The 144,179-nt window shown below is 35.0% G+C and overlaps 2 protein-coding genes and 2 non-coding genes across 7 annotated transcripts; 2 read left to right on the top strand and 2 right to left on the bottom strand.

Annotated features, from left to right (window-relative positions):
- Window positions 1-37,395: 37,395 nt before the first annotated feature.
- On the bottom strand, window positions 37,396-79,005 carry GPR180 (G protein-coupled receptor 180). Of its 2 annotated transcripts, none has more exons than XM_074191903.1 (9): window positions 78,840-79,005; window positions 72,560-72,721; window positions 58,344-58,388; window positions 52,786-52,966; window positions 52,612-52,661; window positions 48,987-49,144; window positions 46,480-46,671; window positions 44,565-44,642; window positions 37,396-43,273 (listed from the first exon to the last, which is right to left on the bottom strand). In XM_074191903.1, exons 1-9 carry the CDS (start codon window positions 78,985-78,987, stop codon window positions 43,115-43,117), a joined length of 1,173 nt encoding a protein of 390 aa, XP_074048004.1. In that variant the 5' UTR covers window positions 78,988-79,005; the 3' UTR covers window positions 37,396-43,114. The 2 variants fall into 2 exon arrangements, with proteins under 2 accessions (XP_074048004.1, XP_074048003.1); XM_074191902.1 differs by having other exon boundaries at window positions 37,399-43,273; window positions 58,344-58,544.
- On the bottom strand, window positions 48,230-48,336 carry LOC141492445 (U6 spliceosomal RNA). Its single transcript, XR_012469912.1, has one exon. It is a non-coding gene; the product is annotated as a U6 spliceosomal RNA (small nuclear RNA).
- Window positions 79,006-88,101: 9,096 nt separating the features above from the next.
- On the top strand, window positions 88,102-112,674 carry TGDS (TDP-glucose 4,6-dehydratase). 3 transcript variants are annotated; one of them, XM_074191901.1, is made up of 14 exons: window positions 88,102-88,199; window positions 90,555-90,562; window positions 91,145-91,181; window positions 91,938-92,004; window positions 92,976-93,044; window positions 95,614-95,704; window positions 98,832-98,974; window positions 100,891-100,989; window positions 103,795-103,854; window positions 104,787-104,830; window positions 105,557-105,722; window positions 106,121-106,179; window positions 107,971-108,068; window positions 110,923-112,674. In XM_074191901.1, exons 1-14 carry the CDS (start codon window positions 88,114-88,116, stop codon window positions 110,994-110,996), a joined length of 1,101 nt encoding a protein of 366 aa, XP_074048002.1. In that variant the 5' UTR covers window positions 88,102-88,113; the 3' UTR covers window positions 110,997-112,674. The 3 variants fall into 3 exon arrangements, with proteins under 3 accessions (XP_074048002.1, XP_074048000.1, XP_074048001.1); XM_074191899.1 differs by lacking the exons at window positions 90,555-90,562; window positions 91,145-91,181; XM_074191900.1 differs by lacking the exons at window positions 88,102-88,199; window positions 90,555-90,562; window positions 91,145-91,181 and adding an exon at window positions 89,581-89,671.
- An 18,961-nt stretch (window positions 112,675-131,635) lies between these two features.
- On the top strand, window positions 131,636-131,708 carry TRNAF-GAA (transfer RNA phenylalanine (anticodon GAA)). The gene has a single exon. It is a non-coding gene; the product is annotated as a tRNA-Phe (tRNA).
- Window positions 131,709-144,179: the final 12,471 nt, after the last annotated feature.

The following is a 144,179-nucleotide window of genomic DNA, read 5'->3' as shown; positions in this document are numbered from 1 at the left end:
AGCTTGCTTATATGGTTCTTAATGAGGTGATGAGAGCCTACACTAGGGCAGCAGTTATATGAATTAAGGGAAGTATATGAAAGATGCTGAGAAGGTAGAAAAGATAAGACTTGGCAACAGACTGGATATGTTGAGTGAATATGAATGATGAGCTCAAGATTTCAGAAAGGTTAGGAGTTGGGTGACTAGGAGTATGGTGATGCCCTTCATAGGAAAAGTCTGGAGATGTGGAGGTTTAGAGGGGGAGGGCAGGAAAATAATGAGTTCTATTTTGGATATGCTGAGTTTGAGTCTTCTATGGGTTAGACATGAGGATGACCCAAGAATCATTGTAGGTAATGGGGAACCATTGAAGATTGCTGAACAGGGTAGCGACATGGTCAAACCTGTGCATTATGAAAATAATTTTGCCAGTTGTGTAAAGGAAGTTCCAGAAAGAGGAGAGATTTAAGGTAGGGAAATCTATTAAAAATTTTTTGACAAACCAGGTAAAAAGTGATGAAGGTCTGAAATGGAAATGTGATTTTAAAAAAGGACCTAGTTATATTGCTCTAAAAATAGTCTGATTGTTGGCTACAAAAATATCTTTTTAAAACTAATTTATTTATTTTTCTAACTACATGCAAAGATAGTTTTCAACATTAATTTTTATTCAATTTTCCATATTTTTCTCCCTCCCTCCCTCCATTCCCTTCCCTCTTTTCCCTCCCCTTGACAGTGAATAATCTAGTATAGGTTGTACATATATAACTTACAAAAATATCTTGTCCACAGTTTTGCTGTAGCTGATGGGAAAGGAAAAAGTTTTTCTTGAAGACAAGAAGAAAATAAGATGTGTCAAGTGATTCTTGGAAGATGATGACATTATAAAAGATAACTCAGGAAAGTTATAAAATTTAAAATCATAGGGCATAGAGCTTAAAGTAAACTTAGAGGTTTTATAAATGAGAAAATAGAACCAGAATTATTTAATGATTTGTCCAAGGTCACACTGGCATTAAGTCTGGGGATTATATAAAATCCAACAATTACAGGATCAGTATCCTGGAACACAGAAGGATCACAAGACACCGTTTCATCTATATCCCTGATTCCAGTTTTAAAAAAATACTATTTTTAAAGATCCCCTCACCTCTTTTTTGCCAGTTTTATTATATTACTATTTAATTACTTTAGGTTTAAGTTGAAAGTCTCTTTTTTGCCAAAATTCAAACTAACTTCTTAGAACCCTGCTGTCTATGGAGATAGGACACAATTCTTCCCTTACTATGTTATTCCAGTTCAACAAAATATCATAATTAATAAAATTGTCTCCTCAACTCTTTAGATTTCAAAACAAAAAATTCATTTTTCTTTCCTCATAGATCCTATTTTATATTTCTTGTTTATTTTTCTGGCTACATATCCATTTTTCTCCTAAAATCTTGAAATACAACTTGGACATAACATAACCCACTCTCTGAGGGTCAGAACTCAACAGTTTACCACCTTTGCCCTAAGGGTTCTCTAGTCCCTTGAGGGAATTGGACAGTCTCATTTCTCTGCATCTTTTCCCAGTTTAAGGAACCCAGATGTTAGCACCCTAATTCCATTTAACCCATTAACATCAGGTCAGCTATTTTTTTTTTTTTACTAAAGAATAGTTACTTCAAACACATGCCAACAACAAACATAGAAATATTTTCCATCCAGCACTTGGAGCCATAATTCCCTTTTCCATCACCTTGGTTGTTATGGAAGGAAAGGAGAGGAGATTAGGCTAGAATCTTTGGGACCATGTTTCATATGGCAACACTATTCAGCTGGATGCACCATCTAGCCAGGATTCCACCATCCCCCCTGAACTAGATTCTGCTTCTTGCACCAAGAAAGGAAAAAAAAAGTAGATTAAAAAGGATAAAGATTCATGTCCATTTCTTAGGGCCATGTGTTATAAGGTGGAAGCCTGAAGAAGGAAATGTTCCTCAGACCTTTCCCCCTTCTTACACAATGTGAATCAAGTAATCTTTCACCCTTGATATAACAACAGAAAAAAAGCCCCCTGAGTTTCTGAACCAGGGAGACTTTAAAGATGCTAAAAGTTCTGGCTACAAAAATAGAGGAAAATTTAATAAGTATTTCATACCTATATTCCTGGTTAAAAAAAAGAAGTCTGATTTCTTTTTCTTGCAAGAAATGGAATGTTATCTCCCCATATGTTAATTACAAATTCAGGAAGACAAATGATCAGGAAACTAGAAAACTTGTCCTACCCTCATTATACTTTAAATCCAGGAAGAGATAACAATTTATCCCCATTTAGCCCATCAGCATTGTATAAGAAATTGTTTAACTTAATATTGTGCAACCTGATAGACAGGTCTCCAAGGAGAAATAATGATTTCTTTTATCCTTTGTTTATCGATAAATACTCTGTCTCTCTGTTCAGGGTGGCCATCTTGGATAGATGACCTTTACCTATAGGTTTTTCAGTAAATCGTAGAGAATAAACTTCATATCTCATATATATTTTCTGCCATTTTATTTTAATTCTAAATTGTTAAGGTTTATAGTTTTTGTACTGTGACTCAGATATGGATGGGAATTTGAGGAGGTCCTCCTCCTCCTCCTCCCAAACATGCTACCTGAAAGGTCCAAATCAGATAAATTGTTTTCTGAAGAAAATCATAGCCTGGGAAGGAAAGAAGTCTGTAACTTTTCAAATCCCTGCTCTATTTTGAACCTGTGTTTTAGTTGACAGAAATGGGACTAGATAATTTTGAATTGAAAAGGGGGAAGACTCTCTTCTGACAAAGCTACATAATGGGATCCCTAAAAAAAGCTAGGATAGATTTTGAGCCTAGACATAGCAGCATGGCCTTGGAATTAAGTGAGTCTAACATTTTTCAACACTTGCTACTTTTGTTTTGAGTGAAGTTGAAATATTCTCTGGAATTTACCTCTAAGTTTTTAATGGAAATTCTTGACTCTTTTTGAGTAAGAATTTTCTCTGTTTGGTTTCTGGGTACTATATGACCTCTGGCACACTCTAGATTGAGAATTCATTCTGGTGCATTCTATATATGTTTTGACATTTTGGGGGGTTGTGTCTCTGGTACCTAACATATGAGACTTTGATTGGGTAAATCCATCTTTGTTTATGTATGTTCAGGTAGCTATGTTTATTTGTTGCTTTTTGTTTGAGATTTTAGAATCAAAGCATGGAAATGGAATTTTTTCCCATGAAATTGTTCCAGATCCTAACCTCCCCTCCCGCTTCATACAAGGCAAACAATGCCTTCAATTTGCACCAACCTTATGGGTGGGGCATTCTTAGGAAGGCTCACAGGATCTCTGTCCTTTCTCCCTCAGAGTTATGGAAATTGGTAGCTGTTGAGATTTTGCTCTCTTAAAAATCTGTCTCTACCTGGACTGTTTTTGTTTTCTTTCTGTGCCTTGATTGGTTAGGTTAGTTTTGTATTGTATTTTCTCTGTACTGATTTTGGCCAAATCTGTTCCTTATTTTATTTTCCCTCTCCTAGCCACCTGTTATTTGTCTACTTTTATTCCAGCTAGAAAAATGGAGAAGATTGGAATTCTTCTTTTCAAAAATCTATAATTCATGAATCATTTTAATCCAGAAATTGTAATTTTGAAAGAGAAAAACTTATTTTTCCTATTCCTAGCCCTAATTTGGGCATTACCTCAATGGCCCATTCATTTATTAAATTTTGCTCTGGTAATTTTTGCTGCACAGCTTCTCTTATCTTAATTCATTAATGTTGGAAGCTGTTCTCCTTCTCCCTCATCTCTATCTCTCTGTAAATCTAAAAGAAGATAGAATTATAGTACAGACTAGATATTATTTTGAAATTCAAAGTTTGTTTTTTTAAAAAAAAAAACAGGACTCAAAATAATAGAAGTACTTGGGTTTTTGATTGGGTATAAGGATTGTTTAATGTAAAATGTACTGTTGAATTGAAAGGTATAAAGTGGAAAATTGCAATTTCTTGCTATTTCTGCATTTGAAATCTTAAAAAATGTCTTACTCCTCACCGTACAAGACAGAAGGAAACATGCAAATATCATGTTGATACTTTTGGGAGTAATTTGTCAGAATTTGACTACAATTTGAATAGATTATGAAAGATTTTGTAATTTGATTTTTAAGGTAAATGAAATTCACGCAAATGAGCATTGTAAATCAAAAGATGCTAAGAAATCTTTCTGGGAGGGTGGAATTATTTGCAATAGCTTAAGATGTCCCCCTGTTTGGGGTAAATTAAAATCCTAATGTAAGAAAAATAAGCACAGAACTAGGTTGAGGAACTTTTAAAGGAATATTTAAGGCTTCAGATTCAGAATAAAAGGTGGAAACTAAATATTATTGGAATATTAATGGATTTAAATGACTTAGAATGAGAAATTATGAATCTAAGGCTCTATTTGGTAACATTTGGGAAAAATAAGATCCATGGACAACCAAGTTCTTTCCTAGCCCCAATATAAATGACATGAAATTTCTAAATTGTGAATTGCTTCTTTTATTTATTTGGATTTGGTATTTAATTGTTTAAAAAAGACTAATTTAAAATTAAGAAGTAATAGCAGATTGCCATCTGATTTAGAATGTCATCATTTTAAGATTTCAATGCTTAACTCCATGCTAGAGCATTTTAATAGGATAATGACTTAGTTTCAGCCAGAAATTGCAAGATAAGCTTCCTCTTTAGAAATCAGTGAATCAGGTTTAAACAAGGAGAATGGGTTCTAGATAACAAATTGTAAGATGCTTTTAGAGCTAATCACAGCTTGTTAGTAGGAAAGCAATTTGTAAATTTTAGTTTACTATGTTTATATAAAGAAGAGAGGAAAATACATTAGAAATTAAGTTTGTTTATAAGTTCAGATTTAGTTTGAGTTAGACCAGATTTTAGACCTGAGGGGAAAAGGAATGGGGCTACCTAAATTAAGAAATTTATTGAGCTATACAATCTTTTACAATTAGATAATCATATCATAAAAGTTGATCTTCTGGGTAATCTAAAAAAGTATTAAATTAAATTAAGAAATTTTCAAGTTCTAAAAATGAACAATTGTGTTCATGATATTTTGAATGCCTTAAATATTCTAATATTAAGAAATACTGGTGATATTATTAAGGGCAAATTTCTTCTCTAAACTAAACATTGGGAAATTAAAATTGTACTGTTGGCAATAAACAGAATGAATGAATGAAGAAAGTTAATTGAAATAAATATATTATGTATTTTTCTTTATTGCTTATTTCAATTAAAATTTAATTGTTTCTGAGGGTGGCTAGGTGGCACAGTGGATAAAGCACCAGCCCTGGAGTCAGGAGTACCTGAGTTCAAATCCAGTCTCAGACACTGTGGCCTTGGGCAAGCCACTTAACCCCATTTGCCTTGTAAAAAAAAAAAACCTAAAAAAAATTTAATTGTTTCTGGTTTTAAACTGTGATTAGTGACATTTTGTATGACACTTTGGGAATGCACCTGAATTTTTCTTGTTATATATTTAATAATTCTGTTCCAAATTTTCTCCTTTGGAGACATGTGTGCCAATTTCCTCTACTAAAAAAAATCCTCACTTACCTGGTTTGTAAAAAATGATCCCTATTCTATTATGTATGTTTGTGTGTGTATTATAACTATCTCCAATTCTGTTTTAAGGGAGTGAATGTTAGTTAAGTAAGGATATCCAAAAAGGGATGACCTGTGATTTTCTTTAAAATTTTTTTAAAGCAAAATTAATTTTCAGCTAAGCATTTTGATTATCTTTAAACATTTGGCTAAAGGTTAAAATTTGCTTTTCAACTACTAGATATACACTGTTCTAAAGTGATTATCAAATGTGTATGTTACAAATACAAATTTTAACTAAGAAAAATTTAAATAATTTAACTTTTTGTAATAGAATCATTATTATGGAAGTTATTTTGTTAGAGGAATAGCACCTTCCAAATTGGGATAATAAGTGAATGATATCAAGTATAAAAGTGGGTGGTTTATATAAAACTGGTTTGAGTTTCAAATTTTTTGTCTCTGTGTAAATATTGGCAAATCACTGCATTTTCCATAATCTAAGACATTTCAAATTTTATTATTTTTGTGTTGAGATATTTCTTTTTTCAGAAAGGAAGATACCTACAAGTAATCTGATTGTACTGGAAACATTTGCTCCTTGACAGAACCCAGATATGGAAGTATATCAGAAGATATAAGAAGAAAAAAGAAATGGTTCAAAATTTTATGTTATTGCTTACTTTCTCCCTCTTGTACTTCTTATTTGTATGGGTTAATTAAAGGGGATTGCCCTCTTTTGATCTTTGTAACTTGTTCCTTTGACTCTGTAAAAGCATCATCCATCCTTATGCCCCCTCCTAGATCTCCAAGTGATGCTATTTCTCCCCCTAGTATGCCCCTCACTTTTTCTACACCAATTTTAGTTGATTTACAGTTGACATCAGGTAATATCATCTTTAATCAAAATGGGAGAAATGAGAAAATTTAATATGTATTTCAAACCTATATTTCTGGTTTAAAAAAGTCTGTTTTTTTCTATTGAAAGAAATGGAATATTATTCTCCATATGTTATTACAAGCTTAGGGAGACAAATTATTAGGAAACTGGAAAACTTGTCCTGCTCTCATTATGCTTTAAATCCAGGGGGAGATAATAATTCATTATTTCCAGTGTTTCTCTATTTACATTTCTTATGTACTTAACTCATTTCGGTTTGTGTTTTAGTGACATATGATTTATTAAATCATTGAACTGCAAACTCCTTGTGGGCAGAAATGGGGTTATTTTTCATTTTTATAACCCCTACACCTAGGCACTATACTTTACTCTTAATAAATAAATAAATAGCCCAAATAGCATTGTATAAGAAAATATTTAACTTAATATTGTGCAACCTAATAGACAGGTCTCCAAGGAAGTAAATTCTTTCTCTTATCCTTTGTTTATGGATAAATACTCCTTTCACTGTTTGGGATGGTCATTTTGGATAGATGGATAGATATGGTCCTTCACCTATAACTTTTTCAGTAAATCTTAGAAAATTAACTTCATGTCTAACTTATATTTTCAGTCATTTTATTTTAATCCTAAACTTAAAAAAATGTTTTTAAAATTTTATTTAAGGAGGGGTGGCTAGGTGGCATAGTGGATAAAGCACCAGCCCTGGAGTCAGGAGTACCTGGGTTCAAATACGGTCTCAGACACTTAATAATTACCTAGCTGTGTGGCCTTAGGCAAGCCACTTAACCCCATTTGCCTTACAAAAACCTAAAAAAAATTATTTAAGGCAATGGGGTTGAGTGACTTGCCCAAGGTCACACAGCTAGGCGATTATTAAGTGTCTGTGTCCAAATTTGAACTCAGATCCTCCTAACTCCAGGGCCAGTGCTCTATTCACTGTGCTACCCTAGCTTCTCCCTTAACCCTAAACTTTTAAGGTTTATCCTTAAATTTTTAAGGTTAACCCTGAATTCTTAAGTAGAAAATGCATAATGTCCACATGTTCTCTGGTCCTCTAGTTTCTTTATTTTTTTTTATTTTGGTTTTTGCAAGGCAGTGGAGTCAAGTGACTTGCCCAAGGTCACACAAATAGGTAATTATTAAATGTATGAGGTTGGATTTGAACTCAGTTTCTCTTGACTCCAGGTCTGGTGCTCTATCTACTTCACCACCTAGCTGTCCCCCTCTAATTTCTTGAAATCAGTTTACTAGACTTTTCCACATGGGTGACAACTTCTAAGGTGGTCTAAGCATGCACCAAATCTTTTTTTTCTTCTTTAGAAAATAATAATGTATATTTTAACATGAACCAGGGCCTAACCTATGCACATTCTTTCTGTTGTATATTTTTCCCAACACCAGAAGGCTCCTGGAAACTGGTCTATATGAAATTATTCAGTTTTAGTCTTAAGTCCCAGTTAAGTGGGAGACTGTCTCCTTCCCTTTCCTGTTGCATTTCAGGGCTTTAAGACAAGTAATATTAATTTTTAGCATTTGTTGAAAATAGTTCTACCTAATATCTCCAAAAGTTTGCTTTTATATAATAATAATAATAAATAATAATAATGTAATAGAAGCACAGATTTAATCATTTCAAAAAAATGTAAAGCATTATCCCTTTTTTCCTAATAATTTGGGTGAAGTCTGTCATTCCTAGTTATATAATAGTTCAATTCAATAATTATTTATTAAGTGTTAAGTATAGTGCTTAGGTGTAACAGTTATAAAAATGAAAAACAACCCCATTTCTGCGCACAAGGGCTTGTAATTTAATGATTTGATTAAAAAATCACTAAAATGCAAAGAAATGAGTTAAGAAATTTGTAGAGGGGGAGATCAATTCTACTTGGGACATCTGAGAAAGCTAAAAAGAGAAATTAGCATCTGAACTATACCCTGGTGGAAAAGATTACAACAGTTAATGATCTGGAGGGATTCAATTCCACATATGGAGAGGAGGGTGGGTAGTATCTGAAAACACACAAATAAGAAAGAGTAGGGAGGGATATGGTGGAAAGAATGAAATAAGGAGGAGAATGAAGATTGGATTCAGGTGTTGGAGGTCCTTTAAAATAAAAGTAAGAAATCTGTACATTATTCTGTGATCTATAGGGAACCACCAATAGTCTCTTAGACAAAGAGTGATTTGATTTCAAAACAAAAGCAGTAGAATTTCAGTGTTGAAAAGGACCTCAGAAGCCATGTAAGCAAAGCAAGAAATACCCACTATAATATTCCTGCCAAGTAGTTATCTGATTTCCATCTGAAGATTTCAATAGAAAATCCACTATCTCCCAAGACAATTTTATCTTGGATAATCCTCTCCAAGCTAAATATCCCACTCAATTGATCTAGTAACATGTCCTTTCCCTTTAAACACTCTTTACCTTAAATTCTTTAGCAATACCCTTCTTAAAACATGGTATCCTTTTTCCCTCAACTGTTTGACAATATTGACTGATATTAAAATTCCACTAAATCCCCAATTCTTTTTCTTTTTAGTTTTTTTTTTCAAGGCAAATGGGGTTAAGTGGCTTGCTCAAGGCCACACAGCTAGGTAATTATTAAGTGTCTGAGGCCAGATTTGAACTCAGGTACTCCTGACTAAAGGGCCAGTGCTCTATCCACTGTGCCACCTAGCTGCCCTGCCCAATTCTTTTTCTTTTTTTTAATTTTTATTAAAGATATTATTTGAGTTTTACAGTTTTCCCCCAATCTTGCTTCCCTCCCCCCACCCCCACCCCACAGATAGCACTCCGTCAGTCTTTACTTTGTTTCCATGTTGTACCTCGATCCAAATTGGGTGTGATGAGAGAGAAATCATATCCTTAAAGAGAACAGAATTCTCAGAGGTAACCAGATCAAACCATAAAACATCTGGGTTTTTTTTTTCCAAATTAAAGGGAATAGTCCTTGTACTTTGTTCAAACTCCACAGCTCCTTATCTAGATACAGATGGTACTCTCCTTTGCAGACAGCCCAAAATTGTTCCCAATTGTTGCACTGATGGAATGAGCAAGTCCTTCAAGGTTGAACATCACTCCCATGTTGCTGTTAGGGTGTACAGTGTTTTTCTGGTTCTGCTCATCTCACTCAGCATCAGTTCATGCAAATCCCTCCAGGTTTCCCTGAAATCCCATCCCTGCTGGTTTCTAATAGAACAATACTGTTCCATGACATACATATACCACAGTTTGCTAAACCATTCCCCAATTGAAGGACATTTACTGGATTTCCAATTCTTTGCCACCACAAACAGGGCTGCTATAAATATTTTTGTACAAGTAATGTTTTTACCCTTTTTCCTCATCTCTTCAGGGTATAGACCCAGTAGTGGTATTGCTGGGTCAAAGGGTATGCACATTTTTGTTGCCCTTTGGGCATAGTTCCAAATAGCTCTCCAGAAGGGTTGGATGAGTTCACAGCTCCACCAACAGTGTAATAGTGTTCCAGATTTCCCACATCCCTTCCAACAATGATCATCATCCTTCCTGGTCATACTGGCCAATCTGAGAGGTGTGAGGTGGTACCTCAGTGAAGCTTTAATTTGCATTTCTCTAATAATTAATGATTTAGAGCATTTTTTCATATGGCTATGGATTGCTTTGATCTCCTCATCTGTAAATTGCCTTTGCATATCCTTTGACCATTTGTCAATTGGGGAATGGCTTTTTGTTTTGAAAATATGACTCAGTTCTCTGTATATTTTAGAAATGAGTCCTTTGTCAGAATCATTAGTTGTAAAGATTGTTTCCCAATTTACTACTTTTCTTTTGATCTTGAATACATTGATTTTATCTGTGCAAAAACTTTTTAATTTAATGTAATTGAAATCATCTAATTGGTTTTTAGTGATGTTCTCCAACTCTTCCTTACTCATAAACTGTTCCCCTTTCTATAGACCTGACAGGTAGACTAGTCCTTGATCTTCTAATTTGCTTATAGTATTGTTTTTTATGTCTATGTCCTGTAACCATTTGGATCTTATCTTGGTAAAGGGTGTGAGGTGTTGGTCTAATCTAAGTTTCTTCCATACTAACTTCCAATTATCCCAGCAGTTTTTATCAAAGAGGGAGTTTTTATCCCGGTGGCCTGACTCTTTGGGTTTATCAACTATTACTATAATCCTCTCCTGCTTTTACACCTAGTCTATTCCACTGGTCCACCACTCTATTTCTTAGCCAATACCAAACAGTTTTGATGACTGATGCTTTATAACATAATTTTAGATCAGGTAGTGCTAAGCCAACTTCTTTTGCATTTTTTTCATTAAGCTCCTGGCAATTCTTGACTTTTTATTTCTCCATATGAATTTACTTACAATTTTTTCTAGCTCATTAAAGTAATTTTTTGGAATTTTGATTGGTAGGGCACTAAAAAGATAGTTTAGTTTGGGTAGAATTGTCATTTTTATTATATTAGCTCTACCTATCCATGAGCAGTTGATATTTGCCCAGTTATTTAAATCTGATTCAATTTGTGTGAGAAGTGTTTTATAAATGTTTTCAAAAAGATTCTGAGTCTGTCTTGGCAAATTAGACTCCCAAGTATTTTACACTGTCTGAAGTTACTTTGAATGGAATTTCTCTTTCTAGCTCTTCCTGCTGTTTCTTGCTAGTCATATATAGGAAAGTTGAGGATTTATGGGGGTTTATTTTATAACCTGCAACTTTGCTAAAATTGCTAATTGTTTCCAGTAGTTTTTTTAATGATTTCTTGGGATTCTCTAGGTAGACCATCATGTCATCTGTGAATAGTGAGAATTTTGTCTCTTCCTTCCCAATTCTAATTCCTTTAATTTCTTTTTCTTCTCTAATTGCTGATGCTAACATTTCTAATACAATATTGAATAGTAGTGGTGATAATGGGCACCCTTGTTTAACCCCTGATCTTATTGGGAATACCTCTAGCCTCTCCCCATTGAATATAATGCTTGTTGATGGTTTCAGATAGATACTGCTAATTATTTTAAGGAACAGTCCATTTATTCCTACACTCTCTAGTGTTTTTAATAGGAATGGATGCTGTATTTTGTCAAAAGCTTTTTCAGCTTCTATTGATATGATCATATGGTTTCTGATAGATTTGTTATTGATATAATTGAGTATACTAACAGTTTTCCTAATATTGAACCAACTCTGCATTCCTGGAATAAATCCTACTTGATCATAATGTATTATCCTAGTGATAACTTGTTGTAATCATTTTGCTAAGATTTTATTTAGGCTTTTTGCATCTATATTCATGAGGGAAATAGGTCTATAATTTTCTTTCTCTGTTTTAACTCTTCCTGGTTTAGATAGCAGTACCATATTGGTTTCATAGAAAGAGTTAGGCAGAGTTCCATCTTTCCCTATTTTTCCAAAGAGTTTATATAGGATTGGAACCAATTGTTCCTTAAATGTTTGGTAGAATTCACTTGTGAATCCATCAGGCCCTGGAGATTTTTTCTTAGGGAGTTCAATGATGGCTTCTTGAATTTCTTTTTATGAGATAGGGTTGTTTAGGTATTTAATCTCTTCTTCATTTAACCTGGGCAACTTATATTTTTGTAAATATTCATCCATTTCACTTAGATTATCAAATATATTAGCATAGAGTTGGGCAAAATAATTTAGAATTATTACTTTAATTTTCTCCTCATTGGTGGTGAGTTCACCTTTTTCATCTATGATACTAGCAATTTGGTTTTCTTCTTTTTTTAGTCAAATTTACCAGAGGTTTATCAATTATTGTTTTTTAATAATACCAACTTTTGGTTTTATTTATTAATTCAATAGTTTTTTGCTTTCAATTTTATTAATTTCTCCTTTGATTTTTAAAATTTCTAATTTGGTATTTGATTGAGGATTTTTGATTTGTTCTTTCTCTAATTTTTTTAGTTGCATGTTTAGTTCATTGATTTCCTCTTTCTCCAATTTATTCATATAAGCATTTAGAGCTATAATATATCCCCTGACCATCGCTTTGAATGAATCCCATAGGTTTTGGGATGTTGTTTCATTATTATCATTATCTAGGATAAAATGGTTAATTCTTTCTATAATTTGTTTTTTGGTCCACTCATTTTTTAAGATGAGGTTATTCAGTTTCCAATTTGCTCTGGGTCTATATCTCCTTGGCCCAGTATTGCATATGACTTTTATTGCATTGTGATCTGAGAAAGATGCATTCACTATTTCTGCCTTTCTGCAGTTGATCATTAGGTTTTTATGTCCTAGTACATGGTCAATTTTTGTATAAGTTCCATGTACTGCAGAGAAAAAGGTATATTCCTTCCTATCCCTATGCAGTTTCCTCCATAAGTCTACCATATCTAATTTTTCTAACAATCTATTTACCTCCCTAATTTCTTTCTTGTTTGTTTTATGATTTGATTTATCTAGATCTGATAGCAGGAGGTTGAGGTCTCCTACTAGTAGAGTTTTGCTGTCTATGTCTTCCTGTAATTCTTTCAGCTTCTCCTCTAAGAATTTGGGTGCTGTCCCACTGGATGCATATATATTCCATATTGAAATGACTTTATTGTCTATGGTACCTTTTAGGAGGATAAAGTTTCCTCCCTTATCTCTTTTAACGTTATCTATTTTTGCTGCTGCTTTGTCTGAGATAAGGATTGCTACCCCTGTTTTTTTTTTACTTCAGCTGAAGCAAAATATATTTTGCTCCAACCTTTTACCTTTACTCTATATGTATCTCCCTGCTTCAAATGAGTTTCTTGTAAGCAGCATATTGTAGGATTCTGGTTTTTAATCCACTCTGCTATTTGCTTACGTTTTTAAGGGAGAGTTCATCCCATTCACAGTCAAGGTTATGATTACTAATTCTTTATTGCCCTCTGTGCTGTCTTCCCTCTGTTTGTATTTTTCCCCCTTTCCCCCCTTTTATCCATATTCCCCAGTATTTTGTTTTTGAATACCACCCCCTTCAGTGTGTTTGCCCTCCTATATCACTCCCTCCCCTTTCTTTCCCCTTTCCCTGTTCCCTTCCCTTCCTTTTGTTATTTCCCCTTATTTCCTCCACTCCCCTTCCCTTTCTCTGTCCCCCCTCCCCTTTTACCCTTTTACTTCTTGAAAGGTTAGATGTTTTATAAGTTAACTGAGTATGTGTAGGTTGACTTTAAACCAAGTCTGATGAGAAGAAGATTCAGGTGTTTCTCCTCTACTCCCTTCTTCCCTTCTATTACCATAGGTTTTTTGTACCTCTTAGTGTAATGAGATTTGTCCCATTCAATCCCCTCCCTTCTCCCATCTCTTTCCTGTCCCCCTTTTTAGGGAGGTAGTGTATTTTTTTTAGATCATTCTAAGTCATAGAAAATTCTGAGTGTCTGTCCCTTCTAGTTCAGTATATTCTGTTGAATAGAGTCAAAATTCCTGAGAGTTATTAGAGTCTTTCTCCCCAGTGGAGTTAAAGCCAGTTACATCCCATTAGATATCAGTCTCATGGATAGGTCATGGATGTCCAGCATTTCCGGCTAGGTATGTTCTCTCTGTTAGAGTTACATTTCTCAGGATTCTCAGGATTTATGAGAGTCTCTTCCCCCCCCCCCCCCATGCTGGGATATAGCCAGGTTCAACCTCCTGTATTGCATTTTTTTCCTTTTACCACCCCCCCCTTTTTTTACCTTTTCATGTGTCTCTTGAACCTCCTGTTTGATATCCAAATTTTCTGTTTAGCTCTGATCTTTTCATCAGAAATTTTTGGAATTCTTCCATTTTGTTAGATGTCCATCTTTTTCCCTGGAAGAGAAGGCTCAGCTTTGCAGGAAAGTAGATTCTTGGCTGCATTCCAAGCTCCCGTGCTCTTCAAAATATCTCATTCCAGGCCCTTCGATCCCTTAAAGTTGATGCAGCCAGGTCCTGCATGATCCTTACTGTGTCTCCTTGATATTTAAATTGTTTCTTTCTGGATGCTTGCAGGATTTTCTCTTTTATCTGATAGTTCTGGAGTTTGGCCACAATATTCCTTGGTGTTTTCCTTTTAGGATCTTTTTCTGGTGGGGATCGATGTACTCTTTCAATAACTACTTTGCCCTCCAATTCCATGATGTCAGGGCAGTTTTCCATCACTAGATCCTGTAATATTAAGTCCAGGCTTTTTTTCTCTTCAATGTTTTCAGGAAGTCCTATAATTTTCAGGTTTCCCCTCCTTGATCTATTCTCGAGGTCAGTGGTTTTGGTGATGAGGTATTTCACATTTGCTTCTATTTTTTCTATTTTTTGATTTTGTTTAACTGACTCTTGCTGTCTTGTGGAGTCATTAGTTTCTGTAGACTCCATTATTTTTTGGTGGGAGGAGTTTTCTTCATTAACCTTTTCCAATTGGTCGATTCTACTTTCGAAAGAGCTTTCCATTTGACAAATTGAGGTTTTGAGAGAATTAATTTCTTTTTGCATTTGCTCATTTGAGGATCTGAGAGAATTATTCTCATTTTGTAATTGTCCAATTGATGATCTGAGAGATTTATTCTCCTTTTGTGTTTGTCCAATTGTACTTTCTAAGGTTTTGTTTTCTTGTTGCAAGGTATTAATTGTCTCCCCCCAAATTTTCAGTTGATTTTTAAACTCCTTCCTTATTTCTTCAAGGAAGTCTTTCTGTGCTGGAGACCAGATTGTATTCTCCTCAGATGTTCCAGGTCTCTCTGGGTTGGGGTCTTTCCATTCCAGGAATTTTTCTATGGATCCACCTTTCCGCTGACCCTTCTTCATTATGCTAAGACCTTGAGTTGGGTGGGGCTGGTTCACCTGGGCTTGGGATCTCTAAAGGCTTTACTGAGTGCAGTTTCTCTGGCTGGCCAGTAGGAGGTGCTGGTTGCCCTCTCTGGGGTGTCTGTGACCTTGGTTGTGAGGCCTTCTCCCTTTGCTTGAGGGAGGGAATTGGAGCTATTGAATTCTTTTGCCTTCAATCAATTTTACCCTGGCCTGAGGTGATTCCTCAGCTGGGCTGGTTCTTTTGCTCACACACCTGGGCCTGGGGCAGAAATAATTTGCATTTGTTTGGGAGGAGGCCTCAGTGCAATGGAGGCCTGGGCTCAGAGTTTCTCAGACCTGAGGAGCCCAGGGATGGTATCCGCAGCTGTCCTACACCAGACCTCTCCCCGCAGCCTCTTCCCCAAGCTCCAGGGGGACAGCACCAACACCAGCGCCTCTGCTTCCCCGCGGACCCAAGCCCCCTTTGTCCAGCCCCACGGCTGATCCAGCAGGTCCGGTTCTCGGGCCCTCAGACTCCTGGTTCTGATTCAGCTGTTGGTCTGGCTGATCTTCCCTGGGAGTTCAGGCTCATCTGCTGGTACTCAGCCAAGGCTGCTGCAGGAGACAAATCCTGAGATAGATTTTCCTCTCCTGGCTTTTCTTTCTGGGTTTCCTGGTTCGGATTTCTTTTAAGAGGTTTGTTTCATGTGATAGATGGGGAAGAGATCAGGAGACTTTAGAACTGTGCCTGTCTTCTCTCTGCCATCTTGGCCGGAAGTCCCAATTCTTTTTCAAAAGTATTCAAGAATAGCCACTTTTCTCTTAACATAATTATGAAATTGAGTTTTTAAACCTGAATAAAAGGTTTTCTATTTCTTCTTCAACTGGACTTCATGCTGACCTTCCTATAGATAGATGATAAATAGACAGACAGATAGATAGATAGATAGAAAGAGAGATGATAGATAGATAGAGGTATAGAGATAGCAGCTCTTTGCAGGGTGACAAAAAATAGGAAACTAAATAGTGTGCTCTTCCATTGGAAGATGACTGAACAAATTATGGTATATATACAAGTAATGGAATAATATTGTGTGATGTAAGAATCAATAGAAGAGATTTAAAGAAACCAGGGAAGACATGTATGAACTTACTACAGAGTTAAGTAAGCTAAAATAAGAAAACAATTTATACTATAACAAAAAGACTGTAGAAGCAAATATCTTTGAAAGACAAGAATTATGATCAATAAAATAACTAAACATGGATCAATGATGAATATTACCCATTTATGATAGGTGATGGAATAAATAAGTAGATTGAGATAGACATTTTTTAATATGTGGAAATTTGTTTTGTTTATCTTATTACAAGAATTTGGGGTAATTTCTCCGTACCCTACTACCCCTTGTGGAAAAGGAAGAAACTAGAAAAATAGAAAAAATGCTTCTTAATTGAAAAAATATTGGTTTAATGTTTTAATTAATAACTAATTAATAATTAATAACTAGTCTTTTGGTCTATTCACTCATTCCATTCTGCATCTCCATAATTTTAGTAAAAATTAGCCCACAAATTCCCACTGGGGATTTTGAAAGCAATGTGAAATATGATTAGAGAAGGGAGAAATTGAAGCAGAGATCAGTTTGGCAGTTATTTCACTTGTCCAAGCTTTGGGTAATAAGGGGAGAAGGAAGAGAACTAAATGGATATAAGGAGGAGATGGATATGGGAAACAGAATAGAGATAGCCTGGTAACTTAGTAAATTTGAGAGGGAAAAAGAGGAGTCAAAATTGATCTTAAACCCCCTCTGATTGAATAATTTGGTACTATCAACAGAAATAGGAAACTCAGCAAGAGGAACAGATTTGGAAGAAAGGAAGGGAATGATAATAATAAAATTACTTTTTTATATTTTATGGCTACTATAGTTATTTTGACCTGCAGGGTCACCAAATACAATGGTATCTTTTTACATATACTTAATACTATCTTTGCTAAGAACTCATATTCTATTAACAAGTAACAATTTTTAACAATTATTTCATTAATAAAGCCAGAACCCAGAAAAACCAACCCAACCCTGCCTAACCCCAAGGGCAGATATACTGTCTTTACAAAATAATTGATTTTTTAAAAAAATACTATGTTGACATTTGCAGGCAAAAGAATTCTAGGATGTGGTTGTATAGAATAAACTCTGGACTCAGGTATTTAAATTCTGTAGGAAAACAAAAATAAAAGAAAAAGTAAAGAAAAAAGGAGCTAAATTCTATACATCATGCCATACTGGAGGCCAAAATGTTTTCATTTCCTAATGTTTCACCTCTGATCTTATTGAGAATGCCTCTAGTTTATCCCCATTGCACCTATTTTTCAGGTTCCCAGACAATTCCCTTTTATGGAATGTTAGGTGAAAGATAAATTTCTGAGAAGGTATGCAAAGGAAAAAGTAGATAAGTAGGAGAAAAGGAAGTGACTTTATAAAGTTGTTTATTTAAAAAACAGAATAAAATTCGTATTCTTTTCAACTCATTTCAAAGAAAGTATGTTTAATACAATGAATACCTAGTTTCATGATGAAAAAGATATAATGACAAAGACCTACAGCATATAAAGAAGTCTCATGCCTTTTATATTTACAGTTTTTTCAAGAAGAGAGTTGGATGAGGCTGGACACCTAAATAACTTCATCAAAAAATGAAATTAATTATATCCTAACAGTCAGGAAAAGAGTGGTAACTGTGAGTCATTTTTCAATCAGTTGTGAATAGAGTATCATCCCGTTAGAGCAAAGATTAAAAGTCTATGCCAAATTTGAATAATAAAAATGAAATTAATAATATATGGCACCTAATAGAGGAAACTTAAATATGATCCATTTAATTGAGTTGTTAATTCTAAAAGATTATTGTTTTTTGTTTTTGCAAGATACTGGGGTTAAGTGACTTGCCCAAGGTCATAGTTAGGTAATTATTAAGTGTCTGAGGCCAAATTTGAACTCAGATCCTCATAATTTTAGATCTGGTAGGGCTAAGACACCTTCTTTTGCACTTTTTTCATTAAATTCCTGGAAATTCTCGATTTTTTATTTCTTCATATGAATTTACTTACAATTTTTTCTAGTTCATTAAAATAATTTTTTGGAATTTTGATTGGTAGGGGACTGAATAAGTAGTTTAATTTTGGTAGAATTGCCATTTTTATTAACCACTGCACAACCTAGCTGCCCCTTCTAAAATATTTTTAAATTCAAAATGAATAAAAAAATAGATATTGACATTGACTTACCATTTCCTAAGGAAGTTTAACTTGGATAAAATCACTGCCACAACAAGGAGAGTTTTAAACTGATTTAGCCAGGGGAAAAAAAATAAATGAGAAAGATAAATACTATGATAAAAAAATTGGGTGGATTACTTACAAACCTCATCCATTGATATGCAGAAAGCCAAGAAATCACCTTAGCTATCAAACATAATAACCAGAGATATAATATCCAAGGGTTACCCTGGTTTACAAATACAAATTCATTTGTAAAATCTGGAGAAGGGAAGTAAAATACTATGAGCTGCATTACTTCAAAAACAGCAAGAATGTAGAAAGAGAAACCTACAGTTTAAAGAAATTTTGACATCAAAATGAATGAGGCAAAACCATTCTGAAAGTATTTAAGGAAAAAATAGGACGAACAATAAGAAACAGATGAAATATGAAAAAATTCTGAAAAGTTTTCCATAGCAAGTTTTTCATCATTAAGACATAATTAAGGACATTTTAACTCTTACATTAGGTTCTTTTTAAATATGAATTTTACAATTTTCCCTCTACTCTTGCTTCCCTCTTCCCCCTGCCCCAGAAGGCAGTCTTTACATTTTTTCTATGCTATGCATTGATCAAAATTGAATTCATTGAGAGAAAAATCATATCCTAAAGGAAAAAATAAAATATAAGAGATAGTAAAATTACATAAGATAACTTTTTTAAAAAAGTAAAGGTAATAGTCTTTGGTCTTTGTTTAAACTCCACAATTCCTTCTTGGATACAGATGGTATTCTCCATCGCAGATACCCTAAAATCGTCCCTGATTGTTGCACTGATGAAATGAGCAAGTCCATTAAGATTGATCATTAACCCCATGTTACTGTTATGGTATACAGTGTTCTTCTGGTTCTGCTCATCTCACTCAGCATCAGTTCATGTAAGTCCTGTGAGGCTACTCTGAATTTCCATCCCTCCTGGTTTTTAATAGAATAATAGTGTTCCATAACATACATATACCACAGTTTATTCAACCATTCCCCAATTGATGGACATTCACTCAGTTTCCAATTCTTTGCCACCACAAACAGAACTGCTATGAATATTTTTGTACAAATGATGTTTTTACCCTTTTGCATGATCTTTTCAGAATATAGACCCAATAGTAGTATTGCTGGATCAAAGGGGATTGCCCTTTGGGTGTAATTCCAAATTGCTCTCTAGAAAGGTCAAATGAGTTCACAGCTCCACCAACAATGTATTAGTGCCCTAGATTTCCCACATCCCTTCCAACACTGATCATTATCCTTTCTGGTCATATCGGCCAGTCTGAGAGGTGTGAAGTGGTACTTCAGAAATGCTTTTTCATTTCTCTAATAAGTAATGACTTAGAGCAATTTTTCATATGACTATGGATCACTTTGATTTCCTCATCTGTAAATTGCCTCTGCATATCCTTTGACCATTTATCAATCGGGGAATGGCTTGGTTTTTTATAAATTTGACTCAGTTCTCCATATAGTTTAGAAATGAGTCCTTTGTCAGAAATGCTAGTTGTAAAAATTGTTTCCCAATTTAGTACATTTCTTTTGATCTTGGTTACAGTGGTTTTCTGTGCAAAAGCTTTTTAATTTAATGTAATCAAAATTATCTAGTTTGTTTTTAATGATGTTCTCCATCTCTTCTTTGGTCATAAACTGCTTTCCTTTCCATAGATCTGACAGATAAACTATTCCTTGATCTCCTAGTTTGCTTATTATATCAATTTTTTTATATCTAAATCCTGTATCCATTTTAGATATTATCTTGGTATAAGGTGTGAGGTGTTGGTCTAATCCAAGTTTCTGCCATACTAACTTCCAATTTTCCCAACAGGTTTTTATCGAAGACCAACACTCTGTTTCTTAGCCAATACCAGACAGTTTAATGACTTGCTTTACAATATAATTTTAGATCTGGTAGGGCTAAGACACCTTCTTTTGCACTTTTTTCATTAAATTCCTGGAAATTCTCGATTTTTTATTTCTTCATATGAATTTACTTACAATTTTTTCTAGTTCATTAAAATAATTTTTTGGAATTTTGATTGGTAGGGGACTGAATAAGTAGTTTAATTTTGGTAGAATTGCCATTTTTATTATATTAACTTGGCCTATCCATGATCAGTTAATATTTGTCCAGTTATTTAAATCTGATTTTATTTGTGTGAGAAGTGTTTTGTAGTTGTTTTCATAGAGTTTCTGAGACTGCCTTGGCAGGTAGACTCCCAAATATTTTATATTGTCTTAAGTTACTTTGAATGGGATTTCTCTTTCTAGCTCTTGCTGCTGTATCTTGCTAGTAATATATAGAAATGTTGAGGATTTATGAGGGTTTATTTTATATCCTGTGAATTTCCTAAAGTTGCTAATTGTTTCTAATAGTTTTTTAGATGATTTTTTAGGATTCTATAAGTATACCATCATGTCATCTTCAAAAAGTGAGTTTTGTTTCTTCCTTCCCAATTCTAAATCCTTCAATTTCTTTTTCTTCTCTTATTGCTGAAGCTAACATTCCTTACATAATATTGAACAGTAGAGGTGGTAATGGTCTTCCTTGTTTCATCTCTGATCTTATTGGGAATGCCTCTAGCTTATCCCCATTGCATATAATGCTTGTTGATGGTTTCAGATAGACACTGCTAATCATCCTAAGGATCAATTCATTTATTCCTACATTCTCTAGTGGTTTTTAGTAGGAATGGGTTGCTGTAATTTGTCAAAGGCTTTTTCAGAATCTATTGAGATAATCATATGATTCTGATAGGTTTGTTAATGATATAGTTAATTATACTAAGTTTTCCTAAAATTGAACTAACCCTACATTCCTGGGATAAATCCTACTTGGTCATAGTGTATTATACTAGTGAGAACTTGCTGTAATTGTTTTGCTAAGACTTTATTTAAGATTTTTGCATCTATATTCATTAGGGAAATATAGATCTACAATTTTCTTTCTCTGTTTTGGATCTTTCTGGTTTAGGTATCAGCACCATATTGGTGTCATAGAAAGAGTTAGGCAGAGTTCTGTTTTCACCTATTTTTCCAAAGAGTTTATATAGAATTGGAACCAATTGTTCCTTAAATGTTTCATAGAATTCACTTGTGAATCTATCTGGCCCTGAAGATTTTTTCTTAGGGAGTTCAATAATGGCTTGTTGAATTTCTTTTTCTGAGATAGGGTTATTAAGGTATTTCATTTCCTCTTCTTTGAATTTGGCAACTTTGTAAATATTCATCCATTTCACTTAGATTATCAAATTTATTGGCATACAGTTGGGCAAAATAATTCTGAATTAATAATCTTTTCATTGGTGGTGAGCTCACCTTTTTTCATTTATGATACTAGCAATTTTCTTTTCTTCTTTTTTTAAATCAAATTAACCAGAGGTTTATTAATTTTATTGTTTTTGCATAAAACCAACTTGGTTTTATTTATTAGTTGAATTGTTCTCTTGTTTTTGATTTTATTAATTTATCCTTTAATTTTTAGAAATTCTATTTTGATATTTAATTGGAGGGATTTTAGTTTGTTCTTTCTCTAATTTTTTTGTTTTATGTTTAGTTCATTGATTTCCTCTTTAATTTATTCATGTAAGCATTTAAAGATATACATATATATATATATATATATATATATATATATATATATATATAATATATCCCCTGACAATTGACTTGTCTTGTTATTGTCATTATCTAGGATGAAATCATTGATTCTTTCTATAACTTGTTGTTTGATCCATTAATTCTTCAAAATGATGTGATTCCTCTCAGACTGGCCAATATGACCAGAAAGGACAATGATAATTGTTGGAAGGGTCACTAATACATTGTTGGTGGAGCTGTGAACTCATCCAACCTTTCTGGAGAGCAGTCTGGAACTCTGCCCAAAGGGTAACAAAAATGAGCATACCCTTTGTTCCAGCACTACCACTACTGGGCCTATACCCTGAAGAGATGATGAAAAAGGATAAAAACATCACTTGTACAAAAATATTCATAGCAGCCCTGTTTGTGGTGACAAAGAATTGGAAATCAAGTAAGTATCCTTCAATTGGGGAATGGCTTAACAAACTGTGGTATATGTCATGGAGCACTGTTGTTGTATTGGAAACCAGGAGGGATGGGAATTCAGGGAAGCCTGGAGGGATTTGCATGAACTGATACTGAGTGAGATGAGCAGAACCAGAAAAGCACTGTGCACCATGGCAGCAACATGTGGGTGATGATTAACCTTGATGGACTTGCTCATTCCATCAGTATAACAATCAGGGACAATTTGGGACTGTCTGTGGAGAATACCATCTGTATCCAGAGAAAGAACTGTAGAGTTTAAACAAAGACCAAAGTCTATTACCTTTAATTTAGGGAAAAAACTGGTATCTTATTGTCTGATCTTGCTATCTCTTTTACTTTATGTTTCTTCCTTGAGGATATGATTTCAATTTGGATCAATGTACACCATGGAAACAATGTAAAGATTGGCAAGTTGTCTTCTGTGGGGGGTGGGGGAAGGGAAGTAAGATTAGGGGAAAAATTGTAAAATTCAAAATAAATAAAATCTTTTAAAAAAATAAAATAAAATGAGGTGATTTAGTTTCCAATTAGTTTTAGGTCTGTCTCTCCATGGACCATTATTGCATGTGATTTTTATTTCATTATGATCTGAGAAGGATGTATTCACTATTTCTGCCTTTCTGCATTTGATTATAAGGTTTTTATGACCTTAGTACATGATCAATTTTTATGTAAGTGCCATGTATTACAGAAAAAAGTATATTCCTTTCTATCCCCATTCAATTTCCTGGGGGCAGCTAGGTGGAGCAGTGGATAGAGCACTGGCCCTGGAGTCAGAAGTACCTGAGTTCAAATCCAGCCTCAGACACTTAATAATAATTACCTAGCTTTGTGGCCTTGGACAAGCTACTTAACTCCATTGCCTTGCAACCCCCCCCCCCCCAAAACAAAAACCCTTTCAATTTCCTCCAAAGGTCTATCATGTTTTCTAACATTCTACTTACCTCCTTAACTTCCTTCTTGTTTATTTTATGATTAGATTTATCTAAATCTGAGAGTGAAAGGTTGAGGTCTTCCACCAGCAGAATTTTGCTATATCTTCCTGTAATTCATTCAACTTCTCTAAAAATTTGGATGCTTTACCACTTGGTGTGTGTGTGTGTGTGTGTGTGTGTGTGTGTGTGTGTGTATATATATACACATACACATTTAGTATTGGAATTACTTCATTGTATATGATACCTTTTAGGAGGATGTAGTTTCCTTCCTTATCTCTTTTAATGAGATTTATTCTTTCAATTGCTTTGTCTGAGATAAGGATTGCTACCCCTGCTTTTTTCAATTCAGCTGAAGTAAAATATATTTTGCTCGAACCCTTTACTTTTACTCTGTGTATTTTTCTGTTTCAAATGAGTTTCTTGTAAGCAGTATATTGTAGGATTCTGGTTTTTAATCCACTCTGCTATTCTCTTACATTTTTATGGGAGAGTTCATCTCATTCCCAAAGTTATAATTACTTTTTATTGCCCTCCATGCTATCTTCCCTCTGTATTTCCCCCCTTTTCACTTTATCCACATTCCCCAGTATTTTGTTTCTGAATACCACTGCTTTCAGTGTTTGCTCTTCTATACCAACCCCCTCCCCTTTCCCTTTGCCTTCTTTCTTCCCTTCCATTAGTTCTTCTTTTCCTCCCCTTCCCCCTTTCCCTTTTAGTACTTGAAAAGTAAGATAAGTTTCTTGACTTAACTGAAAAATTAAGTGGAGTTTGAATTGAGTGTGTACATGTTAACTTTAAGCCAAATCTGATGAAAATAAGATTCAAGAGGATCTCACCCACCTTCCTTCTTCCCCCCTCTATTGTAATAGGTCCTTTGTACCTCTTCATGTAATGCAATTTACCCCATTTAATCTCCTCCATCCTCCCATCTCTTTACTATGCCCCCCTTTTTAAGGAGATAAGGCTTTTAAATCATTCTATCAGAGTCACAGATAAGTCATGAGTGTTTATCACTTCTGGTTAAGTATATTTTCTCTCTAATAGAGATACAATTCTAGAAAGCTATGATAATATTTCTCCCAGGTGGGGATATAGCCAGTTTCATCTTATTGGATAGCAGATTTTCCCCCCTTTTTTAACCTTTTCATGTGTGTCTTCAGTCTCCTATTTGAAGTCCAAATTTTCTATTTTGTTCTGATCTTTTCATCAAGAAAAGTTGGAAGTCTCCTATATCATTGAATGTCCATATTTCCCTTGAAGAGAAGGTTTAGTTTTGCCAGATCCTGAATTCTTGGCTGCATTCTAAGTTCCCTTGGTCTTTGGAATATCACATTCCAGGCCCTTTGATCCCTTAATGTTAATGCAGCCAGGTCCTGTGTGATCCTTATTGTGGCTCCTTAGTATCTAAATTGTTTCTTTTGGGCTGCTTGCAGGATTTTCTCTTTTATCTGATAGTTCTGGAATTTGGCCACAATATTTCTTGGTATTTTTATTTTGGGATCCCCTTCAGGAGGGGATTGATGTAGTCTTTCAATAACTCTTTGCTCTTTGGTTCCATGATATCAGGTCAATTTTCCATCACTAAATCCTGTAATATTGAGACCAAGCTTTTTTTTTTTTTCCTCCTCAATGTTTACAGGAAGATGAATAATTCTCAAGTTGTCTCTTCTGGATCTATTCTCCAGGTCAGTGGTTTTCCTGATGAGGTATTTTACATTTTCTTCTATTTTTTTTCAATTTTTTGTATTTGTTTAGCAGATTCTTGTTGTCTCATGAAGTTATTAGTTTCCATAGATTATTCTTTTTTTTAAGAGAAGAATTTTCTTCATTTACCTTTTGCAACTCCTTTTCCAATTGCCCAATTGGAGGTTTTGAGAGAATTATTTTCTTTTTGCATTTGTCTAATTGTATTTCCTAAAGATTTGTTTTCTTGTTGCAAGGTGTTAATTTTCTCTTGAGTTTCTTTTCCCAATTTTTCCAATTGATTTTTAAATTCCTTCCTGATCTCTTCTAAGAACACTTTATGTGCTGGAGACCAGTTCATATTCTCCTTAGAAGTTCTAGTTCTCTCTGAGTTAATGTCTTTGTCTTTGAGATAGCTTTCAATGGACACCCCCCCCTTTTCACTAGCCTTTCTTCATCTTCCTAAGATCTTGTGTTGGTTCACAGACCTTTGGTTTTGAAAGCCCTGGACACTTTGTTCACTGGGCTTAGTAACTTCAAGTGGGCTGACTAGTAGAGGGTTCTAGATGCTTTCTCTGGAGTGTCTGTGAACTTGATTTGTGGCCCACTCCCTAGATCTGGAGGAGGTGGGGGGAGGGGCAGAATCTGCATTATCATTGGATAATGTGGACTGGGTCCTTGGACTATTTAGTTAATCTTATTATTTACTCAGCACTGACACAGATCTGCTGCCCATACCTGAGCCTGGGGATAGGAGGTGGTGGCTGGGGAGGTTGTTACTCTGCTCTGGGAAGAGTCCATGGGGTGGGGGGCTCAGCTGGAAACACATAGCCCTGGTCTTCCTGGCCAACTGAGCTGACCAAACTGATGTCTAGCCACCATGCTGGAACTCTCCCACCCATTGCGCTGCTCTCCTGCCTGCTCACAAAGCCAAAACTTCTGAAGCTATTCTGAGGTTAGTCCTGGGTCTCACCCTGATGCCCCTGGGCTGGCTCTCTGCCCCTGGCTCACCCATGTTCCTCTGAGTCAGACCTTGTTAGTAGTTGTTCTTCTCCTTTATTCTGGATTTTATGGATTTGAATTCTGTTAAGAGACTTGATTCATATTCATTCTGAAAGCCAGCAGACCTTAGCATAGTGCCTGACTTCTCTCTGCCCTCTTGACCAGAAGTCTAACATCAAGTTCTTAAGACATTTCAGGATGGATGTGTCTTACTATATATATATATATATATATATATATATATATATATATATATATATATATATATATATATATTTATATGTCAATCTATATATAGAAGAGAATATATATATACATATTATATGTATATATATGTGTGTGTGTGTGTGTGTGTGTACAGAGAGAAGCAACTATTCTAAGACAAAATTTAAACAAAGGACATACATGTTAGAGGTGACAGAATTTGAAGGGCATTAATGAATTGATTCCCAAGTTGTTTGTAGGAAGTGAAACTACCAAAATCAGAGTTAGGGGGAACAGGAGGAATTGGGAGTTATTATTTAAAAAATGGAAAGAAAATAAACCACTATCACACTTTCTACTTTCCAGTCTCATTAAGACTTTTACAAGAATAATTCACATAGGCATAAAAAGCATCCTTGATGAGGATATTAGGCTTCTAAAGGTGATTAGGCCAGGTGACTCACATTTTTGCCTAAAAGATACAGAGAATAGAAGAGCCTGCATTGTGTCTTGTTTGTTGACTATATAAAAGTTTTCATATCACAGAGTAAATGTTAGCTTGGAGGCTAAAAGATTCAACACTGTCCAAGCTAAAAATGAATTCTTCATAGATGGGTATATCATCCAGATGCTTCTATTTGCAGATGGTGTTGTTCTTTTGTCATTTTCAGATATGCCCCACTCTTCTGATGTCCTTTGGAATTTTCTTAGAAAAGATACTGGAGTGATTTGCCATTTCTTTTTCTTCCAGCTCATTTTACAGGTAAGGAAATTGAAGCAAACAGGGTCAAGTGATTTGCCCAGGATTACACAACTTTTAAGTGTCTGAGGCCAGATGTGAAGTCAGAAAAATAAGCTTTCCTGACTTCAGATCTGCCACTCTATTCATTGTGTTATTTAGCTGCCCCATTTGCAAATTAGATTCGGCTAACAGTAGCCATCCCTAGAATTCTACAGTTTGCTATTTAAGATGATCCTTAACTACTCAAAAGATTTTGGCCTAATCAAGAGACCAAATGAAGGATACTTATTGTCTAGATTTTGATATGTAATTGGGTGGGTAACTTGGAGAGTTCATCTAGTAGGATGTGTCTGCACTTGCATGTGTGTATATACACATGGATGTCCTCCATTGGAGGATGCACATATATTGATAAAATTCCACATTCATTGTAGTATTGATTTGATAGAGCAAGCTGTCATCTTAAAGGCTTTTCTGCAATAAAGTATTTGCCATCAATATCTTAAAAATCATATGATTCCTTGAAAGATGTAATAACAATAAATAAATATGTATACATTATGCAAATGTATCATTGTATGTACTCACATATGTGTGTGTATGACAGATAATGAAAATGGATAATCAGTTGAACAGGAGAAAAACAGGCTAGACTGCTTTTGGAAAATCATACAGTTCTTTGGATGACTCCAAACCTCTAGGAAACAAAGGTTCATCTTTTTGAATACCAAAATTCTTCCAGTGAAATGTTATGGCTGCCAAGTCAAAGAATATTATACAGTCTTTGAAGAATTGAAGTCAAGGTTCACCCAAAAGGCAATGGAGAATTGAATAGTGGGTTTGAAGGGGGCTATTACACATTGCACATAAGGAACTATAAAGGGGGAAAAAAAGCACAAAGTATGTTATAGAAACTATGATTGAAAAAGATGGGTCAACCCTTCAGCAAGACAGAGATGACGAGCGGGAAGCCTCTGAGTCCTCTCAGAAAGCATTTAATCTCTCTGGGTCTCAGTTCCTTATCCTGAAAATGAGTTGAACTGAACAGTCTCTGAGATCCCTTCTGGCTCAGTCTACACTCCCATGATTCTATAACAGGGACCAGTCATGCAAGAAGGTTAGGATCTGCATCCTTGGAAGCAAGACTCATATTGATGAGATTACATTATATTTTGCAATCAATATTGGATTTCCTTGATTTTTGTAGAGCAAACTCATCTTAAAGGCTCTTCTGCTACAAGGGTGTTTGCCATGTATATGATCAAATCATAAGATCCCTTGATAGATGCAGTAACAGAAAGGAATATATTTGGCAGACCCTTGAACAGGCATAGAGTAACGAGACACAGTTTGCCAAAGGTGTTTTCCACTGTTATGGAGGATACCTACCCAATGGGGAGTTAAATCGAAAAGGGGGATCTCTGTAAACAATGAGATCCTTCAGATGATCCTGTCTGTGGATGACAGAGTACTGATTATATCATGCCCTGGGACATTTTAGAGCCCCTGAATGAGCTCAAATGATCACCCTTAAAGAATACATATTATATTTTACAGGAGACCCAGGGTAAAACATCCTCCAAAGCAATACTTCCTTTCAAGATTTCACAAAGGCAAATGAATTACACAATTACAAAGTGAATTGAATATCAAAGAAAAGGATACATTAATAGTTCTTTCTATATTTAATTTTTGGGGGGGTTGTTATTTTTTTTTGCAAGGCAATGAGGTTAAGTGGCTTGCCCAAGGCCACACAGCTAGGTCTGAGGCTGGATTTGAACTCCTGACTCCAGGGCTGGTGCTCTCTATCCACTGTGCCACCTAGCCACCCCCTATATTTAATTTTAACTAATGATTATATCTTAAAACACTACTGAATGTTAGGTATAACTATCTAATGCGGAAACAAGCTGAGAAATTGAATAAGAATTCCAGATTGTTACTGCAAAGCAACTTGGAATGCTGTATAACAACCAATAGTAATAATGTAACTCTTGAAGGTTTGCAAAATTTATGTTGCAAATGTTATCTTATTTAGTCCTCAAAGCAAATCCTGTAAGATTCTATTATTATCTGCATTTACAGATGGTGAAACAGGCTAACAGGTTAAGTGACTAGTCCTAGGTCACGCAAGAAGTGTCCAAGGCAGAATTTGACCTCAGTTCTTTCTAACTCTACTGTTGGTGGAATTCACTGGGTCAAGCTAGAGAACTGACCTCAGAGGGAGGATGCAGTTTATAAACTACCTTCAACAGGGAGACTTTCCTGATTCCCAACAACTACTTTTGTCCTCCCTCCTCCCTTATTACCCCTGCATGTATTCTTATTATTACCTCCATAAAAATACAAACGCCTTATGAATAGGGATTATTTCTATTTCTATCTCTAGCACCTAGCATAGATCAGTATTTAATAAATGCTTTTTTATCGACTTTCCTTGAAATACTTTTATATTTAGAAAGATAGACCTATGAACCTATTAGATTACCTCTCTCTTCACTTTTCCCTTATGTCTTTCATAGCCAGTCAGTTACTACATACTGCCAATACCTTCACCCACTTATATATGTCCTCTGTCATCAGCAAAGTACAGGTGCATCACTTGTCACCAAGAAAATTACAACAGCCTCCTAATAGATCTTCCCATCACTACCCTCTATATTCCAATCCATACTCCATAAGAAAATTATCTTCCTCATTGGTCAAGTCACTCTTTTTCTCAAAAATCTTTAATGACTATTGTCTTCTGAGTAAAGAACTACATTAGTCAATATCTGTGGTCTCTATCATGAGTCAATATCATGACTCTTTTGGGGGGTTTTTGGCAAAGATACTGAAGTGGCTTGTCAGTTCCTTCTTCAGCTCATTTTATAGGTGAGGAACTGAGACATGCCCAGGATTACAAAGCTAGCATCTGAGGCTGGATTTGAACTCAGATTTTCCTGACTCCAGGGCCAGTACTCTATCCATTGTGATACCTAGCTGCCCCAAATATTTGTCAGTTGATTGCTAAAACATAAACTATATTATTTTACTGACTTATCTCATATGTGTATATATGTAATTATACATTTATGGCTATATAATATAGTGAAAGTATCAAAAAAGAGCTTATAGAGCACTGTATACTTCAAAATTGTCCTCTTGAAAGACTGTACCCATATTCCAATGATAATACCTTTTAGATCCTTGCTTTTAGAGAATATGGTGCACTTTATCCTCAGATGATAGAAAATGTTTATCCATTGAAAGTGGGATTTCATTTTTGGAAATCATCAAAAGTAATCCAGAGACAATCTCACCAGATACTAGTTTTCATCTCCCAAAATAAAGTGTGAGTTTAATTAGATTTACTTTGAATAATATGGCCTATTATTTGACTCCAGGCACAGATCCAAAAGAAGAGCTTCAAAAAAAAAAGTTTAAAAGGCACAGTCAAGATGGTGGAGTAAAAGCAGGTCTTTCACTGAGCTCTTCTACATTTGCTTCCAAACAATTTTAAAATAATGCCTTTAAATGAATTCTGGAGTGCAGAACCAATGAAAAGATGGGGGGAAAGCAGATTTGAAGCTTAAGACAACTTAGAAAGTTGGCAGGAAAGGGATATCTCATTAGGATGAAAGTGAAATGCAATCCAGGATAGGCTGCAACCTAGCAAGTCAGCAGGAGGTCTTGAGGGCAACTGAACAGCAATGGTGGCCTCTTGAACTGTCGCCCACAGATGGTAAGGGGATGAAATGGGTCAGAAGATTACAAGGGTCCCTTTTCTGGGACTAGGTATTGTATTGTCTGTACATAGTTCCATATCAGAGTTCCAGATTATGGATGAGCACTAGCACTAGCACACAGTTACAGGGGAGTAAGACCCTGGTCACAGTTCCAAGACAGAAATGAGAACTTCTAGTCATTTACAAACCAGAGCACAGGCCAGAAGAGTAGTGACCATGCTTCTCAATAGATCATATCCCCTTGGAAGAAAACTTAGACCTCTAAAACTAGCCCTATAGGGCTCCACCCTGGGAATAGAGTCCAATTTTAACAAGTTTAAAATCAAGAATTAGGTTGGAAAATGAGCAAATACAAAACCAAAAAAAGAACCTGACTAGAGACTTACATGAAAGACAATGAAGATCAAAACCCAAACTCAGAAGAAGACAACAAAGTCAAAACAGCCACATTCAGAGCCTCAAAGAAAAATGTGAATTGGTCTCAGATCCACAAAGAACTCTTGGAAGAACTCAAAAGAATTTTAAAAATCAAATAAGAGGTAGAGGAAAAAATTGGGAAAAGAGGGTGATGGAAGAAAATCTTAAAGAAATAGTCAATGTTGATAAAGGAAGCACAAGAAATACTGAAGAAAATAACATCTTAGAAAACAAGCTAGATCAAATGGTTAATAAAAGGCACATCCACTAAAGATGATACTTGTTACTCCTAAGAATTTTATCACTATTAGGGCAGTTAAAATGAGTATACATCAGTGAGCATAGATGTGAGTTGACTATAATGATATGGTATCCAAAAAAATGAAATTAAGGTATGAGAATGAGGGATGTACAGGGAAAAGGGGGAAAAGAGAAGTAGAAAGGAGATGAATTATTTCACATAAAAAAGTGCAAAGGAACTTTTGTATGCAGAGGAAGATGGTGGTGGTGATGTTAGACAACATTTGAACCTTATTCTCAATTGGCCCAAAGAGGGAACAACATTTATACTCAGGGAAGTAGGAATGGAAGGGAATAAGAGAAAGGAATAGGGAAATAAAAGAAAGGAGAATTGGGAGGCAGTGGTCAGAAAGACACTTTTTAGAGATGAATGGGGTAAAAGAAGAGATCAGGATAAGTAGAAGAAAATAAGATGGAGGGAAATATATAATGATCATATCTGTGAAAAAAATTGCAGCAAGTTTCTTTGATACAGTTTTTAAAAATCAGTTATCTAAAGTCATGTGAAAAAATACTCTAAATCACTCTTGATAAGAAAATGCAAATTGAAACAACTCTGAGATACCACCACATACCTATCAAACTGAATGATGGCAGAAAAGGGAAATAAGCAATGTTGGAAGGGATGTGGGAAAATTGGGACACTAAAGTACTATTTGTGGAATTGCGAATTAATCCAACCATTCTATGAAGCAATTTGGAACTATGCTCCCCAAACTATAAAAACCCCACTGACCCAGGAAAATCACTACTAGGTCTGTATACCAAAAAGATTTTAAAAGAGAGAGAAAAGGACCTATATGTACACAAATATTTAGAGTAGCTCTTTTCTGATTGTTGTGGCAAAGAATTGGAAATGAGGGAATGCTGATCAATTGGGGAATAACTGAACAAGTGGTGGTATATGATTATGGTGGAATACTATTGCACTGTAAGGAAATTATGAGCAGGATGTTTCAGAAAAACCTGAAAAGACTTATAAGAACTGATACAAAATGATGTGAGCAAAACCAGAATACTGTACACAGGAAGAGCAATATTATATGCTGATCAAGAATGAATAACTTAATCTAGTCTCACACAAATAATGACATAGACAATTCCAAAGGACTTATGATAAAAAATGATTTCCAACTTCAAAGAAAGAAATGAAGGAGTCTGAATCCAGATCAAAGCATGCTTCTTATTTTGCTTTATTTTTCTTGTAGTTTGTTTGGTTTGATTTTGAGTTTGGGTTTATTTGTTTCTTTGCTCTGTGTTTTCTTTCACAACATGATTAGCATGGAAATGTTTTACATCACTGCATATGTATAACCTATTTCAAATTAATTGCCTTCTCAATGTGAGAGAGAGGGGAGAAAGAGAATTTAGAACTCAAATTTCAAAATAAAATAATAAAATTGTTTTTACATGGAATTGAAAAAAATAAAATATTTTAAAAGGGTTTTGAAGGTTAATATTCATACTTTAATTGTATTAAGTCTGAAATTCTTATTAAGTAATCAAACTATTTCATATTCAAACTATTTCATATTCAAAACTCATATACCATTGGCATATACATAATTGCATATATATTCAAATATATGATGTAATGATATACTTTAGGATCTATTGACTAGGATTCAGGTACTCAGTCTGAGCCACAGTAAATATATATTCAAGTGATATTTCCCTTCTAGACTGTAAACTCCATATAGACAGTAGGCCCCAGCATCTAACAGTGTTTTACATATAGTTTAATTAATTGAATGAACAAATATTCATAATCCTAAGAGACAGATCATATATTCAATATCCAATTGATTTATTATCTCATTGATATGAATATCCCCTTCAATCATACAAATAATAATCCAGTGATACCTTCTCACCTTATAGGTCTCTTGTTCCCTTAATGAAGAGTTCTCAACCTTTTTTATGTCATGGATCCCTTGGTAGTCTGTATAAATTTACCAATCTTTTCTCAGAATAATTAAAAAAGTAAAATTGAAGGAAATTCTAAACTTTGGCTAGGAGTTAGTGAAAATAAAGCTGTAACTTTTTTCCTATCCAAGTTCATATATTTCCTAAAGTTTTTCTTCAAATTCAAGTCCATGAACTACAGGTTAAATACCTCTGATCCCTAAATGTTTAGAGAATAGATAATTGGGTAGCACAGTGGATAGTCAGGAAGACAAACTTCAAATGTCCCCTCAGACACTTACTAGCTGTGTGACCCTGGGCAAATCATTTAATCTTTCAGTTTTCTCACTTGTAAAATGAATACAATAATAGCATTGTAGACTGTTTTGAGGATCAAATGAGTTAAGTACTTTGCAAACCTTAAATAATATATATTTGCTAGCTATCATCATTGTGATTAATCCAACACGCCCGGGATCTTCTCAAGTCTTTTGACATTAAATTTGTTGTATTAAGCTCTCATTTCATGACTGTCTTCTTCCTATCAAAACAGTATATTTCTTGGATGATCTGCTACCTCTGGCATTCAAGGAGTAAACAATATGCTGCAACCAAATTATTACATCTACTATTGCCTCTAGTTCAACCATAATTTTGATCCTTCAAAATCTATTGTTCAGCATATAACATTGCATATTTCTGATAGGCAACTTGGAAATCAAATCCATTTATAAGCTCATTTGAAATTTTTGAATGAGGCCAGTAGACCCAAGATAGGAGTGAAGGCAGAAAATCCCAGCTCTCCCCCAGATCACTCCAAATGTCTTTAAATTATGACTCTATCCAAATCCTAGAGTGGCTGAACCCACAAAAAGTGAAACAATTTTCTGGCCCAAGACAACTTGGAAGATCCACAAGAAGAGTATGTTCTACCAGGGTTGGAATGGCCACAGCCACTAGTGGCAGGAGCAGACAAACACCAGACATTCAGGAATAGCCCTTGGGCTACCTGGGGGCCGGGGAGAAGTACAATTTCTAGACCTCTCAGTCCAGGGATTGCCAAGGATTAACTTGGAAGGTCAGTAGGAAAACTGCTGCACCACAGTGAGCCTGGAGCCCAGGCAAGAGCAGACCCACCCCAGGAACCAGAAACAGGCTCAGGGAGCCACCCAGCAGCTGCTTCCAGAGCATTCAGTCCACAGACAATAAGGGAGTTGGGGTAAACTGCAGAGGGCTCTCCACTATCTCTTGGGTAGGACTCTGTTGTTTTACCCATACTCTGATCCAGGTCAGTCTGGGTCCCAAACTGCCTTAGCAGGGCAGGGACCCTCCTTACAGTTCCAGGGCAGAGGGGAGTGCTTGACAGATCAAAGTACAGGCTAGTAGAGTAACTAGAGTTTCTCATAAGACCCTGAGGAATTGAGGTCCCTGGGGAGTTGCCCCCAAAACTCTCAAAAGCTTGGAAAAGTGTATCCTCCACCCTGGAAGCAGAGCCCCACCGTAACCAAGACTTAAAATGATCAAGCAATAAAAGAAAAGAATCTGATTATAGCCAATTACGTTGGTCCCATGGAGGATCAAAATAAATAATCAGAAAATGACAAAGTCAAAGTTTCTATATCCAAAGCCTCCAAGAAAAATAGAAATTAGTCTCAAGCTATATAAAAAGATTTTGAAAATCAAGTAAGGGAGATAGAGGAAAAATTGGGAAGAGAAATGAGAGCAATGCAGGAAAATCATGAAAATCAAGTCAGCAGCTTGAAGAAATACAAAAAATACCAAAGAAAATAACATCTTAAAACCAGTTTAGGTCAAATGGAAAAAGCACTCCAAAAGGTTAATGAGAAGAATACCTTAAAGCATTGACCAGATGGAAAAGGAGATTAAAAAAGTTCTCTGAAGAAAATCATTCCTTCAAATGTAGAATGGAACTAAGGGAAGCTGATGACTTTATGAGAAATCCAGAAACAATAAAGCAAAACCAAAAGAATGAAACAGTTGAAGAAAATGTGAAATATCTCATTGGGAAAAATTGACCTGGAAAACGGATCCAAAGAGACAATTTAAAAATTAACAGGCTACTTGAAAGTCATGACCAGGAAAAAAAAAAAAAGCTTTAATTTCATTTTAAAAGAAATTCTCCAGAAAAATTGCCCTGATATTCTAGAAGAGGGTAAAATAGAAATTGAAGGAATCCACCGATCACCTCCTGAAGAACCCTGCCCCCAAAAAACTCCCAGGAATATTATAGCCAAATTCCAGAACTCTCAAGTCAAAGAGAAAATATTACAAGCAGCCAGAAACAAGCAATACAAATATCATGGAACTAGAGTCAGAATTATGCAGGATCTAGTAGCTTCTACAATAAGGGCTTGTAGAGCTAAGAAGATGATATTCCTGAAGGCAAAGGAGCTTGGATTACAACTGAGAATCTGCTACCCAGCAAAACTGAACATCTTCTTTCAGGGGAAAAGATGGATATTCAATGAAATAGGAGACTTTCAAACTTTCTTGTTGAAATGACCAGAGTTGAACAGAGTTTGGTTTTCAAGTACAGGACTCAGATGAAACATAGAGAGGGTGGATGGGAAGGGCAAATTATGAGGGACTTAATGATGTTGAATTGCTTGTATTCCTGCATACAAAGATGATATTGATAACTCATATGAACCTTCTCATTTATTAAGGCAGTTAGGAGCATATATAGAGTTTGAATATAATATATTAAACTATATATTAAACATATATTAAAAAGATAGAATCAATGGACAAGAAAGGAATCCTGGGTCAGAAAGGGAAATGAATAGAATGGGTTAAGATATTTAAAAGAGGCAAGAAAAAGCACTTGTAATGGGGTGAAGGGGGTAGATGGGGGAAATGTGTGTGTCTTCATTCTCATTGCAAGTGCCTCAGAGAAGAAAAAAGATACACACTCAAGGTTCAGAAATCTATCTTACCCTAGAGGAAAAAAGGAAAGAGGACAGGCAGAGGAGAGGGGGTTGTAGGTGATAGAAGAGAGGGAAGATTGTGGGAGAGGGTAGTCAGATACAACACACTTTTGAGGAGGGGAAGGGTGAAAGAAGAAAGAATAAAATAAATGGGGGTAGGCAGGAATAAGATGGAGGGAGATACAGCTAGCAATAGTAACTTTGGGAAAAATATTGCAACAGCATCTCTGATGGACTTATGATAATGGGATACATCCCAAAGACAGAACTGATGGTGTCTGAATACAGACTGAAGTACAATTTTTTTCCTGACTTTATTTTTCTTGAGGTTTTTCTATCTTTGTGGGGGATGGGGGGATATTTACTTTTACAAGACTACTGTAGCAATGTAAAAAATGAATTAAAAAAAGAAATTCTTGAATGAAAAGCATTGCAGAAGTATAAATTATTAACATTAAAAATCCTTATAGAAAATATTTTAAACCATTTTTGTACTATGTTGGATAAAAAGATTAAAAACAATTATCTCAACAACTAAAGTAGATCTAAGACCAAGACACAATAAAGGGGTATGTTTTCCTCAAAACTCTTAAGGCAATATTCCTAAATTCTAAGCAAAAAAAAATTGAGAAAGGACTTTTATTCTTTTTAAATTGAAAAGTAATTTGATCTTTATTAGCTATGAAACACTTTCTTTCCATGTTTCTTTTCCCCTCCCTAAATAATTCAGGAAGCTGTTTGGGCAATATTTATACATATGCCCTGAAGCTTTACTTTGTATAAAAAGATCACTCAAAACAAAAATATTAACGTTTAACATGGATACACACACAGACACACAGACACATACACTCAAAAAATTTGATGGAAAAACAGAGACCTTTTTTCCTCTATTACTGTTTAGATTTAGCTATACATAATAAAAGAATGTCTTTCATCTGCTACTGAGGTTTTACTCTCATTAGAATACATGCTTATTAATTTGATTATCCATCCATAAAACATACTATACTACTTACCCACTGTACAATATATAATTTTTTTCTAATAAAACAAATGGTCATAAATCTCTTCAAAACAAAATAACCTAATTAAGAATGTGTTTTATAGGCAAAAGGCATCCATTATGTGACAGTTCCAATAATCAGAAGCTTCATTGCTCCTAAGCATGCATTACACTCATTGTGTATACAAACAATGCAGCAGGTAGAAAAGACACTAAATAAAACTCAACCTAGTGTGGACTTACTGGTTTGAGAATATGTCCTCAGGAAACTTCTGTTTTGTTTAGTTTTATAACTTTGGCTCCTTTCATTTTTCCTTAATGCCAACACTTTTAAGATAGTGTAGTTTAGACATGTCATGGCTGCTGAAACTCAAGGCAGGAGCTTGAGTATGACAAATAATCTTGCTGTAGCATTGAGAATCATATACACAGAACACACTTGGGGATATGATTGAAATTATTAAGGTGAACAATGAGAAAAAAAAACAGTGGGAAATGTTTTACCACAAGGGTGAAATTTGACTGAGGAAACCCATCTGATCTGGAAAATAAGATATATAGGCAAAAGACACCCATTATGTGACAGTTCCAATATTCAGATGCTTCATTGCTTCTAATCATGTATTATACTCACTCAGTGTGTATACAGATGATGCAGAAGATACAGAAGAGATTCTGTAAGTAAAACGCAACCTAGGATGCACTTCCTGGTACTTGACAAAAAAGAAAGATGATGAAAATTAAAGTTCTGAGACCTGAAATGGGCCACTGGAAAAGAAAATGGGTAGGTAATCAAACTTGGTCATCTATGAGGGGACCCTGCTTAACAGAAGGCATAAGAGTACCTTATAAACTGAGAAACGTGGTTCTTCAGAAATCTAGTTCTTGTGCTGCTCAACATTTGCTAATGTTTTTAAAATCCAATATCTTGTATAAATAATGCTTCCATTTTTAAATTACTTATCTTAGTCTTGAAGGTATATATTTTGAGGGAAGGCCAGATAAAATTTAATGAACTTTTAATGGATCATTTTAAAGAAAAGGACATCAAGGAGCAGCTAGAGCACCAGCCCTGGAGTCAGGAGGACCTGAGCTCAAATCCTGTCTCAGACATTTAAATTACCTGTGTCACCTTGGGCAAATCACTTAACCCCATTGCCTTGCAAAAACTAAATGAAATTGGGGCAGCTAGGTGGCGTAGTGGATAAAGCACTGGCCTTGGAATCAGAAGTACCTGGGTTCAAATCCGGTCTCAGACACTTAATAATTACCTAGCTGTGTGGCCCTGGGCAAGCCACTTAACCCCGTTTGCCTTGCAAAAATCTAAAAAAAAAACAAAAACAAAAAAAAAAAAACTGAATGAAATCATTATGTTCATGCAATGTTTATAAAAAAGTAAACAAAGTATTTTGAATGTTACTAAATGTAGAACTTATACCAATTAATGAATCAAATTTAATTTACTTTAAGTTAAATGAAAACCACTGAAACTCAGTTTTTATAAATATGCTACCTTCTGGGAAGAATTGTCTATCTAAAAAATTGTTGATACTCATATATGTATGGGATAGAAACTAGGTAGATTCATTAACTGTAGTTCTAAATATTTATTTTGTGTGGGAGTTAGCTGGAATGTAGTAATATGTGAATTTAACTTTTGAATATCTTCCAATCACACCTACTGTTTTCTAATCATACATGTATGTTTTAAAAACAAATATTTTCATCCTCTTAGTATTTTAAAAGAACACATCTATCCATAAAGAAGCACCAAAAGGTTAAAGATCTTTGGGTCCAGAAACTACTTTATAAAAGTTTTTTGAGTCTATGTGAGAATCTCTAGCCCTTCCTCTCTTTACATAATCTGATGCATATGAAGGCAGGGAACCTGAAGTGCTTAGTATCACAGTAACTGAATGCTGAGATTTAATTAATGTGTCAGCATATACATATCCAAATGAGTGCTATCCTCTAAAGTATAACCAAGTCTCAGTGACTGGGAACCATCAAATGAGTTACTTTGGACAACTCCCCCATCAAATCGTATCAAATCTTAAGAGATTTTGTTGACTAGTAAAGAATATGATGCAATATGTTCTGTCATGACAGCTTATCACTCATCTTTACTATGAACATTAATCATTACATTGGGATGAAATAATGACTCTAGGGGCAGTAAGCGGTTAGATTGTTTGTTCCTACTCCCAATGGTCTCAACTGTTCTCATTTCTGAATCCTTATGCTCATTTTCTTTCCTTATTTGGGGGGGGGCGGGATTTGCAAGGCAATGGGGTTAAGTTACTTGCCTAAGGCCACACAGCTGGGTAATTATTGTCTGAGGCTGAATTTGAACTCAGGTCCTTCTGACTCCAGGGCTGGTGCTCTATCCACTTCACCTCCTAGCTGCCCCATTATATCCATTTTCAATTGTTTTTAGGACTTGAGCCTTGCTTCATGTTCTCAGGTATCACTTTTCATTCCTGTCAAGGAATTCATTTGATCCACTGCAGAAATGGAAGCATGGATAACCAAGTTTGTTCAGATTTCACATATAAGAAGTAAATAAGCAGGGTAAAGGCCCAAAGGGGTATTCTATGAATAAAGTTCATTGAATTTACTGCATGTATTTTGTGACATCTATTTTGACTGTTCTTAGTGCTTGGTCTTAAGCTTTGCTCCAGATAACCGAGTTCCATATAGATAAGTTGCATGACATTGTTTTTGCTCAAAAACGTTCTGAAGTTCCTCTTTTGGAATTCCAGTTACAAATCACACAAGAAAACTATTCTTATTACTTTGGTCACAGCTAAGTTTTGTTTTGTTGGGGGGGTTCAAACTAAAAATAGCATTAACTATGATGGCATATTAGATTTCTCAAACTTGGCACTGAAATGACTTGTGGCTACTTTCAAAAATCAAATCTACTCTCAAAAGAATGAAGATTCATTGCACTGAGGACATGCAAAAGGATGGGCCATTGGTCTTGGATTATACATCAAGTGTTACAAGAGGGTGACTTTAAAGAAAATGGTATTCATCAGGATGAATAAATCCTGTTGTTTCTTTAAAATTAAGTCTGATGCTTCATTTCAGAGTACATGAGAAACATTCCCCCAAGGAAGCCCACTACTGTGGCAGTAATGACTATAATACTCACTGGTCAAAAGCCACCGTTCAAACCATGAATTGTTGTGAAGCTCTATTCAAGCTAAACTCAATTTCTGATTTCACCACAATTCTAACTTAGACCATTATAACAGGAAAGAAAAACAAAAAAGTGGTAACCAACCATTCATTCCCACTAAAGAACATACACTTGGTAATAAGAACATTTTTCACATTGTACTTTATTAAGAAATTTGAGTGCAAGAAGTATTTCCCCAGATATTGATTACCCATTGTTCTAATGAATAAAATTCAAACAAAAACAAACAGGCAATCAGGTAAGCAAATGACAGTAACAGAATCTGGAAAAACTTTGTCAGCTTTTGATCCCCTCACTAAGGCTTTCTATAACATATAACTGGGTTTGCTGCAAACTGAGATGATGAGGTTACTAGTTATTAGGGAAATAAAAAGATGGAATAATTTATTCTAATTCAGATTCTCTTAATTCTAAGTTTGGGTAAAGTAAGAGTAAAAGTGTATCAATTTGATAGTGATAAAAAGTTTTCCTTCATGTAAACAATGATTCTTGAAATGACTGTAATAAATTAACAAAAAAAACCCACCTAAACCTACAACAAATATATACAATAAGTATAAATGAGAAAAAAGAGAGAGAAAAATTCCTTTCCTCTTGAAAGTTAAGTGCCATACACATTGGAGACTCATGTTACTCCAGACAGACAACTGAGGATTTATTAAATATTTTCCCTGCACAAGAGAAACTTCAAAACTGACAATTACTATTGTTTTACACCTTCAAAACAAGAGTTTCAATTTTTAAAGCTGATCAATCATATTCTGGTTGAATACAACAGAACTTGACTATCATTATTAGTAAGATGAGCAAAAAAAACTCCCCTGTGACCAATTTGTCCAATATATGAAACTCGAACATATCTCAGATTTTCCAGCCTCAACCTGCAGTTCTCATTTATGAAACAAATTACCAAGAACTAAAGAGATGATTTAATGAGCATATTGCACTCTGTCATGGTGCCATTTTGCCTTAGTCATAATCAAATATACTCAGCCCTTACATGAAACAAGTTTAGAACTGAGGGCAAACACCAAAAAAATAAAGTCATTGCAATTTTAAAACTGAACTCTATTAACTTTTAATTTGTAAAAATGATTGACAAATCAAGGTTTTATTTCTTCTTTGAAAGTGCTACCTTTAGTAACAAGTAAAATTTTCACTCATAATGATATAGCAAATGGTGAAAATGAAAATTTTGAATAATCTGGTGAATGTGAAAAGAAAAATTTTTCCTAGCAATGACTGTTAATGGTAATGTTAATTTCACAAAAAGAGATTGTCAATCTTTTAATCACTATTTCAATTAACAGGCACTTCAATAAAGTTTATTTTTACAGCTGACATTCTCAATACAGGAGCATCACAAAGTATGGCTTTATTACAATGCATTCAAGATGGCAACTACTTAGAACCCAGTGCCAACCAGGATTATAACAAATCCAGTGAGTATTTTGTTTTTCAATTATTCATAGAAAATTTAATCCTGATTAAGTATCCTTGGGCAGGAATTCATGGGTAGTTGATGACTGAAACCAACATTTATGTGAAATGCTTCTGTTAATTTAATCTGTGTATATGGCTTAATTATGATTGAGGATTCAATATAAGAGAAATGAATTATATCAGGATTAAAACTTTAGTACCCTATCATATATTCCATTTTTCATTTTTTCTTGCATGCAAGTCTATTTTTTCCATCATAATACTGTGACCTTTAAAAGCTTTCTTCTGGGCTTTTTGTTCATACTATCCATATAATTTTTTAAGTTTTATTTTTCACATTACAGTTTATCAAAAGTCCTTTGCTACTCAAGTTGAAACCTGAACCAGAGTCAATAGTGGTAAAAAAAAAAAATAAGAGGTTTTCCCCTATCCACAAATAAACAAAAGATTACTAAATTTAGATGTGAACACTTTACATTCATTTCCTGAAGTGATTTCATTTTTCAAGCCCTTTATACTCTTAAACATGAACTGCATTTTCCTTAAAGCTTAAAAAAAGAAGCAATCTTAGTCAAGATTTCGTAACTGGCTATATGAGACATGTTTGAGCAGGTAATCACTTAGCTGATTAGTTTTTATAAGGCTGTCAAACCTGAGTCAGCTATATTGATACAAGATGAGGAAGTATATGTCTTGAAAATATCTAACTAAAATATTACACAGTTCTTTTTCTCCTTTGTTTCCAGCTGGGAAAAAAACTGCTCGCTGCAGAGGAATACCTTTCTTTAAAAGTCCATACTTTTCATATATATATTTCATAACATTTCTTTTATTGGCTTTCTTCAGTTTTGCTACTGTTCAGATGCCAGGACTATAACATGCTCTGCTTTTTTATTCGATTTTTCCCACAGAACATATGAACAAAAATATAAAACATCACTGTATTTGGATACTTATTGCACTTCGTTAAATGAATGCACTCTCCTTTTAACCAAGTATTAAAAATGAGGTCTACTTTTGAGTCCAGATGATATTGTCAATGGTAGTGTTACTGAAGAAAGTGAAGAAACTTCCCAGTATAGACTATGAGACAGAAAAAGTCTGTAGAGGATAACCATGGAAACAGATTGGCAGATGATAACACCTATTGTAATAGCCTAAAAGAGAGAAAGTGAATGTTTTTAATATGTAAAAGTCATCATTCTACATGAAGAAACAGATTATATTCAATTTATTATATGTCTACATATTATTATTTTAAAATATTACTTCTTTCCTGAACTTCAGCAGATTATTTTAATATAGAAAAATATAAAAGAAAAATACCATTAAATGTTCAGAACTGTAATTGTCTGCATGTAAAAATCCTCTAGCAGTGAGTTTGTAGATGGCAAAGTGAGACACAAAAGAATAATTTTCTAGACCAACTTCCCTCCCAAGGGAGGCAAGTTGTACAGAGGGAAGAAGTATCTACAAGTAATGAGAAAAATTGGGTTCCAGGCTAATACAGCAATAGGAATAAAACATCTACTCTCCTCCCCCCAGCCTTGAAAGTGGTCTAAAAGCCCTTTCAAATCCTCAAGTCACTTCTCTATTTTTGTAGACTACCTTTCTCCCTATTTTACCCTTTGTAAAATACCTCAGGCTCAGAAAACATTTGTGCATTCAAGCACACACTGCATTGCTTGTAAAGAGCTGCTGGCAGCACTCCACTTTGGAATGATGGAGTTATTCACCTAAGAAGGTAGGTATCGACACAAATCAAAATATGGCATACTTGAGCGTGGCAGCCTCCTCACTCCAGTTCCCAACATGTTAAAGCAACAAGATAGATTCCTGTAAATGCACCTTGATTTCTGCTGTTGTTTACCAAATGAATAAAGCATATCATGAATTTTAAAAAATTAATCTCCAGTCAAAGGCAACATTGTGCTTTAGTTTTTCTAATTAATTTGATTTTGTAAAACATTACTTTAGAATTGGCTAACCAGCAAAATAGAAATCCTAACAAAAGAAATGTGAAGCAATGACTATATTTTCACCAAAGTTAAATTTAAAAAAAACCTCTAATAGTGCTAAGATCTAGTGTTAACCGGCAAACACTGACTCTACTTCTAGTCTAGGGTAAAAACTTTTCTTGCCTAATTTTTGGTGTTGTGATAAAGAACAAAAAAAAAATCGTGCTTTACTTTTCTTCTAAGGAACTTTACTCCAAAGCTCTAATTTGCATATGAGTTTTAAGCAAAAAGACCCATTGTGTCAGTACATGTTTTATTTTACATAGACTTTCTTCCCCTTCTTTCCACATAGATTTAGCTTTTGAATGGAGACAATTTTGGTCTTCTCATAATTTCTTAAGCAAACATATAATTATATTCTCATAATTACTTAAACATCTATGTGCAGATATGTGTATATGAATAAGTTTTAACCTTTTACACTACCCACCTTGTCTCTTTGGTAGTCACTAAAAATAACAGAAATGGTTGCCAGACCTGGATGGCATAAAAACCATAAGACACAGCCCTGAAACAGAAGGATAAAATATTAGATGAGTAAGATCATGCTCATACTCTGAAAGGAAATTACAAGAAAACTTTAGCCACATGGTACTAGGCTGATTAAAATAAGTTTCAAAGTGGAATGGTATGATTAGGACCCGAAAGTTTTTCACTGCTATCATATTAATAAGCTTTTTGTCTCACCAGGATGATAACATTTTTATAGCATTTAGAAACCTATTCTTATATATATATAATGTATATATATACACACACACATATATATGTGAGTCCTTGTCCTGATGTACTCATGCTTGTGTGTGTGTGTGTATATGCATATATGTATATGAGTCCTTGTCCTGTTATACCAATAATGAACTGTTACATATCTATCAATTTACAATTTACACCAAATTTATCATACATATCAAGTAATCTTTTTTCCTGAAATTCAAAAATTGAATAGATGAAAGGATTTAAAAATTTAAACCATTAAATTTCAATTTAGTATACTTTGAATCCTAAGGTAATGAAAGAAAAAGATTGAGTTTAATAAATACAACCCCCAAATAGTTTCTTAAAGGTACTCAAGCAAAAAAAAATTCTTTAATCTCTAAATAATTTTCAGGATGAAATAAAGTGGCGTTTCATTCCCTGATATGTATAGGTATGAAAGGATCAATAACATCATTCCAAAGATGAATTGATATAATTGACATTTGGTATGGCTCCTGGTACTGTCTAGAAAGAAGACATGACCTGGGCTAAGGCTGAAAATGTTGGACTGTCTACCTTCTATCCCACTCTCTGTACCATTCACTGAAACTCTGAAAACTCCCCCTTTATAAATCAAATTAAATCAAATTGGTTTCAAGATCATACCAGGAACCAAAAGAGAAATGGAAGTATCATGCTCAGTATTCTCTTCTTTGCCTTAAACAATAATGTAGAACAACCCCAGTCAGACTCAGGATCATGGGATTTAGAGTCAGAAAAAACTTTAGAAGTAATCTCATTTGGCCTTCTCACTTCACAAATGAAGAAACTAACCCAGAAAGTAAAAGGCAAAGTTAGGTCTCAAATCCAGGTCTTCTGACTATAAATTCAATATTTTTTTCCCATTATGCCATGATATCTTCTCCATCTGTCCCCACTGCTCTCTGGATAAGTTAGTATTTAGAGGTGAGGAGGACCAAGTAGGATATAAAATGTATCTCAGTCACTTGGCTGTTTCTGTTTTTGTAGAAAGATGGTCCATCACTGGACTTCTACCTCTGATGATACCTGCATCACAAAAGACTTCCCTTCAGCTATAGTATTTTGCATTTGTTTAATATATGTCTCTTAAGGAAGGATTAGGGACTGTAATTGTGACTGATACAGGGAACATTTTGGTGAGAAAATTCCCTCTAACCAATATAGATCAATATATACTCTGCACTGATAGTCTTAGTTACCTAGAGCAGCAGTGTCAACAAGCCCACAACACTCTTAAGTCTGGACCAATTTTATAGTCCAGATTAAAATGTAATTTGGAAATATTTAACAAAATAAATAAAAATACAATAAAACATAGATAACATTACATTTTAAGGTAAGTCAATATAAGGTCTGAAAAGATCCATATATATGATCCATATATATAGTGGCTGCCCAACAGCAGAGAATAAACAAACTCTCCATTTACATATAAAAAAATTTATGGGTCACAGATACTGAATGATGATTACAGGATGAATAGTGGTACTAGTGTGGGTCTGATGCCTCCTAAATAGATGCTTTATACTAATGCACCATTTACCTTTGTGAAAAAAAGTGAAGAAAACATAATAAAAAAGTTATTTCCTACACAGAACACTTACTTTGGCAAATGTGATATAGAACTCCCTTTTAAGTGTACTTCTTTCTACTGAGATGATCTGGTAGAGGCCACAGCCTATAGATAATGCTAGGCAAACTCTTAAAATAATGAGAAGTATCCCTGCTAAGTTATACTGTGCATGGTAACTGTGGTGGTTGGTATCTTCAAATTGTTCCCAAAGCAGCAAAATACTCTGTAAAAACAATTAGTAATCTTAGATTTTATTAAATATTATATCTATGTGCTTTATAAAATATTTTCCCAAAATGCTTCTCTAAAAACTACCGAATTGTTAAATTATAACAATAAAAAAAGATTTTCCCCCTCCAAAATCAAAAGTATCAGATACAACTTGAAAAGAGATCTTCATTTTTCTTCTATAACTCATTCAGAGCTCCAACACTTTTCAATACTTCATTTTTTTTTATAATCTGGAAATCTTTGGATTTGTCTCTTCTATCATGTCTTAGGACCTTTGCGTGCAGATCTATATATTTAGCAAATCCTGTAAACTTTACTATGTGTCCTCTGAATCTTCAGCACTTTTTGGATTTAACTTTTGCTTCTGTTTGCTCTCAGATTCATTATTTTCTACAACCAAAGTTATTACCAAACTTCTTTATCGAATGCTGAATATCATGTACCTTAATTGCTGTAATACATTTTACAGAAATCCTAGTTATTAGCCTTCCCTTTAGTCAATTGTACGTACCACTTTTAAGACCTTTTAACCCACAGACTTGAAAATGTTATCTACTATCTTATGAGTGTTTTATGTCTCTTGGACTATTCTTAAGAGGTTTAAATCTGTACACCATCACTGTTTTAGTCACCTAAACTCCCTTGCTATTCCCTTGCTAGCCCACTTTGGCACAGAGTAACCTTCTCAGGTTAAAGCCTTTGTACAAGTCATTCTTCATTACTTGAATAGACTAATGTGGATAACCCCTCTCAGTCTAACCATACTGAACCCTTCTCATTCTGTAAGCTGTGATTCAAAACATTCTTCTAAAATGCTTCTCATTTAACACAGAAGTATTCTTTAATACTCTTCATATCACTTTTACACATTCTAGCTCACTCCCATTTTATAAACATAAATTAATACATAATCAATTTATATTGATAGTCAAACCATCCTGCTCACTTTATTAAATTGGGGTTTCTTGACAGCAATCTATACTCTGTAAGTTCTCATAGTGATACAACACATATGACTGCTCAATACATAATTTGTCTATAGTAATGTATTAAAATTAGACAAAGAGTTTGGGATGAAATTCCCTTTACATTCAATTTTTTCTTCTTTTTAAGAGATAATAGGAATTCTATGAAGGAAAGGAAATAAAGTATAAGAAATGAAAATCTGATATATTAGTAAATCTCTTTTATATACCAATTATTTCAGGATCAAAACATTACAATTGTTAGAATTTTGCCCCTTTTCATTTATTTGTTTGCTTTTGTTCATTAATATTTATTTCCTGCCTAATAGAATTGTTTCTTGCCTAAGTACGGAGCATTTGTCTAACTGAAATAAGCCTTGAGGTCTCTTTTCTAGATTATTAACTTTTTAAATTCTAAACTGTTCCTTAAAGAATTATGATATTTTATCTTTATTTAGAAATACCAACCATTAACCAATCATAAATTATTTACAAAAGTTAATTTCCTTTCCATACTCCGATTTTTATATATCTTTTTATATCTTATATGTAGAACTTTGAATCTTGAAATACAGTGGATACCATCAAACTATATTTAGTTTCACGAATTTATGTGTCATTCTTGCACAAGGGCCATGCTAATCTTCTCTGTATAGTTCCAATTTTAGTATATGTGCTGCTGAAGTGAGCACTGTACTATATTTAGTTGAAGAAAAAGAGATTGAGATAAATCAGTAACAAAGATTTTTTTAAGAAAAAATGATCCTGGGGTGGCTAGGTGGCACAGTGGATAGAGTACTGGCCCTGGAGTCAGGAGTACCTGAGTTAAAATCTGGCCTCAGACACTTTATAATTACCTAGCTGTGTAGCCTTGGGCAAGCCACTTAACCCCACTGCCTTGCAAAAACTATAAAAAAAAAAAAAGATACCTAGTTCAATTAAATTCTGCTTCTTTCCCATTCTAAGTTTTCATTTCCAGTTAGATTGAAACTTCATTTTTCAGTTAGTGATTTGAATTCTGAAATACTTAAGTAACAAAACTGAACCTGATGACTTTATAATCATCTTCAACACTGGGTTATTCTATTTCAACACAAATTCCTACATAGCAGAATTTGATGCAGATAAGTTAAAGTTAAATGGTAATAATCAAAAATGGCATAAAGTTAAATATTAGTAGCACCAGGCTCAAGTTGGAAAAAGTTGTAACAAAAAAGTTGTAAACAAAAAAATAACTGTTTATTCATAATTTCAAAACTACATTTAAACCTAATAATACTTCTCAAATTTAATTCTCTCCTCCAAACAAAGCAAAGCAGGAAGACTATTAAATAGCACAGACCTGAATTATGACAACAACTACAGCTATGCCAGTAGATGCTGGAGTAGAATCCCACTGGAGAGGTCTGCTTTGATATTTCTTCATTCTGCCTATTGTCCAACCCATGCATAAGCTCAGTAATAAGTACAGCATCTGGATCTGGGAGGCTATGTCACAAACTGATGAAAGATGAAAACAGTCATGACAGTCATTCTTTTTCATACAAAGTATTCCTTTCTTCTAAGGGACCAGAAAACAAAAGAGATAAATGAATAGCAAACCAGTCTATGAATTAAAAATGACACTCTGGAATTATACCTTTCATTCAGTACTCAATACAACATGAAAGTAATTTAGATAAAATGAAATTGGAGCCAGTGTTGTTTATTTAGCCCACTAACTTAATTAACTTTTATTAGTCAGTGCTTCATGAGTCATCACCACTCAAGCCTATTTTTACCTTATTTTAAGATATATTGAACTATTTCCTAGTATGATACCTTGCACATAGTTGGCATTAAGTAAATGGTTATTGAATTTAATTCAAATAAATTGGAAAGGCTGTTAGAGATCATCAAGTAATAACCCTGTACTTGATAAAAATTGGAAACTGAGGTCCAGATTGGATAAAAGTCACATAGTTTAACAATAGTAGAACTTGAATTTCAATTCTTCATAAGTTCACTTTCCTAGATCTGTAAATTTCTGTAAATTGTAAGATAGTTTATGCAAACATAAGCTACAATTATTAGTAAGTTTTTATACTTGTTTCTTAATCCTGTTCTCTTAACATATAACTTGTTAATTATTTCATCAAAATTGTTGAATGTTGTAATTCTTACAGTAGGTTGCAATATTTTATGTTTCTAACACAACTAGTGTTTAGAGTCAATATTTTCTAACACAAAGTATTAATATGAAAAAAATATGCTAACAGTTACATGACTATTATATGATTTGCTATCTGGGGATTAACAGTATAGAGTCACAGTTCAAGTTCTGAAGAAAATGAATGTCCATTGCACTAGTGTGATGCGCCATCAGGTGGCCATCAGTTAGAATTACAAATTGACATCAGTGGAAGCAACATTAATGCAGATAAATAGTAATAAAATCAAGAAGACCCAAAAGTCTGAAAATGTTTTAAGTTTATATGGTTGTTGTTTTATAAACTACTTTCCTACAGGTCAACAATATAACCCAGAATGAGACATACCTATTTGGTCATGACCAATGTGTGAGTTTACTTTGATTATGCTTTGTGATTACAAGAATTTTGGGGACAGAGGTTCTTTTTATTTGGAAGGAGAGAAATTGGGGAGAAAGGGGGAGTTGTTGATAGCATTGTCCAAAAAGAATGGTGGGGGGAAAAGGGTACTGAAGCATTTTTAAAATGCATAGAGAAGATAAATTCATAAGGAAAAATGAACAGGATAGATTTGGAAGTAATATATTAAATTTATTAAATACTTTTTAAAAAGCAAAAAAAAAATAGAGCAATCATTGTGTCCTACTGAATTTTGATTTGGTCCATGATAAAGTTTACAACATTTTAACAAAATACATCTTTCTTTACAATCTTCTCTGTTTTGGAAAGTAACTTAAATCAGCCACTACCCTCATCTGAAGCTATTTTTAAAAGTGACATAAGGTTAACTATATAATAAAGTTTACTTATATTTACTTATATTCAAAGATAATATAACTGCTATATAATAATATAACTAATACTGACATGATCAATAGAATTCAAATAATTTGATAGTTTGCTGACAACCTAATTAAAATGGATTTTTTTTGTCCTTATGCTTATATTTTTATTTTAGGAAAGGATATACCAAATTCAACTTGTTAAATGACTGATATTTTCAAAAGATATAAAGATTAAAATTTTAGATTTTGATACAATATTTAAATAGGATCTTTTAATCAAAAAAGTAATGGTAAACTATTGGTAAACATTGCACAACTGGCTATTTGGTCATTACAACATGATTTGGTTGTTAATTAATCTATATAAACAAAGCTGCTAGATGGCACAATGAATAGAGTGCTAGGCCTAATAGGCAGAAGACCTGAGTTCAAATTTTACTGTAGATATTTATTAACTGGATGATCTTTAGTAAATCACTTAATCTGTATACCTCAGTTTCTTCAATTTAAAATGGAACAAATAAGAACATCTACCTCTCAGAATTGCTGTGAAGATTAAATGAGATAATAATTATAAAACACTTGGCATATAAGTAGAAGCTATATAGATGATAGCTATCATAATCATCAAGTTTGTTATCTTCATTAAACTGCAAAAATACCAAAGACAAATATATACAACTAGTCCGATTTTCCAAATTATTTCTTTATATATTTGAAAATTATGTTTGAAACAAAATAACAGAATGTTTTAGATATAATTCTCTATCTAAACACAAAGTAGTTTGGTTTATCTTAAAGGGAGTGAATTACCCATTAAATTATAGGAACAACAAACTGTATGAATGGGAGTCCAGAATAATATGGATACCAAAAAAGTCTATTTTACCAAGAAACTTTCAATATCTCACTGACTCAACCCTATCAAACATATAATAACAAGATTGTCATTTATGTTCTTCTTATTTTTCTTGACCAACCTTTGTGGAGGTACATATTAATTGTTGGGAAGTCACATGGTACAATGGAAAAAACACTTTTTAAGAGATTAGTTAAAATTCCATATTTCTTATTAGCCTATTGAATGATCTTGGGCAAATTACTTAAATTCTATGTGTTAGTCTCACCTACACAATGGCATTCTTGGATTAAATGACTTCTGAGAATCTTATGATTCTGAAAAAAGACAAAAGTTGATAACATGAAAGAGGAGGAGAACCAAGGGACCTGAATACTCCACTAAATGGAGCTGATAAATCAAAGTTGACACAGATGGAGTGCAAGAGTTCATTTATGGGGGGCAGCTAGGTGGCACAGTACATAAAGCATCGGTCCTGGAGTCAGGAGTACCTGAGTTCAAATCCGGCCTCAGACACTTAATAATTACCTAGCTATGTGGCCTTGAGCAAGCCACTTAACCCCACTGCCTTGCCAAAAAAAAAAAAGGGTTCATTTATGTCGTCCTTGTGAATACAAGTAAAATTCAGGCTCACTATTTTTTATAATCTTAGACACTAGGACTAGCAGAGTGTATTCCTGGACCAGTATAAGTAACTAGCCAGATGAAAACTCCTATGATAGTGAAATGTGAGGAACACAAAAATATAAGGAATGTTATCCCCCCGAAGGATATATTTATATTTAGAACCTGAATTTTAAGGTAAGTTCTTCGGCATTTGTCCTCCTTTCTATTCTTAATTCTGAAATGGTATGTATCTAAGCCTAGCTAAACTTTTCCGATTTAATTTTGTACTCTAAAAATAAAAAAGCAGGAAAAAATAAGATTAAATAAGATTAAACTTGTATCATGATAATTACAGTACTTGGATCATCGTTGTCAAACTGATTGATTACCCTCTGAAATTTTTCCATTGGTCCAGATACAGCAAAAATTCAAGTCATCACTAAAGAAACTGATTCTCATATTAGAAGAATGACTTACAAAAACCAATGATTTTGTTTTAAAATATATATATTTTTAAAAGATACTTACATTCTGCCAAACTTCCCATAAGAGGGACCCCTATTCCATCTTTGGAGTAACTAAGAAATGGAAAGGAATAGCATTAGTATAAACTAGAAAGTTTAAAACAAAATTATAATCAGAATAACTATAATTTGGAAAGATTCATTAGAATTAATTAACTTTAATGAGGTAGCAAGATACCTGGAGAAATGCAGGTAATTAGCTAAAGCTGAACCAGCTTGCAAGAGCAATGCAGTTGTTAAGACTTTTAAAACCATGTGCATGGGCCCTCCTTTCTTAACAGCCTGCCACAGCGATTGAGCATAAATGCAGGCAGCCACAAAGTATACCAGGACTAGAAGGAAAAAGAATTCATGTAACCCTGGAAGAGAAAAAAAAAAAAGATGGTTTGTATCAACTGAAAAATAAAAGGTCTATTTCTAAGTCTACTAAAATCTCTCTGACAACAGGTTTCTAGAAAATCTAAAAATCTGAATTACATTTGGTATTTCAAAGTAAATTGAACTACATAACTGTTTGCTTTTGGTCATGAATTGAAAAAGTTATTTTTCAAAATCTAGTCCTCTAGAACTATCAACCATTAAAAAAAAACCATAAAAAAGCAAGTCTGTCCCTTAGTTTAAATGATATAAATATCCTCCTTGTTTACAATTAAGCTAGAAAGAACCAAGGTGAATGTTGCTGGTTCACTAACAGAACCTGTTTTGACTTTGTTCAAAAAAAAGTAAATGGGGGTGACTAGGTGGTGCAGTGGATAGAGCACGGGCCCTGGAGTCAGGAGTACCTGAGTTCAAATCCGACCTCAGACACTTAATAATTACCTAGCTGTGTGGCCTTGGGCAAGCCACTTAACCCCATTGCCTTGCAAAAAAAAAAAAAGACTAAACTAAAAAAAAGTAAATGAAAGCAATGCTTTTAATTTGACATTCATTTGTATAAAATACAGATTTGCTTTTCTCCAAAAAAGCTATTCTTTTCATATTAAAGTGAAAGCTAAGTATTTGCTTCTGTTAGAAGTACATCTTGTTATAGGTAACTAATGGTTTTAAAATGCCCCAACAACTAATTATCTCAGCTAATTAATGAAGAAATATGCTTGCTATGGAAAATTTTAAAATGATAGTTTTCATGGTAAGGCTAGCTAACTATATCTTTTTTCCAATGAAGCCAATTCCCTAACTAAAGTTTCTGGTTTCTATCTGATGAATGATAACTTTTATAGCAAATCTCATTTTACATTAAATAAGTGATGTGCTCAATAACACTTCTATCTTTATTTCACAGTATCAGAAAAATAATTTTAATTGAGAAGCTTGAAAATTGTGAACAAATTTAAAGCTTAATTCTTTTTTAAGAAATATCATAATCATTTCTACCATAAACATTCTTACTAAAGGAAGTGGAAAAAAATAACCATTTTTGAAAGACAAATACAAACATCTACATGTATAACTAGGATGTGCTGTATTAAAAAAATAATTCAATCATAGGTGTTAGATAAAAGCAAGGAATAGCATGAAAATGGAAAAAAGGAAAAAAAAAAACCAATAAATAGTTTAGCCACTGGGTGTCCCACTTGCTCTACATAAAATGAATTCTAGAGTATAGTCCATTCTAACACCCGAGTTATAAAACTTCAAGGATCTGATTTTATGAATGTGGTTACCACCTTCATAGATATAACTCCCCTTATACTTGAGCCAACGTTCATGAATTCCTGTGGCTAAAGAAATTTCATCACCTAGAAAACATTCTAAGAGGTTTTTCTATGTTTGGCTAGACTGGACAACAGACACATCATTGATCCCAAGCTCAAAGGTTTTGCAGGACATATTGCAATTTGCACTTTCTCAGGATCACTTTCAAACCCTGATGAAAACTTGGAGGATTACTAGAAAATACAGGTGGAATAACTATGTTTAGACTCAGTTTAAATTTGTGATTTCATCAGTGCAAGACCACCCGCTCCATCAATGAACATCAACAACTTGTCTGTAATTTCTAGTCTTAAAGAGTTATGTTAGCAGCACAGAGATATTAGGTGATTTGCCCAGTCACAAAGTGTCAATGGAAGAGACTCATAGTCTAAACACCATGCCATAATACATCATTATATTTAGACTTGAAAAAATAAGGAAACTATAGGTGGGAACATACATTTTTCTATCACTTAGAGAAGGATATCAGTACTGAAATAGTGTATACATGTCTGGAAGGGATACAGTCATCACCTGATCAGTGTTATTTCTCATAAGGAAATTAGATAGGGACCAGGAATGCTGCATATTTCACTATAGTAAATGCAGAAAATATGAGCACCATAACTAAAATCAAATGCTTTTATTTAAATAATGCTATTCTACACTTGAGCTTTTGTTTTCATTCTCTGGTCTCTGATTTTATCTATACAGGGAAACTCCCAGGATGGAATTTCCTTCTTCCTCTCTCATGCAGTCACGTGGAGTTACTCCATCCCTTCTCCACTCCTTACAGATCCTTGCCATCTACCACCTTTCTTTTTATGTATTCTCTTCCCCATAATAATGTAAGTTCTTTGAGGGTAGTTTCTGGTTTGCTTGAATTCATAGCCCAGTTTTGTAAACAGTAAGCTAAGCACTAAATGAATGTTTTATATATCTATCTATGAACATGTATGTGATGTGTGAATATCTACAAACAACGTATGTGAAAGTATGTGTATATATGCATTTACATACACACAAACAAAAATAAATTCAAAATAAATATGTATTTTTTTTCCTGTTCAGAAGAGAAAGCACTAGCAGCTGGAGGGTGAGAACTAAGAAAAATTTTAACCAGAAGGGGCAGATGAGCAAACACAATCTTGTTACTAAGAAGTTAGATGACTAACTTGAGAATACACAACTAGTCCACATTGGAAGTAGGACCCAGAATTTTCCTGATCCCAAGGGCAACCCTACCACCAACTCTCTCATACTGCTGTGATTTTCTTTTACTCTTCAGCATTAGTGAATTAAAACTATATTTCTTTTTATCTAGAATCTTTCCATAAAGGAGAAAATAGACATGCTTCATAAGTCTACAAATCTATCCCCAAAGGAAAAGTCTTCCACCATTTACCAAGTAACAAGAAGAAAGGACTTTTGAAAAATGAAACTCATATAACCAGAAAGATGTTTTGGGATTCTTCAGTATTTCTGGATCCTAAGATAATAATCAGCAGAGGAAATTATTTCACTGAGACAGCAATGCATAAAATGAGTTGGACTGAAGGCATTTGTGCAGCCATGGGTAGCATTTTGCTCACAGAATGCAATTTCACTGAAGTTTGCATAAATCATTCTTGCCTTGATTGCCAACAAGATAGTTTAAAAATATACTCCTTGTTTTGAATTTGCTGCTTTTTAAGTAAATATAGCTCTAATGGTGAAAAAAGTAAACCTGTTTTTACTTACTTTTCAACCACCAATTTTAATTATATTCTGCTGCTTACCCTTCATCAGAAAAAAACAATGTTTTTTTAATTTTGAAAACTAAGTTTAATTTTAAAAGATGGCACTAAAGAATAAAATATACATTCAAAAGGAAGAAAAAATATATTTTAAAGGAGTATGAAACAGATGGTGAATGCTACCTATATTATGAAATACATAAATCTGAACACAAACCAAATTGAGAAAATTCCTTTGCAATTTTCATACAATTACCTAGCAAATGATATTTCCCTCTGTTTCCATCAAAGAAGATGAATTTGGTGAAAGATAACAGTAAAATAATACAGTAGGACAGGAAGAGAGGAGGATGAAAATCTTTTCACATACTGACTTTGTGGGATAGGGATGAGGAACAGCAAGGGAAATTAGTATAAACTAGTTTTTCTCTCAGGTATGGAAGGTACACCAATACTTTATTCTCACAAATTCTGAGAACTATACCAATGAAAATTAGCACCATAGATGGTTCATGTGACTCTCTTCCTTGTTCTATAAAATAAACCATATATCACATATACATATATTTAGCAGAACTACATTTTTTTTAAATGTTGAAGAGCCACTTTGTTCTCTTGATAAATGTGGTATTCATAACCAGAAGAATTCTGTATCAATCTGAAGCATGACTTGGATTTTTTTCTATTTCAGAGAGTGAGTCTACCAAAAAATAGGATTAACTCCAAGCATGTTGGGTATAAAGAATTTTTTTGATTTGAAAATAATGATTACATACAGCTTTAATTGCAAATATCTGCAACATAACTTTATAATACATTATAAAATTTTATATATGCACCTCTGATGAATATATGGTAAATCACATCTCTGAAAATGGGCAAAGTTGAGACAACTTTCCTCCTTTAAGGGTAAAGTCTGGAAATGAGTTAAGTAAAATACAGACTAATAGACACTCCTGAAATGGACTAATGAGAAGTGCTTCACTGAAAACATAGTTTTCAAACATGATGTCACATAGGAGTAAAATCTCTCTAGGGCTCAACCTACAAACCAAAGTGTTCCTAAGGGGGTAGCTAGGTGGCATAGTGGATAGAGCAATGGCCCTGGAATCAGGAGGACCTGAGTTCAAATTCAACCTCAGACTCTTAATAATTACCTAGCTGTGTGACCTTGGGCAAGTCACTTAACCCCATTGCCTTGCAAAAATTAAAAAAAAAAACCCAAAAAGTGTTCCTAAAACATTTAGGAACTTGTGATATTTTAAAATATGGCAAAGAAATAATCTAAGTCAATGAATAACAATATCAGGAGCCATTTGATGGAATTTGTTATAAAAAGAAACATTCTGGTAGTTCCAGTAAGTTTCTTTTCCTTTGATTGAATTAAAAATGGTTCTAATTATATTCACTTCCAAGTTTTAAAAGAGGCATGGGTGCACACATGCATGCATACACACACACACACACACACCACACGAAAAAGCAGATCAATGAGTCCTGGGCTGCTATAGTAAGGATATACAGGTAGTACAGGAGGTGGGTTTGTGCACCAGACACAAGAATAATTAAGAAAAAGTATGATATAGTGACAAGTAAAAATTCCAAATTAAAATTTATCATGAAGCAAAAGGCAGAGGACAGAGTTTGGATCAGTCTTTATTTCTACTTAATGAGTTTCAGACTTGCCCAAATCCTTACCATGACTCTCTTCATTCTCTCTCCAAATACACACGCACATATATACGTACATATATACATATTTACACGTACACTGTTGCTAGAGCTATTGAATCATTTTTTTTCGGTCATGTCTGGCTTTCTGTGATCCCATGTAGGATTTTCTTGGCAGAGATAATGGAATAGTTTGCCATTTCCTTTTCTAGTTCATGTTATAAATGAGGAAACTCAAGGTAAAGTGATTTGCCCAGAGTCACACAGTTAGTAAATGTTTGAGGCCATATTTGATTCTAGGTTCATTATGAGGTGTGTGACCTTGGACAGGTCATCTCCATTCATCCAGATTCATATCTGGCCATTTATCCTATAGGCATAATATGCATTTTCTTCTAATTTTTTAAAATTATGTGACCTTTTATATCTTGGTCTATTCACCCACTCTTATCTGCTGTACCACCTTTCTGCCCAGCATACACATACACATACACACACACACATATATAAATATATATAAATATATATATACATATATATATATATATATATATATATATATATATATATATATATATATATATATATATATATATAATTAAACAATAAATTTAAAAGAAAAAAGTATCCTTACCAGACTCTCCAGCACCAAAATGATCCAAAGGATTCCCTGCAGCATCTGGATTTAATAATATCATTTCAAATGAGATATCTTCTAATTCGGAATTTCCAAAGTCTTCGACACATGTAAACTTGTCAACATAAAACACATACCACATTTGGGGATATGGAACCTGAGACACAGTTAGGTTGTGTTCAGTATGATTCAGAATCACTTTAAAGAGAAAGAAAAAGAAAAAAGATGACACTTGATTTTAAATTGTACAATCCCTTTTATTTTTACCCTGGAAATATTTGGTACAGTATAGGAAGTTTATTGTAGGTAATTACTGTGGATAATAGAGAAATTAGAAATTGAACATGAGTCAAAATTATACATACTCTTGATGTTTAAAAAAACTGTATTGCAAATCTATGGTTTTTAATGTCATGCAGTTTTCCTGAAACTTCACTTCAACTATTCTAAATTATACTTAAAAGTTTTCAACTGAGAAAAATTACTGTTTGGAAAATATCTAAATAAGTAAATATCATAAATAGTTTAACTTAGGAATTTATAGCCACTAGGGAATTTAGTTTTCATTAACTTTTAAACATATGAATTTTTTTTTGATAAACCACTTCTGAAAAAAATTTATTTGAAGCAGAAGAAAAAAATTATGAGTCACCTCTATTATCTAATCTTATTTGAATGGCTCTGGGAATTCCTCAAGAAAAGTGTTTCCTCCAACTGTGCAAATCTCAATTCACTGACACTTTTTAATCCTGTCCAACTCTTGTTCATGTCCTCTCATAAATCCTCTAAAGGAGTCACCAATATGTTGGAAAGAAATTCCTCTAGATTTCAAGATGCATGTAGACTCTTTTGCAGTTATTTCTTATTCTTATAGTTCAATCTCTTTTCCTAGGTAGTTTCCTCGTTCTAGTCTAAATCTCTCTGATGACAACACTAATTTTCACTGATTGTACAATTCTTTATCAGAAATATGCTGCATATACCCATTATACATACTGGCCTTTGAATGACCAACAACTTTGATTGGAAACTATTGTATCATGACTTTCAACCATATAGCATCACTCAAAGTATACTGACATCAAAAAGAGGGGCTTTTGTTCTATAAAACAGGGATATCAGACTACACAAAAGTTCCTTTTCCTGTTCTAAGATTTTCTTCCTTCTCTAAAATATCCAACCTGATATTTGAAGTCTTTGAAAGTGGAAGGATATGATGACTCTCCTCACATTAATTTTATATATCTCAACTTATTTTTAATGACCTCATTCCATTTCACAGACTATATGGGAAATGGTGGTTTATGGTATAACTTTATTTAAAAAACTTTATGAAGGTTTTGTAAATGTTTAAGACCCAGATATCAAAGGCCCATAATTTTAAGAAAATTAGAAGATACTAGAAACTATGCCTACCGAATGAATTCCAAACTAACAAAAAAAAAGTGTTTATAAGGAGAAAAGAGACAATTTTGATTATATAAAATATCTTTTTACATTAGGAAAATCAATGTGGGGGGGTAGGGGGAGGGAAGCAAGATTAGGGGAAAACTGTAAAATCCAAAATAAATAAAATCTTTTACAAAATAAAGAAAATTGGTGTAACTAGAATAAGAAAAATGGATGAATAGGGAAATAAATCACTGCATCAACTATCTCTGAAAAAGGTCTGAGATTCAAGATACAAGGAGAATTATCACAGATAAGACCAAGCTATTCCCCAATAGATAAGTGGTCAAGATATGAAAGTTTCAAAAGAACTTTAAACTATGAACAACCAAAATTACTAATCATATAAATAAAAATTCTGGTTTCATTTCATACTTTTAGCATCAATAAACTGACAAATTTGGAAAAAGTCTTAAGTTTGAGGGGTTAAGGCAAAGGCAGAAACACTAGCATATTGTAGGTGAAACTGAATTAATTCATGAAATTCCTTAAAACAATCTTTTCTATTATTGAAATCAATTTGTAATTAAGTGAGAAATTCACTAACTTTTCATATTCTTTGATCCAGAGATTCCCAAATAAAAGACAGAATAAAGGCCCCACTTATACTTTAAATATTCATAGTATCATTTCTTATGGTGGTAAAGAAATGGAAATAAAATTATATTCATGTTCATCAATTTGGAGATGGAACACAGTGTGGAATATTAAAATAGTATTATTAAGGCAATATTAATATTACTGTATAATAAGAAATGATGAAAATGAATAAAGGAAAACCATGGAACCAACCTCTTATACCAACTGATACATTGTTATCTGAACAGAACCAGGAGAACAATAACACACAATGACACTCACATAAATGAAATAATACTAAAATAAAGTTGAAAGCTGAACTTGATCCTTGAAAACAGAAGAGGAACACACCTCCTTTCTTTTGGTTGAGAAGTAGGAAAATGCAGGTGCAGAAATGTTACATTCCACTGATCTGAAGGCTGATTGATTTTACTTCACATGTTTTCTTTGCTATAGGGTGATCTTCATGGGGAGAGGAGGGATAGGAAAAGGTTGATAGATCCAGAAGTGACTATGATTTAAAAACAAAAGTCATCAATAGAACTTACATTAAAAATGTTAAGGAGAAGGATGACAGATGATTACAAGTCAAGCTCCTCAAAATAGCAAGCTAGGAAAAATAAATGAATGAGCAAAGAGGTTGGCAGGAGATCCAGTGAAATTAAATTATCCTGAGAGAACTAGATGAAACCAAAAGGCAGATAATAAACATATAAAACAGAATACATCTGCCAATGTTTTTTAGGCAAAAAAGGAACAATGACACTTGAACACTATTTCTATTACCTCATTACCCTATAAAATATGTGAGGAACCAAAACTTAACAAAATGAAGAAAGAAAGTGGTTTTATGTAACCAAATAAATGCCTAAGAAAATATGCATGCTGGAAGTAGCACAGTTTTAAAACTCACTCAGATCATTTTCAAGGAAAGAAGAATTCTAAGGGCATGAAAAGACTACAGATAGTACTTTTAACTGCTCAAATAACTAAAAGCATATTAACAACTTATAAGTTCATTTTCTCATTTCTATAATTTTTATGAGAATGTTCTATTAAAAAAATCAAGGACATCTTTGATGAAAGTTGAAACTTTTACAGGCAGGTTTTTATAAACATCTTCCTTTGGCAAATTTGTGCTGTTTTCTCCTTCATCTTCACAGAAGACCATCATGGGTAGTGATGCTATGGCAAGCATATGAATTAGAGTGGGGGGGGGGGGGGGCTCTGCTAAGTCACCAGCCTCACTTTCTCTTCCAGAATCAACTGGGTCCAATGGCCAGATATGAATCAGGATGAATGGAGATGACCTATCCAAGGTCACACACCTCATAAGAATCAAGTGTCTGAGGCTGGATTTGAACCAAGGTCTTCTTGGTTCCTGGGTTGTTGCTTTATCCACTGTACACCCTAAGTACCTCCTATAGCAAATTTTTAGAGTCACACCAAGAAGAGAAAGAGAATATAAGATCTCACTGAAATCTGTTTATTGGCTTCAAAAAAAAAACAAAAACCCTATTCAATTCATTAGAAAAAAAATGAAGATTTAAAGGCTTAAGCAAGTTGTTCTTTTTATTTTTTAGGGTTTTTTTTTTTGCAAGGCAAATGGGGTTAAGTAGCTTGCCCAAGGCCACACAGCTAGGTTAAGTGTGAGGCCAGCTTTGAACTCAGGTACTCCTGACTCTGGGACCAGTGCTCTATCCACTTCACCACCTAGCTGCCCCTAACCAAGTTGTTCTTAACATACTTTATTTATCTAAGATGCGATAAACATGAAATGTTATCTTGGACAGAATACAGATGAAGAATGAGCTGAATCTGAAATTTTCAGGAGAAAGTTAAAACAATCATATTTGGGAAATTTTCTAGAACTTTCAATAATTACAAGTTATTGCTGCTGCAGAAGCTCATATCTTTAATACCAATGCTCTCCTAGTAATGTTGTATAGGTACAAATCATGGAATTATACAATTCTAGAATATAAATTAGTCATCCAAAAAAAAGACCGAATAAGACATAAGCTTGATATAAATCAATAAACCAATACATATTCTCAATAATGATTTACATGTGGGGAAATTATGTAAAAGAAATCAAGTATGGGTATTATTAGAAAAGAATATAGGTAGGTCAGGTAGTGAAAATGAAAAATAGAAGATGATCCATAATAGCAAAAAAGCTGAAAACAATGTGTACAATTAATGAGGCCTAGCTGAAAAACTGGTACAAATAGAAATAAAGAGACAGGGATGGGGTTGGAGACCTGTAATTTCATTAATAGAATGAGTTTTCAGCTAAGGAAGTTCCTTCTCCAAAGACCTTCACCTGAGTAATTTACAGACTCAGTCAGGATTGTCGATATAACTACTTACCTAGTCAGCCAGTATGAGTTAGGGGAGGGGTGTGAACCCAGGTTTTTCTACTGAAGTTGACTTTCTAACCATTATACACTGTTTATCATGCAATAATATATTAGTCCCAATTAAATTAAATATATTAAATTCAATTTATCAAATTTTTATTAAATATCCCTATGTACCAGGCACAGACATAAAAAACATAAAAAAGTCCCAGAAATTTATGTCATTAAAAAAGGACAAATTTAGAAAAACCTGGGAAGTCTTGTAGTTCTGCCCTAGAGGAACTTATATTCTAATTGGGGAAACAGTATGTATGCAAAAAAGTAAATATAAAATAAATACAAACAAGCTAGGACAGAGAAAACACTAACATCTGAGGGAATCCAGAAGATGTTCTTAAGCAAAGCTTTAAAATAAGCAAGACTACAACTAATGCTTCTGACAAAGGACTCATTTCTAAAATATACAGAGAACTGAGTCATATTTTAAAAAAGAGCCATTCCCCAGTTGACAAATGGTCAAAGGATATGCAAAGGCAATTTATAGATGAGGAGATCAAAGTAATCCATAGCCATATGAAAAATTGCTCTAAATAGTTAATTATTAGAGAAATGCAAATTAAAGCTTCTCTGAGGTACCATCACACCTCTCACACTAGCCAATATGAGCAGAAAGGAGAATAATCATTGTTGGAAGGGTTGTGGGAAATCTGGGACACTATTACATTGTTGGTGGAGCTGTGAACTCATCCAACTTTTCCGGAGAGAAATTTGGAACTACACCCAAAGAGCAACAAAAATGAGCATACCTTTTGATCCAGCAATACCACTACTGGATCTATACCCTGAAAAGAGGATGAAAAAGGGTAAAAACATCACTTGTACAAAAATATTCATAGCAACCCTGTTTGTGGTGGCAAAGAATTGGAAATCAAGTAAATGTCCTTCAGTTGGGGAATGGCTTAGCAAACTATATATGTATGTCATGGAACACTATTGTCCTATTAGAAACCAGGAGGGATGGGAATTCAGGGAAGCCTGGAGGGCTTTGCGTGAACTGATGCTGAGCGAGATGAGAACCAGAAAAACATTGTACACCCTAACAGAAACATAGGGGTGATGATCAACCTTGATGGACTCGTTCATTCCATCAGTGCAACAATCAGGGACAATTTGGGGCTGTCTGCAATGGAGAATGCCATCTGTATCCAGATAAAGAACTGTGGAGTTCGAACAAAGTTCAAAGACTATTCCCTTTAATTTAGGAAAAAAACAAATATCTTATTGTCTGATCTTGCTATCTCTTATACTTTTTGTTTCTTCCTTAAGGATATGATTTCTCTCTCATCACACTCAATTTGGATCAATGCACAACATGGAAACAATGTAAAGACTGACAAATTGCTTTCTGTGGGGTGGGGTGGGGAAGGGGATTAAGATTGGGGGGGAAATTGTAAAACTGAAATAAAACCTTTAATAAAAAAAAATAATAAAAAAATAAACAAGGGATTCCAACAAGCAGAGCTAAGGTAGGTGTGCTTTCCAGGCACAGGTACAACCTGCAAACTGGATACATAGTATTAAGAGATGCAGTTATACCATTTGATTCAAGAGATTAAAAAGGAATCACAGGAGTTTACTGAGTAGGGAAAATGACATGATCAAACCTGCACTTTAGGAAAAGCACTTTGGCAGCTGGTAAAGGACAGCCTGGAGAAGGGGGAAACTTAAGGTCCAGCTATTGATTAGAAAACTAGTGAGAGGCTCTGAATAAGACTGATGGCTTTTTGAGTAGAACAGAGCATACATGTAAGAGATAGTGTGGAAACAGAATTGACAAATCTTGGCAAACAAATATGTGAGATGAGGGAGGGCAATCAGGCAAGTATAATGCCAACATTGCAAACCTAGCTTGTTCTTTGGGAGTGTGTATCTATCTATCTATCTATCTATCTATCTATCTATCTATCTATCTATCTATCTATCTATCAAATGTTTATATAATGTAAAGTCCTTGAATACCATCTTTTCCAATCATTTTTTTTAAAACAAATGCCAAATAAACTACTCAATTTGATGTGGAATTAAATGTCCAGTAAGATAAGACTGAAAAGACTAAAATGCTATAACCATGAAATAAAGAAATATGACAGGGATGGTAAATGAGAAGTGTTTTAAGGAAAGTCTGTTACTGTTTATGACTTAAATAATCATTCTATAAAACAGAAATTCTTCATTATAATCTATAATCTCACCAGTGTGAATACTTCTTCAAGGACAGTTTTGTTTTCTCTTTGTATTCAAAGTGCCTACCATAACTTCTAGAAGGTGTTTAATAAGTTCCTGCTAAACAGGACAGATCACTATCAATCCATACCTTCTTACTCTGTGGACTCTTATCCAGGTCCTCCCATAAATTCTTCATAGAGGATCCCCCTACCTTAAAGACAGTTTCCATTAGTTTTTAACATTGCATAGAATGGAAGAAAAATGCTATATTCTGTGTTTGGGGCTTAACTCTGAGAGAACAAATTTATTAATTAAATTATTCTAAGACTATCTACTTAGAGAGAAAAATCAACTTCTAATTATTGTTTCAGGGAGGGTAAGATGGTTACAAATGTTATATACTTTACTAAATGTAATCCAATGCACTGAAGAATTCAGAAGACTCACCATAAATGTAAAAAATGTAAAATATCAAATATTACTTCCCTCTGATATATGCCATATGTATGTGTGTTTAGTCCAATGTTCATCTGTATTATCTTTACAGATGGATTGACTCAATGTTCTATTGATGCTCCTATTGTAAAAATTAGTCTAGAGAAGAGAATTCTTCATCTACCCGATATTTTCTCTTAGGCATGACTGGGCTAAAAACTCTTTGGAGTGGATGAAGATATCATTAAGAGGACTACATTATTATGGGACTTGTTTCCCTCAGCTCTGGGTCATCTGCAAATAGGAGCATCTGCAGAATTTCAGCACTGTGTAGCATATCCCTTTTCTATTTAGAATTTTCTGCTAGAATTATCCATGACAGTGGTAAACATCTCCAGTGGCCCCACATCTCTATACTAACAAGGGATCATGAAAAAAGTAAGTGCATTTACCAAGGAAAATAAAATCTTAATATCTGAGAACTCAAAGTATCTTCAATACATATGTCTGCTCTACCAAGTCAAAAACTTTATGATCCACAAATAATAAACTCAGTGAGATTTTATATGGTTTCCCTTCTGCCTTGTTATTTTAATTGTTTTGTTTAAGCTATATATTGTGGTTGGTACCTCATCTGGGAATCCTAAAGACAGAAAAGGTAAGAATAAATCACTGGTTGCTCCCCTCCTCCACTTTGCTTCTTGGATCAAATCAAAGGTAAGAGAGATTCTGTTAATATCTATTTTGGGGGTTAGAGAAGGTTTCTTCCAGCCAAGATTTACAGACAGGCACCTATAAAAGAAAACATGTTTAATCACCTCCAGTGAAGTTCTGTAAGAAGATTCTTCTGAATTATCAATATTGTCTATCCCCAGGAGTATGGGGACAGACCTTTTAAAAGGTTTGGCGAGCCTTTGAGGACCTCAGCGAAATTATCTCTATTGTCTGTCCCTAACTTTCTTTGTATGTCTCTGAACTTGTTTTTTATGTGCCTGTTATGAGCTCTGATTCCCATTAGCAGGTCTTTTCAAATGAAGTAAGATTCTCCTTTATTTGCTTTTCCCATGTATGGTGATAGGAACATGTGAGTTTAAAAGCAAGATTGATTTCCTTCTTTTTGAATTCATATATATATATATATATATATCCATTTGTCATTCTTCCAAGATTTATATGTCTCTGAAAAAAATGGAACAAGTATATCAAAGATCCCTGGACAGTCAATATAGGTCAAGATACATTTATTAAAAACTTACAATGTGCCATGCACTGTAAAGTTATGGAATAAAAAGATACATGGCCTCTACCCTCAAAGAGTTCACATTCTAATGAGAAGACAACATTCAAACAATTATGTATATACTACACACAGAGTATATATCAGAGGCAATCTCAGAGAGAAGAAATATTTGATATGAACACCTTACAATTATGGTGAATCTTCTGAACCCTTCAGTCTAAAGCAGTACAAGTGTTATGGCATAACACTGTTTGGTATGAAGAACCACTTAAAATTAAAAATGTAAAGTTGAATATATCATGAATGGAAAAAAATGATATCTGACAAACTGAAAGACTTAGATATTTGTAACAAAAAAGAAAAGAATACAATGGAAAATTCAATATAAAAGATTCAGAAGAAATATAAGGAAAACATTAAAGGCTAATTATAAGGAACTTATTAAGGTCTTTTTACTTATATATGAAAATATCAGTATTCGTAAAACTGTCATCCTTACCAAGGTTTGAAAGAAAGGTTGGGGATGAGTTGTTTATAATGATGTGATTCTTGAAAACAAAATTGGATAGGAAAAGGTTAAATAGGAGCAATTAAAGCTCAAAAAATGAAACAAGAAAGAATTAATACAAAGAAACGAGGTAAAGGTGGAGGGTTGTTAATATTGAAATCTTACTCTCATCTGGATTGAAGAGGAAACACAACATGTGCATCTGGGAAGGTGCTGAAGTCTTCTGAACTTGTAGACAAGTTAGAAAACAGAGTCAGCGTAAAGGAGGGATTTTTACGAGAGTGTAGTAATTAAGATTTTTAAGAGTGCTGGTAAGGGAGGGACTCATAGAAGAGTGGATAAAATAAGGAATAGGAAGGTAAAAAGAGAAAATATTTTGTCCTTCATTTTTGAAGAATACCAACAACATCAGGGAGTTGATGCTATGACAAGCACATGAACTGGATTTGAGCAAGGGGGTGCTGTGCTAAGTCACCAGTTTCACTTTCTCCTCCAGAGCCACCTAGGTCCAGTGGCCAGGTATGAATCAGGACGACTGGAGATGGGCCTGGTAGCACAATGGATAAAGCACCAACCCTGGAGTCAGGAAGACCTGAGTTTAAATCCAACCTCAGACACTTAATGGTTACTTAGGTGTGTGACCTTTGCCTTGCAAACAAACAAAAAAAAAAGTCTTTCCTGACATGAAGCCTAAATGAAAAGGAGAAAATAAGTTAACAGAAAAAAGGGTAAAAAGAGACCAAGAAAGAAAACAATAAATAAAAATAGATGTAGAAAAGTTCACAAATAGTAATTATAACTTTGAATGTGAATGGGATGAACTTGAATTTGACAAATGCAAAGACTTAAGATTTTGGGATAAGAATTCATTATTTGGCAAAAATTAGTGGGAAAACTAGAAAGCAATATGGGAGAAACAAGCCAAATAGAGCAACAATCAATATAATGGCTGAACAAACTGTGGAATATGATAATAATGGAATGTTATTCTGCTATGAAAAATGATGAACAACTCTCAGTAAAACCTGGACTTACATGAGCAGATACAATGAGATGTAATATAAACAAAGTAACAGCAATACTGTAGAATGATCAACTATGAATGAATGACTTCACTTTTCTCAGAAATGCTGTGACTTAAGACAACTCTGAAGGAATCATGAAAAAGAAAATTATCCTCCCCCAAAATAGAACTGATGATGTGTGAATTCAAATTGAAGCATACTTTTTTAAACTTATTTTTCTTGAGATTTCTCTTTTTGGGGGAGAGGGCTATGCTTACTTTCATAACGTTACTATGGCAATATTTTGTTTGCATAATTACACATTTTTAACATATCAAATAACTTGCTTTCTCAAAGAAGTAGAGTAAGGTGAGAAGGGGGAGAATTCAGAACTCAAAGTTTTAAAAGTGAATGTTAAAACTTGTTTTTACATGTAACAGGGGAAAAAATAAAATAAAGTGTTAAATTTAGCCAAGATAATCTTCAGGTAATTACAAATACACTATCTATCCATTACTGAAATCTTCCAGCACTTACATTCTATTGGCCTAACCCCAAGAATACAGTCATCTTCACTGGTGTCTTTAAAGTGTCTTGAAGCATCATAGTAAGACTTTACTGAAGAGTGATATACATAAGTAAACCAATAAATGTGTCCTGAATGAAATTTAAAATGGATTGCTTAAAGTCATACAGGTAATAGGATGGGGATTTGAATCAAGATTCATTATCTTCAAATTCAGTGTTCTTTCCACTAGACCATGATGCTTTCTCTAAATTCTATCTTCTAAGCAACTAAAGACCTTTAATCAGAATTTTCAACATCTGAATAATCATTGAGAAACTATTTTAGGCCCTCATTTTCAATTATATTAATTGATCATTCCTACCTAAAGTTTTTTCATTTTGTCATTTTTCACTTCATATAGATACATAAATTACCCATTTTTAAATCAAACTTTGAAAATCAGTTTTAAAGACAACAGATTTGAGTGTGTGTGTGTGTGTGTGTGTGTATTTATATATCAAAGGCAAACAAATTTGGTCTCCATAAAAGTAATATTGGCCTTTTGTCTTGCCACCTTTGAACAATGCCATTTCCAGCAAGCCCCAGAAACATGCCTCTTGACAAAACTGTGTGTCATTGTTTTTGAAACAAAAGACTACAGCACAGCATGCATATTCTCTGCTAGTGTAATTAGTAGCTCAAATAGTAACAACATTTGAATTACAGAGATTGGTGTACTACAGCTAATTGCTGAATCAAATTAAAAAGGGAAATGAATAAGGTTAACTAAAACTACATGGAATAACAGTACAATCATCTTTAGATGATTTTTCAAATACAAGAAATGAAGAAAAGGAAGCTAAAATGTATAATGATGTGAACAGGAATATCATAAGTACCTTTAACATATAAATTTACATATTGTGATTTTATGACCTCACAATAAATGTTTATTTCCATTTAAGATTGCCTATAGAGGAACCTAAAAACTAGTCTCAGTATATTTAATTAATAGAAATTATTAGGACTGGTTTACTTTAAAACCTAAAAAAAAAATATTCAGCTATTTTTTGTAAAGGGGAATAGTACTGAATTATTGAAAAGTAAATAATTATTAATTTGCTGAAATAACCAGTAAGAAAATGTCATTTACAATTTTAAAGTTCTGCAATTATCTGATCGATAGAATTTAAGAGTCAGACTAAACAATTTCTAAAGTTCCTCTGTAACTCTATTACTCAATAGTGATATAATCAATTTTTAAACAATCACTTTAGCTTTATATACTATTTTTAAAAAAAATGTGTTTAAATTTCTATGTCATATAATGGCATTAATGATACAGGCATAATTGTAGAACCTTCTAAATAATAACCATGAACATTTAAAAGAGTGTTTAATAAATAAAAAATAATAAGAGTTCTATTAAAGCAATCACAGAAAAACCAAGGAAACAACGAACACCTATTGTCTACTCTTAAACTATGATATAAAGTTGGATGGTCATTCATAGAACATAGAGTTGGTACAAGGGTACACCTATCTTAAAAACCATTAAGGATCAACAATCAACTAAGTTCAAAATTGAATAGAAAAAGAACAGATTGCTATGGGAGAAATGAGAAATGCTTTTAATGAGCTCATGCTCCTTAAATTCATACCATTACTCTACCAGTGATCATGGATTTGATATTCTTCAAAAATTTTAAATTCTACATCACCCAAAGGATAATGAAGACTCATGGCAAGATATAATTAAGCTGCAGCACATTACCTATAATGAATTACACGTTAAAAACATGTTAGAAAAATTACTGGAGAAGTGACATGACAAAAGGCACTAGATTGGGAATCAGAGAACCCCATATTCAACTACCACCTTTATCTCTACTACCTGTAGGACCTTGAGCAAGTCATTTAATCTCTCTAGACCTCAGTTTCTTCATCTATAAAAGGAGATTAACTTAGATGGCCTCTTAAGATCCTTCTCTAGCACTAAAGCTATGATCTAATAATAATCATTAGGGCATGATTGAAAAAAAGAGATAATCAAGTAACAATAACAAGGAATAACAGAGAGCCTATGTTCTATTCCCTTTGCTCCTGACTGGGGAATGTTCCCCAATTTCACTCGTACCAAGACCTACAATGCAGCTCTTTGAGAATCTTCATATTGTGCCTGACTCCAATCTCTACCACCACCTTGGCACTCTGATTCCTATACTGGGATCCTGGGTGGTAAGAGTTCTCCAAATCAAAACACAGACCCACCATTTTACTCATTAGTCACATTACTCACTATCTTCATACCATGCCTCCACCTCTACCTTTACTACAATCCGTATCATTGAGAGCATACCCTTTTCCATACTTCCTTTTCATCTCTAGCTCTGGAAACATTTATCAAATCAACATTAACACATGACTATCATTTAACCTATGCCTTCACTCATCATTCCTATTACATCCCCAACTTTCACCAAAACATCCCTTTCTTGTTTACTACCATCCTATATGTATTGTGTTTCCTGACTAGAATGTGAGCTTCTTTAGGATGAGGACTATCGTGCTTATTGTATGTGTATCCCCAAAGTCAGCACTTATTAGTTTTGCATTCATTCATCCATTGGTACCACACCAGGTAAAATGATCAGACGGAACTCCCAGCAAGCTATAAGTACTTCCTGTAGTATATTTATGATAGCACTTGCACAGGTTGTGAACAGCACTACTGGAGCATGTTCTCAATCAATCAACAAGGCCACAAATCTGAGTTTATTGTTCTGTTATTCAATTTTCATATTTGCTTTAATTCAATAATGATTTATTTCCTCAATGTTTTCATCTTATATTTGTAATCTTTCATAGATTCTATTTCTAGATTTTCTATGATCTTTCACAGATCTATCTTTAATTTTTTTCATCCAATAGCAAATATTTATTACATGTATACTGTGAATGTATAGAGTATTGTGCTTAGCATTGGAGGACTGTCCCTGTAACTTACAGCCAAATAGTAAGTTACTGTAGATATGAACAAAGTGTGAAATTATTTGACAATTTTTACTAAAGATGGAAAATTCTTTAGCTCAAAATACAAAAGAAACCAGATTGAGTGAGATTTCATAAGCAGCCAAGTTCTGGTTGGCTGCCACAATTGCAATCAGACTGGAAGGAATGGATGGTTCATGATCTGTACTGGTATATTATCAGCTATAATGGGAGCATTAGCACTTGAGACTATGGACTTATTAAAGTATGCTTCTAAAATGTTTAAATAAAGAACTAGATGGGATGTAGGTAGAATGAACGCAATTTAATTCTTTGCAAGCAAAAATTTCTAACATACTATAGATAGTTAAAGCCTTGCTGCTTGGAATAGTTTGGAAAAATATGAGGAATTTCCAAAATTAGTTTGGGGTGGTGAATATGAATTTTCTCCATGTGTATAGCCAAGGTAAAAATTAAGACCATTACAAATATGTATGATCTTATGTACCATATGTCAAGAACAGCTTCTAAAGTATCAGCACTTATAATGAAATTCAAACCTATATGGAATCAAACTATTTCTAGTGTAACAAAATACATTTTATAAAAGATGTGCTACTACCTTCAGTAAATGAATTACATAACTTGTTTTTTAAAAATTGAATCAATATGTACTTGCCAATGCTAGTTCCAATCAATTATAACATTCTGGAAAATTTTCCAAAGTATGAATATTTTAAAAAATTTGTTCTGTCATGTGGCAAACAAATAATACAGTATGTTTCCATAAACTTCTCATTTGTAGAACATAAACGTAAAGCAAAATATCAAAAAAGTAAACAACATATCAACCAATAATTGATATAAAAAGTATTCTGAAGAAAATATGTATGAGGAATGTTGAACTCACTTATCAAAGGAGCTTTGGATAACTTTTCTGTGCAGGTATAATCCTCTTGGGTGCTTTCCTGCAGCCTTAGCCATTCCTGTGCTTGAAACAGGTAAAGTTTAGCTTCTTTTCCAATAGCAGCTGCTATGTTGTTGATTCTGACACATAGAAGAGCATGGTCACCTTGACATGAAAAAAAAATTTTATTAACTCGTTTGGACTCATAGAATCATGAAAGAAATGATGGAATGACTGTTTATCAAAATAGGTCAAACCAGGGCAGCTTGGTGGCCCAATGAATAGAGCACTGACCTTGGAGTCTGGAGGATCTGAGTTCAAAGCTGACCTCAGACACTAAATAATTGTCTAGCGGTGTAACCTTGGTCAAGTCACTTACCCCTATTGCCTTTCCAAAAAAAATAAGTCGAATCTTTTGAAGTCTCAAATTACTTTTCCAGCTTTATATGCAATCACTCCCTTTTATATAGCTTATGTTCCAACCAAACTTGACTAGCCTTTTCAAGGACATGAAAGTATCTTTGCCTCACACTGTAACCTCTACCTGGAAAGCCCCTCTCTCTGAGTTACATCTTTTTTTAAAACAGTTAACATTTATTTATTTATTTTCTTTTTGGTTTTTTTTTGCAAGGCAACGGTTTTAAGTGACTTGCCCAAGGTCACACAGCTAGATAATTATTTAGTGTCTGAAGTTGGATGAACTCATATCCTCCTGACTCCAGGGCTGTACTCTATCCTGAGCTATGTTTTAACCTTACCTAAAGTTCCAAGTCAATTGCCACCTCAACTAAAAATAAGAGTATCATAAATATAAGACTAGAAGGGACTTCAAAGATCATCTCCACTAACACCCTTATTTTATAGAAAAGGTCCTGAAAAGTATGATGACTTGACCTAGGTCAACTGGGTAGGGTAGCAGAGATGATATCTGATTACAAACCTTCCATGTCTTCTACTTGGTCTGTGCCAGGACACACCTCTTCACTCTCAATTCCACTTGACTTTATACCTCTCTTGATTCATTTATCACATTCTATTTTTATATTTAACTATTTAAGCTATTCATACTATTTCTCCATAAATATCCCAAAAAAGGCCATGTAGAATTTCTCTCTTTTAACACTTAGAGTTCAGTCTTACATGTAGCAGACAACCCAATAACTATTTGTTGAGTAAATGACATAATAAATCAAGTAGTATAAAATTCAAGAGAATGTCTTTATTAGTGTGTTGACCAGAATTCTGTTGGAAGAGATCATAAAAGCTAAATTTTTTTGAATATATTCATAGATGTGTATAGTTATTTTATTTTTTAACATGATTTGACTTTTCTTTCCCCTCAAATGATTTGTAGGTCATCTGTAATCTATAGGGCCAGCACTTAGTACAGAGCCTGTCATCTAACAAGAGCTTAAAAAATGTTTGTTGATTAATTGATTGATTTACACTGGATGACTGGTAATCTATAGGCAGTTTCCTCTTAAATTTTAATTTCCTGTTTTAGAAGCTGGTATTTAAAAATTCACATTTAAAATGTTTCAAAATCCAGATATAAAAAGTGCTGATTAGTTCAAACACTTTATTTCTCAGTGGAGGACACATTTTGTAAAAGACTTATGAGAAAGATAAATGATAAATAAAATAAGTGATAATAACAATTCATATTTACATAGCAATATTCATGCATTTCATTTGATGTTCATACTAACCCTGTGAAGTAAGTTAGGTAAGTATTAGCTCTATGGTACAGATAAGGAAACTGAGGATCAGACTTGCCCATGGTCCCAAAGTCAAAATTAAATTCAAAACCAAATATTCTGACTCTGAATTACATGCTCTAAATTGGAGGTAATTTCAAAAAGACATTTATAATATTGCATTTTGCCATGATATCAGTATACATTGAACCCTTTCTAAACCTTCCATAATTATCATACCACTGTGCATAGTAACATCTGTGGAGCATTATAAGATCATGAGGTATCTAAAGTTTGGAGCTGCATTTTTACTATTCAAAATTTGATGTTTACTAATATGTGCATATATATATATATATATATATATATATAGTATACATAACTAATTAAGAGAAATATTTTCTTAATCAGAATAACTTGTTCTTCAAATATATGTAGTAAATTTCCTATAAGACTTTTGATCATTGGGTAAGCATATTGAATTATTAATCTAAGTCATTTAGCTGGTCCTGAGTAATTATAATCCTTTTGATGAAAAAAATTATAAAATGGGGAAAGTACCTTAAAGATCATCTAATTCCCCATTTTACAAATGAGGAAATTGAGAGCCTGAAAGGCTAAGTTCAATGGTCAAAGTAACAAAGGTAGTAAAAGGCAGAGCCAGGATCCAAATGAAATTCTGTATCTAAATCCAGTGTTCTTTCCACTGTATCACATTGTCTCAGCACTGCCTGGATGTAAGAAGTACCTAAATACAATAAAAAGTAATATGATATTTAATAATCAGCAATAGAAATAATAATTATATATTTTTTTACTTAGTCTAAAACCCCCAAGAGCAGTAGAATCATATTTTAAATTACTAATACAGGGTTGCATTTTTCTAATAATTTATCTTTATATAATATAAAATCTCATATATTTGTAATTGTGTAATATATAAGCTTCTATATTATGTTAATCTTTATTTCATTAGCATACTGAAAACAATAGTTTAGTATAGTTATAATCAATTCATTGTTAAATTGAAAATGTAAAATTCTCTTATAGAATGCAGTATGACAAAAGCATATACCATACTTATGTTTTAAATATACATATACAGACATATATATTATAAAGACTGCAATTTAGAATTTTAACTTCTCCTTGGGTAAAAGTAGCATGTGAACAAGTTAAACTGTTATATATTTATATTTCTCATGTGGTCTTTTATAAAAGTTCCTCTCTTAAGTTGGTCAGTATTTTCTTACCTTCCCAATAGATCCTTTCTTTCCTCTACATAAATAGCAGAGGGAGGCATGCTTTTTAGTACTACTGTATAATAACACTAGACTGAAAACCTGGAGACCCGAGTTGTCTGAGCTCGTTATTAATTTACTATGTGACTTCTGGTATGTCATTTACCTCTAAAATCCCATTTGATTTTCTATTCAGAATTTGATGATTTACTTTCCAGCTCTAAAATTCTCTCCTCTTCTAGTTTCTTCCAGTATTTTCTCTCCTGAGAATCATCCATAGATCACATCCTGATTGTCACAGTACTATCTTCTGTCCCCAAGAACTACTTAATTAAACTATGGAACAAATCCCCACTTTGGCAAACACAGGTGCTTTTAAGAAAGTATCTGTCAAGATAAGAAGATGATAAGGAGTGGCTAGGTGGTGCAGTGGATAAAGCACCAGCCCTGGAGTTAGGAGTACCTGGGTTCAAATCCGGTCTCAGACACTTAATAATGACCTAGCTGTGTGGCCTTGGGCAAGCCACTTAACCCCATTTGCCTTGCAAAAACTTAAAAAAAAGATAAGAGGATACACAGGTCATCCAAAATAAATCATACAATCAATAATGTTAAATAATGAATGTGGATAAAGATCTACAGGTCTTGGGCAGTTTTGATTCTGGAAGAAATGGAAAAGTTTTAAAAGCTATGCAGTCTTTCCTTTAAGAGATGAGGAAACTGAGGTTTAAAAATGGTGAATAGTCAAGATTCAAACCCTGTTCTTGGGATTTCAAATCCCATGCTCTCTCCACTATACCAAACGGCCTCATTTTATAGAGGAGCAAACCGAGGTCAAGAGAGGTAAAAATGCTTTGCCTATTATTACAAAATGGGTTAATGACAGAACTTCATTGCAAGTCTCTTGATTTCCTGGTCAGCATTTTCTCTATTATTTCTTACTTGTTATGGTTCAGTAATGTCTGTTCCTCATAACCCCATCTGGGATTATGAAGTGAAAGTGGAGTGGTCTGCCAGAATTTCCTTCTCCAGCTTATTTTACGAATGACAAAACTGAGGCAAACAGGGTTAAGTGACTTGCCTGGGTCACAACTGGTGTCTGAGGCTGAGTTGCCCAGCTGCTTCCATTATCTCACAGGGTTCTACTTGTGGATCTTTTTGTCCACGCTTCCACTTGAATATTTATTTACTACATTAAGTTAAATATAATGCACTGTGTTACACGCTTGGAGTACTAAAGATAGAAGTATGATGTTGTTCCAGCTCTCAAAGACCTAATAACAGAGTATACAAATTGTTCAAACCATGAATTTAACTTGGATTACAAAACTTTATGAGGCCCAAAGTAGGCAGTCTACAAATGTGAAGGCAGAAGCAAAAGGTTATAATATACATGTAACTATAATAACATATAAAATTATATGTAATGCAAAATATACTACATATAAAAACTATATATATGTAAACCCTTTTTTTTGTCAGAGGGAACTTTTAGTTGTTAGTGCCTTGGTTTGAACCACTAATTCAAAAATTATACAGTAGAGGGGCGCCTAGGTGGCGTAGTGGGCAGAGCACCAGCCCTGGAGTCAGGAAGACCTGAGTTCAAATCGGCCCTCAGACACTTAATAATTACCTAGCTGTGTGGTCTTGGGCAAGTCACTTAACCCCACTGCAAAAACTTAAAAACTTTATGAGGCCCAAAGTAGGTAGTCTACAAATGTGAAGGCAGAAGTAAAAGGTTATAATATACATGTAACTATGTATAATAATATAATATATAAAATTATATATAATGCAAAATATATTATATATAATACATATAAAAACTATATATGTAAACCTTTTTTTTTGTCAGAGGGAGCTTTTAGTTGTTAGTGCCTTGGTTTGAAACACTAATTCAAAAATCATACAGTAGAGGGACGGCTAGGTGGCATAGTGGACAGAGCACCAGCCCTGGAGTCAGGAAGACCTGAGTTCAAATCTACCCTCAGACACTTAATAATGACCTAGTTGTGTGGTCTTGGGCAAGTCACTTAACCCCATTGCCTTGCAAAAACTTAAAAACTTTGAGGCCCAAAGTTGGCAGTCTACAAATGTGAAGGCAGAAGTAAAAGGTTATGATATACATGTAACTATGTATAATTATATAATATATAAAATCATATATAATGCAAAATATATTATATATAAAAACTACATATGTAAACCTTTTGTGTTTGTTTTTTGTCAGAGGGAACTTTCAGTTGTTAGTGCCTTGGTTTGAAACACTAATTCAAAAATCATACAGTTAGAGGGGTGGCTAGGTGGCCCTGGAATCTGGAATACCTGAGTTCAAATCCGGCCTCAGCCTCTTAATAATGACCTAGCTGTGTGGCCTTGGGCAAGTCACTTAACCCCATTGCCTTGCAAAAAATAAATAAAAAAATAAATGAAAAAAATCATAGAGTAGAGACAGCTGGCAAGATAAAGAAAGTCTGGTCTTATAGAGAAGAATCAGAGAAGATCTTCAAGGTCTGTTGCCCTGGTTGCACTCGGTTACTTCAGCTTTATGTCCCACTGGGATGCGGTCTCTGGGGGGGGTGTCCCCTGGGATGTAGTCTCTGGGGGGCTGTCCCCTGGGATGCTGGGATGCGGTCTCTGGGGGGCTGTCCCCTGGGATGCGGTCTCTGGGGGGCTGTCCCCTGGGATGCGGCCTCTGGGGGGCTGTCCCCTGGGATGCGGCCTCTGGGGGGCTGTCCCCTGGGATGCGGCCTCTGGGGGGCTGTCCCCTGGGATGCCTCTGGGGGGGCCTCTGGGGGGCTGTCCCCTGGGATGCGGCTGGGGATGCGGCCTCTGGGGGGCTGTCCCCTGGGATGCGGCTGGGGATGCGGCCTCTGGGGGGCTGTCCCCTGGGATGCGGCCTCTGGGGGGCTGTCCCCTGGGATGCGGCCTCTGGGGGGCTGTCCCCTGGGATGCGGCCTGGGGGGCTGGGGGGCTGTCCCCTGGGATGCGGCCTCTGGGGGGCTGTCCCCTGGGATGCGGCCTCTGGGGGGCTGTCCCCTGGGATGCTGGGATGCGGTCTCTGGGGGGCTGTCCCCTGGGATGCGGTCTCTGTGCCATTTCCCCATGGGGGCCGCGGGGCCCTGCGACCTCGGCGCCGGCTCGGCCCACGCGGCCCAGGGAGGCGGTCCCTGGCGGCTGGCGGAGCGGGCTGTCCCCGCCGGCCCGGGGCCCACGGGCGGGGCCGCGGCGCGGAAGGCCCGGCCTGGGCCTCGGGGCTCCGCCCGGGCCGGCCCGAGGGGAGGCTGTTGGCGGGGGAGGGGCGCGGGGCAGCCGCCCGGCCCGGCCCGGCCCGCCGGTACCTACCGTGGAACTGGAAGTGGCCCACGCTCTGGCCCCGCAGCTCCCAGGCCGAGGCGCTGCTGAAGCTGCCCCTCAGGGTCTTGCCCCGGCCGCCCGGCAGCCGCCAGCAGCAGCCCAGAGCCGCCGCCAGCAGCAGCCGGAGCCCCCGCATCCCGACGCCCCCCGGGCCCGGCCCCCGGCCGCTTCGGCTCCCCCACGTACACAGCGCAGGGAGGGGGCGGGGCGCGCCGCCGGCTCCGACAAGGGGCCAATGAGGCCCGGCCTTCTGCGCCCGGAGCGAGGGCGCTCGCCCAATCGGGACGCGACGGGGGCGGGACAGCCATCACCTAGGCGCTCCCCCGCCCGTGCCCCGCTGGCTGTTCCCGCCTTTTCCCTGAAACCTGCAAAGTCTGAGCTTCGGCCTGTGGAAAAGCGCCCCCCAGCCACTGCGCATGCGCGGAGCCTCTCGGGCGTCTCCAGGTGCAACTTTCACCGCCTACTACGTGCCGGCCGCGTGGGCCAGTGGCTGGCCGGCCGGGCCTGCAGCTCCCGCCCGCCGGGCTCAAATCCGGCCTCGGGCACTGAACTGCGGGACCCTGGCCAGGAGGAACCGGGGAAGCAAGGGTGGCATCAAACACAAATTTATTAAAGAGGTGACAGGACAGAGACAGAGAACAACCGAGCCCCGACTGGGCCACCATGGTCAAAGACTGCAGCCCTGAGCCAGGGTCCAACCCAGGCTTTTATGCCTTGCCTCTCATCCAGAGGGTGAAAGGTGAACCCTGGACCCACAGTTAGGGAGGGTAAATAAGGAGATCAGGATACAAATGTCACATTCGAGAACTGGGGACGGTCTCCACCTAAGCAGCTTTTTTAAGATTATCATTGTTTCTGTTACAATCATAATTCTCCAAGTCAATTTACATATCTCTACCCAAATTCTTTCTGTTACCTTCACAATTCTCTTCATTTTTCCCTGCTTCAATTTCTCCCTCCGTTTGCCTCAGTTTCCCCACCTGTAAAATGAGCTGGAGAAGGACGGTATCCTCCCCACGGAATCCCAGATGGGGCTACAAAGAGTCGGGCTGAACTGAACAGTAGCAACAAGGTGCCAGTCACTGTGCTACAAAGAGGCAAAAGCATTGTCTTGAAAGAGCTCACCATCTCATGGAAGGGACAACATGCAAATCAATTTAATAAACATTTATTAAGTGTTAACCTGTGCCAAGCATGGCTGTGGACAAAGCTCCAGGTGATCTCATGGGGGAGCTAACATATATGTGTGTGTCTATGTAAATATGTGTATGAGTGTACATATATATGTCTATATGTGTATATATATATATTTGTGTATCTGTTACGTACGTGAGTGTGTGTGTCTAAGTGTATATAGGTATGTGTCAGTGACTGTGTGGTATGTGTGTATGTGTGTGTTGTGTGCGTTAGTATTGGAATGAACAGCCTTGGAAGCAAAAGTAAAGATTGCTATGATTTCAGTCTAATGAGCACCCCTTCCCAGTAGACTCAGGTCTATTCCTAAAAGTTTCTGATGTAAGAGTAGAAAAATCATTCTAGAGACAAGTCTTTACCATATATATGTATATTTTTACACTACACTTGGCTCAACCACAGAACTGCATACTGCACAGCTTTTTAGACTTTTTCAGTCAGAGATAGCCAAAATAAAGATTGACATTTTAATCTAATATAGGAGTTCTTTACCTGGTTTCCTTCATACAAGGTGTTCCTAAAGCTTTAACGCAGTTAACTATATTTAGACAACTGTTATTTCAACACTATTAGTCTTTTTTGTAATCCTTTCTTTTTAAAACATTATTCTGAGAAAGGGGCCAAAGGCCTAGGGTCCATAACCAAAATGAAAAAAAAAAATGGATGAGAATCCCTACCTGATAAAGCTTTAGTTTGCAAAGAGCTAGCAGTACATAAACATTAATTTATTTGATTTTCACTAGAACTTTGTCAAGTCACTCTGATTACAGTCTCTTTTACAAGTGAAGAGACTAAAATCTGTAGACATAAAGAAATTTTTTTAGTCTCATAGCTGGTGCATGACAGAGGTAATAAAATTCTGATAATTCTCTTGCCCATTCCAGTATTCTATACTGCCTCTAGTAAGTATAATAGCCAGGAGGTAGAAGGGACCCTGATGATTCCTCATGTTTCAATTATTGCATTATTTTAACAAATACATACAAACATAATATATTAAGTTTTTTAGAAGAAAAAAGTATAAAAGGAATGCATCAAAACAGTAGCTTCTAAATTTTTTTGATCAAGCACCCATCTTGAAGTTTGAGCATGTTCCCCAATACATGTATTTTATTTACAAGTCATATAATGTACTACTGTATTACCATGTACTTATAAATCATGTATAAGGGTAAAATTAATATTTTATAAAATATTTTATATTTTATAAAAAGGTAAAATTAATATTTTAAAATAATTATTTAATAGTTCAAAAAATCTTTTTATTCACACTCAATATTATTAAGAACCAGAATTTGTATTTCCAAAAGGCAATTGAACTATGCATATCCTTTGATTCAATACCACTACTAGGTCTATCCTAAAAAAGAGCATTTTAAAAAAAAGGTAAAGGGACCACACATAAGAAATTATTTATAGCAGCTCTTTTTATGATGGTGAAGTATTGGAAAGTGAAAGGATGCTCAGCAATTGGGGAATGGCAGAACAAGTTGTAGTATTTGAATGTAATGGAATACTATTGTGCTATAAGAAAAGACAAGCAGGCAGATTTCAGAAAAACCTGGAAAGACTCTGATGTAAAATGTAAAATGAAGTGAGCAGAAACAGAACACTGTACACAGTAATAGCAAATTTGTTCAACAGTAACTATGACTGTCTAAGCTTTTCTTTGCAATACCATGATAAAAGACAATTCCAAAAAAATTATGATGGAAAATGTTATCCACTTCCAGTAAACAGATTGAGTCTGAATGCCGATAAAAAACATACTATTTTCACACATTGCTATATAATAAGGATAGAAAGATAAAAAATTTCCTTTTGTTCTGTTTTCTTCTTTCACAATATGACTAATACGGAAATCGGTTCTGCATGATTGTGTGTGCATGTGTGTATATATATATATATATATATATATATATACATATATATATATAACCAATATCAAATTGCTTACTATCTTAAGGAAATAAGAGAAGGGAAAGAGGGAGAAAATTTGAAACTCCAAATTTTATTAAAAAATGAATGCTAAAAATTGTCTTTATATGTAATTGGAAGAAAATACTACTAAAAACAAAGATTTATTAGTGTTAAAATTAATTTTTTAAAAATAACTAGAATTTGCAATGTGCTTTATATATGGAACCCCCTTTATTAAAGAAAACCAGATAAAGAACTCCTATATTAAGTTAAAATGACAATCTTTATTCAGTATTTATTCAATATTCAATGTATTCAGTATTTTTCAGTATTTTCTTAAGGAAATCAGGTCATTAAAGTTTTAGGCTAGAAGGATCTGAATGAACCTCTTTTAATTTACTTTAACTGTTATTTAAAATATGGAGACATACTGCAGCATCTATGCCAGAACACTGGTTTGGGTATACATGAAAGATGTGTTAACAGTTTCATTCCTTACTCTTGGTCTGTTAACCTGCATGGTCATGAGCAAATCACTAAACTATCAAGTCTACATCTCTCTCTCTCTCTCTCTCTCTCTCTCTCTCTCTCTCTCTCTCTCTCTCTCTCTCTCTCTGTAAAACAAGGAGATTGGAACAGATAAGTTCTAGTATCTTTTCCAGTTCTACATCTGAAACACCATCCTTAGCTCTTTCTACAGTATCTGCCTTGTTGTATGTCTACCCCTTCTTCTATAAATAATAAAGTAACCATATGTTAGGCCATTGTTTTTCCTTTAGGAAATCACTCTACATCCGGTCTTCAACCTCTTCCTTTCTAAATGTCACTCCATTGTGTCTAAGTGGAGGAGAGGGGAAATTGGATTCTCCCCTCCTCTCCCTTTTGTATCAGAGGAAATTGTCTTAGATGATGAAGTAATCTGACTGATTATGGTAACAAAGTGTTAATACTGATTCCTTTGCAAAGTATGAACTCTCTCTGAGTCAGAATTGGCAATATGGTAAACTGGGCTGAAAACTGGCTATGCTTTGGGGAACTTTAAGTATCTAAACCTTGGAGATAGCTGGTATTTGAGAGTTGAGGTAGAACTTTCCATAGCTGGCAGTTTGGTTGAGTTGAGGTAGAAACTAGCATGTGAGGAATAACCAAGCTCTTCACCTCTTGTGGGGAAGGGAGAGCAGGATAAGATTCTTTTCCCCTCCTACTCCTCCCATCAACCAAGGTATACAGCAGCAAAATTACTGACTCAAAAGGAGATATATTTCAGATACTTTATCCAGATAGATGCTCATATAGAAATGCTCAAGCCAGAAAACTACTTCAAGAAGCATAACTTGTGGCAGCAGAGAAAAGAACTGGCTATGGTCCCCCAAGAAGGTGTCAGAGAGGAGTAGACCAAATTAGTTCAGCTTAGTGATCCAGTCAGCAAAAGATACTGCACTTACTTTATGAGGATTCCAAAGAAGAGAGAGGATGCTGAAATTCTTCGATTCTGGAGATGTAAATTGCCTTAGCCACATCTGGTCTCTACCTGTGTGCCTCATGGGGTAATGCTTCCCAAGGTTCTGGAGGGAAAGTTTTATAGCCATAGTTGTTATCATTCCACCTTAATAAATGCCATTGCTTTGAGCTAATTGTGTCTTTTGACTGACTAGTGATGAGAAACACACCACTGGTAATGCATGTAACTCTAGTACAGTTTCACTTCAAGACATAAATAATACAGGAAGAAGAGAGGAAACTCTCATCTGCTATTTTTCTTCTTCCCTTCCCCTCCCCTCTCCTCCTGCCCCCAAGCTCAGGTGCCTTTCCTTTGGTATAGGCCTGGGGTATCTTCTCTGAACCTTGACTGATTCCAGTTGATGAACTCTTGAATTGTTCAATCAACAAGGACCATCTGGGGATGGTCATAGCCAATCTTTTCCCTTGGCAAAAGGGTCACTGGCCCTTCTAATTTTATTAATGAATTTTTTTCACATATCAAAAATTAACACGTATTTTGTGGTATTAAAGTTTAATAGTAGTGTTAAATTCAAATGGAATGGGACCCTCAAGGACTCCTATATACATAAGGATCCCTGTGGAGAATATCTTGACTTAGAAAACATATATTAACATTGTTTTACTGTAATTTTATTTATTTTTTTAAAAATATTTTCCAATTACATTGGGTTTAGTCTATACTCCCCACTGTGTATTTGATAACTCTGCTGAAGTAAAGGACATAAAAATTACCCTTCAATATCTATTCATGGTAAAAGAGGCCCTTTTGCTTAGTCTCTGTTCCCTCTCCAAATTGATGGTTATGTATATTAGGAAATTGTGCTGAAGGCATCTTAGAAAAGTATTCTATTAGAAATCATTTTACTACAGTATTACAGAAAATGCCTTTCCTTTGAGAAAAATATATCTCCTGGTGAACTATTAGAAGATAAACACATTAGGTAAGGAGCTTGCAAGCAATAGTTCTAGCTATATAGATCCATAGAATACCTCAAAAATGAATGGGAAGAGAGAATAATGCTTTCCTTAGGTAGAATGAATTTGAATTGGGAGAGATGCTATTTGGGTACTAGTACTTAAAAACTAAATGTAAGTAGCTTAAATTAACAGCATTTTAATATGTTTAATTTTTATCTTACTATCCTTAGCATTTAGCAATGTGCCTCCTACATTGTGGTTTGGAGATTGGACCTGTGATTTCAATGATACAGGAAACTCCAGGTGAGAAAATCAGCAAATGCTCTGTAACTTAAACCTTAAAGAGAGTTGCCTGGGGGGGTATCTATCTGATTTGCCTAAGATCACACAATTTGTGTCAGAGAGGATTTTACCCTCCTAAAATTTCTGGTATGTTTAATAAATTCATGCTGAAACAATGAATGAATGGGTGGATGAATTTCAATTGATCCTCACAATAACCTACATGATAAATACTATTATTATTTCAATTTTACTCTAAAAATGAAATCAAGAGTTAAATGACTAGCCCAGACAACAAAATAAGGCTGCAAAAAAAATCCCATTGGGAGCCTTGGGGAGAGGGAGGGAGAGTAAGGAGGGAGAGAATTTGAAATTCAAAATTTGCAAAAAAAAAGAATTTAAAAATTGTTTTCCATGTAATTGGGGAAAAACAAAATATTAAATTAAAAAAAAAACATAAAAAACACAGAAAACAAAATCTTGAAGAATACCTGAATGTTAGGAACAAAAAGGAATAATAAAGGAGATTCCCATGTGCCACTTGACAAAGAATGGCCTGTTTTTTTTTTTTATAGATTTGACTCAGTTATAAAAAAAAACCAGGTCATTTCCCAACTGACAAATGGTCAAAGGATATGCTGAGGCAATTTACAGATGAGGAAATCAAAATGACACATAGCCATATGAAAAACTGCTTTAAATCATTACTGATTAGAAAAATGCAAATTAAAGCATCTCTGAGGTACCACCTCACACCTCTCAGACTGGCCAATATGACCAGAAAGGACAATGATCAATGTTGGAAGGGATATGGGAAATCTGGGACACTAATGCATTGTTGGTGGAGCTGTGAACTTATCCAACCTTTCTGGAGAGCAATTTGGAATTACACCCAAAGGGCAATAAAAATGCACAAACCTTTTGATCCAGCAATACCTCTACTGGGTCTATACCCTGAAGAGATCATGAAAAAAGGGTAAAAACATCACTTGTACAAAAAATAGCAGCTCTGTTTGTGGTGGCAAAGAATTAGAAATCAAGTGAATGTCCATCAATTGGGGAATGGTAATACAAATTGTGCTATGTGTATGTTATGGAACACTATTGTTCTATTAGAAACCAGAAGGAATGGAAATTCAGGGAAGCCTGGTAGGATTCACATGAACTGATGCTGAGTGAGATGAGCCAGAACCAGAATAATATTGTACACCATAACAGCAACATTGGGTTGATGATCAATCTTAATGGACTTGCTCATTTCATCAGTTCAACAATCAGGGACAATTTTAGGGTATCTATGATGGAGAATACAATCTGTATCCAAAGAAAGAATTGTGGAGTTTAAATAAAAACCAAAGACTATTACTTTTAATTTTTTTAAAAAAAGATTATCTTATGTAATTTTGCTATCTCTTATATTTTATTTTTTCCTTAAAGGATATGATTTCTCTGTCATCACATTCAATTTTGATCAATGCATAGCATGGAAACAATGTAAAGACTATTAGACTGCCTTCTTTTGGGGGGGAAGTGAGATTAGGGGAAAAATTGTAAAATTCAAAAAATAGAAAAAAACTACTAAAACGGGTGGTGTTCCTGCTGTTGCCACCTTCAAGACCTACACCAAAAAAAAGGAAATCTGGGATGTCATCCAGGTGATGATGGAGTGTGTTTGTAGAACCAGATCCAAGGTAAATGTTACTGGATTGAAGAGTACATGGTGGGGAATAAGATATAAAAAGACTAGAAAAATACAAGAGAATAGATTTTGAAGGACTTTGAAAACCAAACAGAAGATTTTTATATTTGCTTATTGCTTTATATTACTTATTGAGGAGGTGACTGACATGGTTGGATCTGTCAATTTGGTGCTGAACAGAGAGGATGAGTTGGAGTTGGGAGAGAGCTGAGGAAGGTATCCCCACCAGAGGTTTCTGCATGAGAGCCTTTACTAAAATGGTGGTGGTCTTAAGAGGCCATAAGGGAACCAGATGTTGCAACGTAAAATCAGCAAACAGATTGGATATTGGAGAGGAGAGATGGTGAGGAGTCAAGAATGACTCTTAGGTTGTAACCCTGAGCGACTGGGAGAAAGGTGTTGCCTTCTATACTAATGGAGTACATAGGAGGGGGACAGAATTTAGGGGGAAAGAATAAATTCTGTTTCAGATATGCCTACTGGACATCGGGTTTGAGATGTTTAATGTTTGTCCTTCATTTTTTTTTTAGGTTTTTTTTTTTTTTGCTAGGCAATGAGGTAAGGCTAGGTAATTATTAAGTGTCTGAGGCCAGATTTGAACTCAGGTACTCCCGACTCCAGAGCTGGTGCTCTATCCATTGTGCCACCTTAGCCACCCTTTGCCCTTCATTTTTGAGAAGACTGTGACATAAGGGAGGTAACGCCACGACAAGCAAGGGAATTACATTTGAGTGAGGGACTATTGGGCTAAGTAACCAGTCTCACTTTCTCCTCTAGAGCCATCTGGGTCCAGTGGCCAGATATGAATCAGGACGACTGGAGATGGCCCTGGATGCCAGGCAGCCAGTGTTAAGTGACTCGCTCAAGGTCATACCGCTTGTGAGTAACAGTCGAACTTGAGATGTCTAAAAGGGAGTTGTGGATGAGAGACTGAAAGTCATTAGAGAGACTGAGGCAAGATAAAGTAAATGTGAGAATCATCAGCATGGAGATGGTGGGATTCATAGAGATCCATGGGAGCTGCTGAAATCACCGTCTCATCAGTGATGTTTACAGGGAGAAAAGGTCCCAGGACAGAACCTAGGGGGCACCTAGGTTAGGACATGAACCGATTAAGATGCAAAGAACAGGGGTGGCTAGGTGGCACAGTGGATAGAGCGCAGGCCCTGGAGTCGGGAGGACCTGAGTTCAAGTCTGACCTCAGACACTTTGTAATTACCTAGCTGTGTGGCCTTGGGCGAGCCACTCAACCCCACTGCCTTGCAAAAACAACAACAAAAATGACATAAGTTTAAAAAAATTTAAAATGATAGTTAAAAAAACAACAATCCTGCAGGAGGAAAATGGATATTTCAGACTTTTCCTTTCTCATCAGCATCAGCACCTCTCCCCCTTCCTTTTTTTGCTCATTCCAGCAAAGTAAATTCTCACAATGGCTTCGTCTGAAGAACCGAGGTTTTAGCTAGGGATAATTTCCAGCCATCTCCCCCCTCCCCCTCCCTCCCTCCTTCTCCCCTCCCCGCCCCCAGGTACCGGGCGCATTACTGAGCATGTGCGGAGATACACGCATGCCCAGTAACCCCTGCTAGCGACCTGCGTGGCGAAGCCCGGCAGTGGCCGGGCGGGGTGGGGCTCTCCCCGGGCCTCGGCCGTCAAGTGAGCCTACTGCGAGGGCAAGGGTGAGTCGCAAAAGGTCGCAGCGTGAAGATTCCCGTCAGCCTCTGGGGCGGAAGAGCCGAGTCCAAGATGTCGGCTGCCGCCGGCGGGGCAGCCTTCGGGCGCCCGAGCGGCTTCGCCAAACGGGTCCTGGTCACGGGCGGCGCCGGCTTCATGTAGGTCACGGTGAGATCTCAGCCCTCCGGGGGTAGGGAGGTGATGGGCGGCCCGGCGTTGAGGATGGGCGTCGGGCCTGGAGGCGGACCCGCCCCAGGGGCCTGGAAGGGGTCCAGCCATCGTCAGAGGCCTCATGCGAGAGACAGACAGACACACACACACACACACACGGATCTTTCTTCTTCCCTCACTTTTAACCATGTCAGCACCGATTATAACTCCCACAGCCACCCATCAGGGAAATGACGTCAAGCCCAGTTCGATTCAGCCAGCATGCATTGTATTTCTGTCTGTTGAATGTGTCCAGAAAGAGATAAGACAAAGTGCAGATAAGGTGCCTTTGTTGATTTTACAGTTTATAATGAAGAGATGACTAGTAACAGCGGCTCTGAGTCACGAGAACTCAGTAACAGTTTAATGAAAGAGGAATAAAAAGTGTTTGATGGGTGAGTTAGTCATGGAAAGCTTGTTAGAGAACCTGGTGAATGAAGGTGGGTGGGAATTCTGCAGGGAAGGGAGAAAGGAGGGCAGTATAGACAACTTGGTTTGGTTTTTAAGTAATTTTAACTGGTATCTTTTGTTCTTACGTTGCCAAATTTCCCCCTTGTATTTCTCTTCCCAGAGAGCCATCCTTTATAACAAAGATTTTTTTATTTTAAGAAAAAGAGAAGAGGGGAGGCTAGGTGGCACAGTGAATAAAGCACCGGCCCTGGAGTCAGGAGTACCTGGGTTCAAATCCAACCTCAGACACTTAATAATGACCTAGCTGTGTGGCCTTGGGCAAGCCACTTAACCCCTTTTGCCTTGCAAAAAAAAAAGTATAAAAAAGAAAAAGAGAAGGGGGGGAAACTCAGTAAAACTTAGCATTACATTAAAAAATAAACAAACTCTGACTACGCATGCAGTATTTTTGTATCCATGAACATCCCACTTCTATAGAGTAGTAGGGCTCCATGTCATCTCATATTTCTTCTTTAGGACCCTGCTTGTTTTTTTTAAATGGTAATTTGTCTTTAATCAGTTTTCCAACCTTGGTCTGACCTAGGACCAGCTTGGGAACAATGATAATTTTTTTCTTTTCAGTTTTTGAAAGGCAATGGGGCTAAGTGGCTTGCCCAAAGCCACACAGCTAGGTCATTATTAAGTGTCTGAGACTGGATTTGAACCCAGGTACTCCTCACTCCAGGGCCGGTGGTCTATCCACTGCGCCACCTAGCTGCCCCTGAACAATAATTGTTAATTATGTAGTGTGGTAAAGTTTACAAAGCATATAAAATATATCACCCTTTTTTGAAAAATCATTCTCTTCATTTTGCAGATGAAGAAATTGAGATTCGTAGAAGTGGTGACTTGCCCATAGCTAGAGTGGCCAGTAGGATTTCAACCCTTCTTCCTTTTTCAAGATGCAACATTTTAGTCATATCACCAGGCTACTTCGTATCTGCAGGCAAGAGAGTTGAACTAAGTAGATGTAAGCCTACTTCTATTCCTGGTTCCACTACTGACTGACTAATTAGTGGGGGCATATTTAAATTACTTCATCCATCTGGGTAAAGTTCTCTCTATAGGATGAGGGATTTAGATTAAAAAAAAAGAGTATAGAAGTTCCTTCTGCTTTTATAATTCTTTTATTTTCAGTCATTGAACCAGAGCTTCTAAGTGGCTAAATCAGTTTTAGGCTTAAGACCCTTAAGTTTATTTGGTAGGTAGAGTTATTTACCCAGTACTGTAGCTCTCATTTTTGGAACTCAGTAAATGTCAGAAATTTCTAGTCGGTGATATTTGATATAATTTGGTGTAGCTCATAGTTCTCATAATAACTGTATGAATTAGCTACTGCAACAAATATTTATTTTCCCAATGAGAAAATAAATGAAATATTTAACTTTTTGCAATTATTTATAAGTTCAGATGAATCAATTATCAATCTTATACACTATTATAATAATTAATAATCATGCCTTAATATGTGAGTTTGAAGAAAGCCCACTTTCATGTTAGGTATTTTATCTTGCATTATTATTATTATTATTATTTATTTGTTCTCTTTGGGAATCAGCATAATTCAATTGCTTTTCCTTTTCTTCCATTTCTCCAAGAGGTTGACTCCTTTTATTTGTAGAACATTACCATCCAAAATAGTCCAGTAAGAGTACTTCACTTATCTGTTTATTACTTGATTACTATAAAAGCATTTTCACCTAAGAGGCATAACTGTAAAGTAATGACTGATTAACATAAGCCCCATTTGAAAACCAGTTTCATTACTTTGTGGCACTTATGTATCTTTTCATTTGATCCTCTTAGTAGCACTGTGAAATAGAGCAGATTTCATGGGAAGTTTAATCTGGTAGTAGTATTAGTATGTAAAGTGGCATGGAGGTAGAATGGAATGTGTTAGAAGATTTTTGCAATAATGTCTAATAACAGAGGAATGGAAAGAAGGAAGACCTCACTCTGGTCAAGAAAATCAGTTTGATTCATAACAATCTATTTGAGTTTTATGTGGAACATGGTAGGTGGAAATCTGCCTTAAACAAGATAAAAATGTGGTTTTGGAGCTTTGGGAAAAAACTTGGGGAGAGAAATTTGAGAGTGATTTTCATGAAGGGGAAATTAACCATTGGATTAGCAAAGGTCTAGGAAACCCAAATCTAATTTGAGAAAAAGGCCAGACACAGCTTGTGTTTTGGTTATCAGAGAACTGGGGGGAATACGAACTTCTGTAGGCCAATAGAAAAGAGATTTCAGGAAAGGATTAATGAGTGGTGGCAATTGCTACAGAAAGGTTAGAGGGATGAGGACTGAGAAAAAGCCATGGGATTGGGTTACTAGGAAGTCATTGATGACCTTTGGAGGAGCAGCAGTTTTAGGGAAAGTTCAGATTAAATGTTTTCAGGCACAGGTACTTTTCTAAATGCATTTTGGACTCCTTGAACCATAGGTTTCTTCTTTTCCAACTGCGTCAGTGGGGAAATAGGGTAAGTAGTTTGCTCATGGTTACATACCTAGGTCTTCTGATCTAATTTTGTGTTCCTTCTGTTAAACCAGGTTTATTGACAACTGTGTTATCAGGGTAACTTGAGCAAGTAAATTAATACTTTTTCCTTTGTAGCTCAATGCATAATAGTTATCAACACTAAGATGAAGATTAGCACCATGACACAGATAACATTTAGAACTTTCAGTTTACAGTTTAAAATTTTACAAAGTCTTTTATGACTTGAAATTGAGACTGACTTTACGCAGCCTGTTAAATGAGTTTTTGAGTCCAGCAGGAATTTGCACTCTTGTTTGGGGTATTTCAAAAGAACTAAATGCTAATGTGTTTCATGTGCAAGATTAGAAATCAAAAATCTTGGTTATAGTTTTCACTTATATCATCTATGTGACTGGGCAATTCTCTACAACCTCTTGAGGGAAATAAGACTAACAGTATAAAAGACCTCCTCCCTCATAGAATTGTTAAAAAGATCAGATGAAATTATGCATGTGAAAGTACTATGAAGTACTACAGAAATATAAAATATTATAATGGAGAGGCTTAGAAGGAAAAAAAAGCAGAAAAACTTGCCATTATCTGGTAAACAAGTTGGAAGATACAAACTTATTTTTTTCAATAGATAAATTCAATAGATAAAAGACAGATAAAATCAACATACTAGAATTTGGAGGAAATGTAGACTTTAAAAAAAAATAAATTGTCCTCTTTGATTTTATTTTATTTTGCCTTGTAGTGCATCACATGTAATAGTCTCTCTTGTAGAAGATTATCCAGACTATATGATCATAAATCTTGACAAGGTAAGCTTTATGAAAAAATATATTTGCATGTTTAACAAATAATGCAGAAATACAGTTTAATTTAAAAATTTCATATATTATGTTACCTTGAAGAAATATCATAATTTTGGTTAATAATTTTAGTAAATTAATAACTCAATATTTAATGTAAAGTCAATATAGAGTCCTGTAATTATATTTAATTACTTATATAACCAGCACTGAGGGGGATGAAAGGTGGACAGCTCATTTTCTTAGGATATAAAAAAATATTACCCCTTAAGAGGACTTCTTTCATATTGGGAAAGTCCTCTGGGATAGAGGGAGAATATGTATAAGAAATAGATATGAGTAGTGATTTGCATCCAGGGAGGCAATACCTATGTTATTTTGACCTCAGATCCATTAAATAGGAGTTAAAATGTTTTCTTCATCTTGATAATGCTACTGCTAAAGTGAAAACTATGCCTCAAATCAGTTTGACTTAAGCAAGCACCAGTACCACAGAGTGATGTGATAAAAGGTCAGGTTTTCCTTTTATACTCAGAGAAAAAGATTCTAATTGGAAGTAGTATGGTTATGATGGTCATACAAAATCAATATCAACAACCTTAGATCACAAAGAAGATTTTTATTGAGACTTGAATGAGTTGCCAACTGAAGTTCTAAGAGGATATTGGTCATTAAATGATGAGGCCAGTCACAGACACCTTATTCATTATTTGGTTCAACATTTTTATTTTACAAATGTTGAAACAGCCCCAGAGAGGTTCAGTGACTTATCAAAGCCATGCACATAGTAAGTAGAAGAGCCAAAGTTTGAACATTCTAAATTCAATGCTCTTCTCATTACAAGCTACTGCTAACTTAAAAGTTTAAAATAGCTACAACTGACCCTTCTGTAGTTATCAAAAATTAATTGATAATGTTACAGTTTTTTGGTGAAAATCAGTGGTGCTTTATGATGACTTTGTTGCTTTTCTCCTTTTAAGCTGGACTACTGTGCAAGCTTGAAGAATCTTGAAACCATTTCTAACAAGCAAAACTATAAGTTTATACAGGTATTGCATCTTTCTTATTACCATTCTACTTTTCCTATATATTTTGTTTAAAGTCTAATTAGTCATAAGAGAAAAGAAAGATGTAAACTGGCATTGAGGAAACAAAATAATCCTCATTTGTAGATGACATGATAACTTAGAAAACTTTCAGGGATAAGCAAAGATGATTTAGTAGCTTCAGCAAGGTAACTGTTTACTAAAAAAAGAAAAAAAAATTCAGCATTTCTGAATAGTACTAAAAGTATTGATGAATTATTGCTTTCTAGGAGTTGGACTACAATCAATAAATACAAACATACAAAAATTTACAAACATAAATTAGAGATTTGGTATTTTAACAGTCATTCCTTTAAGATGTTGCTTTATAGAAGTAGATAAAAATAATTTTTAAATAATCTTTTGGAGAAGCAAAACATCAAATAGAATAGCTCCATGATAGGAATGCAAACAACTAGGGGAAGGACTCCTGCTGGACAAAAATTGTTAGGAAAACTAGAAAGTAGTTTGGGGGAGGATGACTCCATATAATACAGTAAGTTTCTAGTGGTTTTTCAATTAATTATCATTACCTGAATAAACATTTCTTAAGTATTGTATTAAGTGCTAGGGATACAAAAACCAGAAATAATGCAGTTCTTCACACAAGGTGCTTAGACTGTATCTGAGGAGATATATACCCTTTCAGAATCAATTTATTCCCTTTTCAAAGATATTTTTGTTACTTTTTTCCTTGATAAGTGATACAAACAGTTCAAATGCTCTTACTACCTTTCTGTTAAGGCTTATATGCACACATTAAACTATTTGCTAATTTGATTAATTTGTAAATTGGCAGATTAGACCAGCCCTAGAGCAACAACAAAAAAAAAAGCTTAAGAAAAAATTACCAATTTTAAAACATTTATGGGAATCAGGAAATTTTTGTAATATTAAAGTAGTGTGATTAAAAAAATGTTTATGTTGTTTTGAACTCTTTGTTAATTCAAATATGTGTTTAAAATAAGTTAAACTTTTTTGTAACTTTTTAAAAAGGGTTACCAAGGAATTGTTTTCAATAAAAGCACTTTTTAATTAACTATTGTTTTCAATTCCTTGAATCCATCTGTTTTCTCTTATCTGAAATAAATCTTCCTATGTAGCCTGAACTAGACAGGAAAGTTTCTAAGTTACTATTTCTATGAAGATTGGTTCATTTACCAAAAAAATGAACTGGTTTTGGATGAGAGGAAGGTTTTTTGTTTTGTTTTGTTTTGTTTTACCTTTGAGGAGTTAAGACTATATTTAACAGTAAAAATGTATGCACCTTTAAATTTCTTCTTGGTTTTCACAATTACTTAATTACATATTTAACCAAATATGAGTTCTTTTAAGAGCTCATATACTCATAGATTTACAACTAGAAAAGGCTTCTTAAGTTTATTAAGTCCAACTCTTTAATTTATGGATAAGAAAACTGAGACCACATTTGAAGCTCTTGGCCACAGATTAAAAATTTCTGAGGCAGGTTTCAAATCCACGTCTGACTAAAACCAAATCTAGTGTTTTAAAACACCTGTGCTTCTCTATTTCCAGGACTGGAATTTGCTTTTTACATAATAGGTCCTTGAAGACATTATTTATTTGTTCATAAAATTGGAAAAGAAGCTTTCTTGTTGTACAGTTGACTAGGAATGATAGAAACTTTGAGAATTCTCTGAACCTGAAAACAATTGAATATCCCTTTTAGTATGCCTATATTGACTCTTTAAGGGCCTCATTTCTTTCTGCATGATCCCTTTGCTGCCTTAGAGAGGTTGCCTGACATCTAAAATCTCTTCCCCAAATACAATTGTAAACTACTTCAGCTTTCTTCCAGCTGGTAAGCTCTTGATTTTACATTTAGATTTTTATTAAAATATTAGGTCTCTGGTAAAATCAATTTAAATTTTTAATAATCTGGATTTTTAACTACCCTAGAATTCATCATTTACTTTAACATTGTTCCTATGGAACTCGTTTCTTTAATATTTATTGGAAAACATTAACATTCTGGGAGATGCCTTCTGGCCAGCATTTAAAGCTTAATGATTTAATTTACACACAATTCTAATAACTGTAATTATTTGATTCCTCTGGAGACTGCAGCTTGGAAATAAGCAAATTAGAAGAAGAAAGGTTGCAAGGGACCCTCCATTGTAGCAGAATCTACCACTCTAAAAGGACAGAAGAAAGGAATTTATTGAAGCAATAATTGATGCATTAATTTATGGGCCTGAGTTATTAAGGAAAAAATAAATTATATTTATTGTACTCTTTACAGAAATATTTTTTCAGAAATATTTCCATCTTAAAAGGTTAAAATATTTAACAGTTAAGGGATATTCTTTCAGCTAGAACAGTCATTGATGCAGAATATTTAATTTCCCCACTCCTTACTCGTTTTTCTGCTTGGTTTGGTTATAATGTTGATGTTTATCAATTGTGTAAATATTATATGTAAATGCAATTTTTTGTTATAGTTTTTATTTATTTGTTAAAAATGATTCACTTGATACTTAGAGAACTAATTTCTCTCTATTATCTTATTTAGGGTGACATTTGTGAACCTCACTTCATAAAACTGCTTTTTGAAACCGAGAAGATAGATATAGTACTACATTTTGCAGCTCAAACACATGTAGGTGAGCATTGTTGTATTTTTAATTGACACATTAAGCTTTCTCAAAATAAGTGTATATTCACTATTTTTTTTTTTTTTTACTTATTTTGTCCCTTTCACTCCTTTTCTGGTAATTCCAGACACCTGAAATGAAACTAGTTTGGCAAGATTTCAAGGTCTTTGGGCTTTTTTTTTCCACTATAAATTAATTTATGGTTTGATCACTAAGAGAGACAGAATTGTTTAGTGTTTCAGCCAAGGGATTTTCTTCAAACGTTATATTATTTAGATGCTTTGTGAGTGGAAAAAAATAAATGCTTAAATTATGTACTGCTTTTCAATATGCTTGTTAAGTTTGCTTTTTAAGCAACTTTTTCAACTTTTATTAGCCTCCCAATTCCTCACTTCCATGTTTGTTGAAAAATCAGCTGTTCTAAAATTGGACACTACTGTATTATTTGTCTTTTATATCCTGACTTCTTCCAAAAAAGAGTTTGACATTAATTGCAAAATATTTATTAAAGGCCTTCATGTGGTTAACACCTCTAGGCACTGGAGATAAAGTACAAAGAATGATGCATTCCCTACTTGCAATAAGATTGCAGTAAAAGGAGGGAGACCAGTACATATAAAAATACATAATGCATGTATATAAAAACACTAGATGCAAATCTAGATGATAGATATAAAGTGGCTTGGGGATGAGGACACTCTTGGTTGTAAGACTCTGGAAAGGCTTTTATGTAGATGATGGGGCTTTAGCTGAGTCCTAAAGACTCCTAAACATGGAGACAAGAGGAGAGTTCATTTGTAGGCATGTCAGACAGCTAATACAAAGGTTACCAAGAAGGAGATTGTAAAGGGAAACAGAAAAATTGTAAAAAAATTCTAATATTAGTAATATGAGAAAAAAACATTTTCCTCTTTTTTCTTTAGAACATAGTTATGAAATGAAGGACTAGAATTTTGATTTTTTTTAAAAATCTTTGAAAAGTTAATATGTATCTTTTATATTCTTATTCAAGTGATATTTTGTGTGCTTCTTTAAGCAATATTTTATGTGTTTATTCAAGAAATAACTATTCTTTCCTAAAACTATGCTAGGTACTGTGTGAGATAGGAAAATGTGAAACAAGTTCTCTTTTTATTCTAGTATCATCTTTCAGATCATCAGATTTAGAAGGCAGAGACTTTGTTGGCCCAAATTCATTTAGACTTTTATTATATATCTTTAGATGACAAACAAGAACAGTTAAAACTTTGAAATAATGTAACACTTTATTCTGTTTTTAAATTTTGAGATTAAATTATTGTTGGCAAGTCTTCCTTGAAAAAATCTCTTATGAAAATATCACAGTTCTTATAGTTTTATATAATAATTATTTTTGTTAGTATTTTTAAGAGATTGAATATATATAATATTTAAAGAAATAATGGGTTGAATATAAGAAAATATTGTCACCTGTATAAAGATTAAAAAATAAAATCTACTTGGAATGAAATTTGACTATAATTTAGTGACAGCCCAGGATAAAGACACCAACCCAACACAGGATTGTTCCTTGCTGTATATAGTATATACTTTCCTTGAGGACTGTGTTGTAGCCTTTCACCCTGGCCAAATAATCCTCCACAGAGTGTACAATGAGTAGACTGCCTATGGCCACCTCCGCTCTTAACCATGTCCTGAAATCAGAGACCCCAGAACTCTTAGCCCCATCTAATCCATGGTTCAATTCTCTTTGATCTTAACCAGCCCTCAAATTCCCATTTCCATGTTAGTTCCCCCCCCCCCCCCACCCCCCGCCCCAGTCCCACTAGAATGATGGATGAGAATATTTAGGAAGACTCGAGTTTAAATCCAACCTCAGCCATTAACTACTTGTGTGAGCCTGGGTAAGTAAATACCGCCTCCCTTAGTTTCCTCATTTGTAAAATGGAGATAATAAAAGCATCAGCTCCACCACCTCCAGGGTTATTGTGGGGATCAATGAGGTAATATTTGTAAAGCACTTTGCAAACTTTAAAGTGCTTTATAAATACTAACTGTTAGCATTATTATCATTAAAGTCATGTTATCCTAGAACCAGTAATTTATGATTTTAGCCTGTAGGACCCAAAAAGCTACCTCCAATGCAAGGCATGTGTTGGGTAAGCATCCACATAAAACCATAGCTCCTGAGCCTCCATTGATGCATTTACCTTTATTATACCAAACAGGACACTTCACTGTAGAGCAAAAGACCCTTGATCAAATTAGCAATACAAGTTACCAGATAAATTCCTCATTACACAGATGGCCACATTGCCAGTGTGGGAGAGAACGTGGAAGGACAGACAGACACTTAGGGAATGGATTGGTTGGCAGTGTAAAGGGGCATGAATGTTGGGATACACAACCTCTGATTCTGCGCATGGGTCCAGGGCCTCTCCACTGTGCTTTCCCTCTGCAACTGTCTCCATTGTGTACTTAACAAGAACTGCTGCTCTCTGGTGTAATGCTACTTCTTCTAAGAAGCTTAAAGTCCTTAACTCATTTATAAGGGTCACCAGACACCTGACCTCTACTTGCTAGCTAGTAAAATCCTTAGGCATTTAAAAAAAAATCTGCCTTTTAAAATACTTGGTCCCTACAGCTGTCCTTTGAGTCTTTCAGTCCATCTCTTAGCTGAGTTAAGGGTAGAAAATTCATTTTAATTCCTATCATTTCCTGATTCCCTCAGATAATTTCTCTTATCAAAACTGAAGAGGAACCTATTGAAACTGTGGGATTCATGGTCCTTTTCATAGAAATCTCTAGGTTGGGGAATATCAAAAGGACTATATGCTTTTCCTTTACTTTCTCTCAGAAATCCAATTTTTACCTTTACACACACACACACACACACACACACACACACACACACACACATATATCTATGTGTAAAATTGTTAAAATGGCAATTGAAGAGAATTTCTATTAATAGATTTTTTTTTGACTATTGTTCTTAGGTTGGAATCTACTGTTTATTATAGTCTCCCATATGTGATTCTCCCCTTTTCCTTTTAATCCCTAGAAATTATATAATTAGATTTGATGTCCGGGTTCATTTAATCTCTACTGTATTTAGTTTTGAATTTCATATGTTTTTACTTTAAATTTTTTAAAGATCTTTCATTTGTCCGTGCCCTGGAGTTTACCTATGTCAACGTTTATGGTACCCATGTTTTGGTAAATGCTGCTTATGAAGCCAGAGTAGAAAAATTCATTTATGTGAGCACTGATGAAGTATATGGTGGTAGCCTTGATAAGGTGAGTTTGGAAAACTTTATATTTTATTTGCTTTATTTTATACTTTTTTAAGGATAGACTTAAAAGTAACCACATTTCTCAGACTGAGGTTTTTAAAAAAGTATTCTAAAAACCATGGGATTTGATAAAAATTGTCATTTATAAAAATAAACCTTTTTATTAGCAAGTGCTTTTTTTTTGGCAATTATTAGTTTGAATGGAAGAAAGACTGGAATTAGGAAGGCCAAATGATTGGTTGCTTTTATATTCATTGGATTATGGGTTTAGAGCTGGAGGAAATCTAAAAGGTCAACTATTGAGACATTTTACAGATGATCAAATAGATCCAGAGAGGTAAAATAACCCCAGAGACTGAGGGAAAAATGTGACCAACTTGGGAGCTTGAACCCAAGATCCTCAGGTTTCATATCCAGTACCCCTTCCACTGTCCTGTGCTATCTGTGGTTTAGCATGTAATGGGCACTCCATGAACAAGTCATGGACACAAAATATGGAGGGAGAGTTGATATAGATAGCAATGGATTTCACAAAAAAGTCTGGGTGGGCACAGACAGCAATCCATAATGTGGAAGGTGAAATAAATCTACATAAATATAGTTTAGTTTTGAAAAGTACTTGAATTTTAGTTGATTTCAAGCTTAAAATAAGCCAGCACTGTGATATGGGTGCTGGAATGGCTAGTGTATGATTTCAAGCCACTTAAGTAGGAATATGGGGAGTTAGATCAAGAACAATATTACTAAATCCATTGTGTTTTGTACTGGTCAGACCACAAGTAAAATATTACATTCAGTTATGGACACATTTTTAAGAGAATTATTTACAAGATAGAGTACATCCAGAGGAGAAGAATGAGGGTATTGGGAGGGACTTGGACTGGAAACCATGTCAGTTGAAGTAATTAGGAACGTTTAGACTGAAAAAGGGAAGAGGACAGAGGGATGTGGTAGGCATCTTCACAGATTAGATAGACTGTAATAATTAGAGTTTATTTCTCTGTGGCTTCAGAGGACCAAACCAGAACCAATGAATTGAAATTATAGGAAAGCAGATTTGGGGTCTTTATAGAGAACTTTCAGACACATCTCTACATTGAAATGAGCCACTTCCTTAAGGTTTTGAACTCCTGGTGGTCAAGCAGCAACTAGATATTCACCTATTGGGAGTGTTGTATTAGGTTTTTCTATATCAGTTGTAGCTAATTGATAATGTAATCTTCTCTCATTCTGAGATTTTATGTGCTTGTGATACTTAAGTAGTGTATATTAAATGATTATTCATCATATGGTGGGCAGCAATCTTAAAGTCTTATTAATAAAACATTGACATGATTTTATAACATCTGGCTAAGTTGTTAGGTTTTATAGACAAGTAATTACTCCTAGTTTCTTTGCAAAGTGTGATGATTAGAGCTTGGAGACAATCACATTCTTTATCACTATTGAATTATCATGCTATACTTAGGTATTTTAAAAGAATTTATTTTTGAATGTTGCAGATTTAAACATTTGCTGTAGTTTGAGAGGCAACTTGCTATAATAGTTAGAAAAGCTGATTTTTGGAGTTAGGAAAACCTGGGTTCAGATTCTGCCTCTGACTTCATGGCTTCAGGCAAGTCACCTAATTTCTCAGTACACTAGAACAATTCTCTTTAGACCCTAAGTTGAGGAGAAGGTTCCAGTCTACTTTAGAAATCCCAGGGAAATCCCAGGTTAATTCTTTGTACTGTAATTTATCATTGAACAAAAGCTAAAAGTATCTTGTTTCAGTTCATCTAAGATAAGTTTGAATTTCTTTAATATGATGAACATGTCAAGTTTGTGATATATTCACAGTTTGCTTTGATAGGCATTAAAGAAACAAATAAGTGTGTATGTGTGAGCTAAAAGCTCCTTAATATTCCTTTTTACAATTAGGAATTTGATGAATCTTCACCAAAACAACCTACAAATCCTTATGCATCATCCAAAGCAGCTGCAGAATGTTTTGTACAGTCTTACTGGGAACAATATAAAGTAAGTATTCATTTCAGATATTTATGAAATAATCTGCAATAGCAATCATTAATCTTTCACTTATAGATAAGGAGACAGTTGCTGAGCAAAAGTTTTGGGTTAAGTTATTAAAATCAAGAAACAGTTCTCTTATTTACTATTTTATGTAGGAAAAAAGTAGGAACCACATGTTCTTTTTTACATGTCAACATTTAAAACACTAACTGTCCACTTTGTTAATATGTTAAAAACAGAATTTGATAAATTAAAGGAAAAAGATAATGTCTCAAATACATTGAAATACTTATGCTATTAGAAAAGTGAAAGTTCTTTTGACAGTGCTTTCAAAAAATACATTAATGATTTAGAACTGATTAATAAACATGACATGGCACTTTAAAAGATTAAAATAAGAGTACTCTGATTGACCATTGACCCCTCCGATTAAGTATCATTTGGTAAAAAGGAAATATAAAGTGGCATAAAAATAATATGACCATTCATGAAGTAGGTATGGTTTTTTTTTTAACCTTTCAGAATTTTAATTCCTACAAAGAAAGGAGCTCAAATAATAAGTCCTCATGGGTAAGGAAGAAAAAAGGGTGTTGGTTCTTTTTTCCCCATTGGGATTCCTTGGGTTGAGGAAGTCAGGAGAAAGGCAGGAGATAATATAAATTACTTCATGCCCTATTGATTCCTTAGGAAGAGAGTGGATTGTTCACAGTTGCTTTGTGACTTGTTGGCTATGAAATTTGTTAAGATTCAGTTTACAGTACCATAATGATTTCTAAAAGGAAATGATGCTGCTATAAGGACCTATGTTTGTATTATTTACTTTAACTAAGTTTGTTCTCTTGCATGTTAAGTTAGGGCAATTAGGCATACAATCCTACTCCTTCCTTTCCCTCAAGAGAAAGCAAGCAGGACATTACTTATTGAATTTATGTAAAAACAAGTGCAAGTTCTAGATCAGGGCTCTCCAACGTTACTTTTAAAAGTTTTTATTGAAGGGGCAACTAGGTGGTGCAGTGGGATAGAGCACCAGCCCTGGAATCAGGAGTACCTGAGTTCAAATCCAGCCTCAGACATTTAATAATTACCGAGCTGTGTGGCCTTGGGCAAACCACTTAACCCCATTACCTTGCAAAGACTAAAAAAAAAAAGTTTTTATTGAAACAATAGCCTTTTGATTTGCCATTTTAATTTAATTGGTAGTAGCCTTTGTGCAATTTAGTAAATCCACAAACAGCCGCATAAAATTGCCCTGCAAGCTGAATTTTGGATAGCCCTGCTCTGGATGTTAGAAATTTGCTGTCATCTTCAGTTCTGTCCTACAGGTTATGTGTAAATACTCATTTTTTAATGTTAAGTTCAAAACAATAAAATGAAATTAAAAATCAAAAAAGTAAAAAAGTTAATGGAAAGAAAGAAAAGAATCAGAAGATCAGATTACAAATAAAATTTCATAATAAAAAAGTGATTGAGAATGAAGAGATAAAGAAAATCTGAATTTAATCTATTATGTGTTGAAGTTAATTGTAATTACTTTGCAATATAATTTTCATTTATTTTTAATGTTTTTAATATAAAACTTTTAAAAGTTAAAAAAAAGTAAATGAGGTCCTTTATACTTATTATCCAGTGGGTGGAGAATAGGAGGAAAAAATCCCTAATGTACTTTTGCATCTGTCATCATGGTAACTCCCCAGGGAGCAGAGCCTTTCCACTCTTTTCCAGGTTACCTTGAGTTGGAGAACTGCTTCACTGTGGGTTCTGTCTCTCAAAAATTTAGTTAGAGGTCCCTAGTTTATAAATTTTAAGAGAGAGCACCTAAGAGACATCCTCTCTTGTTGCCATCTTGGCTCCGCCCCACTTTCTTTGCTTTAAAGGTTCATTAAAGTTTTCACAGATTTCTCAGTAGTCTTCATTTGGTCACTTTTTAAGACACAGTAACGTTCTGTTGCATTTATATATCATCATTATTCAGCTTTTCCCCAGTTGATGGGCACCTGCTTTTTTTCCCCCAGTTCGTGCTAGTTTACCACCAGCAGTCTTCTCTTTCCTATGGTATTTATATTTGGACTTTTATATGTTTGAAGAATTGCCCACAAATATTTTAGAATAAATAATAATCTTTATTTCCATATTTTTCCTAGAAAAGGAGAATTGTGTAGCACATGTTAAGATCTAACTTGGGTTTAAAGACTTAACCTAGGGGTGGCTAGGTGGCGTAGTAGATAAAGCACTGGCCTTGGAGTCAGGAGTACCTGGGTTCAAATCTGATCTCAGACACTTAATAATTACCTAGCTGTGTGGCCTTGGGCAAGCCACTTAACCCTGTTTGCCTTGCAAAAACTTAAAAAACAAAACAAAACAAAAAGACTTAACCTTAGCACATTTCTAAAAGTACCAACAGTGTAGTGTGCACTGGTGTCAAACTCAAGTAGATGTAGGTCCATGGGGTTGCATAGTGATTTTAGAAAACTACAAGTTAATGTGATCTGCTTTGAATTGTATTTTTATTTGTTAAATATTTCCCAGTGATAATTTAATCTGAGTGGAGAGCTGTCTCTGCAGTAGAAGATCTTTACTTTTTGGGATCAGAGACTAAATTTCAAGTCTGTTTTTCCTGCCTGAGTAACCTCTAGCAAGTCCTTTAACTTCACTCAGCCTCAGTTTCTTTTTTGGCAGTTCATGCTTTAAATAATTTGTGATAAGCAGAGAGAATGAGGTAAAAATCAGATACCTTTAAAAATCATACCTACCTTTATTAAAAAGCTTTGAGCTTATGGTATTTCTTTAAAAATTATCTTTTATACTTTGAAGTTTCCAGTTGTTATCACAAGGAGCAGTAATGTTTATGGACCACATCAATATCCAGAAAAGGTAAGTTTTGGTTCCAATTAACTTACTTTTAGCAATGATTTGCCTTTCAGTGTGAAAAATTGTTTTTAGCTTTATTCAGCTCACTCCAATACTCTATCCAGATATCATTTAACCTACCTCTTGGCCTTATTACTAGCATTGTCATCCTGATACTAGTCAGAATATGGAAAAAATTTAAAGCCTAGGTTTAAGATAGATTATGCAGTATTATCTGAGGCTTAAACACAAATTGATTGTTTTGCCAAATTTTTGACAGACAGAATGAGAAGATACATAATTGAAATGTTAAGAGAATAACCAGTCTCTTATTTCCTAGTTCAAGTATCCTAACTCCATTTCTCCATTTCTCACTTGGTTGTATTGGCCATATTTGCAAATAAGATCATGCCACATTAGGAAGAGATTAAAATTTAGCTTTACAAAATTTCAGGTGGTGTTGCAATCATTAGAGTAGCAGTTTTCTTTTCTTGCCCTGTATATTATCTTTCTTCAATTTATTATAAAATTAGAAATAAAATAAGAAACCACATTTTGGGGTAATATCTTGTAAAATATTTATCTTTGAATTTTTCAGAAACCTTTTTTTAATCCAACAAAAAATTGGGCATGCTAGCGGATATGGTGTAGTAACTATCTATCATCTGGGACACATAAGCATATGATATAAAGTAGTCTCAAGTATTCTCAGAGTTCTAAGAAGTATAAGGTATATATGAGTGCCTTTCCATGGACTTCCCACATTAAAAAAAATTCAAACCTCTAAAGTAGACCCAACAAATCCATGCTTTCAGAATTAAACAGATTTTGTATAATAATGTTAATCTTCTACAAGGGAATCATAACAACAGCTAATCTTATAGAAAAATCAAGTAAATATGAATGTGACCTAATTGCTCCTAAAAATCAGAATTAATGGTAAATATTCTCTTTAGGTTATTCCAAAGTTTATATCTTTATTGCAACACAACAGAAAATGGTATGTAATTCCCCCCTCCCTTTTTTTAATCTCTTCCCCTTCCTTACCTGTTCTTGGTACATGTTGGTGTGTAATAACTTATTAATCATAATAGTTGATACTAATTACCATTGTCCTTAATTATTTTTCTAATGGGAACTCATGAATCAACTATAACTATTAAATGATTATATTTAGTTCTCAAGTGTATTTCAGTCAATAGTATCAGAATTGTACTATCTCTTTACATGTAACTTAACTTTATGTTCACACTGTAGATAGAACTGGATAAATTTTCAGCACACATTTCTAATAGGAAAATTGGGACATAATTTCCTCTAAGGGTGCAGCCTGGAATCTCATGTTGTATTGGAAAATCTGAGATAACCATTTGGGCCTGGTAAATTCATATTGGGAATAATCCTTTTAACCTGGTGTCAAGTCCCTGACTTCTTTCTTAATATCGGGAACATAAAATGTTTGATGCCATTATATATCAGCATCTAGGCACAATTCTGCTATTTTTTTTTTTAAGAATTTTGCAAGGCAAATGGGTTTAAGTGGCTTGCCCAAGGCCACACAGCTAGGTAATTATTAAGTGTCTGAGACTGGATTTGAACCCATGTACTCCTGACTCCAAGGCCGGTGTTTTATCAACTACGCCACCTAGCCACTCCTCTGCTATTTTTATATTAAAAATTTTCATTTGATGATGGTACATGACTGAATTTTGTTTAATCATTTTAGTTGCATTCATGGTTCAGGACTTCAAAAAAGAAATTTCCTTTATGCTGCTGATGTAGTAGAAGCTTTGCTCACTGTCTTAAAGAAAGGGAAACCAGGTGAAATTTATAACATAGGAACCAATTTTGAGATGTCAATTGCACAACTTGCCAAAGAATTGATACAGTTGGTAAGTATTCATTATAAAAGCTCAGGATTTTTATAGTTGAGTTCTGACTTAGTTGAATTAATTACTCATATAAAAATGAACACTTGAATAAATTATTTGAAAATATATTTGCAAAAATGTAATTGTAGGTATTAAAATTATACCTTTGTGTTATAGATTTTCATTTGTCATTTGTTGGTATTAAGGATAATAGGGAGAAATTGAGTTTTTAACTCAATTCCTTTTTCCTTTCCATTAAAAAAAAGGCAATCATTTGTATTCGCATAAAAATCTCATTAAAAAACAATGTATCTCTCATTTTGCTTTATCTAACCCTTTTCAGGGTTAATTTCAGAATTAATCATGTTTTATGTTCTCTTGTATTATATTTTGACTTAAATCATTCTCCTCTTTGACAGATCAAAGAGACTAGTTCAGAGTCTGAAATGGAAAATTGGGTCGATTATGTTGATGATAGGTAAGAAATGGATTCAGAAACTTACAAAAGAATGATCAAGTCTAAAGTATCTGTAAAGTTCTAAAACTTTAGGACTTAAGTCATCTAATTTCTTTTTAAGTTGAACAACACTGAAATCATCCCAGGCAAATTAAATTTTGTCTGATTCCCAAAGATTGGATTTTCTAAAGACCTTCCTAGTGTTTTGACTCTTATTCTAAAGAATATTTTACATATAATAATAATAATGAGATTTAAGCCAATTTCTTATTATTTTTGTCATCAGTCTATACAATAAGTAGCTCATCATGAGCTTCTATGTACTTGAATCTTGTTGGTGTACAAGTCAATTAACTATTCATCCTTGATACCTTCACAGAGAAGGGGATAGGAACTGACTTCAAGTCCAGGTTACAAAAGTGGAAAGAACAGTCGCTGGATGTAAAAGTTAGATGACCAGGGTTCAGGTCCTGAGTTTCCCATTTACATGTATGACCTTGGGCACACCACTAATCAGTCTCTCTCTGTGTTTGAATTTTCTGCTTTTTATTACTGGGAGTTGAATTCCATAGCTCCAGGATCCCTTCTGTATCTGTGATTCTCTGAGCCCAGGATTTGCTCTGAAGCATAGGGCTTATACCAGCTGCTGCCATGGTCTAGATTATAGATATGAACCTAGTCCTTGAGAGATATATGCTCAACTGGCCTTTGGAGATGCAGGATCTCAAGGTCTGGGTTCCTCAGGGGACCTGATAAGGATTTTGTTGTTTCCCTGAATTACTTATAGTTTCTACTTCCTAGTTGTGCAATCTTGGCTAATTTACTTAATCTATTTGCCTCGGTTTCTTCAGGTGTAAAATGGTAATAATAGTAGAGGATAATAATATCTTATGGTATTGCTTTGAGGATCAAATGAGAGATTTGTAAAAGGAAGCACCTAACATAATCATTGCTGTGCACACATTGTAGGCTCTGTAAATGCTACTCTTCCACCCCTCCTTCCCCTAAAAGAGTTAATAGATTTCCAAAGACCTTCCATGGGGGACTTGCATGTTGCTACAACTTGACTATTTTCAAATTGTTCTGGAAGTTATTGTCCTCCTGTCTACTGTCAGGTAAAAAGTATCAAGTGTGTACTACTGCAAAGAAAATGCCAAACAGTTATCTGGCTGAGGGAAGATTACAGAAAAGAAATGATGATTATAGCTCCAGTTTGGTTTCATAATAGTGAGTCATGCTAGCAGGGTTATTCATCTGGTAGAAATGGAGAGCTCAGGGATGCTGTAGATAAAGTTTACTTAGATTTTAGCAAAGTATTTGACAGAAGGATTGAGGAGGATGTATCACCATAGCAACAATCATTACTTAGTGCTTGTCTTTCCAGGGCAGGAGTTCTTTATTTTTTCTGTATTTGTCGCTTGTTTGTCAATCGGTTGAAGCTTATGGACTCCTTTTCCAGAATAGTTTACTTAAATGCATAAAATATATAGTTATAATGGACCCCCTGAAATCTATCCACTGACCCCTGGGGAATCTGTGGGTCCCAGGTTAAGAATTCCTACTCTTTTACTTAGGTTCTTGGACAATAAATGCAGTCTTTTACCTGTATATATGAGTAAAGACATGTTAAATTTGGACCAAAATTTATAATGAAATTTTTGATTTAAAAAAAAAGACCAAGAATGTTATTTCTTTAGGTTCTGAGTTCATTATGGTATTGTCATGGTCACTTTACATCATTTAAAGTTGTAATTGATAATTATGTATATTTAAATATATGTCATTTTTCCATTTACTCTGGTTTTTTTGTAGACCTTCCAATGACATGAGATATCCTATGAAATCAGAAAAAATTCATGGTTTAGGATGGAGACCTAAAGTTCCCTGGAAAGAAGGAATAAAGAAAACAAGTATGTTTAAAATCCCCCTCCCCCCCAGGGGTTAAGGTTAGGAATTTGAAGGGAAGGAAAATATGATGTAATTTAAGAATACTTTAGAGCTAGATTTGAATATCAATATTATTAAATTTCAGTTGCTATGCATTCCTGTAGAAAATAAGAATCCTATTGCATTTGCTGACAAATAGCCATCCAAATTCTGCTTAAAGACATTTAATAATGCTAAATTTCTCCTCAACTCCCAGACTTATTTTATCCCTATTAAATTTCATCTGTTTGTTTCTTAGAAAGGATAGGATAATGAGCTCCAAGTACTGTGTCCTCATGCTATCATCCATCATATTAGCAGGACCTCTCAACTTTATTTCAATAAGATTGCTGTTTTTACCAGAATCATTGATAAAAATGTTGAGCAGGACATGACTAAAGACCAAATACTTGAGACATTCCATTAAATGTTCTCCAGATTGATTCATTCATTCATTAATCATCACTTTTTGAGTCTTGACATTCAGCCAGTTCCACCACCTGTTTAAATTTAGGGTTAGGTATAACCTTTCTCCTTTGATGGGGAGATTAGGGGAATGAGTCTGATTTCATTAGTGTGAGGGAACTCTCCATTGCAAATCAGTGACTTAGTAATAGAGATCAGCTTCCTAACCCTGAGGTTAGTGTTCTTTCCTCTGAGCTACTTATAATTATAGCATCATTGCTTTGATTGACATATTTAGTAACCTTGTCAAAGAAGGAAATAAGATTAGTTTGGTATGTTTGTTCTTAAGGAGCCCCTTCTGTTGTATATCACCTCTTTCCTTTCTAAGTGCTTACACAAATCATCCTTTTAATAATTCATCCTAGAATTTTAACAGAGTCAGAGTACTTTGCCTTCAGTTTAAAATATCTATGTTTTTAAGGGAAAGACAGGAAAATATGGTTGTTGATTCTTACTCAACTCTGCAGCATTTTTCCCACTTATCAGAATTCCTTGATGATTACCAATACATTGATCAGTCAACATCTGTGATTTTTTTCAATGTCCTGAGATGTAATTTACCTGTGTCATTTGACGTCACACTCATCATTTATTTTGAGTTCTAATTCATGCTTAATCTCATTCTCTTTGGCATAAGATAAAATAGAAGGAGAATATAAGTGAAGTTCTTTTTTATTGTGGTCTTTGGTCACAGGATCACTTTGCCTTTCTTGATTATTCCTCTTGCTCTCCAGAAAAATTATCACTTGCATTTTTATTTTATGACACTTAAAAATTGTCTTTATTTTTTCAGACATTCCCTTTCCCTTGGGTTATCCCCATCCCCACCCCAATTGAACAGTTTTTGAAACCACTCATTAGAAATATTCAGTAGGGGTGGCTAGGTGGTACAGTGGATAGAGCACCAACCCTGGAGTCAGGAGTACCTGAGTTCAAATCTGGCCTCAGACACTTAATAATTATCTAGCTAATGGACAAGCCACTTAACCCCATTTGCTTTGCAAAATCCTAAAAAGAAAAAAAAAAATTCAGTAGATCTACCAAAGTAAATTCTGTTTTGCCATGTCCTCTCATCACTTATAAGAACTAGGTCATTTCTTCTTGTTCCTCTGATTTGCTTATAAAGTCACCTTTTATGTCTAAGCCATTTCGTCCTTTTAGAATTTATCTTAGCATATGGTGTTGGGGTGTTGATCTTTGCCTGCTTTGTGCCTAACCACTTCACAGTTGACCACTTCTGGTGGCCCAGAAATGAGTAGACAGTGGGGAGGCATTATTTCTTATCTATATTTATTTAAATTTGTAAAAATCTGTTCTTTTCAAAGTCCTTAAGAGATATCAGCCTGTACAATGATCTATATAGATCTACAGTTCTACAGAGAATTGCTCAACTTTTCAGCTGATTTTTAAGGATTTTTTAAAAATATTAAATATTTTAGTAGGAATTCAAGAAACATTCAACACATCCAAAAAATCCATTAGATAAAAAAGATTAGGTTTTTACATGAACAAATATAAAAAATTTGCTGATGTGACCCAATGAAAAAGTATGAGATGTAAAGGCAAGAAGGAGTTAAGATCCCCCCTTTGCCATTTACCAGCTATGAAACTGTGATTTCTTTGATTCTCACTTTGTTCTATAGCTAAATGGGAATAATATCTGTAGATTTACCTCCTTGGGGTGTTCATGAGGATCATGAAAGATAATGTACCCTTAAATGTTAATGGCGTATATTTTTTTCTGTTTATCTGCCTTCCTGTCTGTCTGTCTGGCTCAGTGTCTTAGCTGTTATAATTATTACTGTAGATGGGTTATACTCAAATATTTAGAAAACCTTGGTTCAGGCTTTCAGCAGAGTAAGTTGAAAAAAATACTCATCTGAATTCAAAAACGTTCACCTTTTTAAAAATGTTATCAATTGATGGGGAGAATAAAAAAAATTAACCTTTGAAGACTTGTTTTAAAAAAAATGCCAGCAAGATTATTTTGAACTGTTTTTTATCTCATTAAAAGTACTTGTAAAGGTTAATTTATTTGTAAGTCCTAAATTGTTATTTTCTGTATTTGAACAAGTTCCAATTTTTAGATTCATACATAGGGTGATACAAATTCAGATGTGCATACACACACGATATACATATGTATATATGTATTGCAAGTTATATGTAAATAGCTAAATATGGAAATACATTAATCATCAATCTTTTGAAAATATATAGCAAGTTAGTTTTTTCCCCTAGTTTTTCTTTGATGGAAAGAATTTTTTTTTAAGTGCTGTAAATTATGATAGTTGACATAGTAACTTTCAAGTATTATGTGTTTAAAATAATTGTGTTCAAGAAAAGTTAACATTTTTTTCTTTTTCATATCAGTTGAATGGTACAGAGAGAATTTTCACAATTGGAAGAATGCAGAGAAAGCTTTGGAACCCTTTCCTGTGGCATAAACATGTTACAATCAGAAACATTTTGGGAGAGAAGAGAAACATTATTCCTGTGGAATAAACACTTTACAATAATCATCATTATGAGAGAAAAGAAGAAAATTGATCTACCTCATAGATACTTGATAAGAATTCAAGTTGCCAAATAGAATCTTCTTTCTTTTTGGAAGTAGATTCAGGTGTTTTTGCACAAAATCTTAAGGGCAAAATTATGTTATAAATTAATAGGTGTTCTCATTTCTTGGAAGAGTTGTATTATGAGTTGGCTTGATGGAATTTTGTTGCACTGTAACCGTGTTCTCAAAGGCTGATGCGACTTTTCTGCACAATAGGATAAACAACAGAGTGAATTAAAATGTGGAGAAGCACAGATTAAAGATGTATCTACAAGGTAGAGTTCGTCCCTCAGTTCAAAAGTCCCATCAACTAGAGACCAACTTCATAAGTGATCCATTGATCCAGAAATCAATCATGAGTAGTGAAGGCATCACCTACAGGGCCTGTCCTCTGCTCCTACACAGTGAATGTATTACAACTCTACTTGATCTGCTAGGGATTGTTATAAATCTGAATCTTATGGTAATATAGAGTAAGTTTGTATCCTAATTAAAGCTTGAAATTCCATTAGATGGTTTACCATAAAATGAAAAATACCTGTCTGTATTAAGCAATAAAACTAGAGTAAGAAGAAAACATTTCAAGCACTTTTTAATTTTGGTACTTGATTTTTATTAATTGATCAACTTCAATAAAGTTAACTGTGCAATTAAAACTTCTAAAGAATATATTTTTAAAAATAGGAATGTAAGATTTGTATAAACTTCTAAATTAGTTATTTTAACTACAAAGAAATTGCCTTGAGTTAAAATAAAAAGGAAATGTAGGGGCAGCTGGGTGCCGCAGTGGATAGAGCACTGGCCCTGGAGTCAGGAGTGCCTGGGTTCAAATCCGGCCTCAGACACTTAATAACGACCTAGCTGTGTGGCCTTGGGCAAGCCACTTAACCCTATTGCCTTGCAAAAAAAAAAAAAGAAATGTGCTGCTAGTATAGCTTTCATTTTGTATTTATGAAATTATGTCATATCAATGTTAATGAGATTCATGTTTTTCTATTTTCATTTAAAATATACTGTATCTTCATAAATATGTGTATATAATAATTTTTCTGTATTCATGACCAAAAAATGCATAGCTTGACCAAATTAGTTTAAGTGATGCTAGAAACTTAAAACATTTATTCAACAAATATTTTTTGGTGAATACTTTATACTTGTATCATTGAACTTAAATTTTTTTTAAGGGTTCTTTTTTTTTTAAGAAACCAAAAATTTTTGGATTTAATTTTTTTTTTTTTAGGTTTTTGCAAGGCAAATGGGGTTAAGTGGATTGCCCAAGGCCACACAGCTAGGTGGTTATTAAGTGTCTGAGACCGGATTTGAACCCAGGCACTCCTGACTCCAGGGCTGGTGCTTCATCCGCTGCGCCACCTAGCCGCCCCTGGATTTCATTTTTAGAATTCCTTTTTTACCATTAAATTCAGGTCTTTTGCTGTCAAGATTAATATTATTTCTCCTAATTAGCATCATTATCTTGTTATGAGGGGAAACATTATTTAAATTTTTAACATTTATAAAGTTTATGTCCACCCAAGTCATTTCCTAATAAAGCATTTATTAACATATCTCCTGTCTCATTGAATTTTTTTAAACTTCATTTTGAACTATGATAGGCTTAGCTCTTTGCAACAATACACTGATCAAAGAAAATTCTATAAGACTTGTGATGGAAAATGCCATTCACATTCAGAGAAAGAACTATGGAATTTGGATGTAGATCAAAGCATACTATTTTCACTTTTTTTAATTTGTTTTTTCTTTCTCATTTTTCCTTTTTGTTTTGATTATTCGTTTTCAATATGAGTAATATGGAAATATGTTTAAAATGATTGTGCATGTATAACCTATATCAAATTGCTTGCTGTCTTGGGGTGGGATGGGATGTAGAGGGAAGGTGAAAATTATATGAAAATGAATGTTAAGAACTATCTTTACATGAAATTGGAAAAGGAAAAAATAATATTAGTATAAAAAGTAATACTATCCTAATATCACAAAAAAGATCCTTAAATATTTAGGATTTATTAATTACTTAAAAGAAAAGGTAAATGACACTATTCTAACTTGTGTAAATGGGAAGAATAATAAGGGAAAAAGCATGTGAAAGCTGGGATCAAATGTATAGCTCAATATGTTGTGAATCTAGCGTATCTTTACTTTTTAGGGAGATTAGTATTGGGTGCAGAAATCTCACCAAGCCATTCTTGGAACTGAATTAATTCATTTATAAAGATGTTTGGCAAAGGCAGGTGAGCCTCCCAAAATATTTATGGCTATCTTGAAGTCATTTTTTCCAGGAATTTGATTGGAGAAGTGATGGTGACTCTTGCATTTTTTTTTAATATAAAGTTTACCTTTTCTTTGTAAATGTCCCAAAACCTCAGAGGTTATCCAAACTGATTGGTTTATTAATGAAAATGGACAATATGTGCATGCTTCACAACATTGCCTCCCAGAGCATCTGTGCATGGGGACAATTCAGATATTGATCTCAATGTCCAAGTCTAATGGCCTTTTTGAAATCTTGATCCTTTTTTGACTTCTCTTGTAACTTTTAGCACTATTACCCACCTTCCATCCTATCATCTTTCTACGTTTACATGATATTGCTCTCTCCTGCTTCTCCTTCTTGACCACTCCTCAGTCTCCTTTGCTGGATCTTCATTCAAATTTTGCCCCCTAAGTGTTCCCCTGAGACTCTGTCTCGGTTCCTTTTCCCTATCTATTTTCTGGTGATCACATCAATTCCCCGAATTCAGTGGTCATCTCTATACTGAATCTCAGATCTGTTTATCTCCTGAACTGCATTCTCATATCACCAATTGTCTCTAGGACATCTAGAATGAGTTCATGTCTCATGGACATCTGAAATTCAACATGTCCAAATTGGAACTTGTGACCTCCATCCCTATCCCATGTTTTAATAATAGCACTTCTCCAGAGTTTTGAGGATCAAATAAGATAATATTTATAAGGAACTTTGCAAATCTTAAAAGTGTTACATAAATGTTAGTTATCATTAGTTATTTTTCTCCCATAAAAATCACTTCTTTGACAGTTTTGGATATTCTAATCAGAATCCATATAAGGATCCTGTATTAAAAATGTGTTAAAGTAAGATATTAAGCTTTGGCTGCACATAGATAAGAATTTTGATGTCCAAACTCTGAAACAACTAATCCTCTGACTAATCCTCATAGCAACATAAAACTGAAGAGCATTCAGAGACCAGTTAGTCCATCATTCTATCTTTGGACAGGATTGTAAGCCTGATTTTATTCAGTATATATAAACATTTCTCTTTAAAAAAAAAAAAACTATCCAGAGGAAAACCCTCATTAGTTACCTATACCAGTGTTTTAACTTCTAGGTCATTATTTTTTATGTGGAAAAATTGTACTGTAAGTGAAATGCATTTTTTTTCACATGTCTACTTCAGAACCTAAAATATGCTTGCTTCCTTGCCTTGCTTATTTAGCTTATTAATAATCATTTTAATGTATTGATTTGGAGTTAATGTCAGGGCTAAGGGGAAAGAAATTTGAATGGCCAAGGTCAGATGATAATCCTCATCTCTTTCCTGGGTTGTGTTGTTCAGTTGTTTCAGTTGTGTCCCACTCTTTGTGATCCCATTTAGGATTTTCTTAGCAAAGACACTGGAGTAAGTTTCCTTTTCTTTTTTATAGATGAAACTGAGGCAAACAGAGTAAAGTGACTTGTCCACAGTGGCGTACTTAGAAGTATCTGAGGCCACACTTGAAAGCAGGAAGATCAGTTTTTCCTGACTCCAGGCCATAATGCCACCTAGTGCCCTCTTGATGCAGAGAAAATTATATTCTAACAATGCTGTATTTTGTTTTGTCTTAAAAATCAGCCTTTATTTCCTAATCTTTAGTGCAGGAATGAAAATACTATTTGAAAATATTGATAAGAATTTTAAAGTAGTGTAAAAAAAATACTAACAATTGGGAAAAACTATAGAAAATGGCCAAAAAAAAACTCTTAAGAAAAATTTTTATATTTTCTGCAAGAACTTAAATATGGCAATTGTTTATAACCTCAGAGACACAGTTCAAATAAGTAATAGACTAAAAATGGAAATTTAACAAGAATTTTCTCAGAGAAATTATAAGTAGCAAATTAATGTGGTATTCTCACAATTTTTGCATAACAAAATGATCATTTCTTAAACATTACTTTTTTAGAAAATAAAATTTTCCTTAAAAACATTTAATTCTTTTAAAAATTTTTTCATCTTTAAAAAAATCCTTTAATAGCACTTTAAATGAATTCAATATATTACAAATATTTCTGTTATCTTTAGGGGGCAAAAAAGAATAACTAAAATGAAATCAGTTCTAAATTCTCAGTACCTGAAATTATGGTTTGCTAAGGTAATGAACTAATCAAGTCACAGTTTTAAATGGCGTTACTATATATTCTAATTACTGCAATCTGATTTTCCTTACAGCCTGTGAAGGTCAAAACTGAAGGTCTGAATCAACAAGAAATGTAAATGTTGAATGCAAAAGCTATGAGACAGTTTGCCCTGTGAATACCAGAATAATAGAATTATGGAGTTCGGAACAAATTTGAGGTCGTTTACTTACCTCTTACTCTATGTAGGAATTGCCTTCAGTACAGTGTTTCTTAACCTTTTTCTGTGTCGTGAACCTCTTCTCAGATTAATATTTTGAAATACATAAAGTAAAATACATGAGATTTTGAAGGGAACTAATTATATTGAAATAAAGATGTACTTTTCCTATCCAAGTTCACTGATCCCATTATCTTTCCATATTTCTTTCATGTTTGTCATTCGGATAACCTGACTGATGATTTAGAATCTTTGCAATTCTAACTTTTACAAGCCCTTAGCGTATAGTTCAACCTTTAAATGCTCTACCTAGAAGTTTTCTATATTCACCATCTTATATGATAATGATAATAATAACTAGTATTTATATAGCTCTTTAAGAATTTTATAAATACCTTGTTTTATCTCACAACAGCCCTAGGAGGTAGGGGCTATTATCTCTATTTTACAGAGGAGGAAACCGAGCCAGAGAGAAGTTAATTGATTGACTCCTGGTCACATAGCTAGTAAATGTCTGAGGCAGAATTTGAACTCCAGTCTTCCTGCCTCCAGATCTAGTACACTATTCTCTAAGTTGACAAGAGTGATGCTTTTCATTTCTTTCATTTTTTTCTCTTTCTAAACAAATTTTTTCTACAAAAACTGTTCTCCAAGCCTGGAAATAAGTTCTGGGCCTTCTATTATATGCATTCTCACATACATTTTGCCATACATTATGGTGTTAACAATAAGATGATAAAAGCAAATAGGATATATACTCTCTCTCCACACACATACACACACACATACACACACACACACACACAAACATATATATGTATATATACATATGATGTATATGGAAAGAAATAACAGAAGGTATCTATTAGGTTAAGGATAACTATGTGGTACAGTGGATAGAGCAACATTAACTGGGGAGTGCCAGCAAGGGGAAACTGGAAAAGGCTTCTTGCAGAAGTTACAGTTTGATCTAGGTCTTGAAGGTCAAGGAAGTCAGCATGTAAAGATGAGGAAGGAAAACATTACTGATATGAGGGAGCTTTCCAGGATTGTGAAAAGGCACAAAACTGGGAGATTTATTGTCATCTCCAAGTAACAAGAACAGTATTACTGGGTTGTAGAGTTTGTTGAAGGTAGTAACATGTAAGAAGACTGGAAAGATAGGAAGGAGCAAGGTTATATAGGCTGTTCAAAGAGCTAAATAGAAATTTTAAAATTTGATTCTGGAGGAAATAGTCTATTGAGACACTGTGATTTATTGAGGGGGATGGTAACAGCCTTATGTTTTAGGAAGATTAGGAGCTAATGGAGGGTGAACTGGAGAGGGGAGAAACTTGAATCTGGAAGATCAAACAAAAGACTACTGCAGTAGTCCAGGTTGAAGATGATGAGTGCCTGTGTTCTAGTGACCTCTATTTTAATGGAGAGAAGAGGATGAAAAATTGAAAGTGGAAGTAACAATACTAGGCAACAGATTGGATATGTGGAATGAGTACAAGTGAGGAAAGATGAGGGGGTCCCAGTAGGTGGTAGTTCCTTTGATAATAATAAGAAAGTTAGTGAAGGAAGAATTTGGGATTGAGAAGGGTCAGGGGAGATAATAAATTCTGTTTGGACATGTTGAGTTTGAAATTTCCAATAGTGATGTTGGAAGAGATTAAGGTTGAATAAAATGATAGGTGAATCATCTTTAGAGAGATAATTGAATCCTTTTCGAGTTGATTCAATCAGCCAGGAAGATTGTTTAGAAAGAGAAAAGAGTCAGGAACAAATCTGTGGAGGATACCTAGGGGGCTTGACCTGGATGAAATCTAACATAGGAGACTAAAAAATAGAGGTTATACAAGGTAGGAAAGCAACCAGGAGAGAATAAAAAGAAAACCTCAAGAAAAGAGATCATCAAGGAGCTACAGTAAAAGGCTGCAGAGAGGTCAAGATATATGAAGATTGGGAAATGACCATTGGACTTTCAATTAAGAAATCATTGGCACCACTACTGGGTCTATATCCTGAAGAGATGATGAAAAAGGGTAAAAACATCACTTGTACAAAAATATTCATAGCAGCTCTGTGGTAGCAAAGAATTGGAAATCAAGTAAATGTCCTTCAGTTGGGGAATGGCTTAGCAAACTGTGGTATATGTATGTCATGGAACACTCTTGTTCTATTAGAAACCAGGAAGGATGGGAATTCAGGGAAGCCTGGAGGGATTTGCATGAACTGATGCTGAGTGAGATGAGCAGAACCAGAAAAACACTGTACACCCTAAAAGCAACATGGGGGTGGATGATCAACCTTGATGGACTTGCTCATTCCATCAGTGCAACAATCAGGGACAATTTGGGGCTGTCTGCAATGGAGAATAACATCTGTATCCAGATAAAGAGCCATGGATTTTGAACAAAGTTCAAGGACTATTCCCTTTAATTTAGAAAAAAAACCATATCTTATGTCTGACCTTGGTATCTCTTATACTTTTTGTTTCTTCCCTACGGATATGATTTCTCTCTCATAACACTCAATTTGGATCAATGTACAACATGGAAACAAAGCAAAGACTGACATTGCTTTCCATGGGGGGTGGGGGGTGGGGGGAGGGAAGTAAGATTGGGGGAAAAACTGTAAAACTCAAACAAAATCTTTAATAAAAGAAAAAGACAAAAAAAGAAAAAGAGCATTGACATTATAATTCTAACTTTTTTTTTTTTACCATATCCTTCATAAATTCTCCCCCAGATAGTCTCAGGTGACCTGAAGTAATCAGTGACTTCTTTCCTCTATCAATTCCTCACTGAGGCATCTAGGTGACACAGTACTAGAGTCAAGAAGACCTGCTTACTGCTTACTGACATTGTGTAAGTCACCCAAATTCTGTCTGCCTCAGTTTCCTATAATATAAGAATAATAATCACACCTACCTCCCTGGATGGTTATGAGGATCAAATGAGATAATATTTATAAAGTACTTATCACAGTGCCTAGAATACTGTAAGGGCTATATAATTAGCTCTTATTATTAATCCATTCAGAAAATGGGGAAGAGTTTATAGCCTTTTGGTGGATCATAGCTCTAATTCCTTCAGATAATCAAATGACTAGAGAAGAGGTAATTCTCTTTTGGTTATTAACCTCAGTATGTTTTCTAAGGTCTTATCTTTTGTTCTTGATCTTTTAAACACTTTCCTTAAAGAAAAAAGACCTAACAAAGAGGAGAGGACTTTAGACTATAGAAATGCTTATTAATATTTTCAGGTGAATTCAAAAGGAGATTTTTAATATGTTACCACAGTTGCAAAGCAAATTGGTAAGTTTATTCAGGCTTGGGGTAGTTATTTCTGATCATGACAATCAAGGAAGGCTTTATAAAGGAAGTGTCATTTTAAAAAAAGGAGGAATCAGATGAAGGAAGAGATAGTGGCAGATATACTAGACATTGGGGAAAAAGCAGCAAAGACACCAAAGTTGTATACATGAAGTAGCCCAATTTGGATGATGCGTAAAGGACAGGGAATCAACATTAAATAAAGTAGGAAAGGAATATAAGATTATGATGGGTCTTGAAGACCAAAAAAGAAATTTGAATATTACTCATAATTGGAAACCATTAATAGAAAAGGCTATAACCATTTCTATGTTTAAGGAAGATTATTCCCACAATCCCATAAAGGATGATTTGGAGTAAGGAGAATAGAGGAGAGAGCCCTATTCCCTATCACAAAAGTCCAGATAGGGGATAATGAAGATCTTTATAAGCAAGGTGGAATTAAGACTATAGGGGAGGAAATGGTTGCAAGAAATCTGTGAAGATAAAATTCACAGACCTTGGGAAATGATTAGATAAGTTTTGAACATGAGAATTGAATGAAAGGTTATACTCCTAATAAACAGTCAAGTCAGAAGGAGTAGGTTAAAGGGAAAATAATGAGCAAAATGAGCAGAAACAAGAGAACAGAATATAGAATGGCAACAATATTGGGTTTTTTTGCAAGGCAAGTGGGGTTAAGTGGCTTGCCCATATAGCTAGGTAATTATTAACTGTCTGAGGCTGGATTTGAACTCAAATAATCCTGACTCCAGGGCCAGTGCTCTATCCACTGTGCCACCTAGCCGCCCCTAGCAATATTGTTTTAAGAATGATTTTGAGTGAAAAAATAATTCTGACTATTGCAAATTCCCAAATTCACTGTAAAGGACATGAAGGAAGACACTTTATCCAGAGGAAAAAACTGATAAATAGAAGTAGGTATAAAATAATTTTACATACATATATCTATTTGTGTCTGATAGTAGCCATCTCAGGGTGAGGGGAAGGAAGAAAAAAATGGAAAAAATACATGATAACTTTATTGCATATTTAAAAGGAATACCAAGTTGTACATTATTGATTTGCAATTTCATGTAGCAAGAAATAGGAAATGAACATATTGGACATATTAAGTTTGAGGTACTAGTGAGACATTCAATTAGAACTGTCTTACAGGTAGGTAACTGGAGATGTGACTCTAGGGCTTAGAAGAGAATTCAGGCAGATTTGGAAATCATATACATGGAAGTAGTAGTTGATGCCACGGCAGTGGATGAGATTACAAAGGAAGAGAGTAATGGGAGAATAGCAGCAGACAAGGACAGAACCTTGGGAACTAGGGGACTGATAAAATGCATAAGGTGATGCAAAAGAAATAGGAAGAGAGTCAGAAGAATGGACATCTTTGAAGTCAAGGGATGAAAAAGGGAATAATCAAGAAAACTGAAGTTACAAATAGGTAGAAGAGAGTGAGGATTTTGAAATGCCTTTTTTATTTAGGGCCTAGATCATTTGTAATCTTAGAAAAAATAGTTTCAGGAGAGTGATAGAGGCAGAGTCCTGATTCTTAGATGTTGAGTCAACTTAGATGTGGAGGTCTTGGCTGTAGACATTTTTCAAGAGGTGGGCCATTTAGAGAAGGTGAGATGGTAGTTAGACTAGTCAAGGTGAAGTTCCTAGGCAGGCCTTTTATTTTTCTACTAAAGAGACTTGATTGCTTTCATAAGCAGATAAGAAAGAGTCAGTCAAAAAGGAAATTCAGGACACTTAAAAGTGTTTTGTCCTTTATTTTCAAAGACCACAACATCAGGGAGGTGATGCCATAACAAGCACATGAACTGGATTTGAATGAGGGGGGCAGTGCTAAGTCATCAGTCCCACTTTCTTCTCCCAAGCCAGCTGGATCCAGTGGCCAGATATGAATCAAGATGTGAGGCAATTGGGGTCAAGTGACTGTAAAGACCAGGAGCCTGGGACTGGATTTGAATTCCCAAACCTCTTTTTTTTTGTAGAGCATTGTTTATTTTATTTTCCCAAACCTCTTGACTCCAAAGCCAGTGCACTATCTACTGCACAACCTAGCCACCCAAGATACTTAAGTGAGACAGAGTAACTTAGATCAGAGAATAAATTCAAATACCATTAAGCCCCTCTGGGTATTTCATACTCTACTATATTTGTGTACACAAAGACAAAACAAACAATTCCTGTCTTCATGGGATTTACCTTGTAGTGGGGAAAAGTATTCCTATAAGTAGCTATAAACAAAGTAAATACAAGATAATTTCAGGTTGAAGTTTGAAATTTGTCTTCAGAAAAGGTTCTGTCTAGGAAGTGGCTTATGAACTAAGCTCTGAAGGAGGTGAGGGATTCTAAGAAGTGGAAATGAGAAGGGAGCACATCCCAAAATTCTAATGTAAAGTTCTAGTGATTTGAAATGAGCAAAGGGCCAAAAACAAGATGGTTTGGTAAGACCACAGAATGTGTGGAGAGCAATAATGTGTAATAAATTTGGAAAGGTAGACTGGAGTCAGACTGTGAAGGACTTTTTTTTTTTAATCATTGGCATTTCTATTTATTACTAAATAATTCCAGCAGCAAGAGATAGAAATTGAAATTCCATTTAAAATAACTGTAGACAAAACAAGATTCTTGGATTTCTACAAGTCCAGGAACAATAGGAATATGTTTGCAAAATGCTTTTTCAAAAAATTATTTTATTTTGAATTTTACAATTTTTTCCCTTAATCTTGCTTCCCGCCCCCCACCCCCCACAGGTGATTTGCCGATCTTTACATTGTTTCATTGGCATGTATTGATCTAAGTTGGATGTGATGAGAGAGAAATAATATCCTTAGAGAAGACATATAAAGTATAAGAGATAGCAAAATTACATAATAAGATAAGTTTTTTTAAAATTAAAGGTAATAGTCTTTGGTCTTTGTTCAAACTCTACAATTCTTTGTCAGGATACAGATGGTGTTCTCCATTGCAGATACCCCAAAATTGTGCCTGATTGTTGCCTTGATGGAATGAATGAGTCCATTAAGGTTGATCATCACCCCTATCTTGCTGTTAGGGTGTACAATGTTCTTCTGGTTCTGTTCATCTTGCTCAGCATCAGTTTATGCAAATCCTTTCAAGCTTCCCTGAATTACCATCCCTCCTGGTTTCTAATAGAACAATAGTGTTCCCATATATATATATATATATATATATATATATATATATATATATATATATATATATACATATATCACAGTTTTTAAGCCATTCCTCAATTGAAGGACATTCACTTAATTATCAATTCTTACCCACTACAAACAGGGCAGCTATGAATATTTTTGTACAAGTGATATTTTTATCCTTTGTCGTAATCTCTTCAGGGTATAGACCCAGTAGTGATATTGCTGGATCAAAGGGTATGCACATTTTTGTTGCCCTTTGGGCATAGTTCCTGACTGCTCTCCAGAAAGGTTGGATGAGTTCACAGCTCCATCAACAATGTATTAGTGTCCCAGATTTCCCACATCCCTTCCAACATTTGATCATTGACCTTTCTGGTCATATTGGCCAGTTTGATAGGTGTGAGGTGGTACCTTAGAGATGCTTTAATTTGCATTTCTCTAATGATTAGTGATTTAGAGCAATTTTTCATAAGACTATGGATCGCTTTGATTTCCTCATCTGTAAATTGCCTTTGCATATCCTTTGACCATTTTTTTTTGTCAATTGGAGAATGGCTTGTCTTTATAAAAATTTGACTCAGTTCTGTGAAGGACTTTCAATGATGGACCTAGGAATTTTTGTATTTGACTTTTGAAGCAATAAGAGGGTATTACTGCCTTTGAGGAGAGTAATATGGTCAGATAGATCTGTTTTAGAAATATCTCCTTGACAGCTGTGAAGAAATTAGATTCAGGGGGATACAGTCTTAGAAATCAAAGATTGTAGAGTTGGAAGAAACTTCGGAGCTAATTTAGCCCAACTTCTTTATTTTCTCCTTAGATAAGGGAAATTAAGGGCCAGAGAAGTTAAGTAATTTACCAAGTTTATATAGCTAGTTTGTAATTGGGGAATAGACAGTTGTTTATCTAAGAAGTAGCACTAGCCACTCCTCTTTGACCCATTCCTTCCTATGGTCAGAACTAGCAGCTCCTCGCTTCAGGTATCCCTGTGTGTTGAAGTTTTCCTTCATCACACCGCTTCTGGGATGGGGGTGGACCTAGGAGGATGGAGTTCTTAAAATAGCTGTCATAGGGGTAGGAGATGGAGGAGAGGAAGAGTTAAACTTGTTTGAGGCCCCTACTAAAGAGATTATCATTTGTTTCATTTGCCAAACTTCTTCCCCCCAGAAAACAGGGGCCAACTCATTCTCTGCCCAGGTCAGACTTTATTAATCTTTTCTCTGTTTTGGGGGAAACTATATAAAATCTTTCTTATTCCATTCGAGCTCTCATTTGAGGAAGAATCACAGTACATAAAAAAATTTCCTTCATTCTATGTATCCTTGGGTATCCATAATCCCACTCTGCTACTTTTAATCCCCTCATGGATACATATACTGTGAATGACTTCTTGGAAAACTTTGAGAATGTTCAGCAAATAAAAAAAAGACAGACTCAGAGAAATGAGCAATGGGATATAGATTCAAGGTGAGGAGGCCAGATAGAGATGAGAGTTAGAAGTTTCATCAGTTCTTTTTTTTGCATCAGAGATAATAGTCATTCTTCATTGGTTCTGGGTAAAGTTCAAATTCCTTCCCCTAATATCCCCCCAGGCATAGCACTACATTTATACCTGTTTGATTTCAGTTCTCTCTCCCACCAAGACTGGGAGAGAGCTATCTCATTATCTCATCGATAACATTGTCGAAGATCCAGGAATAAGGAGACATAGGAAACTTTGAACATCATCTCCATCTCCAGTGTCATGGCATGTTTTTTGCACATAGTAAGCCCTCAATAAATGCTTATTGATTGATTAGAATTAGCCGAGTCAACATTGACTTTTAGCAACCCTAGAGGAAGACAAAAGCATTTATTAATCTCTTACCATGTACCAGACACTGTGCTATCAAAGGAAACACACATACAATTAGAAAATAAAACAGTTGTTAACCTCAAGTGGTTAACCTAATAGAAAAAAAATAACTCATATAAGGAAGTTGAAAAGGATGGAGTATACCCAAGGGGAGGTATAGTAGAGAAAGACCAGAGAGTTAGGAGGGCATCCTGGAGAGGAATGAAGACATGACTGACCTAGGCATCTTCTTTTTTTTTCTCTTAAAGATTTTATTTATTTTGAGTTTTACAATTTTCCCCCTAATCTTACTTCCCTCCCCATCCCCCAGCGAAGGGAATTTGTCAGTCTTTACATTGTTTCCATGTTTCTATGGTATACATTGATCCAAATTGAATGTGATGAGAGAAAAATCATATCCTTTTTTAAAAAAAGATTTTATTTATTTTGAGTTTTACAATTATTCCCCTGATCTTACTTCCCTCTCCCCACCCCATACAGAAGGCAATTTGTCAATCTTTACATTGTTTACATGGTATACATTGATCCAAATTGAATGTGATGAGAGAGAAATCATATCCTTAAGGAAGAAACATAAAGTATAAGAGATAGCAAGATCAGACAATAAGATATCATTTTTTTTTCTAAATTGAAGTTAATAGTCCTCCACAGTTCTTTCTCTGGATACAGACGATATTCTCCATTGTAGACAGCCCCAAATTGTCCCTGATTCTTGCACTGATGGAATGAGCAAGTCTATCAAGCTTGATCATCGGCCCCATGTTGCTGTTAGGGTGTACAGTGTTTTTCTGGTTCTGCTCATCTCATCTTGTTCAGCATCAGTTCATGCAAATCCCTCCAGGCTTCCCTGAATTCCCATCCCTCCTGGTTTCTAATAGAACAATAGTGTTCCATGACATACATATTCCACAGTTTGCTAAGCCATTTCCCAATTGGAGGACATTTACTTGATTTACAATTCTTTGCCACTACAAACAAGGCTATGAATATTTTTGTACAAGTGATGTTTTTACCCTTTTTCATAATCTCTTCAGGGTATAGACCTATTAGTGGTATTGCTGGATCAAAGGGTATGCTAGGCATCTTCTTAAAATGGAGATTCCAGGAGGACCAAATCTATCAAAAGAAGAGACTGAAGGGGCAGAGCTAGGTAATGAGGTGCTGTATGATTAGAGTGATAGATGGATAGACAGAGTTATAGAACATGGGACCTTTACTCATGAAACCATGAGTTCGGATTCATCCTCAGATAATTATTAACTTGTGACCTTGGGGTGAGTCACTTAACCTCCTTGCCTCAGTTTCCTTAGCTGTAAAATGGTGGTTTTAATTGCATCTATCTTGAAGGGTGTTTGTTAGTATCAAATGAGACCATATTTGTAAAATGTCTGGCATTTTAGTAAACTCTCTATAAAATGCTAATTCCTTCCAATGTGAGAAGTCTAAGGTTAAAGTGAACTTCTAGGGATGGTAGACAAAGACTAGAGAATCAGTACTGAAAAGTGGAAAGGATGATGGTGGACAGGTACAAGGTTAGGACAACAAGGTCTTCTAGTATACTGGTGCTTTGGAATGTGCCTTTGAACAAACACAGGATTTGGGAAATATGCTCTTAATTGGTTTGAGAAAGGAGACACTTGAACAGAGCTTTTTTCTTTTTTTTTTCTTTTTTTTTAAGGGGGAGAGGTCATTTTTTAGCACATGATTAAGGTTGTTAATCCTTTATGAACAAGGACTCATGCTTTCAGGGTCTGACACAATTCATTAAAGTAAAGACTGGGGTTTGAGCCAAGATATTTTTAAGAAGAGTCTTTGCCTCTGGGACTCATCCTTCAGAATCCAAGTTTTCTGGCCTTTGGGGCTTTGAGCCAAATTCACTTGGTTAGTCAGGCGTTTGTTTGATGGATGTGGGAATAGTGTATATGAAAAAGTTGGTTGGATATTCTGGAGGATAATTGAGTTAATTGTTTTTAGCTTGGCAAACACACACAGGAGCTTTATGTTGATGTCTACAAAGACAATAAAAACAATAAGAACTTCATCAACATGCGATTTAAAAGCTTTAAATAAATAAATTTCCTTGCACTAAGCTTTCATAATGATTTTTAGTCCTTTATTTCATTTTTTAATACTCTCAAAACTCACAATTTTAATTTATAGTTGGGGAGAAATCGCTTTATTCCCATCAGCCAAAAACTATTCATCAAACATGCATCTATGAAGCCTACTGTGTACTAGTTAAGGTATAAAGACAGTCTCTAACTTCACAGAAAATAGGAAAATGGTGAAGACAAAATGTGCACAAATACAGAATATGCAAAATATACACAATGCAGATATACAGTAACCTTTGTTGAGGAGGCACTATCAGGTGGTTGAGCTGAGCTTTTTGGAAGTCAATGAGACAAAGAATTGGAGATCAAGAGTAAAAACATTCCAGACCTGGAACACAATCAGTACAAGGATACAAAGATGCTGAAGGGAGCCAGGTGTGGTGGTGCACATCTGTAGTCCTTGCTGCTGTGAAGGCTGAGGACAGTGTATCTCATGACCTCTGGAGATCTGAGCTTCAGAAAACTTAAAGTCCATCAAGTGTCTGCATGAAGTCCAGCAACAATATGGTGAGGTCCTGACCCCCACCCCCACCCCAGGCTGCCCAAAGGAAGGATGAACCAGCACAGGTCAGAAAAACTGAGATGGTTAAGCTTGTCTAGGTCTAAAATGGTGGTGGATCAGCTTTGGGATTGGACCTCTAAATCTGGGTGAGATAGAAAGACTCAGTATACCAATAAACAAACCAACAAATAAAAAAGTAAGTAAACAATCAAATACATAGATAAATAAGACCCATATGGCTATACAGTAGAGTGCAAATCTTCTAGTTTCAATAATTCAATAGATATTTATTACAAAAAAATTTATGACTTCATTAGGGTAGGGAACTATAGAAGAAGGATTTGCTCTACCAACGCAAATCAGTACCTGTTCTGCAATTTATGGTCTTGGAGAGTTGCCTGGGGCACTGAACTGTTAAAAGTCTCTCCTGCAAGATCACACAGCAGGTCTTACAACTCCAAGACCATCTGCAACCACTAGACTACACTGTCTATTAGAAATAGAATGTTTTGAAATAGAGAAATAGAAGTTTATTTTACATGCATTTGCAAAAAAGCCTCTAAGGCAAATTTGGGGCTGACAAGAACAAGAAAATGTATAAGGCAAATATTGTATTTTCTCAAACATTAAAATTATCTAAGAAATAAAGAGTCTATTCTTGGCTTAGCTGAGAATGTCTTGTACTTCATTAGTAAAGAAGAGAGGACGCTGCCATTTATCAGATTTCATTTACACCAAGATATACAAACAGAGACAACACAAAGGAAAGTTATCAAGCTAGAGTTTTTTATGCCCTCTCTATTTTCCCTATTGTTAAATTGATTTCTACTTAGATTATTGAAATAGCCTTTTAACAGATCTTTCCACAATCTCAGTCTCAGTGTCTGTCTGTCTTTGTCTCTATGTTATTGTCCTTTGCTTCGGGACTGCCTTTCTTTTCTCCCCTAAAATACTAGATTAACACCTATAAATTAGAGGAGTAAACAAGTCGGAGATTTTCTCTCTCTCTCTCTCTCTCTCTCTCTCTTATTATTACAGTTCATGCTTTGTATTCAATCAACAAACACTTTTAGATCAGTGCTAATTGATAATATAAGGCAAATTGGTGCATAAGAATGCAAATATTTATAAAATACCATTTCTGCTTTCAATGGGTTTATAGCTTAATGGGGGGGGAACAAACAAACACAGATGAAAGCTCAAATAGTATAAAAGTTATCAAGCAACAATAGACCATCATACAAGAATTATAGATGTTTGTCATCTGATATACATTCAGTAAATAATTTGATTGATTCTTTCTTGTACAGTAGTAACATCTGGGGCAGCTAGAATTCTAGGTCTGGAGTCAGGAAGACTCCTCTTCTTCTTTTTTCTTTTCTTTTTCTTTTTATTGAATTTTACAATTTCCCCCCCTAATCTTGCTTCCCTCTACCCACTCCCCATAGAAGACAGTCTGATAGTTTTTACATTGTTTCCATGCTATACATCGATCAAAATTAAATGTGTTGAGAGCAAAATCATATCCAATAGGAAAAAACAAAATATAAGAGATAGCAAAACTACATAAGATAACTTTTTAAAAAAAAATTAAAGGTAATAGTCTTTGGTTTTTGTTTAAACTCCACAAGTTCTTTCTCTGGATACAGATGATATTCTCCATCATAGTTACCCTAAAATTGTCCCTGATTGTTGGATGAACTGAGCAAGTCCATTAAGGTTGATCATCAACCCCATGTTGCTGTTACGGTGTACAATGTTCTGCTCATCTCGCTCAGCATCAGTTCATGCATATCCTTCCAGACTTCCCTGAATTCCCATCCCTTCTGGTTTCTAATAGAACAATAGTGCTCCATAATGTACACATACCACAATTTGTTCAGCCATTCCCCAGTTGATGGACATTCACTCAATTTCCAATTCTTTGTCACCACAAACAGAGCTGCTATGAATATTTTTGTACAAGTGATGTTTTTACCCTTTTTCATAATTTCTTCAGGGTATAGACCCAGTAGTGGTATTTCTGGATCAAAGAGTTTGCATATTTTTATTGCCCTTTGGGAGTAATTTCAAATTGTTCTCCAGAAAGGTTGAATGAGTTCACAGCTCCATCAACAATGTATTAGTGTCCCAGATTTCCCACCTCCCTTCCAACATTGATCATTGTCCTTTCTGATTATATTGGTCAAAGACTCCTCTTCTTGAGCTGAATTTTGACTCAGACACTTAATATCTGTGTGAACCTGGACAAGTCACTTAACCCTGTTTGACTGAGTTTATTCAACTGTAAAATGAACTAGAGAAGGAAATGACAAACCACTCTAGAAAACATTAATGGGGCCTAGGATCATTGGACATGACAAAAAATGACTTAATGACAGGTAACAGCTAGCATTTATATAAGTACTTCAAAGTTTTTCAAGTGCTGAACTTAGGCTATCTCATTAGTTATTGCATCTAGAGATGGTGATCTAAACTCAGTGATTTTAAGTGGGTTTGCCAGGACCTTTTGATTACTAGGTGGCTAAGAGCTATGCTTAAAATAAGAAATTAGTCTCGTTCATCAGATTATTTTTTTTTTAAATGTAAGAATGAGTAGTTCATGGGATCATAGACTTAACTGAATTGAAGTTTACTCATCTGCAAAAAAAGGGTATGATGATAGCTCACAGGGTTGTTGTGAGGTTCAAGTGAGATGTAAAATGCTTTGTAAACTTTAAAGTACCACATAAAATGTCAGTTATTATTATGAGAGCTGGAAGAACTCTAAAGTTTCATTTAGTCCAACTCTTTGATTTTACAGATGAAACTGTTGAGATTGAGGGTCGTTATGTCACTTTGCCTCAAGTTATGTAGCTATCAGAAGTAGGAATCAAATCTAAGATCACTTGCTTCCAAATTCAGACCTCTTTTTTTCAGAATTATTAATTTCAATTCCACTCTATATAGTTATTGAATTACTGTGTGAATGAAATATATATTTGATAACTCACTGGTTGAAGAGGGGGAGTTGGAATATTTCTTGCTTTTCTTTGCCACTTTTAGGCTCTCCTGCTTCCAATACTCACTTTTGAGATTCACTTAAATCCAAATATCTTTAAAAATAGGTTTTTACTGATGTCATTTGCCTTTTTACCATCACCACATTTCTCCCCAGTATCTCTTCCTCCCTCCCAGAGAGTCATTCTATAATGCCAAATGATATTTTTAAGAGACAAAAAAGTCAGCATAGCTGATGAAAGTATCAAAAAAGTTTGGAAATATATGTATCATACTCATGGGTGTGAAAGGTAAACTGGGAAGGTCTTCTCATAGTTCTTTTTCGAGGTCATCTTTGTTCTTTGTAATTTGCAACAAATATTTTAGACTCTCCCCCTATAGATCTCTCCATTTACATCGTCACACAAATTCCGTCCATAATCTGCTTTTGCTTTGGTGGAACTAGATAAATATACACTAGGAAGCTCATAGCACCTATTCCCCACATCCTTTTGCCCAATGGGGTTTGGTTTCCCCACCCCCATCCCTGTCTGCTTCTCTTTTCATTGCCTAATTGTATATATCGTTTTTTTAGTTCTGCTTCCTTTCTTCTTCATTAGTTCAAGTAGATCTTTCCATGTTCCTCTGTATTCATTATGTTTGTCATTTCTTATAACACAGTAATATTCCATTACATTTATATTTGCCATTCAATCAAAATTCCCGTAACTATTATTTCCTTTCCTCAATGAGTTCAGTGTCTTACCAGCAGTCTCCTCTTTAACTCTTGCCCTCTAGTATGGAATTTCAACATATATATTCATTCTTACTAATTTCTCAATCCCTATTCTGGCACTTAACCTTAGCTACACATACATTAATATATTGTCACTATACTATTATTAATCTCAATGCCTAGCACATTATTATGCTAGATATTTGACTAGTAATTAATATTTGGCCTTCATTTTATGAAGAATGACCATGACATCAGGGAGGTGATGCCATGACAAACGTGTGAATTGAATTTGAGTGAGGGGTTACTGTGCTAAGTTACCAGCCTCACTTTTTCCTCCAAAATCACCTGGGTCCAGTGGACTGGATATGAATCAGGACGACATTAGCTAGTAAGAGTCAAGAGTCTGAGGTCGGATTTGAACTCCCTTCTTTCTGACTACAAGATCTGCACTCTAACCATTGCACCATCTGGCTTTGCTGACTAATAGCCAGAACTCTGCAAGGGAGAGCAATATGCAAAGTCGATCTTCAACTTTGGCCGACTTAGATAAGAGCTACTGATAGAACCATAGGCAATTTTCCAAGACTTTCAGTTTCAGAGATTTTAAGTTTTTCAGTTTTTCATTCACAAAAAGAAGGTCCATTTAACAAGAAAATCACACTACTAGGAGATCAACTCCAACAGTATGGTAAAAAGGCTAACATTATGTAGGCTTTTTTTCTTTTTTCTTCTTAATGGCTGCAAAATTCTCACCTATCCTATCATTGGTTCTCTTGTATTTAGTGACAATGGCTCCTGGGTTCTCCCTCACCAATTTTATCACGGCAGCATATATGACAATAGTGGCTCATTTTAATGTTTTATTCAGATTTGCATGAATTTCTACCTTATTTTTTTCAAGTTTGGGGATTTATGTTAAGCTGAATAACAGTTTGGAGCTGTTAGGAAATTGTAAAAAAATTTTTTAAATGTAAGAAATTATAGAAATTTAAATTATTATTAAAGGAGTACTTATCAAATTAATAAATATTAAGTCTATAATAATACATAATAATAATGACATCCTCAAATATTATGAAATTGTATGTAGTATTTGCAAATAAATAATGTCGACAGCTATGTTACAAGATTTTTAGCACCACCTTTTTCAATATAGAAATGTTATACTAAATTAGAAATTAGACCGAGGAGCAAAGAAATGAGGTTAAAAGGTAATACATTGACTAACTCAGAAACTTCTCTATCGTGGCCGAAATAGCTCAGTTGGGAGAGCGTTAGACTGAAGATCTAAAGGTCCCTGGTTCGATCCCGGGTTTCGGCACAAGGTTTTGAATTCTCTCCCCCCAACCCCCCCAAAAATGAAAGCTGGTTTTAAAACACCTGCTAAATAACGTGAAGACTTTCCCTGTTAACGATCCACTACGAAATTCCGACCCTAATCTGCTTTTGCTTTGGTGGAACTAGATAAATATACACTGGGAAGCTCTTTGCACCTTTTCACTACATCCCTTTGCCCAGTGGGGTTTGGTCTCCTCACCCTCACCCCCGCCCCCTTGTCTCTTCATTGTCTTATTCATAGGACTTACGAATGAATTAATTCTATGCGCCGTTTAGGAGCTGAAACCCACAGCACAAAGGCTGGCACTTCGGAGCTTAAATGCAGACTCAGACACTTATTAACTGTGTGACTCATTAGAAAACACCCAGAAACGACTGCCTGCCTTGGTTTCCTTATCCGTAAAATGGGGATAATAGAATCTCCATCCCAGAGTTGTTGAGGATAAAACGCGATCATATTTGTAAAGAGTTTGTAAAGATTTGTAAATCTTAAAGCATTATATAAATGTTTTTATACATAAAGAAATATACATTTATATAAATAAATGCTTTATAAATTATTATTCAACGTTGCTATAATTATAATAATAATTATTATTGTTATTTCGGAATGGAGCAAAAGAGAGGAGTAAATAGTACATCCTGGAGCGGAGTTAAAAAAGGAAGGAAGAAATTGGAATTAGGTAAAATACGCCCCTTGGAATGGTTCAGTTCCTTTGTTGTGCTCTGGGTGGCTGGATTTGGGGGAATCTCCGGAATTTTAAATAACCTGAAGCCGAGCGCTGCCCGAATGTGCCTGAGACTAAAACGGACATTCGCAGCCGCAGCTGCTGAGCCAGCGGGTACAGAACAAATAGAAACTGAGCTCTACACTCACGTAGCTGGAAATGAGACAAGAAGGACGAAACCATGAAAAATGTCAGTCAGCTAGGTGGCGCGGTGGATAGAGTTCTGGCCTCAGATACTTACGGTGTAGACCCTGGGCTAGTCGCTTTACCTCCAGGTTGTTCTCAGTTGCCTCATCTGAAAAGTGAGCTGCAGAAGGGATTGGTAAACCACTTCAAGTATCTTTGCCAAGAAAACCCCAAAAGGGGTCACTAAGAGTAGGGCATCACTGAATGGTCACAGAATCAAGGGCAAAAGCGTGCTGTACACCAGCTCGGCAGTAAGTGAACTTGTTGAAGATCGCTGAAATGAATGAGATGAAGACCAGTTAGGTAAATTGGAAAAGTATCAGAGGGGCAATGGACCGCCCTAGAATTTTTTAGGTTTAAGGGGAGAGATCCTGACTTGGTAGACAGAAATGTAAAAGGGTCCTGAGGCAGAAGAAAAAGAATAGTAACTTTCACTCCACCAATCTACTCCTGCCCAATACCAACTATTTTTATTGTGGCCTCCCACCGAGTGGGACTTCCCCACTTTCCTTTGACATCCAGACACGATAATCGTCCTTCACTTTTGCTAAAAACTTGCCCCCCCCCCTTTTTTTTAGGTTTTTGCAAGGCAAACGGCGTTAAGTGGCTTGCCCAAAGCCACACAGCTAGGGATTTATGAAGTGTCTGAGACCAGATTTGAACCCAGGTATTCTTGACTCCAGGGCCGGTGCTTTATCCACTACGCCACCTAGCCGCCTCTTTGCCCTATTTTTTTATATCCGTTTCTTAGAAGACATCCTTTCCAAGATTTTTTCTTTTACTTGTTTGTAATGGGTTTCAGACCTGCTCATGTTCAACTGCCATATGTCCCTTGTCCTTTAAATATTTTTCAATTCTTCCCAGATTGTAATGTTCTTAACTCACTACCATATAACACCATCAGATAAACTTTGGTATTAAACAATGGGTCTCTGTTTCAAGGAGAAGCTTGAGGTTGTTAAAAGAACTTTGTAATCTTCCAAAGGCAACACAGCTTTCTCTCTTCCTCTTTTTCCAATTCTAGTTTCCAGTTCATTATCTATTTATAATGAACTTTCCATTCATTTAAAGTGAATGTTCCTCAAAACTGGAACAAAAAAGAAGAAATTGGGGAATGATTTTGAGGGATTTTGAGGTGTAGTAAAGGAGAGACGAGGATGCTTGAGTTAGTTATGAAGGGAAACATTAAAAAATGTTTTCCCCAACTACATGTTAAAATATTTTTTAAATTAAAAAAAGTTTTGAGTTCCAAATTCTATCTTTTCCTCTCTCGCCTCCCCACTTCCTGTCACGGTTATATATTGTGCAATCATGTAAAATATTACTAGATTAGTCATTTTATACAACAAGACAGAAATTTAAAAAAATAAAGAAAAGGCAAAAATACCATGTTTAAGTCTCTGTTCAGATTGTTTTCCCTCTGAACATGGATAGCATGTTTTATCATGAATCCTTTGGGATTGTCTTGGGTCAATTGCTCTTACTGTGCACAACATTCTCCTGGTTCTGCTCACTTAATTTTGTACCAGTTCATATAAGTCTTTTCCAGGTTTTTCTGAAGTCATACTGCCTGACATTTCTTAATGCATAATAATATATCACATATATCATATATCACAGCTTGTTTAGCAATTCTTCAATTGATGGGCACACTAAAAAGAGATTTGAAAGAGAAATTGGGGATGGGGTGGAGTATGGAAGGGAGTAAGAGGATTGCTAGACAGAATTAATGATTGCTCAGAAATTCATAATGGATCTAGGTGACTACTCTTGTGTAAGTTTTCTCCAGTGGTGTTCAGTGGCACATAGGTAGGAACTGAGAAGATATAGTCATTTAAGACATGAGAAAAACAGACAGTGAGCATACTTTGGGACTTGGATTTTAAAAGGGATGAGTGGTTATAGGATGAAAGGGCAGGATTGTAAAAACTATGCAGTTGAACTGGTTGACTATAGCTTTGAATTATATTGGGTTATTGTCAAAAACTCAGTTTTTTTAGGCTATTAAAAGAAATTAGTGGCATAGATTACTAGTTGATAAGGTATTTGCTGAGCACCAGACCCTTCACCTAGGCACTGGGGATACAAAGATTAAAAAAATAAAACACTATCTATTCCCAAGAAACTTATTCAGAAGAGTAGCAAATAAATAATACTTTATATGTTGCTATGGAGTGCCTTTTGATTTTTTCCCCCAGAAAAACTTACTTTTCAAATTATTTTCCATTTCTTAAGATGAATAGATGCTACCAAAGTGTACACAAACATTAATTTTTTAATTTTTGTTTTTAATAATTCTTTTATAATTGTACAAACAATTTTTAAGAATAATTTTTAAAATTTTGAGTTTGAAATTCTCTCCCTGCCTTTCTAGCTCCCTTGAGAAAGTAAGCAATTTGTTATAGTTATACATGTATAGTCATGAAAAACTTGTGCCCATATTTGTTATATTGTAAAACACACCCAAAAAACCCCAAACAAATCCCAAGAAAAATAAGATTTGAAAAATATGCTTCAATTTACAATCAACTTCACCAGTTCTTCCTCTGAAGGTGATAGCATTTTTCATTTTAGTTTTTCAGAATTGTATTGGATTATTGTATTATTTTGTCTTTTTCTTTTTTTTAAGTTTTTGCAAGGCAAATGGGGTTAAGCGGCTTGCCCAAGGCCACACAGCTTGGTAATTATTAAGTGACTGAGGTTGGATTTGAACTCAGGTATTCCTGACTCCAGGGCTGGTGCTCTATTCTCTGTGCCACCTAGCCACCCCGATCATTATGTTATTGACAATAGCTCAGTCATTCAGAGTTGATCATCATAAAAATATTGCCATTACCATGTAGACAGTTTTCCTAGTTCTGTTCACTTCACTTTGCATCACTTCATGTAAGTCTTTCCAGGTTTTTCTGTAAGCATCCTCTTTATCATTTCTTATAGTACAGTAACATTTTATCATAATCATATACCACAGCTTGTTTAGCAATTTCCCAATCGATGGGCATCCTCTCAATTTCCAATTTTTTTTGCCACCACAAAATGAGCTGCTTTGAATATTTTCACACAAGCATTTGTGGAAGAGAACAAGCATTTATTAAGTGCCTGATATGTGCCAGGATCTATGTTAAGAACTTTACAATTGTTATTTCATGTGGTCCTTGCTACTTTGGGCAGTAGGTATATTATTATTATTATTATTATTTCCATTTTATAGATGAAGGAGCTTTACCTCTTCCCCTCTTCCCAGTTACTTAGGTTAGGTGTCATCACACAATTTAAGTGACTTTCCTATGGTGAATGATTGAGCCTGGATTTGGTCTTTCTGATCCTGAGTCCAGCAATCTATCTCCTATGTCACTTATCTACCTACTTACTATCCTTCTAGTTAGTATCAAAAAAGTTACTTGGATATATGATCAGCAGAAGGGAAAGCCAGTAAGGGACTGAATATCTGTCACTAATGATTCATAAAAATAGATAAACCATTTATGGGTAATCAAGATTTAACTTCTTCTAGAAGGATAATATTTTAGATTTTAAATTTTTAAAGAAATCCAAGAAATGTTAGCAGTAATAATACTTTTTATTTACAATGTTTTTCTCCTTTCTCTTTCTAAAACTCTTTTAGGAATTGCTTTTGGTGTTATGTCTAGTTTGCATTTTTCTTTGAGGCTTTGCTTGTAGATTTTCCAAGTCATTGTCTTCTGACTCTGTGTATTTTTTGAAAATTTTTTTAAGAAAGATTTTATTTATTTTGAGTTTTACAATTTCCCCCCCCATTCTTGATTCCCTCCCCCCCTCCTCCCCAGAGAAGGCATTCTGTTAGTCTTTACATTGGTTCCACGTTATACATTGATCTCAGTTGAGTGATGACAGAGAAATCATATCCTTAAGGAAGAAAAATAAAGTATGAGATAACAAAATTTCATACTAATATAATTTTTTTTCTAATTTGACAGTAATAGTCTTTGGTCTTTGTTCAAAGTCCATAATTTTTTCTCTGGATACAGATGGTATTATTCTCCATCATAGATAGCCCAAAATTGTCCCTAGTTGTTGCACTGAAGGGATGAGCAAGTCCATCAAGGTTGATCATCACCCCCATGTTGCTGTTAGGGTGTACAGTGTTTTTCTCATTCTGCTCATCTCGCTCAGCATCAGTTCATGAAAATCTTTCCAGGCTTCCCTGAATTCCCATCCCTCTGGTTTCTAATAGAACAATAGTGTTCCATCACATGCATATACCACAGGTTGTTAAGCCATTCCCCAATTGAAGGACATTCACTTAATTTCCAATTTTTTGCCACCACAAACAAGACTACTATAAATATTTTTGTACAAGTAATGTTTTTACCCTTTTTCATCATCTTTTCAGGGTATAGACCCAGTAGTGGTATTGCTGGGTCAAAGGGTATGCACATTTTTTGTTGCCCTTTGGGCATAATCCCAAATTACTCTCCAGAAAAGTTGGATGAGTTCACAATTGACTTTGTGTCTTAAGCTTTCCTTAAGAAAGTTTTTATGGTCAGTTTCTTTTTTTGGTTGTTTTCTAATTTTTCCAACTTATTTCTTTACTTTGAACATCATGTTAGAATTAGACTCACCTCTGATGGGGAGATGACTGGTCTGAACTTCTGTAGCTTGATCTGGGGGTCTATGAGGTTTTGGTGCTTCCAAGATGGCATGATCTGGGGAGAGGTCTGAACATTGCCCTCCTGGTTTGTACTGTAGCACTTCCCTAGGTAGGACCTTTATCCCTTGAGATTATAATCCTTCCTCTCTACCCTGAAACTGTGAACTAGAGCTGAGTAATATTAATTTTCTTCCCAATGCTACCACAGGGGACCTCCTGAAATCTCTAATCTTTTTTGACCAGATGTTCAGTCCTCTTCCTGATCCTGTACATTGGACAATGCCCAGCACTCCCACTGCTGCTCCTACAGTTGCTGTCTCCAAGGCTTCTATGGTACTCCAAGCTAACCTTCCATCCCAATATATCCCAATACTACTTTTGTCTTCCTATTCTGCCTTGGTCTTTAAAAATGACATCACTTTTGGGTGGTCATTTAGCAGGAGAGATTTTTGGGGTAAGTCTGGCAGTTATGACCCTTCACTCCACCTTTATTCCATCTAATAATGAAAGATAATAATGGCCTATCATGGAACAGGAATTTGAAGATCTTGTGGGGGATCTCTAGTTGCCAGTCTTCTTTGTTCTCTACTTTTCCAGAAGGGCTTGCTCACAGCCTTTGAAAATGTGCATTCTTAAGACTTGGGCTTCAAATGCTCTTCCCCCTTTCTCTTTTCTGGGCCTGGGTTTTATAAAGAATTAGAATTGGTATAATTTAAAGGAAAGATTCCTGCCTCTCCAATTGTAATCCACAACTGTCCAAAATTCTTCTGATTATGAACTCATTTGCTTTAAACAAGCAATGATCCTTGGGAAGTTAAAGAGTATAAAGGAGCTAACAGTTCTGAGTGTGGATTAATTTTATCAGGTTCTCCCCCCACTTCAAATTGAAATATGTTGGAGGAATACACTGAGTATTGTACCCATACCCAGAAAAAACTATGAAAGCTCCTGTATTAAACTGCAATGGTTACCTTTTATCTCCATCTATTGAAAAAGACATTCATGGACTTATATCATTACAGAGATCCTGAGAGGGGGTGCTTTTTCATATCTCTGATTAATATAATTGTGTAACTTTTGGTACTTTTGTCCTTTCCAATTACACCATTCTAATAATAGTGTTTATTTTCCTGTTTCTACATACTTTGCATCACTTCATATGTCTTTAAATTCTTCTTCTTTGTGTTTATCTGTTTTTTGCAATATTGATGTAGCACAACTTATTAAGCCATTTGTTTCCAGGTCTTTGCTGGAAAAAAAGATTTATGAAAATTGCTGTTATAAATGTTTTGTTGTATTTGGGGCTATCCTTAGAATAAATCACTAGTTGTATTATATCTGGCTCATTGGCAAAATTCCAAATATCTTTTATTTTTAGGTTTTTGCAAGGCAAATGGGGTTAAGTGGCTTGCCCAAGGCCACACAGCTAGGTAATTATTAAGTGCCTGAGACTAGATTTGAACCCAAGTACTCCTGACTCCAAGGCCGGTGCTTTATCCACTGTGTCACCTAGCTGCCCCAATTCCAAATATTTTTCCAGAATGATTGGACCAATTCATAGTTCTATCATTAATCCATTAGTGTGCTCATAACTCTACAAGTCTTCAAACAGTGACTATTCATATCTTTTGACATCTTTGCCAATTTCCTTGGTGTGAGGCAAAACCTAAGAGTTTGGTTTTGTATTTCTCTTTTATTATTAGTGATTTGTAGCTTTCTTTAATTGAGTGGAATAGGAACAACATTTTTTGATTAAGTCTAAAAGGTATAGATCGAAATGAAAATGGTTTTCATCTGTTGAAGAAGGAAGAGCCTGACTTCAAAGTGGAATACATTGGAAAATGTTCAAAGTATTCCAAATTGAACTCATTATCTCTCCCCCTTCCCCACTTCCCCAGCTCTTCCCTTCTCTTAACTTTCTTACTGTTGTAGAGGGTTTACTTCTCTTCCCAGTTACCTAGGCTAGATATCATCTTCAACTCCTCTCTCTCTCTCTCTCTCTCTCTCTCTCTCTCTCTCTCTCTCTCTCTCTCTCTCTCTCTCACACACACACACACACACACACACACACACACACACACACACACTCCACATGTTGCCAAGTCCTATAGATTCAACTTTGCCAATATCTCTTCTATATACCTCCTTCTGTCCTGTGACACTGCCATTGCTTTGGTGTGGTCCCTTATTACCTCATGCCTACACTATTGCAATAGCCTCCTGATTTGTCTCTCTGCTTCAATTATCTCTTCATTCCAGTTCATTTTCCACTCTCTATCATCCTGATCTTCCTAAAATGCATGTCTGACCATATCACTCCTGTATTAAACTGCAATGGTTACCTTTTATCTCCATGATAAAATTTAAAATTCTCTGGTGTTTAAAACCCTTTATAACCTGAATTCTTTCTACCTTTCCAGTCTTTTCATATCTTATTTCCTTATTCTGGTTTCCAATCACACTGTCATCTTGCTTTTCTTCATACACAACAGTATCTTCAACTCCATTTTTTTTCACTGGGATAGTTTGAAGGTACAGTGAATAAAGCACTGGCCTTGGAGTCAGGAGGACAGAGTTCAAATGCAGCCTCAGATACTTGATACTCATTGGCTGTGTGATCTTAGTCAAGTCACTTAACCCTGATTGCATCACATCCAGAGCCACTTCCAGTTATCCTGATTCATATCTGGCCACTGGAACCAGTAGGCTCTGGAGGAGAAAGTGGGGCTAGTGGCTTAGCACAGCACCCTCTCATTCCAAAAATCCAATTCATGTACTTATCATGACATTACCTCCCTATTCTCATGGTCTCCTTCAACAATGAAGGACAAAAAAAAAATCCAACCATTTATCATTGACGTACTCTTGCATGAAATTCTCTCTGATATTCTTGGTTCTCTAATTCCCAGATAAAATATCACCTTTTGCAAAAAAAAGCAAAAAAAATCCCCTTATTCCCCTTAAGGCTAGTGAATCCTCTTTTGATTATCTCCAATTTATTCTGTATCTGTCTTAATTGTACAGTTATTTACTTGTTGTCTCCTGTGTTAGATTGTGGATTCCTTTACATCAGAATCTTATTTTTTTCCCTACTTGGGTTGGGAGGTTGGTTTGAGCCATTCTTTGTGTTTCTAGATCTTAGCACAATTTCTGGTGCTTATGGGATCATTTAATTGTTGATTTGTTGGAGAAAAGAGCTACAACTGTTCTGTGACTCTCCGAAAGAAAGGCTATGTATAGAGTTTTGTTCAGAGAGCTCTTCATTCAATAAAGAGAAAGACAAGCTGAAGTACTTCAGGGGACAGGATCTGCTTGAACACTGACAAAGGTTAATTCAGGTGAGAAGTATGAAGATCAAGGGGTCGTGTCTATGCATTCCATTGGACATCTATTATAATGTTGACATCTTTGAAAAACTCTCTAACAACCACTAAAGCAATAGCAACAACAGCCTTCTCTCATTTTCAAATTGCTCAAGGTGTTTTTATTGCTGTTATTTTAAAATTTAAGGCTCACATAACTTGCCAGATATACAGATTTAGCAAAGCTTCCAGATGTAACTGAGAGATTAAGAACCAAGTTAAGCATCTAAGTTTGGAGAGCTAATAAGGTAAATCTGACAGCCTAACACAAATAGAAACATGTTGGAATAATGGAAACATTTCCCTTAATCCACCAATTATCAGTTCAATCATCCTTGCTGTATTAATAGGCTGTGCAGGTGGAGTCTAGTATTGTTTGGTCTTCTGTATATATTCTTGGGAGGTCTTCTCTGAAGAGTAATTGTTGGACTTTCTGGTGGCCCTCAGGGACTCCAGAGTATTTTCAGTGATCAGCTTCATGAAATGTTGAATCATCTGGTCCAGACAACAGAGTGACTCATCAGTTCATTACAGGACATTATATATGTGGCCAGGATGATCATTCAATTTAATTCAGTTCTATTTAACCATTATTTATTAAGTACCTACTATTTGCAAGACTTTCTGATGTGTGTTTGGAAAGCAAAAAGACAAAAGGAAAAACAGTCACTACCCTTAGAGAGCTATCTTCTACTGGGGAGATAAAATGGTTACTCATGTAACATGTAAAATGAAGAGGGAGAAAACATGGATCATTAGAGTGATGAGGAAAGTAGGAAGATTATCCTATGGGAGGTGGCAAGTGAGATGACCCTTGTGGATTATAACAGACTCCTGACCTCAACTAAAACCCTCATCCAAGAGCATACTTATCTTCTCTATGGTCAGTTAGATAGCTCAATGGATAGAGACTGAACCTGGACAAGTCAATTGATTCTGCCTTAGAACAGTTATACACACACATTCATATTTATATTTTGTGGGTGTCAATACCCTACTCTGGCTTTTCACTTATTCTCCCTCATACTTGCTACTCATGTGAACTAAGAGTATGTTAATCTTATTAAAATAAATATATTCCCTTTTATTACAAAAGGAAAAATCTTTGAAACATTGCTTTAGAAAGACATAAATTCAACAACTTCATGTATGCCTTAGTGCTAAAGAAAGATTCAACTTCTCTTTAGATCCTGCCAGGATGAAATCTGTTTCCCTTTCTCTTCTTTCTTTGTCTGCCTGATCTTATGTTTTGTGCTTCTGACCTGATTAAATCCTATATACATCTCAGTTTTCTGAGAGGGGAATAAAGGAACATAGGTAAATTAGTTCCCATGAATTCTTTGACATTTTTACAAGATATTTGGTGCCCAATATAGTTTTGTGATATAGCTTACCATGAATAAAAAAAAAAAACCCTACATGAAACTGATCCATAATTTCTAGACACTTTAGAACTGCTCCTTTCCTTTGACGCCAGGTCTTATGCTATTTCCCAGTTCCATTGTAGCCCTTGCCATGAGAATGGATTAACTTTGTCATTACCCTTTCTCAATTTCAGTCTTTGACCAGAAAAAAGAGGTTAATTGTGTGCCATTTCTCAGGAGAATGAGGTATCAGCATTTTAATTCCTGATATTCTATGAATTGTGGGAAGCTAATTAAAACTTAAAGATTAGAGAAGCTATTTTGGCCAAGAGGCCATTTGTAGGATTGTGAAATGAGGAGAACAAAGGTCTGTCTTTTCTTTTTATTCCTATGGTTTAAATGAAACTTGATGCTTTAAAAAAAGCCTGGAATTGTTTTACATATTGAGTACTCATTGTATTGATTCTAATTTTAATTTTGTACTAAGCATTTGTGGTATCAGAAGGAGATAGCTACCTGGGGTTAACTGTGAAGATTATTGGGAATGTTTAAGTAGGAAGATTTAGATTTTTGAAAATCCATTTGCCTTTTCTTGACCTCGAAGAGATATCATAAAGTCAGATAGGAGCCTTTGTAGATTCTAATAGATGCTCCTAATTTCTACTCAGAATTTAACATTTAGAATTTTAGATAATTCTTTTCCCTCTTCTTAACTGAGTTTACCAATGTTTAGATTAATGAATTGGTTGATTTCCTCATTCCTTCACTAATTGGATGATGGTCTTTCAAGTTGGGTTATGACATTTTTTCTTGTGTAACAAACACATGAAGATTAGGCTTCTCTGAACACTGAAATCAGCCATCAATGACAGGATCCTTCTGCATTAATCTGGCATTCACTTAGATCTGTATTTTTTTTCTCTCACATTAACCTTTGAATTTGTCCTCTTTCTCTTCAAAGGGCACTTGCAGATCTAATTAGTCAGCAACAAATATTTATAAATTGTCAGCTATGTTCTGGGCTGTTATAATGCTGGGAATCTGGGATGGTCAATCCAGGGGCTCACTTTTTCCATCTCTGTCAGTCAACAGTATTTATTAAATTATTATTACACACATGTCAGGCATATGATAAATTTTGGGAATACAAAGAAAGGTGAAAAAACGTTCAGCATTTTGTGCTGAGTCAGTGTGGGTGACTATTTCAAAATCTTGCTTAAAACTTTGAGAATGTGGCAGCTTGCCTATATAAAATGGTGGGGTGTTCATGCTCTGTAATCCCATCTCCTTATGTTTACATATTCTAGTCATTGAAGTGGGTCCACCCAATATTTATTGCCTTGGTGTTCTGAATAAACTCCTTTTTAACTGTTTCTTTCTGAGTTTGCTTATTAATCAGAGCATAGCCTGTTCTTCTAGCAGTCCTAATCCTCAAGAAAGATACATCCTAATGAGGGAGAGGACATGCAAAAAAAAAAATTGTATATAAAAAATTCGATGCAGTTTAAATGGAGGGTAATCTCACAGGTAAAACTATTAGACCATTGGCACATCCAACTAATTTTATTGACTCTTGCTAGGCTGTTATTGTCCCCTGGAGTCCATTCTGTTGACTGGATGGTCATATGTTGTTTAGAATTCTTTGACCTTGCCAGCATTTTTCCATATGACACAAAACCTCCTCTGAATTTATCAAGAACTCTTAATTTCTCATGAGGTTCATCAGAGAGGTTCTGGACATCTACTTGCACACTGGATGACTGAAAGTTTCTGCACATTATATTTTAATTGGGGATATACTGTTTTCTTTTTTCTTTCCTTTTCCCTTTTTTTTTTTAGGTTTTTGCAAGGCAAATGGGGTTAAGTGGCTTGCCCAAGGCCACACACCTAGGTAATTATTAAGTGTCTGAGGTCGCATTTGAACTCAGGTACTCCTGACTCCAGGGCCAGTGCCCTATCCACTGTACCACCTAGCCACCCCTGGGGGGATACTGTTTTCCTAGAATTTTGCAAGATGACTTTTTTTTTAATTTAAACCAGAATTCTTTATTTTTCTTCTCATTTTAAATAATCTTTTTTGGTGGGACTGAGAATGAAGATGTCCAGTATGATATTTGTAAAAATCTAATTATTAATTAAAGGATGTGTGTACAAATCTATGCCTCTACTTTAGCAAATTTTACC

Source organism: Macrotis lagotis, chromosome 6 (genome assembly GCF_037893015.1).
Source record: "Macrotis lagotis isolate mMagLag1 chromosome 6, bilby.v1.9.chrom.fasta, whole genome shotgun sequence".
Taxonomy (NCBI): domain Eukaryota; kingdom Metazoa; phylum Chordata; class Mammalia; order Peramelemorphia; family Peramelidae; genus Macrotis; species Macrotis lagotis.
The sequence above is the reverse complement of the archived record's forward strand: the minus strand, read 5'-3'. Positions and strand labels throughout refer to the sequence as shown.

What these genes read in the sequence shown, in the direction of transcription:
- GPR180 (XM_074191902.1), bottom strand. Translation starts at nt 78,987, where the DNA reads ATGCGGGGGCTCCGGCTGCTGCTGGCGGCGGCTCTGGGCTGCTGCTGG. An exon ending in GGGCCACTTCCAGTTCCACG is followed by an intron (nt 72,722 to 78,839) that starts GTAGGTACCGGC and finishes TTTCATGTCAAG; the next exon opens with GTGACCATGCTCTTCTATGT. An exon ending in TAGTTGTTGTCATAATTCAG is followed by an intron (nt 46,672 to 48,986) that starts GTCTGTGCTATT and finishes TTGTTTTTACAG; the next exon opens with AGTATTTTGCTGCTTTGGGA.
- TGDS (XM_074191901.1), top strand. Translation starts at nt 88,114, where the DNA reads ATGTCGGCTGCCGCCGGCGGGGCAGCCTTCGGGCGCCCGAGCGGCTTC. An exon ending in AAAACTATAAGTTTATACAG is followed by an intron (nt 93,045 to 95,613) that starts GTATTGCATCTT and finishes TATCTTATTTAG; the next exon opens with GGTGACATTTGTGAACCTCA. An exon ending in TTGCAACACAACAGAAAATG is followed by an intron (nt 104,831 to 105,556) that starts GTATGTAATTCC and finishes TAATCATTTTAG; the next exon opens with TTGCATTCATGGTTCAGGAC.